A 144,179-nucleotide genomic window follows, 5' to 3' on the forward strand; every position below is an offset into this window, starting at 1 on the left:
ATGCAGACAATACCAATAGGGACAAGACAGGAGACGTAAATCGGGTACACAGGCAGGAAGTAGGCAACAGGAGACCGTCAGACAAAGTACAAGGAAACGCGTTGTATGCATGGGAGAACCAAAACAATACTCGGCAGGGAACAGTTCTCAGAGTGAGGTATATATAGGGAGACAGACAGGTGTGAGTAATTAGAACTCTGGTGAGGGAGACCGGTAGGTAGTCATGTGACTGGCAGGTGCATTCTGGGAATTTGAGTCCTGAGATGTAGGCGTGACAGTACCCCCCCCCGAAGACACCGGAGGAGGCCTGGAACGAGGACGACCACGACGACGACCACCCAGCGGAACAGAGTCACCAGAACTATGGACTTCTGCACGTGCGGAGGACTGAGATTGACGTGGGTCTCTGGATCGAGACCTGGGAAGGGACGGAGCGGGATTAGATACCGATCCTCTCGGGCGACCTCTGGGACGGGGAGCCGGCTTCTCAGGATGACGAGAGTGAAATGCCAACACGAGACCCGGATCATAGATGTCCTTTGCTGGTACCCATGAACGCTCCTCAGGACCGTACCCCTCCCAATCAATAAGATATTGGAGAGTTCCTCCACGTCTACGAGAATCTAATACCTCTCGCACGGCATATGTGGAAGAGTCCCCAACGTCCAATGCCGGGGGCGGAACGTCGTCAGGCTGCAACTCATTCAAAGGGCCAGAGATCACAGGCTTGAGGAGAGACACATGAAAGGAGTTAGCAATACGGTATTGTGCAGGTAATTCTAACTTGTAAGTAACCTCATTAATTTTATCAGAAATACGAAAAGGACCAATATACTTAGGAAGGAGCTTCCTGCACCTCCCCTCAAACCTGATATCCTTTGTAGCCAACCATACTCTTTCTCCAATCTGGAATAACGGGGAATTTGATCTGTTTCTATCAGCTTGTTCCTTATACCGTGAAAGGACTTCCGTGATGTGAAGATTAGTTTTCTCCCACACCTCCTCACTGCGTTTCATCCACTCGTCGACTGATGGAATTCCAGATGTAGCTGCAGTCCAGGGTGCCAACGGAGGTTGATAACCTAATATACACTGAAATGGGGTGAGACCAGTAGTCGAGTTAACCAAGGAGTTTTGGGCTATCTCTGCCCATACCAAGTACTGGGACCAGTCTTGTGGATTCTCATGACAATAAATTCGTAAAAACTTTCCCAGCTCCTGATTAACCCGTTCACACTGGCCATTACTCTGGGGATGATATCCAGAGGTGAGGCTAACATTTACCCCTAAATGTTCAAAGAAAGCTTTCCATACATGTGACGTAAACTGAGGACCTCTATCAGATAAAATGTCTTCTGGGATTCCATAATGACGGAATATATATGTATATAAAGCTTTAGCAGTATCCAGGGCCGTGGGTAATGAAGGAAATGGGATGAACTTAACTCCTCTAGAGAACCGATCAATGACTGTGAGAACTGTAGTAAATCCCTCCGACAGAGGTAGGTCAGTGACAAAATCCAGCGCCAAATGCGACCAGGGACGTTCTGGAACGGGTAGAGGCATTAATTTACCTGCCGGAAGGGTTTTAGGTGTTTTTGCCTGAGCACAAACTGAACAAGATGCTACAAATTCATGTACATCCGCTCTTACTGACCCCCACCAATAACGTGCTAGAATGAGCTGTGTAGTGCGTCTCTCTCCGGGATGACCAGATGACAGTGACGAATGGGCCCATGTAATCAGCCTATTACGGAATTCTGGCGGTACATAAGTTTTGCCTTCCGGACAAGATTCAGATACTCCTTTTGACCGATTTTCCTGTGCAATCAGTTCATCTAACTCCCATCTGATAGCTGCCACCGAAACGGAGGAAGGTAGTATAAACTTATTTGATTCTTCACCTTTCTCTTCTGATTCATTCTGATTAAAACGAGAGAGCGCATCTGCTTTAAGGTTACGATTACCTGGCTGAAACGTGATGGTAAACCGGAACCGGGAGAAAAACAGCGACCACCTAGCTTGTCGAGAGTTCATACGTTTTGCAGAACGAATATATTCCAGATTCTTGTGGTCAGTTAAGACTGTGAAAGGATGTAGGGAACCTTCTAGCCAGTGTCTCCATTCCTCTAAAGCCAACTTTACCGCTAAAAGTTCTCTATCCCCGATACCATAATTTCGTTCAGCAGGTGATAATTTATGCGAAAAAAAGGCAATGGGGTGTAACTTAGGAAGTTCCCCACTACGTTGAGATAATACCGCCCCTACACCCGTCTCTGATGCGTCTACCTCCACCACAAAGGGGAGTTCAGGGTTAGGATGTTTTAATATGGGAGCGGTAGTGAAGGCTGTCTTGAGACGTTCAAAAGCACCTTGGGCCTGAGCAGACCAACACAAACGATGAGGACTACCCTTTAGTAAAGCAGTAAGTGGGGTTGCAATAGAACTAAAGTTTCTGATAAACCGTCTGTAAAAATTCGCAAACCCTAAAAAGCGTTGAAGCTCCTTCACGTTAGTTGGGACTGGCCAGTTTACGACCGCCTCTACCTTCTGGTCGTCCATGACTATACCCGACACACTGATAACATATCCCAAGAATGAAATGGTTTGTTGATGGAATTCACATTTCTCTCCTTTGACAAAAAGGTTATTCTCCTTTAACCGCTGAAGCACTTGACTGACCTGTTTTACATGAGTTTTAACATCTGGAGAGTAAATCAGAATGTCATCAATGAATGCAATTACAAATTTTCCCAACATGTCCCTAAAAATGTCATTGATAAACTCCTGGAACACAGATGGAGCGTTTGCCAACCCATAGCTCATTACCAAATACTCATAATGTCCCTTGGTAGTACTAAAAGCAGTTTTCCACTCGTCACCCTCCTTAATTCGCACTAGATTGTATGCACTACGAAGGTCCAACTTGGAGAAGATGGTAGCACCTCTAAGTTGCTCTAATGCAACTGGAATAAGGGGTAGAGGATATACAAATTTCTTGGTGATATCGTTCAGAGCACGATAGTCTATACATGGTCTTAATCCACCGTCCTTCTTTTTGACAAAGAAGAAACCCAAAGATATAGGAGACTTTGATGGACGTATGAACCCCTGTGTTAAAGCTTCTTTGACGTACTCTTCCATGACTCTTTCTTCTTCTAAATTCAAAGGATAAATACGTGATTTAGGTAAGGTAGCACCCTCAACAAGTTCTATCGCACAGTCATATGGCCTATGCGGGGGTAGTTTAGTAGCTTTTGTTTTACTGAAAACTTCTAAATATTGGGAATAAACGGGAGGAATTTCTACTGACATGGTTGAATCTGGACTCTCCACTGAAGTGGAATGGATAGAAATGTTTTTAAGGGCTAAACAGTTTGTGTGGCATAAGGATGACCAGGATGTGATTTCGCGTTGGCTCCATGAGATAGCTGGGTTATGAATTTCTAACCACGGTAGTCCTAAGATAATCTGAAAATCCGCCTTGGGTAATACCAAGAACGAAAGCCACTCGTGATGCAAGAAACTTGTCTGGAACCAAACAGGAACTGTCTCTTGTGAGATGAAATCTCCTCCAACGGGACAGCCATCAAAAGCTCGGACTTGGATCCGTTTGCACAACTGTTTTGTCTTAATTCCCAGCCGGGTAACGAGGGATTGTTGAATGAAGTTTCCTTCAGCTCCAGAATCTATTAGCGCTGAAACGACAAAAGAAGTTCCTTGGCAGTACACTTTGACAGGTATGAGAAAGGATTTTGATATTAACCCTTTTGTGGGTACACTCACCAAATTAGCACGAAAATTCCTCTCCAGGTTTTGAGTCCGGACTCGTGGAGGTAAGCGTGTACAATCACGACGAATATGATCGGATCCTCCACAGTATAAGCATAGTCCACCGTGGAGACGACGTAGGCGTTCTTCATGAGAAAGTCGCATATTATCACATTGCATAGGATCCGAAGGAGGATTAGGACAGGGAGCTTGACCTTGTACCGGGCGAAATAGAAAACCAGGAGCGGATTGACGCTTGACAACTTCTTGTCTCTTACACGGTGGTCGAGGACGTTTTTGTAGGAGTTGGTCCAGGCGGATGGATAAAGAAATTAACTGATCTAAAGTCAATCCGTCATCTCGACAAGCCAGTTCCGTGAGTATTTCTGGATTTAGACCATTACGAAAAACATTAATGAGCGCAGGTTCATTCCAGCCACTACCAGCAGCAATAGTCCGAAACTCTAACGCATAATCGGCAGCTGTTCGGGCTCCTTGCTTAAGAGTGAGAAGGATCTCACCACAAGAACGTCCCTCATTAGCATGGTCAAACACTTCCCGGAAAGTATTGAAAAATTCGGGATACGTGTTACTGACTATACTGTTCCAAATAGCGGTGGCCCACTCAAGTGCTTTACCAGACAGACGGGAGACCAAAAAGGCGATTTTTGCCTGGTCATTACTGGGAGGAGAATTCTCAAAAAATATAGAACATTGCAATAAAAACCCGCTACATTTGGCCGGATCGCCTTCAAACATCTCCGGTTTACTGACAGGATAACGAGAGTTCAAACTGATAGACGCTACAGGAGGACTGGGATTAGGGCTAGGAGCAGGAATACGCGCTACAAGGGCGTTAACACTCTCCAACACTTGTTTCAGCTGGAGCTGTTGACTCTGTTGTTGTTGAGCGAGAGAATTAACTGATTGAGTCACGCTATCCAACATTTGCTGGTGTTGACCTAGCATCTGTCCCTGACTAGTGATAGCCGTTCTGACGGCATCTGTGTCCGCTGTCTGCATGTTGGCCGAGTATTCTGTCAGGACATAACAGAAAGCTGACAGTCGCGGAACACAGTTAACAGTCTGTTTAATGTCGTTATCCAAAAGGGTAATCACAAGGCAGGCAAAGATCAAAAACAGGAGCAAACAGTACCTCGGAGGATGGACAAAAATCGTAGTCAAAAACAGGCAGAGTTCAAAAACCAGAGAATGCAGACAATACCAATAGGGACAAGACAGGAGACGTAAATCGGGTACACAGGCAGGAAGTAGGCAACAGGAGACCGTCAGACAAAGTACAAGGAAACGCGTTGTATGCATGGGAGAACCAAAACAATACTCGGCAGGGAACAGTTCTCAGAGTGAGGTATATATAGGGAGACAGACAGGTGTGAGTAATTAGAACTCTGGTGAGGGAGACCGGTAGGTAGTCATGTGACTGGCAGGTGCATTCTGGGAATTTGAGTCCTGAGATGTAGGCGTGACAAAAATAATCACACTCCTGTGTAAGTCAGGACCTGCTCAATCAACATCGTGAGTTTGGAAGGAATCTGAGATGGTCAAAAATGTAGTCTAAAAAACACAAAGGGGTACCCCTTAGTGTTTTTTTGGGTGAAAAATGTGACCTCCTCAGATCTTCTTCAAACCCACACAGTGTGTCAGGGAGATCCCGACGAAAACAGTGGTGTGGTAATATTTGCTACACCACATCCCAAAGCTGAGATGTAGGGACATGTTGTGCTGCATAAGATGTATAACTGTAAATTTCATGATGGGATTCCTACTTCCAGTAAAGCTAGGTAAACACATGAGAAGAAGGGTGCCATCAGAAAAGCCTAGTCAGTCCATTATATCCTACATTGCATCTGTATTTTGCTTTATTGGCTGTATAACAAGCTCATAAATTTTATTTGAATATATTCAATACCAATAAACCTATTGAGAGAAAATCCCAGTTACGTTAGTCCTCATATCTCAGCTTTGGGATGAGATAGGCTGAAAATAATCACACTCCTGTGTAAGTCAGGACCTGTTCAATCAACATCGTGAGTTTGGAAGAAATCTGAGACGGTCAAAAATGTAGTCTAAAAAACCACAAACCCTTAGTGTTTTTTTGGGTGAAAAATGTGAGCTCCTCAGATCTTCTTCAAACCCACACAGTGTGTCAGGGAGGTTCCGACGAAGACAGTGGTGTGGTACTTTTTGCTCTACAACATCCCAAAGCTGAGATGTAGGGACATGTTGTGCTGCATAAGATGTATAACTGTAAATTTCATGATGGGATTCCTACTTCCAGTGAAGCTAGGTAAACACATTAGTAGAAGGGTGCCATCAGAAAAGCCTAGTCAGTCCATTATATCCTACATTGCATCTGTATTTTGCTTTATTGGCTGTATAACAAGCTCATAAATTTAATTCCAATATATTCAATACCAATAAACCTATTGAGAGAAAATCCCAGTTACGTTAGTCCTCATATCTCAGCTTTGGGATGAGATAGGCTGAAAATAATCACACTCCTGTGTAAGTCAGGACCTGCTCAATCAACATCGTGAGTTTGGAAGGAATCTGAGATGGTCAAAAATGTAGTCTAAAAAAACACAAAGGGGTACACCTTAGTGTTTTTTTGGGTGAAAAATGTGACCTCCTCAGATCTTCTTCAAACCCACACAGTGTGTCAGGGAGGTCCCGACGAAGACAGTGGTGTGGTAATTTTTGCTCTACCACATCCCAAAGCTGAGATGTAGGGACATGTTGTGCTGCATAATATGTATAACTGTAAATTTCATGATGGGATTCCTACTTCCAGTGAAGCTAGGTAAACACATGAGTAGAAGGGTGCCATCAGAAAAGCCTAGTCAGTGCATTATATCCTACATTGCATCTGTATTTTGCTTAATTGGCTGTATAACAAGCTCATAAATTTAATTCCAATATATTCAATACCAATAAACCTATTGAGAGAAAACCCCAGTTACGTTAGTCCTCATATCTCAGCTTTGGGATGAGGTAGGCTGAAAATAATCACACTCCTGTGTAAGTCAGGACCTGCTCAATCAACATCGTGAGTTTGGAAGGAATCTGAGATGGTCAAAAATGTAGTCTAAAAAAACACAAAGGGGTACTCCTTAGTGTTTTTTTGGGTGAAAAATGTGACCTCCTCAGATCTTCTTCAAACCCACACAGTGTGTCAGGGAGGTCCCGACGAAAACAGTGGTGTGGTAGTTTTTGCTCTACAACATCCCAAAACTGAGATGTATGGACATGTTTTGCTGCATAAGATGTATAACTGTAAATTTCATGATGGGATTCCTACTTCCAGTGAAGCTAGGTAAACACATTAGTAGAAGGGTGCCATCAGAAAAGCCTAGTCAGTCCATTATATCCTACATTGCATCTGTATTTTGCTTTATTGGCTGTATAACAAGCTCATAAATTTAATTCCAATATATTCAATACCAATAAACCTATTGAGAGAAAATCCCAGTTACGTTAGTCCTCATATCTCAGCTTTGGGATGAGATAGGCTGAAAATAATCACACTCCTGTGTAAGTCAGGACCTGCTCAATCAACATCGTGAGTTTGGAAGGAATCAGAGATGGTCAAAAATGTAGTCTAAAAAACACAAAGGGGTACCCCTTAGTGTTTTTTTGGGTGAAAAATGTGACCTCCTCAGATCTTCTTCAAACCCACACAGTGTGTCAGGGAGGTCCCGACGAAAACAGTGGTGTGGTAATTTTTGCTTTACAACATCCCAAAACTGAGATGTATGGACATGTTTTGCTGCATAAGATGTATAACTCTAAATTTCATGATGGGATTCCTACTTCCAGTGAAGCTAGGTAAACACATGAGTAGAAGGGTGCCATCAGAAAAGCCTAGTCAGTGCATTATATCCTACATTGCATCTGTATTTTGCTTTATTGGCTGTATAACAAGCTCATGAATTTAATTCCAATATATTCAATACCAATAAACCTATTGAGAGAAAATCCCAGTTACGTTAGTCCTCATATCTCAGCTTTGGGATGAGATAGGCTGAAAATAATCACACTCCTGTGTAAGTCAGGACCTGCTCAATCAACATCGTGAGTTTGGAAGGAATCTGAGATGGTCAAAAATGTAGTCTAAAAAAACACAAAGGGGTACCCCTTAGTGTTTTTTTGGGTGAAAAATGTGACCTCCTCAGATCTTCTTCAAACCCACACAGTGTGTCAGGGAGGTCCCGACGAAAACAGTGGTGTGGTAGTTTTTGCTCTACAACATCCCAAAACTGAGATGTATGGACATGTTTTGCTGCATAAGATGTATAACTGTAAATTTCATGATGGGATTCCTACTTCCAGTGAAGCTAGGTAAACACATTAGTAGAAGGGTGCCATCAGAAAAGCCTAGTCAGTCCATTATATCCTACATTGCATCTGTATTTTGCTTTATTGGCTGTATAACAAGCTCATAAATTTAATTCCAATATATTCAATACCAATAAACCTATTGAGAGAAAATCCCAGTTACGTTAGTCCTCATATCTCAGCTTTGGGATGAGATAGGCTGAAAATAATCACACTCCTGTGTAAGTCAGGACCTGCTCAATCAACATCGTGAGTTTGGAAGGAATCAGAGATGGTCAAAAATGTAGTCTAAAAAACACAAAGGGGTACCCCTTAGTGATTTTTTGGGTGAAAAATGTGACCTCCTCAGATCTTCTTCAAACCCACACAGTGTGTCAGGGAGGTCCCGACGAAAACAGTGGTGTGGTAATTTTTGCTCTACAACATCCCAAAACTGAGATGTATGGACATGTTTTGCTGCATAAGATGTATAACTCTAAATTTCATGATGGGATTCCTACTTCCAGTGAAGCTAGGTAAACACATGAGTAGAAGGGTGCCATCAGAAAAGCCTAGTCAGTGCATTATATCCTACATTGCATCTGTATTTTGCTTTATTGGCTGTATAACAAGCTCATAAATTTAATTCCAATATATTCAATACCAATAAACCTATTGAGAGAAAGTCCCAGTTACGTTAGTCCTCATATCTCAGCTTTGGGATGAGATAGGCTGAAAATAATCACACTCCTGTGTAAGTCAGGACCTGCTCAATCAACATCGTGAGTTTGGAAAGAATCTGAGATGGTCAAAAATGTAGTCTAAAAAAACACAAAGGGGTACCCCTTAGTGTTTTTTTGGGTAAAAAATGTGACCTCCTCAGATCTTCTTCAAACCCACACAGTGTGTCAGGGAGGTCCCGACGAAAACAGTGGTGTGGTAGTTTTTGCTCTACAACATCCCAAAACTGAGATGTATGGACATGTTTTGCTGCATAAGATGTATAACTGTAAATTTCATGATGGGATTCCTACTTCCAGTGAAGCTAGGTAAACACATTAGTAGAAGGGTGCCATCAGAAAAGCCTAGTCAGTCCATTATATCCTACATTGCATCTGTATTTTGCTTTATTGGCTGTATAACAAGCTCATAAATTTAATTCCAATATATTCAATACCAATAAACCTATTGAGAGAAAATCCCAGTTACGTTAGTCCTCATATCTCAGCTTTGGGATGAGATAGGCTGAAAATAATCACACTCCTGTGTAAGTCAGGACCTGCTCAATCAACATCGTGAGTTTGGAAGGAATCAGAGATGGTCAAAAATGTAGTCTAAAAAACACAAAGGGGTACCCCTTAGTGTTTTTTTGGGTGAAAAATGTGACCTCCTCAGATCTTCTTCAAACCCACACAGTGTGTCAGGGAGGTCCCGACGAAAACAGTGGTGTGGTAATTTTTGCTCTACAACATCCCAAAACTGAGATGTATGGACATGTTTTGCTGCATAAGATGTATAACTCTAAATTTCATGATGGGATTCCTACTTCCAGTGAAGCTAGGTAAACACATGAGTAGAAGGGTGCCATCAGAAAAGCCTAGTCAGTGCATTATATCCTACATTGCATCTGTATTTTGCTTTATTGGCTGTATAACAAGCTCATGAATTTAATTCCAATATATTCAATACCAATAAACCTATTGAGAGAAAATACCAGTTACGTTAGTCCTCATATCTCAGCTTTGGGATGAGATAGGCTGAAAATAATCACACTCCTGTGTAAGTCAGGACCTGCTCAATCAACATCGTGAGTTTGGAAGGAATCAGAGATGGTCAAAAATGTAGTCTAAAAAACACAAAGGGGTACCCCTTAGTGTTTTTTTGGGTGAAAAATGTGACCTCCTCAGATCTTCTTCAAACCCACACAGTGTGTCAGGGAGGTCCCGACGAAAACAGTGGTGTGGTAATTTTTGCTCTACAACATCCCAAAACTGAGATGTATGGACATGTTTTGCTGCATAAGATGTATAACTCTAAATTTCATGATGGGATTCCTACTTCCAGTGAAGCTAGGTAAACACATGAGAAGAAGGGTGCCATCAGAAAAGCCTAGTCAGTCCATTATATCCTACATTGCATCTGTATTTTGCTTTATTGGCTGTATAACAAGCTCATAAATTTTATTTGAATATATTCAATACCAGTAAACCTATTGAGAGAAAATCCCAGTTACGTTAGTCCTCATATCTCAGCTTTGGGATGAGATAGGCTGAAAATAATCACACTCCTGTGTAAGTCAGGACCTGTTCAATCAACATTGTGAGTTTGGAAGGAATCTGAGATGGTCAAAAATGTAGTCTAAAAAAACACAAAGGGGTACCCCTTAGTGTTTTTTTGGGTGAAAAATGTGACCTCCTCAGATCTTCTTCAAACCCACACAGTGTGTCAGGGAGGTCCCGACGAAAACAGTGGTGTGGTAGTTTTTGCTCTACAACATCCCAAAACTGAGATGTATGGACATGTTTTGCTGCATAAGATGTATAACTGTAAATTTCATGATGGGATTCCTACTTCCAGTGAAGCTAGGTAAACACATTAGTAGAAGGGTGCCATCAGAAAAGCCTAGTCAGTCCATTATATCCTACATTGCATCTGTATTTTGCTTTATTGGCTGTATAACAAGCTCATAAATTTAATTCCAATATATTCAATACCAATAAACCTATTGAGAGAAAATCCCAGTTACGTTAGTCCTCATATCTCAGCTTTGGGATGAGATAGGCTGAAAATAATCACACTCCTGTGTAAGTCAGGACCTGCTCAATCAACATCGTGAGTTTGGAAGGAATCAGAGATGGTCAAAAATGTAGTCTAAAAAACACAAAGGGGTACCCCTTAGTGTTTTTTTGGGTGAAAAATGTGACCTCCTCAGATCTTCTTCAAACCCACACAGTGTGTCAGGGAGGTCCCGACGAAAACAGTGGTGTGGTAGTTTTTGCTCTACAACATCCCAAAACTGAGATGTATGGACATGTTTTGCTGCATAAGATGTATAACTGTAAATTTCATGATGGGATTCCTACTTCCAGTGAAGCTAGGTAAACACATTAGTAGAAGGGTGCCATCAGAAAAGCCTAGTCAGTCCATTATATCCTACATTGCATCTGTATTTTGCTTTATTGGCTGTATAACAAGCTCATAAATTTAATTCCAATATATTCAATACCAATAAACCTATTGAGAGAAAATCCCAGTTACGTTAGTCCTCATATCTCAGCTTTGGGATGAGATAGGCTGAAAATAATCACACTCCTGTGTAAGTCAGGACCTGCTCAATCAACATCGTGAGTTTGGAAGGAATCAGAGATGGTCAAAAATGTAGTCTAAAAAACACAAAGGGGTACCCCTTAGTGTTTTTTTGGGTGAAAAATGTGACCTCCTCAGATCTTCTTCAAACCCACACAGTGTGTCAGGGAGGTCCCGACGAAAACAGTGGTGTGGTAATTTTTGCTCTACAACATCCCAAAACTGAGATGTATGGACATGTTTTGCTGCATAAGATGTATAACTCTAAATTTCATGATGGGATTCCTACTTCCAGTGAAGCTAGGTAAACACATGAGTAGAAGGGTGCCATCAGAAAAGCCTAGTCAGTGCATTATATCCTACATTGCATCTGTATTTTGCTTTATTGGCTGTATAACAAGCTCATGAATTTAATTCCAATATATTCAATACCAATAAACCTATTGAGAGAAAATCCCAGTTACGTTAGTCCTCATATCTCAGCTTTGGGATGAGATAGGCTGCAAATAATCACACCCCTGTGTATGTCAGGACCTGCTCAATCAACATCGTGAGTTTGGAAGGAATCTGAAATGGTCAAAACTGTAGTCTAAAAAAACACAAAGGGGTACCCCTTAGTGTTTTTTTGGGTGAAAAATGTGACCTCCTCAGATCTTCTTCAAACCCACACAGTGTGTCAGGGAGGTCCCGACGAAAACAGTGGTGTGGTAATTTTTGCTCTACAACATCCCAAAACTGAGATGTATGGACATGTTTTGCTGCATAAGATGTATAACTCAATTTCATGATGGGATTCCTACTTCCAGTGAAGCTAGGTAAACACATGAGTAGAAGGGTGCCATCAGAAAAGCCTAGTCAGTGCATTATATCCTACATTGCATCTGTATTTTGCTTTATTGGCTGTATAACAAGCTCATGAATTTAATTCCAATATATTCAATACCAATAAACCTATTGAGAGAAAATCCCAGTTACGTTAGTCCTCATATCTCAGCTTTGGGATGAGATAGGCTGAAAATAATCACACTCCTGTGTAAGTCAGGACCTGCTCAATCAACATCGTGAGTTTGGAAGGAATCTGAGATGGTCAAAAATGTAGACTAAAAAAACACAAAGGGGTACCCCTTAGTGTTTTTTTGGGTGAAAAATGTGACCTCCTCAGATCTTCTTCAAACCCACACAGTGTGTCAGGGAGGTCCCGACGAAAACAGTGGTGTGGTAATTTTTGCTCTACAACATCCCAAAACTGAGATGTATGGACAGGTTTTGCTGCATAAGATGTATAACTCTAAATTTCATGATGGGATTCCTACTTCCAGTGAAGCTAGGTAAACACATTAGTAGAAGGGTGCCATCAGAAAAGCCTAGTCAGTCCATTATATCCTACATTGCATCTTTATTTTGCTTTATTGGCTGTATAACAAGCTCATAAATTTAATTCCAATATATTCAATACCAATAAACCTATTGAGAGAAAATCCCAGTTACGTTAGTCCTCATATCTCAGCTTTGGGATGAGATAGGCTGAAAATAATCACACTCCTGTGTAAGTCAGGACCTGCTCAATCAACACCGTGAGTTTGGAAGGAATCTGAGATGGTCAAAAATGTAGTCTAAAAAAACACAAAGGGGTACCCCTTAGTGTTTTTTTGGGTGAAAAATGTGACCTCCTCAGATCTTCTTCAAACCCACACAGTGTGTCAGGGAGGTCCCGACGAAAACAGTGGTGTGGTAATTTTTGCTCTACAACATCCCAAAACTGAGATGTATGGACATGTTTTGCTGCATAAGATGTATAACTGTAAATTTCATGATGGGATTCCTACTTCCAGTGAAGCTAGGTAAACACATTAGTAGAAGGGTGCCATCAGAAAAGCCTAGTCAGTCCATTATATCCTACATTGCATCTGTATTTTGCTTTATTGGCTGTATAACAAGCTCATAAATTTAATTCCAATATATTCAATACCAATAAACCTATTGAGAGAAAATCCCAGTTACGTTAGTCCTCATATCTCAGCTTTGGGATGAGATAGGCTGAAAATAATCACACTCCTGTGTAAGTCAGGACCTGCTCAATCAACATCGTGAGTTTGGAAGGAATCTGAGATGGTCAAAAATGTAGTCTAAAAAAACACAAAGGGGTACCCCTTAGTGTTTTTTTGGGTGAAAAATGTGACCTCCTCAGATCTTCTTCAAACCCACACAGTGTGTCAGGGAGGTCCCGACGAAAACAGTGGTGTGGTAATTTTTGCTCTACAACATCCCAAAACTGAGATGTATGGACAGGTTTTGCTGCATAAGATGTATAACTCTAAATTTCATGATGGGATTCCTACTTCCAGTGAAGCTAGGTAAACACATTAGTAGAAGGGTGCCATCAGAAAAGCCTAGTCAGTCCATTATATCCTACATTGCATCTGTATTTTGCTTTATTGGCTGTATAACAAGCTCATAAATTTAATTCCAATATATTCAATACCAATAAACCTATTGAGAGAAAATCCCAGTTACGTTAGTCCTCATATCTCAGCTTTGGGATGAGATAGGCTGAAAATAATCACACTCCTGTGTAAGTCAGGACCTGCCCAATCAACATCATGAGTTTGGAAGGAATCTGAGATGGTCAAAAATGTAGTCTAAAAAAACACAAAGGGGTACCCCTTAGTGTTTTTTTGGGTGAAAAATGTGACCTCCTCAGATCTTCTTCAAACCCACACAGTGTGTCAGGGAGGTCCCGACGAAAACAGTGGTGTGGTAATTTTTGCTCTACAACATCCCAAAACTGAGATGTATGGACATGTTTTGCTGCATAAGATGTATAACTGTAAATTTCATGATGGGATTCCTACTTCCAGTGAAGCTAGGTAAACACATTAGTAGAAGGGTGCCATCAGAAAAGCCTAGTCAGTCCATTATATCCTACATTGCATCTGTATTTTGCTTTATTGGCTGTATAACAAGCTCATAAATTTAATTCCAATATATTCAATACCAATAAACCTATTGAGAGAAAATCCCAGTTACGTTAGTCCTCATATCTCAGCTTTGGGATGAGATAGGCTGAAAATAATCACACTCCTGTGTAAGTCAGGACCTGCTCAATCAACATCGTGAGTTTGGAAGGAATCTGAGATGGTCAAAAATGTAGTCTAAAAAAACACAAAGGGGTACCCCTTAGTGTTTTTTTGGGTGAAAAATGTGACCTCCTCAGATCTTCTTCAAACCCACACAGTGTGTCAGGGAGGTCCCGACGAAAACAGTGGTGTGGTAATTTTTGCTCTACAACATCCCAAAACTGAGATGTATGGACAGGTTTTGCTGCATAAGATGTATAACTCTAAATTTCATGATGGGATTCCTACTTCCAGTGAAGCTAGGTAAACACATTAGTAGAAGGGTGCCATCAGAAAAGCCTAGTCAGTCCATTATATCCTACATTGCATCTGTATTTTGCTTTATTGGCTGTATAACAAGCTCATAAATTTAATTCCAATATATTCAATACCAATAAACCTATTGAGAGAAAATCCCAGTTACGTTAGTCCTCATATCTCAGCTTTGGGATGAGATAGGCTGAAAATAATCACACTCCTGTGTAAGTCAGGACCTGCTCAATCAACACCGTGAGTTTGGAAGGAATCTGAGATGGTCAAAAATTTAGTCTAAAAAAACACAAAGGGGTAACCCTTAGTGTTTTTTTGGGTGAAAAATGTGACCTCCTCAGATCTTCTTCAAACCCACACAGTGTGTCAGGGAGGTCCCGACGAAAACAGTGGTGTGGTAATTTTTGCTCTACAACATCCCAAAACTGAGATGTATGGACATGTTTTGCTGCATAAGATGTATAACTCTAAATTTCATGATGGGATTCCTACTTCCAGTGAAGCTAGGTAAACACATTAGTAGAAGGGTGCCATCAGAAAAGCCTAGTCAGTCCATTATATCCTACATTGCATCTGTATTTTGCTTTATTGGCTGTATAACAAGCTCATAAATTTAATTTTAATATATTCAATACCAATAAACCTATTGAGAGAAAATCCCAGTTACGTTAGTCCTCATATCTCAGCTTTGGGATGAGATAGGCTGAAAATAATCACACTCCTGTGTAAGTCAGGACCTGCTCAATCAACACCGTGAGTTTGGAAGGAATCTGAGATGGTCAAAAATGTAGTCTAAAAAAACACAAAGGGGTACCCCTTAGTGTTTTTTTGGGTGAAAAATGTGACCTTCTCAGATCTTCTTCAAACCCACACAGTGTGTCAGGGAGGTCCCGACGAAGACAGTGGTGTGGTAATTCTTGCTCTACCACATCCCAAAGCTGAGATGTACGGACATGTTGTGCTGCATAAGATGTATAACTGTAAATTTCATGATGGGATTCCTACTTCCAGTGAAGCTAGTTAAACACATTAGTAGAAGGGTGCAATCAGAAAAGCCTAGTCAGTCCATTATATCCTACATTGCATCTATATTTTGCTTTATTGGCTGTATAACAAGCTCATAAATTTAATTCCAATATATTCAATACCAATAAACCTATTGAGAGAAAATCCCAGTTACGTTAGTGTTCATATCTCAGCTTTGGGATGAGATAGGCTGAAAATAATCACACTCCTGTGTAAGTCAGGACCTGCTCAATCAACATCGTGAGTTTGGAAGGAATCTGAGATGGTCAAAAATGTAGTCTAAAAAAACACAAAGGGGTACCCCTTAGTGTTTTTTTGGGTGAAAAATGTGACCTTCTCAGGTCTTCTTCAAACCCACACAGTGTGTCAGGGAGGTCCCGACGAAGACAGTGGTGTGGTAATTTTTGCTCTACCACATCCCAAAGCTGAGATGTAGGGACATGTTGTGCTGCATAATATATATAACTGTAAATTTCATGATGGGATTCCTACTTCCAGTGAAGCTAGGTAAACACATGAGTAGAAGGGTGCCATCAGAAAAGCCTAGTCAGTGCATTATATCCTACATTGCATCTGTATTTTGCTTTATTGGATGTATAACAAGCTCATAAATTTAATTCCAATATATTCAATACCAATAAACCTATTGAGACCTATTGGCTACCCCTTAGTGTTTTTTTAGACTACATTTTTGACCATCTCAGATTTCTTCCAAACTCATGATGTTGATTGAGCAGGTCCTGATTTACACAGGAGTGTGATTATTTTCAGCCTATCTCATGCCAAAGCTGAGATATGAGGACTAACGTAACTGGGATTTTCTCTCAATAGGTTTATTGGTATTGAATATATTGGAGTTAAATTTATGACATTGTTATACATCCAATAAAGCAAAATACAGATGCAATGTAGGATACAATGGACTGACTAGGCTTTTCTGATGGCACCCTTCTACTCATGTGTTTACCTAGCTTCACTGGAAGTAGGAATCCCATCATGAAATTTACAGTTATACATTTTATGCAGCACAACATGTCCCTACATCTCAGCTTTAGGATGTGGTCGAGCAAAAAGTACCACACCACTGTCTTCATCGGGACCTCCCTGACACACTGTGTGGTATTGAAGAAGATCTGAGGAGGTCACATTTTTCACCCAAAAAAACACTAAGGGGTACCCCTTTGTGTTTTTTTAGACTACATTTTTGACCGTCTCAGATTTCTTCCAAACTCATGATGTTGATTGAGCAGGTCCTGACTTACACAGGGGTGTAATTATTTTCAGCCTATCTCATCCCAAAGCTGAGATATGAGGACTAACATAACTGGGATTTTCTCTCAATAGGTTTATTGGTGTTGAATATATTGGAGTTAAATTTATGAGCTTGTTATACATCCAATAAAGCAAAATACAGATGCAATGTAGGATATAATGGACTGACTAGGCTTTTCTGATGGCACCCTTCTACTCATGTGTTTACCTAGCTTCACTGGAAGTAGGAATCCCATCATGAAATTTACAGTTATACATCTTATGCAGCACAACATGTCCGTACATCTCAGCTTTGGGATGTGGTAGAGCAAATATTGCCACACCACTCTCTTCGTCGGGACCTCCCTGACACACTGTGTGGGTTTGAAGAAGATCTGAGGAGGTCACATTTTTCACCCAAAAAAACACTAAGGGGAACCCCTTTGTGTTTTTTTAAGACTACATTTTTGACCATCTCAGATTTCTTCCAAACTCATGATGTTGATTGGGCAGGTCCTGACTTACACAGGAGTGTGATTATTTTCAGCCTATCTCATCCCAAAACTGAGATATGAGGACTAACGTAACTGGGATTTTCTCTCAATAGGTTTATTGGTATTGAATATATTGGAGTTAAATTTATGACATTGTTATACATCCAATAAAGCAAAATACAGATGCAATGTAGGATATAATGGACTGACTAGGCTTTTCTGATGGCACCCTTCTACTCATGTGTTTACCTAGCTTCACTGGAAGTAGGAATCCCGTCATTAAATTTACAGTTATACATCTTATGCAGCACAACATGTCCCTACATCTCAGCTTTGGGATGTGGTAGAGCAAATATTACCACACCACTGTCTTCGTCGGGACCTCCCTGACACACTGTGTGGGTTTGAAGAAGATCCGAGGAGGTCACATTTTTCACCCAAAAAAACACTAAGGGGAACCCCTTTGTGTTTTTTTAGACTACATTTTTGACCATCTCAGATTCCTTCCAAACTCATGATGTTGATTGGGCAGGTCCTGACTTACACAGGAGTGTGATTATTTTCAGCCTATCTCATCCCAAAACTGAGATATGAGGACTAACGTAACTGGGATTTTCTCTCAATAGGTTTATTGGTATTGAATATATTGGAGTTAAATTTATGACATTGTTATACATCCAATAAAGCAAAATACAGATGCAATGTAGGATATAATGGACTGACTAGGCTTTTCTGATGGCACCCTTCTACTCATGTGTTTACCTAGCTTCACTGGAAGTAGGAATCCCGTCATGAAATTTACAGTTATACATCTTATGCAGCACAACATGTCCCTACATCTCAGCTTTGGGATGTGGTAGAGCAAATATTACCACACCACTGTCTTCGTCGGGACCTCCCTGACACACTGTGTGGGTTTGAAGAAGATCCGAGGAGGTCACATTTTTCACCCAAAAAAACACTAAGGGGAACCCCTTTGTGTTTTTTTAGACTACATTTTTGACCATCTCAGATTCCTTCCAAACTCATGATGTTGATTGGGCAGGTCCTGACTTACACAGGAGTGTGATTATTTTCAGCCTATCTCATCCCAAAACTGAGATATGAGGACTAACGTAACTGGGATTTTCTCTCAATAGGTTTATTGGTATTGAATATATTGGAGTTAAATTTATGACATTGTTATACATCCAATAAAGCAAAATACAGATGCAATGTAGGATATAATGGACTGACTAGGCTTTTCTGATGGCACCCTTCTACTCATGTGTTTACCTAGCTTCACTGGAAGTAGGAATCCCATCATGAAATTTACAGTTATACATCTTATGCAGCACAACATGTCCGTACATCTCAGCTTTGGGATGTGGTAGAGCAAATATTACCACACCACTGTCTTCGTCGGGACCTCCCTGACACACTGTGTGGGTTTGAAGAAGATCCGAGGAGGTCACATTTTTCACCCAAAAAAACACTAAGGGGTACCCCTTTGTGTTTTTTTAGACTACATTTTTGACCATCTCAGATTCCTTCCAAACTCATGATGTTGATTGGACAGGTCCTGACTTACACAGGAGTGTGATTATTTTCAGCCTATCTCATCCCAAAACTGAGATATGAGGACTAACGTAACTGGGATTTTCTCTCAATAGGTTTATTGGTATTGAATATATTGGAGTTAAATTTATGACATTGTTATACATCCAATAAAGCAAAATACAGATGCAATGTAGGATATAATGGACTGACTAGGCTTTTCTGATGGCACCCTTCTACTCATGTGTTTACCTAGCTTCACTGGATGTAGGAATCCCATCATGAAATTTACAGTTATACATCTTATGCAGCACAATATGTCCGTACATCTCAGCTTTGGGATGTGGTAGAGCAAATATTACCACACCACTATCTTCGTCGGGACCTCCCTGACACACTGTGTGGGTTTGAAGAAGATCTGAGGAGGTCACATTTTTCACCCAAAAAAACACTAAGGGGAACCCCTTTGTGTTTTTTTAGACTACATTTTTGACCGTCTCAGATTTCTTCCAAACTCACGATGTTTATTAGGCAGGTCCTGACTTACACAAAGGTGTGATTATTTTCAGCCTATTTCATCCCAAAGCTGAGATATGAGGACAAACTTAACTGGGATTTTCTCTCAATAGGTTTATTGGTATTGAATATATTGGAGTTAAATTTATGACATTGTTATACATCCAATAAAGCAAAATACAGATGCAATGTAGGATATAATGGACTGACTAGGCTTTTCTGATGGCACCCTTCTACTCATGTGTTTACCTAGCTTCACTGGAAGTAGGAATCCCATCATGAAATTTACAGTTATACATCTTATGCAGCACAACATGTCCGTACATCTCAGCTTTGGGATGTGGTAGAGCAAATATTACCACACCACTGTCTTCGTCGGGACCTCCCAGACACACTGTGTGGGTTTGAAGAAGATCCGAGGAGGTCACATTTTTCACCCAAAAAAACACTAAGGGGTACCCCTTTGTGTTTTTTTAGACTACATTTTTGACCATCTCAGATTCCTTCCAAACTCATGATGTTGATTGGGCAGGTCCTGACTTACACAGGAGTGTGATTATTTTCAGCCTATCTCATCCCAAAACTGAGATATGAGGACTAACGTAACTGGGATTTTCTCTCAATAGGTTTATTGGTATTGAATATATTGGAGTTAAATTTATGACATTGTTATACATCCAATAAAGCAAAATACAGATGCAATGTAGGATATAATGGACTGACTAGGCTTTTCTGATGGCACCCTTCTACTCATGTGTTTACCTAGCTTCACTGGAAGTAGGAATCCCATCATGAAATTTACAGTTATACATCTTATGCAGCACAACATGTCCCTACATCTCAGCTTTGGGATGTGGTAGAGCAAATATTACCACACCACTGTCTTCGTCGGGACCTCCCTGGCACACTGTGTGGGTTTGAAGAAGATCTGAGGAGGTCACATTTTTCACCCAAAAAAACACTAAGGGGTACCCCTTTGTGTTTTTTTAGACTACATTTTTGACCATCTCAGATTCCTTCCAAACTCATGATGTTGATTGGGCAGGTCCTGACTTACACAGGAGTGTGATTATTTTCAGCCTATCTCATCCCAAATCTGAGATATGAGGACTAACGTAACTGGGATTTTCTCTCAATAGGTTTATTGGTATTGAATATATTGGAGTTAAATTTATGACATTGTTATACATCCAATAAAGCAAAATACAGATGCAATGTAGGATATAATGGACTGACTAGGCTTTTCTGATGGCACCCTTCTACTCATGTGTTTACCTAGCTTCACTGGAAGTAGGAATCCCATCATGAAATTTACAGTTATACATCTTATGCAGCACAACATGTCCCTACATCTCAGCTTTGGGATGTGGTAGAGCAAAACGTACCACACCACTGTCTTCGTCGGGACCTCCCTGACACACTGTGTGGGTTTGAAGAAGATCTGAGGAGGTCACATTTTTCACCCAAAAAAACACTAAGGGGTACCCCTTTGTGTTTTTTTAGACTACATTTTTGACCATCTCAGATTTCTTCCAAACTCATGATGTTGATTGGGCAGGTCCTGACTTACACAGGAGTGTGGTTATTTTCAGCCTATCTCATCCCAAAACTGAGATAGAAGGACTAACGTAACTGGGATTTTCTCTCAATAGGTTTTTCTGGTATTGAATATATTGGAGTTAAATTTATGACATTGTTATACATCCAATAAAGCAAAATACAGATGCAATGTAGGATATAATGGACTGACTAGGCTTTTCTGATGGCACCCTTCTACTCATGTGTTTACCTAGCTTCACTGGAAGTAGGAATCCCATCATGAAATTAACAGTTATACATCTTGTGCAGCACAATATGTCCCTACATCTCAGCTTTGGGATGTGGTAGAGCAAAAAGTACCACACCACTGTCTTCGTCGGGACCTCCCTGACACACTGTGTGGGTTTGAAGAAGATCTGAGGAGGTCACATTTTTCACCCAAAAAAACACTAAGGGGCACCCCTTTGTGTTTTTTTAGACTACATTTTTGACCGTCTCAGATTTCTTCCAAACTCATGATGTTGATTGAGCAGGTCCTGACTTACACAGGGGTGTAATTATTTTCAGCCTATCTCATTCCAAAGCTGAGATATGAGGACTAACATAACTGGGATTTTCTCTCAATAGGTTTATTGGTGTTGAATATATTGGAGTTAAATTTATGAGCTTGTTATACATCCAATAAAGCAAAATACAGATGCAATGTAGGATATAATGGACTGACTAGGCTTTTCTGATGGCACCCTTCTACTCATGTGTTTACCTAGCTTTACTGGAAGTAGGAATCCCATCATGAAATTTACAGTTATACATCTTATGCAGCTCAACATGTCCCTACATCTCAGCTTTGGGATGTGGTAGAGCAAATATTACCACACCACTGTCTTCGTCGGGACCTCCCTGGCACACTGTGTGGGTTTGAAGAAGATCTGAGGATGTCATATTTTTCACCCAAAAAAACACTAAGGGGCACCCCTTTGTGTTTTTTTAGACTACATTTTTGACCATCTCAGATTCCTTCCAAACTCATGATGTTGATTGAGCAGGTCCTGACTTACACAGGGGTGTAATTATTTTCAGCCTATCTCATCCCAAAGCTGAGATATGAGGACTAACATAACTGGGATTTTCTCTCAATAGGTTTATTGGTGTTGAATATATTGGAGTTAAATTTATGAGCTTGTTATACATCCAATAAAGCAAAATACAGATGCAATGTAGGATATAATGGACTGACTAGGCTTTTCTGATGGCACCCTTCTACTCATGTGTTTACCTAGCTTCACTGGAAGTAGGAATCACATCATGAAATTAACAGTTATACATCTTGTGCAGCACAACATGTCCCTACATCTCAGCTTTGGGATGTGGTAGAGCAAAAAGTACCACACCACTGTCTTCGTCGGGACCTCCCTGACACACTGTGTGGGTTTGAAGAAGATCTGAGGAGGTCATATTTTTCACCCAAAAAAACACTAAGGGGTACCCCTTTGTGTTTTTTTAGACTACATTTTTGACCATCTCAGATTTCTTCCAAACTCATGATGTTGATTGAGCAGGTCCTGACTTACACAGGGGTGTGATTATTTTCAGCCTATCTCATCCCAAAGCTGAGATATGAAGACTAACGTAACTGGGATTTTCTCTCAATAGGTTTATTGGTATTGAATATATTGGAGTTAAATTTATGAGCTTGTTATACATCCAATAAAGCAAAATACAGATGCAATGTAGGATATAATGGACTGACTAGGTTTTTCTGATGGTACCCTTCTACTCATGTGTTTACCTAGCTTCACTGGAAGTAGGAATCCCATCATGAAATTTACAGTTATACATCTTATGCAGCACAACATGTCCGTACATCTCAGCTTTGGGATGTGGTAGAGCAAATATTACCACACCACTGTCTTCGTCGGGACCTCCCTGGCACACTGTGTGGGTTTGAAGAAGATCTGAGGAGGTCACATTTTTCACCCAAAAAAACACTAAGGGGTACCCCTTTGTGTTTTTTTAGACTACATTTTTGACCATCTCAGATTCCTTCCAAACTCATGATGTTGATTGGGCAGGTCCTGACTTACACAGGAGTGTGATTATTTTCAGCCTATATCATCCCAAAACTGAGATATGAGGACTAACGTAACTGGGATTTTCTCTCAATAGGTTTATTGGTATTGAATATATTGGAGTTAAATTTATGAGCTTGTTATACATCCAATAAAGCAAAATACAGATGCAATGTAGGATATAATGGACTGACTAGGTTTTTCTGATGGTACCCTTCTACTCATGTGTTTACCTAGCTTCACTGGAAGTAGGAATCCCATCATGAAATTTACAGTTATACATCTTATGCAGCACAACATGTCCGTACATCTCAGCTTTGGGATGTGGTAGAGCAAATATTACCACACCACTGTCTTCGTCGGGACCTCCCTGGCACACTGTGTGGGTTTGAAGAAGATCTGAGGAGGTCACATTTTTCACCCAAAAAAACACTAAGGGGTACCCCTTTGTGTTTTTTTAGACTACATTTTTGACCATCTCAGATTCCTTCCAAACTCATGATGTTGATTGGGCAGGTCCTGACTTACACAGGAGTGTGATTATTTTCAGCCTATATCATCCCAAAACTGAGATATGAGGACTAACGTAACTGGGATTTTCTCTCAATAGGTTTATTGGTATTGAATATATTGGAGTTAAATTTATGAGCTTGTTATACATCCAATAAAGCAAAATACAGATGCAATGTAGGATATAATGGACTGACTAGGTTTTTCTGATGGCACCCTTCTACTCATGTGTTTACCTAGCTTCACTGGAAGTAGGAATCCCATCATGAAATTTACAGTTATACATCTTATGCAGCACAACATGTCCGTACATCTCAGCTTTGGGATGTGGTAGAGCAAATATTACCACACCACTGTCTTCGTCGGGACCTCCCTGACACACTGTGTGGGTTTGAAGAAGATCTGAGGAGGTCATATTTTTCACCCAAAAAAACACTAAGGGGTACCCCTTTGTGTTTTTTTAGACTACATTTTTGACCATCTCAGATTTCTTCCAAACTCATGATGTTGATTGAGCAGGTCCTGACTTACACAGGGGTGTGATTATTTTCAGCCTATCTCATCCCAAAGCTGAGATATGAAGACTAACGTAACTGGGATTTTCTCTCAATAGGTTTATTGGTATTGAATATCCATCCATCCATCCATCCTCTGTAACCGCTTATCCAATTTAGGGTCGCGGGGGGTCCAGAGCCTACCTGGAATCATCGGGCGCAAGGCGGGAATACACCCTGGAGGGGACGCCAGTCCTTCACAGGGCAACACAGACACACACACATTCACTCACACCTACGGACACTTTCGAGTCGCCAATCCACCTGCAACGTGTGTTTTTGGACTGTGGGAGGAAACCGGAGCACCCGGAGGAAACCCACGCGGACACGGGGAGAACACACCAACTCCTCACAGACAGTCACCCGGAGCGGGAATCGAACCCACAACCTCCAGGTTCCTGGAGCTGTGTGACTGCGACACTACCTGCTGCGCCACCGTGCCGCCCGGTATTGAATATATTGGAGTTAAATTTATGAGCTTGTTATACATCCAATAAAGCAAAATACAGATGCAATGTAGGATATAATGGACTGACTAGGTTTTTCTGATGGTACCCTTCTACTCATGTGTTTACCTAGCTTCACTGGAAGTAGGAATCCCATCATGAAATTTACAGTTATACATCTTATGCAGCACAACATGTCCGTACATCTCAGCTTTGGGATGTGGTAGAGCAAATATTACCACACCACTGTCTTCGTCGGGACCTCCCTGGCACACTGTGTGGGTTTGAAGAAGATCTGAGGAGGTCACATTTTTCACCCAAAAAACACTAAGGGGTACCCCTTTGTGTTTTTTTAGACTACATTTTTGACCATCTCAGATTCCTTCCAAACTCATGATGTTGATTGGGCAGGTCCTGACTTACACAGGAGTGTGATTATTTTCAGCCTATATCATCCCAAAACTGAGATATGAGGACTAACGTAACTGGGATTTTCTCTCAATAGGTTTATTGGTATTGAATATATTGGAGTTAAATTTATGAGCTTGTTATACATCCAATAAAGCAAAATACAGATGCAATGTAGGATATAATGGACTGACTAGGTTTTTCTGATGGCACCCTTCTACTCATGTGTTTACCTAGCTTCACTGGAAGTAGGAATCCCATCATGAAATTTACAGTTATACATCTTATGCAGCACAACATGTCCGTACATCTCAGCTTTGGGATGTGGTAGAGCAAATATTACCACACCACTGTCTTCGTCGGGACCTCCCTGGCACACTGTGTGGGTTTGAAGAAGATCTGAGGAGGTCACATTTTTCACCCAAAAAAACACTAAGGGGTACCCCTTTGTGTTTTTTTAGACTACATTTTTGACCGTCTCAGATTTCTTCCAAACTCATGATGTTGATTGAGCAGGTCCTGACTTACACAGGGGTGTAATTATTTTCAGCCTATCTCATCCCAAAGCTGAGATATGAGGACTAACATAACTGGGATTTTCTCTCAATAGGTTTATTGGTGTTGAATATATTGGAGTTAAATTTATGAGCTTGTTATACATCCAATAAAGCAAAATACAGATGCAATGTAGGATATAATGGACTGACTAGGTTTTTCTGATGGTACCCTTCTACTCATGTGTTTACCTAGCTTCACTGGAAGTAGGAATCCCATCATGAAATTTACAGTTATACATCTTATGCAGCACAACATGTCCGTACATCTCAGCTTTGGGATGTGGTAGAGCAAATATTACCACACCACTGTCTTCGTCGGGACCTCCCTGGCACACTGTGTGGGTTTGAAGAAGATCTGAGGAGGTCACATTTTTCACCCAAAAAAACACTAAGGGGTACCCCTTTGTGTTTTTTTAGACTACATTTTTGACCGTCTCAGATTTCTTCCAAACTCATGATGTTGATTGAGCAGGTCCTGACTTACACAGGGGTGTAATTATTTTCAGCCTATCTCATCCCAAAGCTGAGATATGAGGACTAACATAACTGGGATTTTCTCTCAATAGGTTTATTGGTGTTGAATATATTGGAGTTAAATTTATGAGCTTGTTATACATCCAATAAAGCAAAATACAGATGCAATGTAGGATATAATGGACTGACTAGGCTTTTCCGATGGCACCCTTCTACTCATGTGTTTACCTAGCTTCACTGCAAGTAGGAATCACATCATGAAATTTACAGTTATACATCTTGTGCAGCACAACATGTCCCTACATCTCAGCTTTGGGATGTGGTAGAGCAAAAAGTACCACACCACTGTCTTCGTCGGGACCTCCCTGACACACTGTGTGGGTTTGAAGAAGATCTGAGGAGGTCATATTTTTCACCCAAAAAAACACTAAGGGGTACCCCTTTGTGTTTTTTTAGACTACATTTTTGACCATCTCAGATTTCTTCCAAACTCATGATGTTGATTGAGCAGGTCCTGACTTACACAGGGGTGTGATTATTTTCAGCCTATCTCATCCCAAAGCTGAGATATGAGGACTAACATAACTGGGATTTTCTCTCAATAGGTTTATTGGTGTTGAATATATTGGAGTTAAATTTATGAGCTTGTTATACATCCAATAAAGCAAAATACAGATGCAATGTAGGATATAATGGACTGACTAGGCTTTTCCGATGGCACCCTTCTACTCATGTGTTTACCTAGCTTCACTGGAAGTAGGAATCACATCATGAAATTTACAGTTATACATCTTGTGCAGCACAACATGTCCCTACATCTCAGCTTTGGGATGTGGTAGAGCAAAAAGTACCACACCACTGTCTTCGTCGGGACCTCCCTGACACACTGTGTGGGTTTGAAGAAGATCTGAGGAGGTCATATTTTTCACCCAAAAAAACACTAAGGGGTACCCCTTTGTGTTTTTTTAGACTACATTTTTGACCATCTCAGATTTCTTCCAAACTCATGATGTTGATTGAGCAGGTCCTGACTTACACAGGGGTGTGATTATTTTCAGCCTATCTCATCCCAAAGCTGAGATATGAAGACTAACGTAACTGGGATTTTCTCTCAATAGGTTTATTGGTATTGAATATATTGGAGTTAAATTTATGAGCTTGTTATACATCCAATAAAGCAAAATACAGATGCAATGTAGGATATAATGGACTGACTAGGTTTTTCTGATGGTACCCTTCTACTCATGTGTTTACCTAGCTTCACTGGAAGTAGGAATCCCATCATGAAATTTACAGTTATACATCTTATGCAGCACAACATGTCCGTACATCTCAGCTTTGGGATGTGGTAGAGCAAATATTACCACACCACTGTCTTCGTCGGGACCTCCCTGGCACACTGTGTGGGTTTGAAGAAGATCTGAGGAGGTCACATTTTTCACCCAAAAAAACACTAAGGGGTACCCCTTTGTGTTTTTTTAGACTACATTTTTGACCGTCTCAGATTTCTTCCAAACTCATGATGTTGATTGAGCAGGTCCTGACTTACACAGGGGTGTAATTATTTTCAGCCTATCTCATCCCAAAGCTGAGATATGAGGACTAACATAACTGGGATTTTCTCTCAATAGGTTTATTGGTGTTGAATATATTGGAGTTAAATTTATGAGCTTGTTATACATCCAATAAAGCAAAATACAGATGCAATGTAGGATATAATGGACTGACTAGGCTTTTCTGATGGCACCCTTCTACTCATGTGTTTACCTAGCTTCACTGGAAGTAGGAATCCCATCATGAAATTTACAGTTATACATCTTATGCAGCACAACATGTCCGTACATCTCAGCTTTGGGATGTGGTAGAGCAAATATTACCACACCACTGTCTTCGTCGGGACCTCCCTGGCACACTGTGTGGGTTTGAAGAAGATCTGAGGATGTCACATTTTTCACCCAAAAAAACACTAAGGGGTACCCCTTTGTGTTTTTTTAGACTACATTTTTGACCATCTCAGATTTCTTCCAAACTCATGATGTTGATTGAGCAGGTCCTGACTTACACAGGGGTGTAATTATTTTCAGCCTATCTCATCCCAAAGCTGAGATATGAGGACTAACATAACTGGGATTTTCTCTCAATAGGTTTATTGGTGTTGAATATATTGGAGTTAAATTTATGAGCTTGTTATACATCCAATAAAGCAAAATACAGATGCAATGTAGGATATAATGGACTGACTAGGCTTTTCTGATGGCACCCTTCTACTCATGTGTTTACCTAGCTTCACTGGAAGTAGGAATCCCATCATGAAATTTACAGTTATACATCTTATGCAGCACAACATGTCCGTACATCTCAGCTTTGGGATGTGGTAGAGCAAATATTACCACACCACTGTCTTCGTCGGGACCTCCCTGGCACACTGTGTGGGTTTGAAGAAGATCTGAGGAGGTCACATTTTTCACCCAAAAAAACACTAAGGGGTACCCCTTTGTGTTTTTTTAGACTACATTTTTGACCATCTCAGATTCCTTCCAAACTCATGATGTTGATTGGGCAGGTCCTGACTTACACAGGAGTGTGATTATTTTCAGCCTATATCATCCCAAAACTGAGATATGAGGACTAACGTAACTGGGATTTTCTCTCAATAGGTTTATTGGTATTGAATATATTGGAGTTAAATTTATGAGCTTGTTATACATCCAATAAAGCAAAATACAGATGCAATGTAGGATATAATGGACTGACTAGGTTTTTCTGATGGCACCCTTCTACTCATGTGTTTACCTAGCTTCACTGGAAGTAGGAATCCCATCATGAAATTTACAGTTATACATCTTATGCAGCACAACATGTCCGTACATCTCAGCTTTGGGATGTGGTAGAGCAAATATTACCACACCACTGTCTTCGTCGGGACCTCCCTGGCACACTGTGTGGGTTTGAAGAAGATCTGAGGAGGTCACATTTTTCACCCAAAAAAACACTAAGGGGTACCCCTTTGTGTTTTTTTAGACTACATTTTTGACCGTCTCAGATTTCTTCCAAACTCATGATGTTGATTGAGCAGGTCCTGACTTACACAGGGGTGTAATTATTTTCAGCCTATCTCATCCCAAAGCTGAGATATGAGGACTAACATAACTGGGATTTTCTCTCAATAGGTTTATTGGTGTTGAATATATTGGAGTTAAATTTATGAGCTTGTTATACATCCAATAAAGCAAAATACAGATGCAATGTAGGATATAATGGACTGACTAGGCTTTTCCGATGGCACCCTTCTACTCATGTGTTTACCTAGCTTCACTGGAAGTAGGAATCACATCATGAAATTTACAGTTATACATCTTGTGCAGCACAACATGTCCCTACATCTCAGCTTTGGGATGTGGTAGAGCAAAAAGTACCACACCACTGTCTTCGTCGGGACCTCCCTGACACACTGTGTGGGTTTGAAGAAGATCTGAGGAGGTCATATTTTTCACCCAAAAAAACACTAAGGGGTACCCCTTTGTGTTTTTTTAGACTACATTTTTGACCATCTCAGATTTCTTCCAAACTCATGATGTTGATTGAGCAGGTCCTGACTTACACAGGGGTGTGATTATTTTCAGCCTATCTCATCCCAAAGCTGAGATATGAAGACTAACGTAACTGGGATTTTCTCTCAATAGGTTTATTGGTATTGAATATATTGGAGTTAAATTTATGAGCTTGTTATACATCCAATAAAGCAAAATACAGATGCAATGTAGGATATAATGGACTGACTAGGTTTTTCTGATGGCACCCTTCTACTCATGTGTTTACCTAGCTTCACTGGAAGTAGGAATCCCATCATGAAATTTACAGTTATACATCTTATGCAGCACAACATGTCCGTACATCTCAGCTTTGGGATGTGGTAGAGCAAATATTACCACACCACTGTCTTCGTCGGGACCTCCCTGGCACACTGTGTGGGTTTGAAGAAGATCTGAGGAGGTCACATTTTTCACCCAAAAAAACACTAAGGGGTACCCCTTTGTGTTTTTTTAGACTACATTTTTGACCGTCTCAGATTTCTTCCAAACTCATGATGTTGATTGAGCAGGTCCTGACTTACACAGGGGTGTAATTATTTTCAGCCTATCTCATCCCAAAGCTGAGATATGAGGACTAACATAACTGGGATTTTCTCTCAATAGGTTTATTGGTGTTGAATATATTGGAGTTAAATTTATGAGCTTGTTATACATCCAATAAAGCAAAATACAGATGCAATGTAGGATATAATGGACTGACTAGGCTTTTCTGATGGCACCCTTCTACTCATGTGTTTACCTAGCTTCACTGGAAGTAGGAATCCCATCATGAAATTTACAGTTATACATCTTATGCAGCACAACATGTCCGTACATCTCAGCTTTGGGATGTGGTAGAGCAAATATTACCACACCACTGTCTTCGTCGGGACCTCCCTGGCACACTGTGTGGGTTTGAAGAAGATCTGAGGATGTCACAATTTTCACCCAAAAAAACACTAAGGGGTACCCCTTTGTGTTTTTTTAGACTACATTTTTGACCATCTCAGATTTCTTCCAAACTCATGATGTTGATTGAGCAGGTCCTGACTTACACAGGGGTGTAATTATTTTCAGCCTATCTCATCCCAAAGCTGAGATATGAGGACTAACATAACTGGGATTTTCTCTCAATAGGTTTATTGGTGTTGAATATATTGGAGTTAAATTTATGAGCTTGTTATACATCCAATAAAGCAAAATACAGATGCAATGTAGGATATAATGGACTGACTAGGCTTTTCTGATGGCACCCTTCTACTCATGTGTTTACCTAGCTTCACTGGAAGTAGGAATCCCATCATGAAATTTACAGTTATACATCTTATGCAGCACAACATGTCCGTACATCTCAGCTTTGGGATGTGGTAGAGCAAATATTACCACACCACTGTCTTCGTCGGGACCTCCCTGGCACACTGTGTGGGTTTGAAGAAGATCTGAGGAGGTCACATTTTTCACCCAAAAAAACACTAAGGGGTACCCCTTTGTGTTTTTTTAGACTACATTTTTGACCATCTCAGATTCCTTCCAAACTCATGATGTTGATTGGGCAGGTCCTGACTTACACAGGAGTGTGATTATTTTCAGCCTATATCATCCCAAAACTGAGATATGAGGACTAACGTAACTGGGATTTTCTCTCAATAGGTTTATTGGTATTGAATATATTGGAGTTAAATTTATGAGCTTGTTATACATCCAATAAAGCAAAATACAGATGCAATGTAGGATATAATGGACTGACTAGGTTTTTCTGATGGCACCCTTCTACTCATGTGTTTACCTAGCTTCACTGGAAGTAGGAATCCCATCATGAAATTTACAGTTATACATCTTATGCAGCACAACATGTCCGTACATCTCAGCTTTGGGATGTGGTAGAGCAAATATTACCACACCACTGTCTTCGTCGGGACCTCCCTGGCACACTGTGTGGGTTTGAAGAAGATCTGAGGAGGTCACATTTTTCACCCAAAAAAACACTAAGGGGTACCCCTTTGTGTTTTTTTAGACTACATTTTTGACCGTCTCAGATTTCTTCCAAACTCATGATGTTGATTGAGCAGGTCCTGACTTACACAGGGGTGTAATTATTTTCAGCCTATCTCATCCCAAAGCTGAGATATGAGGACTAACATAACTGGGATTTTCTCTCAATAGGTTTATTGGTGTTGAATATATTGGAGTTAAATTTATGAGCTTGTTATACATCCAATAAAGCAAAATACAGATGCAATGTAGGATATAATGGACTGACTAGGCTTTTCCGATGGCACCCTTCTACTCATGTGTTTACCTAGCTTCACTGGAAGTAGGAATCACATCATGAAATTTACAGTTATACATCTTGTGCAGCACAACATGTCCCTACATCTCAGCTTTGGGATGTGGTAGAGCAAAAAGTACCACACCACTGTCTTCGTCGGGACCTCCCTGACACACTGTGTGGGTTTGAAGAAGATCTGAGGAGGTCATATTTTTCACCCAAAAAAACACTAAGGGGTACCCCTTTGTGTTTTTTTAGACTACATTTTTGACCATCTCAGATTTCTTCCAAACTCATGATGTTGATTGAGCAGGTCCTGACTTACACAGGGGTGTGATTATTTTCAGCCTATCTCATCCCAAAGCTGAGATATGAAGACTAACGTAACTGGGATTTTCTCTCAATAGGTTTATTGGTATTGAATATATTGGAGTTAAATTTATGAGCTTGTTATACATCCAATAAAGCAAAATACAGATGCAATGTAGGATATAATGGACTGACTAGGTTTTTCTGATGGTACCCTTCTACTCATGTGTTTACCTAGCTTCACTGGAAGTAGGAATCCCATCATGAAATTTACAGTTATACATCTTATGCAGCACAACATGTCCGTACATCTCAGCTTTGGGATGTGGTAGAGCAAATATTACCACACCACTGTCTTCGTCGGGACCTCCCTGGCACACTGTGTGGGTTTGAAGAAGATCTGAGGAGGTCACATTTTTCACCCAAAAAAACACTAAGGGGTACCCCTTTGTGTTTTTTTAGACTACATTTTTGACCGTCTCAGATTTCTTCCAAACTCATGATGTTGATTGAGCAGGTCCTGACTTACACAGGGGTGTAATTATTTTCAGCCTATCTCATCCCAAAGCTGAGATATGAGGACTAACATAACTGGGATTTTCTCTCAATAGGTTTATTGGTGTTGAATATATTGGAGTTAAATTTATGAGCTTGTTATACATCCAATAAAGCAAAATACAGATGCAATGTAGGATATAATGGACTGACTAGGCTTTTCTGATGGCACCCTTCTACTCATGTGTTTACCTAGCTTCACTGGAAGTAGGAATCCCATCATGAAATTTACAGTTATACATCTTATGCAGCACAACATGTCCGTACATCTCAGCTTTGGGATGTGGTAGAGCAAATATTACCACACCACTGTCTTCGTCGGGACCTCCCTGGCACACTGTGTGGGTTTGAAGAAGATCTGAGGATGTCACATTTTTCACCCAAAAAAACACTAAGGGGTACCCCTTTGTGTTTTTTTAGACTACATTTTTGACCATCTCAGATTTCTTCCAAACTCATGATGTTGATTGAGCAGGTCCTGACTTACACAGGGGTGTAATTATTTTCAGCCTATCTCATCCCAAAGCTGAGATATGAGGACTAACATAACTGGGATTTTCTCTCAATAGGTTTATTGGTGTTGAATATATTGGAGTTAAATTTATGAGCTTGTTATACATCCAATAAAGCAAAATACAGATGCAATGTAGGATATAATGGACTGACTAGGCTTTTCTGATGGCACCCTTCTACTCATGTGTTTACCTAGCTTCACTGGAAGTAGGAATCCCATCATGAAATTTACAGTTATACATCTTATGCAGCACAACATGTCCGTACATCTCAGCTTTGGGATGTGGTAGAGCAAATATTACCACACCACTGTCTTCGTCGGGACCTCCCTGGCACACTGTGTGGGTTTGAAGAAGATCTGAGGATGTCACATTTTTCACCCAAAAAAACACTAAGGGGTACCCCTTTGTGTTTTTTTAGACTACATTTTTGACCATCTCAGATTCCTTCCAAACTCATGATGTTGATTGAGCAGGTCCTGACTTACACAGGGGTGTAATTATTTTCAGCCTATCTCATCCCAAAGCTGAGATATGAGGACTAAAATAACTGGGATTTTCTCTCAATAGGTTTATTGCTGTTGAATATATTGGAGTTAAATTTATGAGCTTGTTATACATCCAATAAAGCAAAATACAGATGCAATGTAGGATATAATGGACTGACTAGGCTTTTCTGATGGCACCCTTCTACTCATGTGTTTACCTAGCTTCACTGGAAGTAGGAATCCCATCATGAAATTTACAGTTATACATCTTATGCAGCACAACATGTCCGTACATCTCAGCTTTGGGATGTGGTAGAGCAAATATTACCACACCACTGTCTTCGTCGGGACCTCCCTGGCACACTGTGTGGGTTTGAAGAAGATCTGAGGAGGTCACATTTTTCACCCAAAAAAACACTAAGGGGTACCCCTTTGTGTTTTTTTAGACTACATTTTTGACCATCTCAGATTTCCTCCAAACTCATGATGTTGATTGAGCAGGTCCTGACTTACACAGGGGTGTGATTATTTTCAGCCTATCTCATCCCAAAGCTGAGATATGAAGACTAACGTAACTGGGATTTTCTCTCAATAGGTTTATTGGTATTGAATATATTGGAGTTAAATTTATGAGCTTGTTATACATCCAATAAAGCAAAATACAGATGCAATGTAGGATATATTGGACTGACTAGGCTTTTCTGATGGCACCCTTCTACTCATGTGTTTACCTAGCTTCACTGGAAGTAGGAATCCCATCATGAAATTTACAGTTATACATCTTATGCAGCACAACATGTCCCTACATCTCAGCTTTGGGATGTGGTAGAGCAAAAAGTACCACACCACTGTCTTCGTCGGGACCTCCCTGACACACTGTGTGGGTTTGAAGAAGATCTGAGGATGTCACATTTTTCACCCAAAAAAACACTAAGGGGTACCCCTTTGTGTTTTTTTAGACTACATTTTTGACCATCTCAGATTCCTTCCAAACTCATGATGTTGATTGGGCAGGTCCTGACTTACACAGGAGTGTGATTATTTTCAGCCTATCTCATCCCAAAACTGAGATATGAGGACTAACGTAACTGGGATTTTCTCTCAATAGGTTTATTGGTATTGAATATATTGGAGTTAAATTTATGAGCTTGTTATACATCCAATAAAGCAAAATACAGATGCAATGTAGGATATAATGGACTGACTAGGCTTTTCTGATGGCACCCTTCTACTCATGTGTTTACCTAGCTTCACTGGAAGTAGGAATCCCATCATGAAATTTACAGTTATACATCTTATGCAGCACAACATGTCCCTACATCTCAGCTTTGGGATGTGGTAGAGCAAAAAGTACCACACCACTGTCTTCGTCGGGACCTCCCTGACACACTGTGTGGGTTTAAAGAAGGTCTGAGGAGGTCACATTTTTCACCCAAAAAAACACTAAGGGGTACCCCTTTGTGTTTTTTTAGACTACATTTTTGACCACCTCAGATTTCTTCCAAACTCATGATGTTGATTGGGCAGGTCCTGACTTACACAGGAGTGTGGTTATTTTCAGCCTATCTCATCCCAAAACTGAGATAGAAGGACTAACGTAACTGGGATTTTCTCTCAATAGGTTTATTGGCATTGAATATATTGGAGTTAAATTTATGACATTGTTATACATCCAATAAAGCAAAATACAGATGCAATGTAGGATATAATGGACTGACTAGGCTTTTCTGATGGCACCCTTCTACTCATGTGTTTACCTAGCTTCACTGGAAGTAGGAATCCCATCATGAAATTTACAGTTATACATCTTATGCAGCACAACATGTCCGTACATCTCAGCTTTGGGATGTGGTAGAGCAAATATTACCACACCACTGTCTTCGTCGGGACCTCCCTGGCACACTGTGTGGGTTTGAAGAAGATCTGAGGAGGTCACATTTTTCACCCAAAAAACACTAAGGGGTACCCCTTTGTGTTTTTTTAGACTACATTTTTGACCGTCTCAGATTTCTTCCAAACTCATGATGTTGATTGAGCAGGTCCTGACTTACACAGGGGTGTAATTATTTTCAGCCTATCTCATCCCAAAGCTGAGATATGAGGACTAACGTAACTGGGATTTTCTCTCAATAGGTTTATTGGTATTGAATATATTGGAGTTAAATTTATGAGCTTGTTATACATCCAATAAAGCAAAATACAGATGCAATGTAGGATATAATGGACTGACTAGGTTTTTCTGATGGTACCCTTCTACTCATGTGTTTACCTAGCTTCACTGGAAGTAGGAATCCCATCATGAAATTTACAGTTATACATCTTATGCAGCACAACATGTCCGTACATCTCAGCTTTGGGATGTGGTAGAGCAAATATTACCACACCACTGTCTTCGTCGGGACCTCCCTGGCACACTGTGTGGGTTTGAAGAAGATCTGAGGAGGTCACATTTTTCACCCAAAAAAACACTAAGGGTTACCCCTTTGTGTTTTTTTAGACTACATTTTTGACCGTCTCAGATTTCTTCCAAACTCATGATGTTGATTGAGCAGGTCCTGACTTACACAGGGGTGTAATTATTTTCAGCCTATCTCATCCCAAAGCTGAGATATGAGGACTAACATAACTGGGATTTTCTCTCAATAGGTTTATTGGTGTTGAATATATTGGAGTTAAATTTATGAGCTTGTTATACATCCAATAAAGCAAAATACAGATGCAATGTAGGATATAATGGACTGACTAGGCTTTTCTGATGGCACCCTTCTACTCATGTGTTTACCTAGCTTCACTGGAAGTAGGAATCCCATCATGAAATTTACAGTTATACATCTTATGCAGCACAACATGTCCGTACATCTCAGCTTTGGGATGTGGTAGAGCAAATATTACCACACCACTGTCTTCGTCGGGACCTCCCTGGCACACTGTGTGGGTTTGAAGAAGATCTGAGGAGGTCACATTTTTCACCCAAAAAAACACTAAGGGGTACCCCTTTGTGTTTTTTTAGACTACATTTTTGACCATCTCAGATTTCCTCCAAACTCATGATGTTGATTGAGCAGGTCCTGACTTACACAGGGGTGTGATTATTTTCAGCCTATCTCATCCCAAAGCTGAGATATGAAGACTAACGTAACTGGGATTTTCTCTCAATAGGTTTATTGGTATTGAATATATTGGAGTTAAATTTATGAGCTTGTTATACATCCAATAAAGCAAAATACAGATGCAATGTAGGATATATTGGACTGACTAGGCTTTTCTGATGGCACCCTTCTACTCATGTGTTTACCTAGCTTCACTGGAAGTAGGAATCCCATCATGAAATTTACAGTTATACATCTTATGCAGCACAACATGTCCCTACATCTCAGCTTTGGGATGTGGTAGAGCAAAAAGTACCACACCACTGTCTTCGTCGGGACCTCCCTGACACACTGTGTGGGTTTGAAGAAGATCTGAGGATGTCACATTTTTCACCCAAAAAAACACTAAGGGGTACCCCTTTGTGTTTTTTTAGACTACATTTTTGACCATCTCAGATTCCTTCCAAACTCATGATGTTGATTGGGCAGGTCCTGACTTACACAGGAGTGTGATTATTTTCAGCCTATCTCATCCCAAAACTGAGATATGAGGACTAACGTAACTGGGATTTTCTCTCAATAGGTTTATTGGTATTGAATATATTGGAGTTAAATTTATGAGCTTGTTATACATCCAATAAAGCAAAATACAGATGCAATGTAGGATATAATGGACTGACTAGGCTTTTCTGATGGCACCCTTCTACTCATGTGTTTACCTAGCTTCACTGGAAGTAGGAATCCCATCATGAAATTTACAGTTATACATCTTATGCAGCACAACATGTCCCTACATCTCAGCTTTGGGATGTGGTAGAGCAAAAAGTACCACACCACTGTCTTCGTCGGGACCTCCCTGACACACTGTGTGGGTTTAAAGAAGGTCTGAGGAGGTCACATTTTTCACCCAAAAAAACACTAAGGGGTACCCCTTTGTGTTTTTTTAGACTACATTTTTGACCACCTCAGATTTCTTCCAAACTCATGATGTTGATTGGGCAGGTCCTGACTTACACAGGAGTGTGGTTATTTTCAGCCTATCTCATCCCAAAACTGAGATAGAAGGACTAACGTAACTGGGATTTTCTCTCAATAGGTTTATTGGCATTGAATATATTGGAGTTAAATTTATGACATTGTTATACATCCAATAAAGCAAAATACAGATGCAATGTAGGATATAATGGACTGACTAGGCTTTTCTGATGGCACCCTTCTACTCATGTGTTTACCTAGCTTCACTGGAAGTAGGAATCCCATCATGAAATTTACAGTTATACATCTTATGCAGCACAACATGTCCGTACATCTCAGCTTTGGGATGTGGTAGAGCAAATATTACCACACCACTGTCTTCGTCGGGACCTCCCTGGCACACTGTGTGGGTTTGAAGAAGATCTGAGGAGGTCACATTTTTCACCCAAAAAACACTAAGGGGTACCCCTTTGTGTTTTTTTAGACTACATTTTTGACCGTCTCAGATTTCTTCCAAACTCATGATGTTGATTGAGCAGGTCCTGACTTACACAGGGGTGTAATTATTTTCAGCCTATCTCATCCCAAAGCTGAGATATGAGGACTAACATAACTGGGATTTTCTCTCAATAGGTTTATTGGTGTTGAATATATTGGAGTTAAATTTATGAGCTTGTTATACATCCAATAAAGCAAAATACAGATGCAATGTAGGATATAATGGACTGACTAGGCTTTTCTGATGGCACCCTTCTACTCATGTGTTTACCTAGCTTCACTGGAAGTAGGAATCCCATCATGAAATTTACAGTTATACATCTTATGCAGCACAACATGTCCGTACATCTCAGCTTTGGGATGTGGTAGAGCAAATATTACCACACCACTGTCTTCGTCGGGACCTCCCTGGCACACTGTGTGGGTTTGAAGAAGATCTGAGGAGGTCACATTTTTCACCCAAAAAAACACTAAGGGGTACCCCTTTGTGTTTTTTTAGACTACATTTTTGACCATCTCAGATTTCCTCCAAACTCATGATGTTGATTGAGCAGGTCCTGACTTACACAGGGGTGTGATTATTTTCAGCCTATCTCATCCCAAAGCTGAGATATGAAGACTAACGTAACTGGGATTTTCTCTCAATAGGTTTATTGGTATTGAATATATTGGAGTTAAATTTATGAGCTTGTTATACATCCAATAAAGCAAAATACAGATGCAATGTAGGATATATTGGACTGACTAGGCTTTTCTGATGGCACCCTTCTACTCATGTGTTTACCTAGCTTCACTGGAAGTAGGAATCCCATCATGAAATTTACAGTTATACATCTTATGCAGCACAACATGTCCCTACATCTCAGCTTTGGGATGTGGTAGAGCAAAAAGTACCACACCACTGTCTTCGTCGGGACCTCCCTGACACACTGTGTGGGTTTGAAGAAGATCTGAGGATGTCACATTTTTCACCCAAAAAAACACTAAGGGGTACCCCTTTGTGTTTTTTTAGACTACATTTTTGACCATCTCAGATTCCTTCCAAACTCATGATGTTGATTGGGCAGGTCCTGACTTACACAGGAGTGTGATTATTTTCAGCCTATCTCATCCCAAAACTGAGATATGAGGACTAACGTAACTGGGATTTTCTCTCAATAGGTTTATTGGTATTGAATATATTGGAGTTAAATTTATGAGCTTGTTATACATCCAATAAAGCAAAATACAGATGCAATGTAGGATATAATGGACTGACTAGGCTTTTCTGATGGCACCCTTCTACTCATGTGTTTACCTAGCTTCACTGGAAGTAGGAATCCCATCATGAAATTTACAGTTATACATCTTATGCAGCACAACATGTCCCTACATCTCAGCTTTGGGATGTGGTAGAGCAAAAAGTACCACACCACTGTCTTCGTCGGGACCTCCCTGACACACTGTGTGGGTTTAAAGAAGGTCTGAGGAGGTCACATTTTTCACCCAAAAAAACACTAAGGGGTACCCCTTTGTGTTTTTTTAGACTACATTTTTGACCACCTCAGATTTCTTCCAAACTCATGATGTTGATTGGGCAGGTCCTGACTTACACAGGAGTGTGGTTATTTTCAGCCTATCTCATCCCAAAACTGAGATAGAAGGACTAACGTAACTGGGATTTTCTCTCAATAGGTTTATTGGCATTGAATATATTGGAGTTAAATTTATGACATTGTTATACATCCAATAAAGCAAAATACAGATGCAATGTAGGATATAATGGACTGACTAGGCTTTTCTGATGGCACCCTTCTACTCATGTGTTTACCTAGCTTCACTGGAAGTAGGAATCCCATCATGAAATTTACAGTTATACATCTTATGCAGCACAACATGTCCGTACATCTCAGCTTTGGGATGTGGTAGAGCAAAAAGTACCACACCACTGTCTTCGTCGGGACCTCCCTGACACACTGTGTGGGTTTGAAGAAGATCTGAGGAGGTCATATTTTTCACCCAAAAAAACACTAAGGGGTACCCCTTTTTGTTTTTTTAGACTACATTTTTGACCATCTCAGATTTCTTCCAAACTCATGATGTTGATTGAGCAGGTCCTGACTTACACAGGGGTGTGATTATTTTCAGCCTATCTCATCCCAAAGCTGAGATATGAAGACTAACGTAACTGGGATTTTCTCTCAATAGGTTTATTGGTATTGAATATATTGGAGTTAAATTTATGAGCTTGTTATACATCCAATAAAGCAAAATACAGATGCAATGTAGGATATAATGGACTGACTAGGTTTTTCTGATGGTACCCTTCTACTCATGTGTTTACCTAGCTTCACTGGAAGTAGGAATCCCATCATGAAATTTACAGTTATACATCTTATGCAGCACAACATGTCCGTACATCTCAGCTTTGGGATGTGGTAGAGCAAATATTACCACACCACTGTCTTCGTCGGGACCTCCCTGGCACACTGTGTGGGTTTGAAGAAGATCTGAGGATGTCACATTTTTCACCCAAAAAAACACTAAGGGGTACCCCTTTGTGTTTTTTTAGACTACATTTTTGACCATCTCAGATTCCTTCCAAACTCATGATGTTGATTGAGCAGGTCCTGACTTACACAGGGGTGTAATTATTTTCAGCCTATCTCATCCCAAAGCTGAGATATGAGGACTAAAATAACTGGGATTTTCTCTCAATAGGTTTATTGCTGTTGAATATATTGGAGTTAAATTTATGAGCTTGTTATACATCCAATAAAGCAAAATACAGATGCAATGTAGGATATATTGGACTGACTAGGCTTTTCTGATGGCACCCTTCTACTCATGTGTTTACCTAGCTTCACTGGAATTAGGAATCCCATCATGAAATTTACAGTTATACATCTTATGCAGCACAACATGTCCCTACATCTCAGCTTTGGGATGTGGTAGAGCAAAAAGTACCACACCACTGTCTTCGTCGGGACCTCCCTGACACACTGTGTGGGTTTGAAGAAGATCTGAGGATGTCACATTTTTCACCCAAAAAAACACTAAGGGGTACCCCTTTGTGTTTTTTTAGACTACATTTTTGACCATCTCAGATTCCTTCCAAACTCATGATGTTGATTGGGCAGGTCCTGACTTACACAGGAGTGTGATTATTTTCAGCCTATCTCATCCCAAAACTGAGATATGAGGACTAACGTAACTGGGATTTTCTCTCAATAGGTTTATTGGTATTGAATATATTGGAGTTAAATTTATGAGCTTGTTATACATCCAATAAAGCAAAATACAGATGCAATGTAGGATATAATGGACTAACTAGGCTTTTCTGATGGCACCCTTCTACTCATGTGTTTACCTAGCTTCACTGGAAGTAGGAATCCCATCATGAAATTTACAGTTATACATCTTATGCAGCACAACATGTCCGTACATCTCAGCTTTGGGATGTGGTAGAGCAAATATTACCACACCACTGTCTTCGTCGGGACCTCCCTGGCACACTGTGTGGGTTTGAAGAAGATCTGAGGATGTCACATTTTTCACCCAAAAAAACACTAAGGGGTACCCCTTTGTGTTTTTTTAGACTACATTTTTGACCATCTCAGATTTCTTCCAAACTCACGATGTTGATTGAGCAGGTCCTGACTTACACAGGGGTGTAATTATTTTCAGCCTATCTCATCCCAAAGCTGAGATATGAGGACTAACATAACTGGGATTTTCTCTCAATAGGTTTATTGGTGTTGAATATATTGGAGTTAAATTTATGAGCTTGTTATACATCCAATAAAGCAAAATACAGATGCAATGTAGGATATAATGGACTGACTAGGTTTTTCTGATGGTACCCTTCTACTCATGTGTTTACCTAGCTTCACTGGAAGTAGGAATCCCATCATGAAATTTACAGTTATACATCTTATGCAGCACAACATGTCCGTACATCTCAGCTTTGGGATGTGGTAGAGCAAATATTACCACACCACTGTCTTCGTCGGGACCTCCCTGGCACACTGTGTGGGTTTGAAGAAGATCTGAGGATGTCACATTTTTCACCCAAAAAAACACTAAGGGGTACCCCTTTGTGTTTTTTTAGACTACATTTTTGACCATCTCAGATTTCTTCCAAACTCATGATGTTGATTGAGCAGGTCCTGACTTACACAGGGGTGTAATTATTTTCAGCCTATCTCATCCCAAAGCTGAGATATGAGGACTAACATAACTGGGATTTTCTCTCAATAGGTTTATTGGTGTTGAATATATTGGAGTTAAATTTATGAGCTTGTTATACATCCAATAAAGCAAAATACAGATGCAATGTAGGATATAATGGACTGACTAGGCTTTTCTGATGGCACCCTTCTACTCATGTGTTTACCTAGCTTCACTGGAAGTAGGAATCCCATCATGAAATTTACAGTTATACATCTTATGCAGCACAACATGTCCCTACATCTCAGCTTTGGGATGTGGTAGAGCAAAAAGTACCACACCACTGTCTTCGTCGGGACCTCCCTGACACACTGTGTGGGTTTAAAGAAGATCTGAGGAGGTCACATTTTTCACCCAAAAAAACACTAAGGGGTACCCCTTTGTGTTTTTTTAGACTACATTTTTGACCACCTCAGATTTCTTCCAAACTCATGATGTTGATTGGGCAGGTCCTGACTTACACAGGAGTGTGGTTATTTTCAGCCTATCTCATCCCAAAACTGAGATAGAAGGACTAACGTAACTGGGATTTTCTCTCAATAGGTTTATTGGCATTGAATATATTGGAGTTAAATTTATGACATTGTTATACATCCAATAAAGCAAAATACAGATGCAATGTAGGATATAATGGACTGACTAGGCTTTTCTGATGGCACCCTTCTACTCATGTGTTTACCTAGCTTCACTGGAAGTAGAAATCCCATCATGAAATTTACAGTTATACATCTTATGCAGCACAACATGTCCCTATATCTCAGCTTTGGGATGTGGTAGAGCAAAAAGTACCACACCACTGTCTTCGTCGGGACCTCCCTGACACACTGTGTGGGTTTGAAGAAGATCTGAGGAGGTCACATTTTTCACCCAAAAAAACACTAAGGGGTACCCCTTTGTGTTTTTTTAGACTACATTTTTGACCACCTCAGATTTCTTCCAAACTCTTGATGTTGATTGGGCAGGTCCTGACTTACACAGGAGTGTGGTTATTTTCAGCCTATCTCATCCCAAAACTGAGATAGAAGGACTAACGTAACTGGGATTTTCTCTCAATAGGTTTATTGGCATTGAATATATTGGAGTTAAATTTATGACATTGTTATACATCCAATAAAGCAAAATACAGATGCAATGTAGGATATAATGGACTGACTAGGCTTTTCTGATGGCACCCTTCTACTCATGTGTTTACCTAGCTTCACTGGAAGTAGAAATCCCATCATGAAATTTACAGTTATACATCTTATGCAGCACAACATGTCCCTATATCTCAGCTTTGGGATGTGGTAGAGCAAAAAGTACCACACCACTGTCTTCGTCGGGACCTCCCTGACACACTGTGTGGGTTTGAAGAAGATCTGAGGAGGTCACATTTTTCACCCAAAAAAACACTAAGGGGTACCCCTTTGTGTTTTTTTAGACTACATTTTTGACCACCTCAGATTTCTTCCAAACTCATGATGTTGATTGGGCAGGTCCTGACTTACACAGGAGTGTGGTTATTTTCAGCCTATCTCATCCCAAAACTGAGATAGAAGGACTAACGTAACTGGGATTTTCTCTCAATAGGTTTATTGGCATTGAATATATTGGAGTTAAATTTATGACATTGTTATACATCCAATAAAGCAAAATACAGATGCAATGTAGGATATAATGGACTGACTAGGCTTTTCTGATGGCACCCTTCTACTCATGTGTTTACCTAGCTTCACTGGAAGTAGAAATCCCATCATGAAATTTACAGTTATACATCTTATGCAGCACAATATGTCCATACATCTCAGCTTTGGGATGTGGTAGAGCAAAATTTACCACACCACTGTCTTCGTCGGGACCTCCCTGACACACTGTGTGGGTTTGAAAAAGATCTGAGGAGGTCACATTTTTCACCCAAAAAAACACTAAGGGGTACCCCTTTGTGTTTTTTTAGACTACATTTTTGACCATCTCAGATTCCTTCCAAACTCATGATGTTGATTGGGCAGGTCCTGACTTACACAGGAGTGTGATTATTTTCAGCCTATCTCATCCCAAAGCTGAGATATGAGGACTAACGTAACTGGGATTTTCTCTCAATAGGTTTATTGGTATTGAATATATTGCAGTTAAATTTATGAGCTTGTTATACATCCAATAAAGCAAAATACAGATGCAATGTAGGATATAATGGACTGACTAGGCTTTTCGGATGGCACTCTTCTACTCATGTGTTTACCTAGCTTCACTGGAAGTAGGAATCCCATCATGAAATTTACAGTTATACATCTTATGCAGCACAACATGTCCCTACATCTCAGCTTTGGGATGTGGTAGAGCAAAAAGTACCACACCACTGTCTTCGTCGGGACCTCCCTGACATACTGTGTGGGTTTGAAGAAGATCTGAGGAGGTCACATTTTTCACCCAAAAAAACACTAAGGGGTACCCCTTTGTGTTTTTTTAGACTACATTTTTGACCATCTCAGATTTCTTCCAAACTCATGATGTTGATTGAGCAGGTCCTGACTTACACAGGGGTGTGATTATTTTCAGCCTATCTCATCCCAAAGCTGAGATATGAAGACTAACGTAACTGGGATTTTCTCTCAATAGGTTTATTGGTGTTGAATATATTGGAGTTAAATTTATGAGCTTGTTATACATCCAATAAAGCAAAATACAGATGCAATGTAGGATATAATGGACTGACTAGGCTTTTCTGATGGCACCCTTCTACTCATGTGTTTACCTAGCTTCACTGGAAGTAGGAATCCCATCATGAAATTTACAGTTATACATCTTATGCAGCACAACATGTCCGTACATCTCAGCTTTGGGATGTGGTAGAGCAAATATTACCACACCACTGTCTTCGTCGGGACCTCCCTGGCACACTGTGTGGGTTTGAAGAAGATCTGAGGATGTCACATTTTTCACCCAAAAAAACACTAAGGGGTACCCCTTTGTGTTTTTTTAGACTACATTTTTGACCATCTCAGATTTCTTCCAAACTCATGATGTTGATTGAGCAGGTCCTGACTTACACAGGGGTGTAATTATTTTCAGCCTATCTCATCCCAAAGCTGAGATATGAGGACTAACATAACTGGGATTTTCTCTCAATAGGTTTATTGGTGTTGAATATATTGGAGTTAAATTTATGAGCTTGTTATACATCCAATAAAGCAAAATACAGATGCAATGTAGGATATAATGGACTGACTAGGCTTTTCTGATGGCACCCTTCTACTCATGTGTTTACCTAGCTTCACTGGAAGTAGGAATCCCATCATGAAATTTACAGTTATACATCTTATGCAGCACAACATGTCCGTACATCTCAGCTTTGGGATGTGGTAGAGCAAAATTTACCACACCACTGTCTTCGTCGGGACCTCCCTGACACACTGTGTGGGTTTGAAAAAGATCTGAGGATGTCACATTTTTCACCCAAAAAAACACTAAGGGGTACCCCTTTGTGTTTTTTAGACTACATTTTTGACCATCTCAGATTCCTTCCAAACTCATGATGTTGATTGGGCAGGTCCTGACTTACACAGGAGTGTGATTATTTTCAGCCTATCTCATCCCAAAGCTGAGATATGAGGACTAACGTAACTGGGATTTTCTCTCAATAGGTTTATTGGTATTGAATATATTGCAGTTAAATTTATGAGCTTGTTATACATCCAATAAAGCAAAATACAGATGCAATGTAGGATATAATGGACTGACTAGGTTTTTCTGATGGCACCCTTCTACTCATGTGTTTACCTAGCTTCACTGGAAGTAGGAATCCCATCATGAAATTTACAGTTATACATCTTATGCAGCACAATATGTCCATACATCTCAGCTTTGGGATGTGGTAGAGCAAAATTTACCACACCACTGTCTTCGTCGGGACCTCCCTGACACACTGTGTGGGTTTGAAGAAGATCTGAGGAGGTCACATTTTTCACCCAAAAAAACACTAAGGGGTACCCCTTTGTGTTTTTTTAGACTACATTTTTGACCATCTCAGATTTCTTCCAAACTCATGATGTTGATTGAGCAGGTCCTGACTTACACAGGGGTGTGATTATTTTCAGCCTATCTCATCCCAAAGCTGAGATATGAAGACTAACGTAACTGGGATTTTCTCTCAATAGGTTTATTGGTATTGAATATATTGGAGTTAAATTTATGAGCTTGTTATACATCCAATAAAGCAAAATACAGATGCAATGTAGGATATAATGGACTGACTAGGCTTTTTTGATGTCACCCTTCTACTCATGTGTTTACCTAGCTTCACTGGAAGTAGGAATCCCATCATGAAATTTACAGTTATACATCTTATGCAGCACAACATGTCCCTACATCTCAGCTTTGGGATGTGGTAGAGCAAAAAGTACCACACCACTGTCTTCGTCGGGACCTCCCTGACACACTGTGTGGGTTTGAAGAAGATCTGAGGATGTCACATATTTCACCCAAAAAAACACTAAGGGGTACCCCTTTGTGTTTTTTTTGGACTACATTTTTGACCATCTCAGATTTCTTCCAAACTCATGATGTTGATTGAGCAGGTCCTGACTTACACAGGGGTGTGATTATTTTCAGCCTATCTCATCCCAAAGCTGTGATATGAAGACTAACGTAACTGGGATTTTCTCTCAATAGGTTTATTGGTATTGAATATATTGGAGTTAAATTTATGAGGTTGTTATACATCCAATAAAGCAAAATACAGATGCAATGTAGGATATAATGGACTGACTAGGCTTTTCTGATGGCACCCTTCTACTCATGTGTTTACCTAGCTTCACTGGAAGTAGAAATCCCATCATGAAATTTACAGTTATACATCTTATGCAGCACAACATGTCCGTACATCTTAGCTTTGGGATGTGGTAGAGCAAAATTTACCACACCACTGTCTTCGTCGGGACCTCCCTGACACACTGTGTGGGTTTGAAGAAGATCTGAGGAGGTCACATTTTTCACCCAAAAAATCACTAAGGGGTACCTCTTTGTGTTTTTTTAGACTACATTTTTGACCATCTCAGATTTCTTCCAAACTCATGATGTTGATTGAGCAGGTCCTGACTTACACAGGGGTGTGATTATTTTCAGCCTATCTCATCCCAAAACTGAGATATGAGGACTAACGTAACTGGGATTTTCTCTCAATAGGTTTATTAGTATTGAATATATTGGAGTTAAATTTATGAGCTTGTTATACATCCAATAAAGCAAAATACAGATGCAATGTAGGATATAATGGACTGACTAGGCTTTTCTGATGGCACCCTTCTACTCATGTGTTTACCTAGCTTCACTGGAAGTAGGAATCCCATCATGAAATTTACAGTTATACATCTTATGCAGCACAACATGTCCGTACATCTCAGCTTTGGGATGTGGTAGAGCAAATATTACCACACCACTGTCTTCGTCGGGACCTCCCTGGCACACTGTGTGGGTTTGAAGAAGATCTGAGGATGTCACATTTTTCACCCAAAAAAACACTAAGGGGTACCCCTTTGTGTTTTTTTAGACTACATTTTTGACCATCTCAGATTTCTTCCAAACTCATGATGTTGATTGAGCAGGTCCTGACTTACACAGGGGTGTAATTATTTTCAGCCTATCTCATCCCAAAGCTGAGATATGAGGACTAACATAACTGGGATTTTCTCTCAATAGGTTTATTGGTGTTGAATATATTGGAGTTAAATTTATGAGCTTGTTATACATCCAATAAAGCAAAATACAGATGCAATGTAGGATATAATGGACTGACTAGGCTTTTCTGATGGCACCCTTCTACTCATGTGTTTACCTAGCTTCACTGGAAGTAGGAATCCCATCATGAAATTTACAGTTATACATCTTATGCAGCACAACATGTCCGTACATCTCAGCTTTGGGATGTGGTAGAGCAAATATTACCACACCACTGTCTTCGTCGGGACCTCCCTGGCACACTGTGTGGGTTTGAAGAAGATCTGAGGATGTCACATTTTTCACCCAAAAAAACACTAAGGGGTACCCCTTTGTGTTTTTTTAGACTACATTTTTGACCATCTCAGATTCCTTCCAAACTCATGATGTTGATTGAGCAGGTCCTGACTTACACAGGGGTGTAATTATTTTCAGCCTATCTCATCCCAAAGCTGAGATATGAGGACTAAAATAACTGGGATTTTCTCTCAATAGGTTTATTGCTGTTGAATATATTGGAGTTAAATTTATGAGCTTGTTATACATCCAATAAAGCAAAATACAGATGCAATGTAGGATATAATGGACTGACTAGGCTTTTCTGATGGCACCCTTCTACTCATGTGTTTACCTAGCTTCACTGGAAGTAGGAATCCCATCATGAAATTTACAGTTATACATCTTATGCAGCACAACATGTCCGTACATCTCAGCTTTGGGATGTGGTAGAGCAAATATTACCACACCACTGTCTTCGTCGGGACCTCCCTGGCACACTGTGTGGGTTTGAAGAAGATCTGAGGATGTCACATTTTTCACCCAAAAAAACACTAAGGGGTACCCCTTTGTGTTTTTTTAGACTACATTTTTGACCATCTCAGATTCCTTCCAAACTCATGATGTTGATTGGGCAGGTCCTGACTTACACAGGAGTGTGATTATTTTCAGCCTATCTCATCCCAAAACTGAGATATGAGGACTAACGTAACTGGAATTTTCTCTCAATAGGTTTATTGGTATTGAATATATTGGAGTTAAATTTATGAGCTTGTTATACATCCAATAAAGCAAAATACAGATGCAATGTAGGATATAATGGACTGACTAGGCTTTTCTGATGGCACCCTTCTACTCATGTGTTTACCTAGCTTCACTGGAAGTAGGAATCCCATCATGAAATTAACAGTTATACATCTTGTGCAGCACAACATGTCCCTACATCTCAGCTTTGGGATGTGGTAGAGCAAAAAGTACCACACCACTGTCTTCGTCGGGACCTCCCTGACACACTGTGTGGGTTTGAAGAAGATCTGAGGAGGTCACATTTTTCACCCAAAAAAACACTAAGGGGTACCCCTTTGTGTTTTTTTAGACTACATTTTTGACCATCTCAGATTTCTTCCAAACTCATGATGTTGATTGAGCAGGTCCTGACTTACACAGGGGTGTGATTATTTTCAGCCTATCTCATCCCAAAGCTGAGATATGAAGACTAACGTAACTGGGATTTTCTCTCAATAGGTTTATTGGTATTGAATATATTGGAGTTAAATTTATGAGCTTGTTATACATCCAATAAAGCAAAATACAGATGCAATGTAGGATATATTGGACTGACTAGGCTTTTCTGATGGCACCCTTCTACTCATGTGTTTACCTAGCTTCACTGGAAGTAGGAATCCCATCATGAAATTTACAGTTATACATCTTATGCAGCACAACATGTCCCTACATCTCAGCTTTGGGATGTGGTAGAGCAAAAAGTACCACACCACTGTCTTCGTCGGGACCTCCCTGACACACTGTGTGGGTTTAAAGAAGATCTGAGGAGGTCACATTTTTCACCCAAAAAAACACTAAGGGGTACCCCTTTGTGTTTTTTTAGACTACATTTTTGACCATCTCAGATTTCTTCCAAACTCATGATGTTGATTGGGCAGGTCCTGACTTACACAGGAGTGTGGTTATTTTCAGCCTATCTCATCCCAAAACTGAGATAGAAGGACTAACGTAACTGGGATTTTCTCTCAATAGGTTTATTGGCATTGAATATATTGGAGTTAAATTTATGACATTGTTATACATCCAATAAAGCAAAATACAGATGCAATGTAGGATATAATGGACTGACTAGGCTTTTCTGATGGCACCCTTCTACTCATGTGTTTACCTAGCTTCACTGGAAGTAGAAATCCCATCATGAAATTTACAGTTATACATCTTATGCAGCACAACATGTCCCTATATCTCAGCTTTGGGATGTGGTAGAGCAAAAAGTACCACACCACTGTCTTCGTCGGGACCTCCCTGACACACTGTGTGGGTTTGAAGAAGATCTGAGGAGGTCACATTTTTCACCCAAAAAAACACTAAGGGGTACCCCTTTGTGTTTTTTTAGACTACATTTTTGACCACCTCAGATTTCTTCCAAACTCATGATGTTGATTGGGCAGGTCCTGACTTACACAGGAGTGTGGTTATTTTCAGCCTATCTCATCCCAAAACTGAGATAGAAGGACTAACGTAACTGGGATTTTCTCTCAATAGGTTTATTGGCATTGAATATATTGGAGTTAAATTTATGAGCTTGTTATACATCCAATAAAGCAAAATACAGATGCAATGTAGGATATAATGGACTGACTAGGCTTTTCTGATGGCACCCTTCTACTCATGTGTTTACCTAGCTTCACTGGAAGTAGGAATCCCATCATGAAATTTACAGTTATACATCTTATGCAGCACAACATGTCCATACATCTCAGCTTTGGGATGTGGTAGAGCAAATATTACCACACCACTGTCTTCGTCGGGACATCCCTGGCACACTGTGTGGGTTTGAAGAAGATCTGAGGATGTCACATTTTTCACCCAAAAAAACACTAAGGGGTACCCCTTTGTGTTTTTTTAGACTACATTTTTGACCATCTCAGATTTCTTCCAAACTCATGATGTTGATTGAGCAGGTCCTGACTTACACAGGGGTGTAATTATTTTCAGCCTATCTCATCCCAAAGCTGAGATATGAGGACTAACATAACTGGGATTTTCTCTCAATAGGTTTATTGGTGTTGAATATATTGGAGTTAAATTTATGAGCTTGTTATACATCCAATAAAGCAAAATACAGATGCAATGTAGGATATAATGGACTGACTAGGCTTTTCTGATGGCACCCTTCTACTCATGTGTTTACCTAGCTTCACTGGAAGTAGGAATCCCATCATGAAATTTACAGTTATACATCTTATGCAGCACAACATGTCCGTACATCTCAGCTTTGGGATGTGGTAGAGCAAATATTACCACACCACTGTCTTCGTCGGGACCTCCCTGGCACACTGTGTGGGTTTGAAGAAGATCTGAGGAGGTCACATTTTTCACCCAAAAAAACACTAAGGGGTACCCCTTTGTGTTTTTTTAGACTACATTTTTGACCGTCTCAGATTTCTTCCAAACTCATGATGTTGATTGAGCAGGTCCTGACTTACACAGGGGTGTAATTATTTTCAGCCTATCTCATCCCAAAGCTGAGATATGAGGACTAACATAACTGGGATTTTCTCTCAATAGGTTTATTGGTGTTGAATATATTGGAGTTAAATTTATGAGCTTGTTATACATCCAATAAAGCAAAATACAGATGCAATGTAGGATATAATGGACTGACTAGGCTTTTCTGATGGCACCCTTCTACTCATGTGTTTACCTAGCTTCACTGGAAGTAGGAATCCCATCATGAAATTTACAGTTATACATCTTATGCAGCACAACATGTCCATACATCTCAGCTTTGGGATGTGGTAGAGCAAATATTACCACACCACTGTCTTCGTCGGGACCTCCCTGGCACACTGTGTGGGTTTGAAGAAGATCTGAGGATGTCACATTTTTCACCCAAAAAAACACTAAGGGGTACCCCTTTGTGTTTTTTTAGACTACATTTTTGACCATCTCAGATTTCTTCCAAACTCATGATGTTGATTGAGCAGGTCCTGACTTACACAGGGGTGTAATTATTTTCAGCCTATCTCATCCCAAAGCTGAGATATGAGGACTAACATAACTGGGATTTTCTCTCAATAGGTTTATTGGTGTTGAATATATTGGAGTTAAATTTATGAGCTTGTTATACATCCAATAAAGCAAAATACAGATGCAATGTAGGATATAATGGACTGACTAGGCTTTTCTGATGGCACCCTTCTACTCATGTGTTTACCTAGCTTCACTGGAAGTAGGAATCCCATCATGAAATTTACAGTTATACATCTTATGCAGCACAACATGTCCGTACATCTCAGCTTTGGGATGTGGTAGAGCAAATATTACCACACCACTGTCTTCGTCGGGACCTCCCTGGCACACTGTGTGGGTTTGAAGAAGATCTGAGGAGGTCACATTTTTCACCCAAAAAAACACTAAGGGGTACCCCTTTGTGTTTTTTTAGACTACATTTTTGACCGTCTCAGATTTCTTCCAAACTCATGATGTTGATTGAGCAGGTCCTGACTTACACAGGGGTGTAATTATTTTCAGCCTATCTCATCCCAAAGCTGAGATATGAGGACTAACATAACTGGGATTTTCTCTCAATAGGTTTATTTGTGTTGAATATATTGGAGTTAAATTTATGAGCTTGTTATACATCCAATAAAGCAAAATACAGATGCAATGTAGGATATAATGGACTGACTAGGCTTTTCTGATGGCACCCTTCTACTCATGTGTTTACCTAGCTTCACTGGAAGTAGGAATCCCATCATGAAATTTACAGTTATACATCTTATGCAGCACAACATGTCCCTACATCTCAGCTTTGGGATGTGGTAGAGCAAAAAGTACCACACCACTGTCTTCGTCGGGACCTCCCTGACACACTGTGTGGGTTTGAAGAAGATCTGAGGATGTCACATTTTTCACCCAAAAAAACACTAAGGGGTACCCCTTTGTGTTTTTTTAGACTACATTTTTGACCATCTCAGATTCCTTCCAAACTCATGATGTTGATTGGGCAGGTCCTGACTTACACAGGAGTGTGATTATTTTCAGCCTATCTCATCCCAAAACTGAGATATGAGGACTAACGTAACTGGGATTTTCTCTCAATAGGTTTATTGGTATTGAATATATTGGAGTTAAATTTATGAGCTTGTTATACATCCAATAAAGCAAAATACAGATGCAATGTAGGATATAATGGACTGACTAGGCTTTTCTGATGGCACCCTTCTACTCATGTGTTTACCTAGCTTCACTGGAAGTAGGAATCCCATCATGAAATTTACAGTTATACATCTTATGCAGCACAACATGTCCCTACATCTCAGCTTTGGGATGTGGTAGAGCAAAAAGTACCACACCACTGTCTTCGTCGGGACCTCCCTGACACACTGTGTGGGTTTAAAGAAGATCTGAGGAGGTCACATTTTTCACCCAAAAAAACACTAAGGGGTACCCCTTTGTGTTTTTTTAGACTACATTTTTGACCATCTCAGATTTCTTCCAAACTCATGATGTTGATTGGGCAGGTCCTGACTTACACAGGAGTGTGGTTATTTTCAGCCTATCTCATCCCAAAACTGAGATAGAAGGACTAACGTAACTGGGATTTTCTCTCAATAGGTTTATTGGCATTGAATATATTGGAGTTAAATTTATGACATTGTTATACATCCAATAAAGCAAAATACAGATGCAATGTAGGATATAATGGACTGACTAGGCTTTTCTGATGGCACCCTTCTACTCATGTGTTTACCTAGCTTCACTGGAAGTAGAAATCCCATCATGAAATTTACAGTTATACATCTTATGCAGCACAACATGTCCCTATATCTCAGCTTTGGGATGTGGTAGAGCAAAAAGTACCACACCACTGTCTTCGTCGGGACCTCCCTGACACACTGTGTGGGTTTGAAGAAGATCTGAGGAGGTCACATTTTTCACCCAAAAAAACACTAAGGGGTACCCCTTTGTGTTTTTTTAGACTACATTTTTGACCACCTCAGATTTCTTCCAAACTCATGATGTTGATTGGGCAGGTCCTGACTTACACAGGAGTGTGGTTATTTTCAGCCTATCTCATCCCAAAACTGAGATAGAAGGACTAACGTAACTGGGATTTTCTCTCAATAGGTTTATTGGCATTGAATATATTGGAGTTAAATTTATGACATTGTTATACATCCAATAAAGCAAAATACAGATGCAATGTAGGATATAATGGACTGACTAGGCTTTTCTGATGGCACCCTTCTACTCATGTGTTTACCTAGCTTCACTGGAAGTAGGAATCCCATCATGAAATTTACAGTTATACATCTTATGCAGCACAACATGTCCCTACATCTCAGCTTTGGGATGTGGTAGAGCAAAAAGTACCACACCACTGTCTTCGTCGGGACCTCCCTGACACACTGTGTGGGTTTAAAGAAGATCTGAGGAGGTCACATTTTTCACCCAAAAAAACACTAAGGGGTACCCCTTTGTGTTTTTTTAGACTACATTTTTGACCATCTCAGATTTCTTCCAAACTCATGATGTTGATTGGGCAGGTCCTGACTTACACAGGAGTGTGGTTATTTTCAGCCTATCTCATCCCAAAACTGAGATAGAAGGACTAACGTAACTGGGATTTTCTCTCAATAGGTTTATTGGCATTGAATATATTGGAGTTAAATTTATGACATTGTTATACATCCAATAAAGCAAAATACAGATGCAATGTAGGATATAATGGACTTACTAGGCTTTTCTGATGGCACCCTTCTACTCATGTGTTTACCTAGCTTCACTGGAAGTAGAAATCCCATCATGAAATTTACAGTTATACATCTTATGCAGCACAACATGTCCCTATATCTCAGCTTTGGGATGTGGTAGAGCAAAAAGTACCACACCACTGTCTTCGTCGGGACCTCCCTGACACACTGTGTGGGTTTGAAGAAGATCTGAGGAGGTCACATTTTTCACCCAAAAAAACACTAAGGGGTACCCCTTTGTGTTTTTTTAGACTACATTTTTGACCACCTCAGATTTCTTCCAAACTCATGATGTTGATTGGGCAGGTCCTGACTTACACAGGAGTGTGGTTATTTTCAGCCTATCTCATCCCAAAACTGAGATAGAAGGACTAACGTAACTGGGATTTTCTCTCAATAGGTTTATTGGCATTGAATATATTGGAGTTAAATTTATGACATTGTTATACATCCAATAAAGCAAAATACAGATGCAATGTAGGATATAATGGACTGACTAGGCTTTTCTGATGGCACCCTTCTACTCATGTGTTTACCTAGCTTCACTGGAAGTAGGAATCCCATCATGAAATTTACAGTTATACATCTTATGCAGCACAACATGTCCCTACATCTCAGCTTTGGGATGTGGTAGAGCAAAAAGTACCACACCACTGTCTTCGTCGGGACCTCCCTGACACACTGTGTGGGTTTAAAGAAGATCTGAGGAGGTCACATTTTTCACCCAAAAAAACACTGTACCCCTTTGTGTTTTTTTAGACTACATTTTTGACCATCTCAGATTTCTTCCAAACTCATGATGTTGATTGGGCAGGTCCTGACTTACACAGGAGTGTGGTTATTTTCAGCCTATCTCATCCCAAAACTGAGATAGAAGGACTAACGTAACTGGGATTTTCTCTCAATAGGTTTATTGGCATTGAATATATTGGAGTTAAATTTATGACATTGTTATACATCCAATAAAGCAAAATACAGATGCAATGTAGGATATAATGGACTGACTAGGCTTTTCTGATGGCACCCTTCTACTCATGTGTTTACCTAGCTTCACTGGAAGTAGAAATCCCATCATGAAATTTACAGTTATACATCTTATGCAGCAAAACATGTCCCTATATCTCAGCTTTGGGATGTGGTAGAGCAAAAAGTACCACACCACTGTCTTCGTCGGGACCTCCCTGACACACTGTGTGGGTTTGAAGAAGATCTGAGGAGGTCACATTTTTCACCCAAAAAAACACTAAGGGGTACCCCTTTGTGTTTTTTTAGACTACATTTTTGACCATCTCAGATTTCTTCCAAACTCATGATGTTGATTGAGCAGGTCCTGACTTACACAGGGGTGTGATTATTTTCAGCCTATCTCATCCCAAAGCTGAGATATGAAGACTAACGTAACTGGGATTTTCTCTCAATAGGTTTATTGGTGTTGAATATATTGGAGTTAAATTTATGAGCTTGTTATACATCCAATAAAGCAAAATACAGATGCAATGTAGGATATAATGGACTGACTAGGCTTTTCTGATGGCACCCTTCTACTCATGTGTTTACCTAGCTTCACTGGAAGTAGGAATCCCATCATGAAATTTACAGTTATACATCTTATGCAGCACAACATGTCCATACATCTCAGCTTTGGGATGTGGTAGAGCAAATATTACCACACCACTGTCTTCGTCGGGACCTCCCTGGCACACTGTGTGGGTTTGAAGAAGATCTGAGGATGTCACATTTTTCACCCAAAAAAACACTAAGGGGTACCCCTTTGTGTTTTTTAGACTACATTTTTGACCATCTCAGATTTCTTCCAAACTCATGATGTTGATTGAGCAGGTCCTGACTTACACAGGGGTGTAATTATTTTCAGCCTATCTCATCCCAAAGCTGAGATATGAGGACTAACATAACTGGGATTTTCTCTCAATAGGTTTATTGGTGTTGAATATATTGGAGTTAAATTTATGAGCTTGTTATACATCCAATAAAGCAAAATACAGATGCAATGTAGGATATAATGGACTGACTAGGCTTTTCTGATGGCACCCTTCTACTCATGTGTTTACCTAGCTTCACTGGAAGTAGGAATCCCATCATGAAATTTACAGTTATACATCTTATGCAGCACAACATGTCCGTACATCTCAGCTTTGGGATGTGGTAGAGCAAATATTACCACACCACTGTGTTCGTCGGGACCTCCCTGGCACACTGTGTGGGTTTGAAGAAGATCTGAGGAGGTCACATTTTTCACCCAAAAAAACACTAAGGGGTACCCCTTTGTGTTTTTTTAGACTACATTTTTGACCATCTCAGATTTCTTCCAAACTCATGATGTTGATTGAGCAGGTCCTGACTTACACAGGGGTGTAATTATTTTCAGCCTATCTCATCCCAAAGCTGAGATATGAGGACTAACATAACTGGGATTTTCTCTCAATAGGTTTATTGGTGTTGAATATATTGGAGTTAAATTTATGAGCTTGTTATACATCCAATAAAGCAAAATACAGATGCAATGTAGGATATAATGGACTGACTAGGCTTTTCCGATGGCACCCTTCTACTCATGTGTTTACCTAGCTTCACTGGAAGTAGGAATCACATCATGAAATTTACAGTTATACATCTTGTGCAGCACAACATGTCCCTACATCTCAGCTTTGGGATGTGGTAGAGCAAAAAGTACCACACCACTGTCTTCGTCGGGACCTCCCTGACACACTGTGTGGGTTTGAAGAAGATCTGAGGAGGTCATATTTTTCACCCAAAAAAACACTAAGGGGTACCCCTTTGTGTTTTTTTAGACTACATTTTTGACCATCTCAGATTTCTTCCAAACTCATGATGTTGATTGAGCAGGTCCTGACTTACACAGGGGTGTGATTATTTTCAGCCTATCTCATCCCAAAGCTGAGATATGAAGACTAACGTAACTGGGATTTTCTCTCAATAGGTTTATTGGTATTGAATATATTGGAGTTAAATTTATGAGCTTGTTATACATCCAATAAAGCAAAATACAGATGCAATGTAGGATATAATGGACTGACTAGGTTTTTCTGATGGTACCCTTCTACTCATGTGTTTACCTAGCTTCACTGGAAGTAGGAATCCCATCATGAAATTTACAGTTATACATCTTATGCAGCACAACATGTCCGTACATCTCAGCTTTGGGATGTGGTAGAGCAAATATTACCACACCACTGTCTTCGTCGGGACCTCCCTGGCACACTGTGTGGGTTTGAAGAAGATCTGAGGAGGTCACATTTTTCACCCAAAAAAACACTAAGGGGTACCCCTTTGTGTTTTTTAGACTACATTTTTGGCCATCTCAGATTCCTTCCAAACTCATGATGTTGATTGGGCAGGTCCTGACTTACACAGGAGTGTGATTATTTTCAGCCTATATCATCCCAAAACTGAGATATGAGGACTAACGTAACTGGGATTTTCTCTCAATAGGTTTATTGGTATTGAATATATTGGAGTTAAATTTATGAGCTTGTTATACATCCAATAAAGCAAAATACAGATGCAATGTAGGATATAATGGACTGACTAGGTTTTTCTGATGGCACCCTTCTACTCATGTGTTTACCTAGCTTCACTGGAAGTAGGAATCCCATCATGAAATTTACAGTTATACATCTTATGCAGCACAACATGTCCGTACATCTCAGCTTTGGGATGTGGTAGAGCAAATATTACCACACCACTGTCTTTGTCAGGACCTCTCTGACACACGGTGTGGGTTTGAAGAAGATCTGAGGAGGTCACATATTTCACCCAAAAAAACACTAAGGGGTACCCCTTTGTGTTTTTTTAGACTCAATTTTTGACCGTCTCAGATTTCTTCCAAACTCACAGTGTTGATTAGGCAGGTCCTGACTTACACAAAGGTGTGATTATTTTCAGCCTATCTCATACCAAAGCTGAGATATGAGGACAAACTTAACTGGGAATTTCTCTCAATAGGTTTATTGGTGTTGAATATATTGGAATTAAATTTATGAGCTTTTTATACGTCCAATAAAGCAAAATACACATGCAATGTAGGATATATTGGACTGACTAGGCTTTTCTGATCGCACCCACCTACTCTTGTGTTTACCTAGCTTCACTGGAAGTAGGAATCCCATCATGAAATTTACAGTTATACATTTTATGCAGCAAAACATGTCCCTATATCTCAGCTTTGGGATGTGGTAGGGCAAAATTTACCACACCACTGTCTTCGTCAGGACCTCTCTGACACACGGTGTGGGTTTGAAGAAGAGCTGAGGAGGTCACATATTTCACCCAAAAAACACACTTACCCCTTTGTGTTTTTTAGACTCAATTTTTGACCATCTCAGATTTCTTCCAAACTCACGGTGTTGATTAGGCAGGTCCTGACTTACACAAAGGTGTGATCATTTTCAGCCTATTTCATCCCAAAGCTGAGATATGAGGACAAACTTAACTGGGAATTTCTCTCAATAGGTTTATTGGTGTTGAATATATTGGAATTAAATTTATGAGCTTTTTATATGTCCAATAAAGCAAAATACAGATGCAATGTAGGATATATTGGACTGACTAGGCTTTTCTGATCGCACCCTTCTACTCATGTGTTTACCTAGCTTCACTGGAAGTAGGAATCCCATCATGAAATTTACAGTTATACATTTTATGCAGCACAACATGTCCCTATATCTCAGCTTTGGGATGTGATAGGGCAACAATTACCACACCACTGTCTTTGTCAGGACCTCTCTGACACACGGTGTGGGTTTGAAGAAGATCTGAGGAGGTCACATATTTCACCCAAAAAAACACTAAGGGGTACCCCTTTGTGTTTTTTTAGACTCAATTTTTGACCGTCTCAGATTTCCTCCAAACTCACGATGTTGATTAGGCAGGTCCTGACTTACACAAAGGTGTGATTATGTTCAGCCTCTCTCATCCCAAAGCTGAAATATGAGGACACACTTAACTGGGATTTTCTCTAAATAGGTTTATTGGTGTTGAATATATTGGAATTAAATTTATGAGCTTTTTATACGTCCAATAAAGCAAAATACAGATGCAATGTAGGATATATTGGACTGACTAGGCTTTTCTGATCGCACCCTTCTACTCATGTGTTTACCTAGCTTCACTGGAAGTAGGAATCCCATCATGAAATTTACAGTTATACATTTTATGCAGCACAACATGTCCCTATATCTCAGCTTTGGGATGTGATAGGGCAACAATTACCACACCACTGTCTTTGTCAGGACCTCTCTGACACACGGTGTGGGTTTGAAGAAGATCTGAGGAGGTCACATATTTCACCCAAAAAAACACTAAGGGGCACCCCTTTGTGTTTTTTTAGACTCAATTTTTGACCGTCTCAGATTTCCTCCAAACTCACGATGTTGATTAGGCAGGTCCTGACTTACACAAAGGTGTGATTATGTTCAGCCTAGCTCATCCCAAAGCTGAAATATGAGGACACACTTAACTGGGATTTTCTCTAAATAGGTTTATTGGTGTTGAATATATTGGAATTAAATTTATGAGCTTTTTATACATCCAATAAAGCAAAATACAGATGCAATGTAGGATATATTGGACTGACTAGGCTTTTCTGATTGCACCCTTCTACTCTTGTGTTTACCTAGCTTCACTGGAAGTAGGAATCCCATCATGAAATTTACAGTTATACATTTTATGCAGCAAAACATGTCCATTTATCTCAGCTTTGGGATGTGGTAGGGCAAAAATTACCACACCACTGTCTTCGTCAGGACCTCTCTGACACACGGTGTGCGTTTGAAGAAGAGCTGAGGAGGTCACATATTTCACCCAAAAAAACACTAAGGGGTACCCCTTTGTGTTTTTTAGACTCAATTTTTGACCGTCTCAGATTTCTTCCAAACTCACGGTGTTGATTAGGCAGGTCCTGACTTACACAAAGGTGTGATTATTTTCAGCCTATCTCATACCAAAGCTGAGATATGAGGACAAACTTAACTGGGAATTTATCTCAATAGGTTTATTGGTGTTGAATATATTGGAATTAAATTTATGAGCTTTTTATACGTCCAATAAAGCAAAATACACATGCAATGTAGGATATATTGGACTGACTAGGCTTTTCTGATCGCACCCACCTACTCTTGTGTTTACCTAGCTTCACTGGAAGTAGGAATCCCATCATGAAATTTACAGTTATACATTTTATGCAGCAAAACATGTCCCTATATCTCAGCTTTGGGATGTGGTAGGGCAAAATTTACCACACCACTGTCTTTGTCAGGACCTCTCTGACACACGGTGTGGGTTTGAAGAAGAGCTGAGGAGGTCACATATTTCACCCAAAAAACACACTTACCCCTTTGTGTTTTTTAGACTCAATTTTTGACCATCTCAGATTTCTTCCAAACTCACGGTGTTGATTAGGCAGGTCCTGACTTACACAAAGGTGTGATCATTTTCAGCCTATTTCATCCCAAAGCTGAGATATGAGGACAAACTTAACTGGGAATTTCTCTCAATAGGTTTATTGGTATTGAATATATTGGAATTAAATTTATGAGCTTTTTATACGTCCAATAAAGCAAAATACAGATGCAATGTAGGATATATTGGACTGACTAGGCTTTTCTGATCGCACCCTTCTACTCATGCGTTTACCTAGCTTCACTGGAAGTAGGAATCCCATCATGAAATTTACAGTTATACATTTTATGCAGCACAACATGTCCCTATATCTTAGCTTTGGGATGTGGTAGGGCAACAATTACCACACCACTGTCTTTGTCAGGACCTCTCTGACACACGGTGTGGGTTTGAAGAAGATCTGAGGAGGTCACATATTTCACCCAAAAAAACACTAAGGGGTACCCCTTTGTGTTTTTTTAGACTCAATTTTTGACCGTCTCAGATTTCTTCCAAACTCACAGTGTTGATTAGGCAGGTCCTGACTTACACAAAGGTGTGATTATTTTCAGCCTATCTCATCCCAAAGCTGAGATATGAGGACAAACTTAACTGGGATTTTCTCTCAATAGGTCTATTGGTGTTGAATATATTGGAATTAAATTTATGAGCTTTTTATATGTCCAATAAAGCAAAATACAGATGCAATGTAGGATATATTGGACTGACTAGGCTTTTCTGATCGCACCCTTCTACTCATGTGTTTACCTAGCTTCACTAGAAGTAGGAATCCCATCATGAAATTTACAGTTATACATTTTATGCAGCACAACATGTCCCTATATCTCAGCTTTGGTATGTGATAGGGCAACAATTACCACACCACTGTCTTTGTCAGGACCTCTCTGACACACGGTGTGGGTTTGAAGAAGATCTGAGGAGGTCACATATTTCACCCAAAAAAACACTAAGGGGTACCCCTTTGTGTTTTTTTAGACTCAATTTTTGACCGTCTCAGATTTCTTCCAAACTCACGGTGTTGATTAGGCAGGTCCTGACTTACACAAAGGTGTGATTATTTTCAGCCTATCTCATCCCAAAGCTGAGATATGAGGACAAACTTAACTGGGAATTCCTCTCAATAGGTTTATTGGTGTTGAATATATTGGAATTAAATTTATGAGCTTTTTATACGTCCAATAAAGCAAAATACAGATGCAATGTAGGATATATTGGACTGACTAGGCTTTTCTGATCGCACCCTTCTACTCATGTGTTTACCTAGCTTCACTGGAAGTAGGAATCCCATCATGAAATTTACAGTTATACATTTTATGCAGCACAACATGTCCCTATATCTTAGCTTTGGGATGTGGTAGGGCAACAATTACCACACCACTGTCTTTGTCAGGACCTCTCTGACACACGGTGTGGGTTTGAAGAAGATCTGAGGAGGTCACATATTTCACCCAAAAAAACACTAAGGGGTACCCCTTTGTGTTTTTTTAGACTCAATTTTTGACCGTCTCAGATTTCTTCCAAACTCACAGTGTTGATTAGGCAGGTCCTGACTTACACAAAGGTGTGATTATTTTCAGCCTATCTCATCCCAAAGCTGAGATATGAAGACAAACTTAACTGGGATTTTCTCTCAATAGGTCTATTGGTGTTGAATATATTGGAATTAAATTTATGAGCTTTTTATACGTCCAATAAAGCAAAATACACATGCAATGTAGGATATATTGGACTGACTAGGCTTTTCTGATCGCACCCACCTACTCTTGTGTTTACCTAGCTTCACTGGAAGTAGGAATCCCATCATGAAATTTACAGTTATACATTTTATGCAGCAAAACATGTCCCTATATCTCAGCTTTGGGATGTGGTAGGGCAAAATTTACCACACCACTGTCTTCGTCAGGACCTCTCTGACACACGGTGTGGGTTTGAAGAAGAGCTGAGGAGGTCACAAATTTCACCCAAAAAAACACTAAGGGGTACCCCTTTGTGTTTTTTAGACTCAATTTTTGACCGTCTCAGATTTCTTCCAAACTCACGGTGTTGATTAGGCAGGTCCTGACTTACACAAAGGTGTGATTATTTTCAGCCTATCTCATCCCAAAGCTGAGATATGAGGACAAACTTAACTGGGATTTCTCTCAATAGGTCTATTGGTGTTGAATATATTGGAATTAAATTTATGAGCTTTTTATATGTCCAATAAAGCAAAATACAGATGCCATGTAGGATATATTGGACTGACTAGGCTTTTCTGATCGCACCCTTCTACTCATGTGTTTACCTAGCTTCACTGGAAGTAGGAATCCCATCATGAAATTTACAGTTATACATTTTATGCAGCACAACATGTCCCTATATCTCAGCTTTGGGATGTGATAGGGCAACAATTACCACACCACTGTCTTTGTCAGGACCTCTCTGACACACGGTGTAGGTTTGAAGAAGATCTGAGGAGGTCACATATTTCACCCAAAAAAACACTAAGGGGTACCCCTTTGTGTTTTTTTAGACTCAATTTTTGACCGTCTCAGATTTCTTCCAAACTCACAGTGTTGATTAGGCAGGTCCTGACTTACACAAAGGTGTGATTATTTTCAGCCTATCTCATCCCAAAGCTGAGATATGAGGACAAACTTAACTGGGATTTCTCTCAATAGGTCTATTGGTGTTGAATATATTGGAATTAAATTTATGAGCTTTTTATATGTCCAATAAAGCAAAATACAGATGCCATGTAGGATATATTGGACTGACTAGGCTTTTCTGATCGCACCCTTCTACTCATGTGTTTACCTAGCTTCACTGGAAGTAGGAATCCCATCATGAAATTTACAGTTATACATTTTATGCAGCACAACATGTCCCTATATCTCAGCTTTGGGATGTGATAGGGCAACAATTACCACACCACTGTCTTTGTCAGGACCTCTCTGACACACGGTGTAGGTTTGAAGAAGATCTGAGGAGGTCACATATTTCACCCAAAAAAACACTAAGGGGTACCCCTTTGTGTTTTTTTAGACTCAATTTTTGACCGTCTCAGATTTCTTCCAAACTCACGGTGTTGATTAGGCAGGTCCTGACTTACACAAAGGTGTGATTATTTTCAGCCTATCTCATCCCAAAGCTGAGATATGAGGACAAACTTAACTGGGAATTCCTCTCAATAGGTTTATTGGTGTTGAATATATTGGAATTAAATTTATGAGCTTTTTATACGTCCAATAAAGCAAAATACAGATGCAATGTAGGATATATTGGACTGACTAGGCTTTTCTGATCGCACCCTTCTACTCATGTGTTTACCTAGCTTCACTGGAAGTAGGAATCCCATCATGAAATTTACAGTTATACATTTTATGCAGCACAACATGTCCCTATATCTTAGCTTTGGGATGTGGTAGGGCAACAATTACCACACCACTGTCTTTGTCAGGACCTCTCTGACACACGGTGTGGGTTTGAAGAAGATCTGAGGAGGTCACATATTTCACCCAAAAAAACACTAAGGGGTACCTTTTTTAGACTCAATTTTTGACTGTCTCAGATTTCCTCCAAACTCACGATGTTGATTAGGCAGGTCCTGACTTACACAAAGGTGTGATTATTTTCAGCCTATCTCATCCCAAAGCTGAGATATGAGGACAAACTTAACTGGGATTTTCTCTCAATAGGTTTATTGGTGTTGAATATATTGGAATTAAATTTATGAGCTTTTTATACGTCCAATAAAGCAAAATACAGATGCAATGTAGGATATATTGGACTGACTAGGCTTTTCTGATCGCACCCTTCTACTCATGTGTTTACCTAGCTTCACTGGAAGTAGGAATCCCATCATGAAATTTACAGTTATACATTTTATGCAGCACAACATGTCCCTATATCTCAGCTTTGGGATGTGATAGGGCAACAATTACCACACCACTGTCTTTGTCAGGACCTCTCTGACACACGGTGTAGGTTTGAAGAAGATCTGAGGAGGTCACATATTTCACCCAAAAAAACACTAAGGGGTACCCCTTTGTGTTTTTTTAGACTCAATTTTTGACCGTCTCAGATTTCTTCCAAACTCACGGTGTTGATTAGGCAGGTCCTGACTTACACAAAGGTGTGATTATTTTCAGCCTATCTCATCCCAAAGCTGAGATATGAGGACAAACTTAACTGGGAATTCCTCTCAATAGGTTTATTGGTGTTGAATATATTGGAATTAAATTTATGAGCTTTTTATACGTCCAATAAAGCAAAATACAGATGCAATGTAGGATATATTGGACTGACTAGGCTTTTCTGATCGCACCCCTCTACTCATGTGTTTACCTAGCTTCACTGGAAGTAGGAATCCCATCATGAAATTTACAGTTATACATTTTATGCAGCACAACATGTCCCTATATCTTAGCTTTGGGATGTGGTAGGGCAACAATTACCACACCACTGTCTTTGTCAGGACCTCTCTGACACACGGTGTGGGTTTGAAGAAGATCTGAGGAGGTCACATATTTCACCCAAAAAAACACTAAGGAGTACCCCTTTGTGTTTTTTAGACTCAATTTTTGACCGTCTCAGATTTCTTCCAAACTCATGGTGTTGATTAGGCAGGTCCTGACTTACACAAAGGTGTGATTATTTTCAGCCTATCTCATCCCAAAGCTGAGATATGAGGACAAACTTAACTGGGAATTTCTCTCAATAGGTTTATTGGTATTGAATATATTGGAATTAAATTTATGAGCTTTTTATACGTCCAATAAAGCAAAATACACATGCAATGTAGGATATATTGGACTGACTAGGCTTTTCTGATCGCACCCACCTACTCTTGTGTTTACCTAGCTTCACTGGAAGTAGGAATCCCATCATGAAATTTACAGTTATACATTTTATGCAGCAAAACATGTCCCTATATCTCAGCTTTGGGATGTGGTAGGGCAAAATTTACCACACCACTGTCTTCGTCAGGACCTCTCTGACACACGGTGTGGGTTTGAAGAAGAGCTGAGGAGGTCACATATTTCACCCAAAAAACACACTTACCCCTTTGTGTTTTTTAGACTCAATTTTTGACCATCTCAGATTTCTTCCAAACTCACGGTGTTGATTAGGCAGGTCCTGACTTACACAAAGGTGTGATCATTTTCAGCCTATTTCATCCCAAAGCTGAGATATGAGGACAAACTTAACTGGGAATTTCTCTCAATAGGTTTATTGGTGTTGAATATATTGGAATTAAATTTATGAGCTTTTTATATGTCCAATAAAGCAAAATACAGATGCAATGTAGGATATATTGGACTGACTAGGCTTTTCTGATCGCACCCTTCTACTCATGTGTTTACCTAGCTTCACTAGAAGTGGGAATCCCATCATGAAATTTACAGTTATACATTTTATGCAGCACAACATGTCCCTATATCTCAGCTTTGGGATGTGATAGGGCAACAATTACCACACCACTGTCTTTGTCAGGACCTCTCTGACACACGGTGTGGGTTTGAAGAAGATCTGAGGAGGTCACATATTTCACCCAAAAAAACACTAAGGGGTACCCCTTTGTGTTTTTTTAGACTCAATTTTTGACCGTCTCAGATTTCTTCCAAACTCACGGTGTTGATTAGGCAGGTCCTGACTTACACAAAGGTGTGATTATTTTCAGCCTATCTCATCCCAAAGCTGAGATATGAGGACAAACTTAACTGGGAATTCCTCTCAATAGGTTTATTGGTGTTGAATATATTGGAATTAAATTTATGAGCTTTTTATACGTCCAATAAAGCAAAATACAGATGCAATGTAGGATATATTGGACTGACTAGGCTTTTCTGATCGCACCCTTCTACTCATGTGTTTACCTAGCTTCACTGGAAGTAGGAATCCCATCATGAACTTTACAGTTATACATTTTATGCAGCACAACATGTCCCTATATCTTAGCTTTGGGATGTGGTAGGGCAACAATTACCACACCACTGTCTTTGTCAGGACCTCTCTGACACACGGTGTGGGTTTGAAGAAGATCTGAGGAGGTCACATATTTCACCCAAAAAAACACTAAGGGGTACCTTTTTTAGACTCAATTTTTGACCGTCTCAGATTTCCTCCAAACTCACGATGTTGATTAGGCAGGTCCTGACTTACACAAAGGTGTGATTATTTTCAGCCTATCTCATCCCAAAGCTGAGATATGAGGACAAACTTAACTGGGATTTTCTCTCAATAGGTTTATTGGTGTTGAATATATTGGAATTAAATTTATGAGCTTTTTATACGTCCAATAAAGCAAAATACAGATGCAATGTAGGATATATTGGACTGACTAGGCTTTTCTGATCGCACCCTTCTACTCATGTGTTTACCTAGCTTCACTGGAAGTAGGAATCCCATCATGAAATTTACAGTTATACATTTTATGCAGCACAACATGTCCCTATATCTCAGCTTTGGGATGTGATAGGGCAACAATTACCACACCACTGTCTTTGTCAGGAACTCTCTGACACACGGTGTGGGTTTGAAGAAGATCTGAGGAGGTCACATATTTCACCCAAAAAAACACTAAGGAGTACCCCTTTGTGTTTTTTAGACTCAATTTTTGACCGTCTCAGATTTCTTCCAAACTCATGGTGTTGATTAGGCAGGTCCTGACTTACACAAAGGTGTGATTATTTTCAGCCTATCTCATCCCAAAGCTGAGATATGAGGACAAACTTAACTGGGAATTTCTCTCAATAGGTTTATTGGTATTGAATATATTGGAATTAAATTTATGAGCTTTTTATACGTCCAATAAAGCAAAATACCGATGCAATGTAGGATATATTGGACTGACTAGGCTTTTCTGATCGCACCCTTCTACTCATGTGTTTACCTAGCTTCACTGGAAGTAGGAATCCCATCATGAAATTTACAGTTATACATTTTATGCAGCACAACATGTCCCTATATCTTAGCTTTGGGATGTGGTAGGGCAACAATTACCACACCACTGTCTTTGTCAGGACCTCTCTGACACACGGTGTGGGTTTGAAGAAGATCTGAGGAGGTCACATATTTCACCCAAAAAAACACTAAGGGGTACCCCTTTGTGTTTTTTTAGACTCAATTTTTGACCGTCTCAGATTTCTTCCAAACTCACAGTGTTGATTAGGCAGGTCCTGACTTACACAAAGGTGTGATTATTTTCAGCCTATCTCATCCCAAAGCTGAGATATGAAGACAAACTTAACTGGGATTTTCTTTCAATAGGTCTATTGGTGTTGAATATATTGGAATTAAATTTATGAGCTTTTTATATGTCCGATAAAGCAAAATACAGATGCCATGTAGGATATATTGGACTGACTAGGCTTTTCTGATCGCACCCTTCTACTCATGTGTTTACCTAGCTTCACTGGAAGTAGGAATCCCATCATGAAATTTACAGTTATACATTTTATGCAGCACAACATGTCCCTATATCTTAGCTTTGGGATGTGGTAGGGCAACAATTACCACACCACTGTCTTTGTCAGGACCTCTCTGACACACGGTGTGGGTTTGAAGAAGAGCTGAGGAGGTCACATATTTCACCCAAAAAACACACTTACCCCTTTGTGTTTTTTAGACTCAATTTTTGACCGTCTCAGATTTCTTCCAAACTCACGGTGTTGATTAGGCAGGTCCTGACTTACACAAAGGTGTGATTATTTTCAGCCTATCTCATCCCAAAGCTGAGATATGAGGACAAACTTAACTGGGATTTTCTCTCAATAGGTTTATTGGTGTTGAATATATTGGAATTAAATTTATGAGCTTTTTATACGTCCAATAAAGCAAAATACAGATGCAATGTAGGATATATTGGACTGACTAGGCTTTTCTGATCGCACCCTTCTACTCATGTGTTTACCTAGCTTCACTGGAAGTAGGAATCCCATCATGAAATTTACAGTTATACATTTTATGCAGCACAACATGTCCCTATATCTCAGCTTTGGGATGTGATAGGGCAACAATTACCACACCACTGTCTTTGTCAGGAACTCTCTGACACACGGTGTGGGTTTGAAGAAGATCTGAGGAGGTCACATATTTCACCCAAAAAAACACTAAGGAGTACCCCTTTGTGTTTTTTAGACTCAATTTTTGACCGTCTCAGATTTCTTCCAAACTCATGGTGTTGATTAGGCAGGTCCTGACTTACACAAAGGTGTGATTATTTTCAGCCTATCTCATCCCAAAGCTGAGATATGAGGACAAACTTAACTGGGAATTTCTCTCAATAGGTTTATTGGTATTGAATATATTGGAATTAAATTTATGAGCTTTTTATACGTCCAATAAAGCAAAATACCGATGCAATGTAGGATATATTGGACTGACTAGGCTTTTCTGATCGCACCCTTCTACTCATGTGTTTACCTAGCTTCACTGGAAGTAGGAATCCCATCATGAAATTTACAGTTATACATTTTATGCAGCACAACATGTCCCTATATCTTAGCTTTGGGATGTGGTAGGGCAACAATTACCACACCACTGTCTTTGTCAGGACCTCTCTGACACACGGTGTGGGTTTGAAGAAGATCTGAGGAGGTCACATATTTCACCCAAAAAAACACTAAGGGGTACCCCTTTGTGTTTTTTTAGACTCAATTTTTGACCGTCTCAGATTTCTTCCAAACTCACAGTGTTGATTAGGCAGGTCCTGACTTACACAAAGGTGTGATTATTTTCAGCCTATCTCATCCCAAAGCTGAGATATGAAGACAAACTTAACTGGGATTTTCTCTCAATAGGTCTATTGGTGTTGAATATATTGGAATTAAATTTATGAGCTTTTTATACGTCCAATAAAGCAAAATACACATGCAATGTAGGATATATTGGACTGACTAGGCTTTTCTGATCGCACCCACCTACTCTTGTGTTTACCTAGCTTCACTGGAAGTAGGAATCCCATCATGAAATTTACAGTTATACATTTTATGCAGCAAAACATGTCCCTATATCTCAGCTTTGGGATGTGGTAGGGCAAAATTTACCACACCACTGTCTTCGTCAGGACCTCTCTGACACACGGTGTGGGTTTGAAGAAGAGCTGAGGAGGTCACATATTTCACCCAAAAAACACACTTACCCCTTTGTGTTTTTTAGACTCAATTTTTGACCATCTCAGATTTCTTCCAAACTCACGGTGTTGATTAGGCAGGTCCTGACTTACACAAAGGTGTGATCATTTTCAGCCTATTTCATCCCAAAGCTGAGATATGAGGACAAACTTAACTGGGAATTTCTCTCAATAGGTTTATTGGTGTTGAATATATTGGAATTAAATTTATGAGCTTTTTATATGTCCAATAAAGCAAAATACAGATGCAATGTAGGATATATTGGACTGACTAGGCTTTTCTGATCGCACCCTTCTACTCATGTGTTTACCTAGCTTCACTGGAAGTAGGAATCCCATCATGAAATTTACAGTTATACATTTTATGCAGCACAACATGTCCCTATATCTCAGCTTTGGGATGTGATAGGGCAACAATTACCACACCACTGTCTTTGTCAGGAACTCTCTGACACACGGTGTGGGTTTGAAGAAGATCTGAGGAGGTCACATATTTCACCCAAAAAAACACTAAGGAGTACCCCTTTGTGTTTTTTAGACTCAATTTTTGACCGTCTCAGATTTCTTCCAAACTCATGGTGTTGATTAGGCAGGTCCTGACTTACACAAAGGTGTGATTATTTTCAGCCTATCTCATCCCAAAGCTGAGATATGAGGACAAACTTAACTGGGAATTTCTCTCAATAGGTTTATTGGTATTGAATATATTGGAATTAAATTTATGAGCTTTTTATACGTCCAATAAAGCAAAATACCGATGCAATGTAGGATATATTGGACTGACTAGGCTTTTCTGATCGCACCCTTCTACTCATGTGTTTACCTAGCTTCACTGGAAGTAGGAATCCCATCATGAAATTTACAGTTATACATTTTATGCAGCACAACATGTCCCTATATCTTAGCTTTGGGATGTGGTAGGGCAACAATTACCACACCACTGTCTTTGTCAGGACCTCTCTGACACACGGTGTGGGTTTGAAGAAGATCTGAGGAGGTCACATATTTCACCCAAAAAAACACTAAGGGGTACCCCTTTGTGTTTTTTTAGACTCAATTTTTGACCGTCTCAGATTTCTTCCAAACTCACAGTGTTGATTAGGCAGGTCCTGACTTACACAAAGGTGTGATTATTTTCAGCCTATCTCATCCCAAAGCTGAGATATGAAGACAAACTTAACTGGGATTTTCTCTCAATAGGTCTATTGGTGTTGAATATATTGGAATTAAATTTATGAGCTTTTTATACGTCCAATAAAGCAAAATACACATGCAATGTAGGATATATTGGACTGACTAGGCTTTTCTGATCGCACCCACCTACTCTTGTGTTTACCTAGCTTCACTGGAAGTAGGAATCCCATCATGAAATTTACAGTTATACATTTTATGCAGCAAAACATGTCCCTATATCTCAGCTTTGGGATGTGGTAGGGCAAAATTTACTACACCACTGTCTTCGTCAGGACCTCTCTGACACACGGTGTGGGTTTGAAGAAGAGCTGAGGAGGTCACATATTTCACCCAAAAAACACACTTACCCCTTTGTGTTTTTTAGACTCAATTTTTGACCATCTCAGATTTCTTCCAAACTCACGGTGTTGATTAGGCAGGTCCTGACTTACACAAAGGTGTGATCATTTTCAGCCTATTTCATCCCAAAGCTGAGATATGAGGACAAACTTAACTGGGAATTTCTCTCAATAGGTTTATTGGTGTTGAATATATTGGAATTAAATTTATGAGCTTTTTATATGTCCAATAAAGCAAAATACAGATGCAATGTAGGATATATTGGACTGACTAGGCTTTTCTGATCGCACCCTTCTACTCATGTGTTTACCTAGCTTCACTAGAAGTGGGAATCCCATCATGAAATTTACAGTTATACATTTTATGCAGCACAACATGTCCCTATATCTCAGCTTTGGGATGTGATAGGGCAACAATTACCACACCACTGTCTTTGTCAGGACCTCTCTGACACACGGTGTGGGTTTGAAGAAGATCTGAGGAGGTCACATATTTCACCCAAAAAAACACTAAGGAGTACCCCTTTGTGTTTTTTAGACTCAATTTTTGACCGTCTCAGATTTCTTCCAAACTCATGGTGTTGATTAGGCAGGTCCTGACTTACACAAAGGTGTGATTATTTTCAGCCTATCTCATCCCAAAGCTGAGATATGAGGACAAACTTAACTGGGAATTTCTCTCAATAGGTTTATTGGTATTGAATATATTGGAATTAAATTTATGAGCTTTTTATACGTCCAATAAAGCAAAATACCGATGCAATGTAGGATATATTGGACTGACTAGGCTTTTCTGATCGCACCCTTCTACTCATGTGTTTACCTAGCTTCACTGGAAGTAGGAATCCCATCATGAAATTTACAGTTATACATTTTATGCAGCACAACATGTCCCTATATCTTAGCTTTGGGATGTGGTAGGGCAACAATTACCACACCACTGTCTTTGTCAGGACCTCTCTGACACACGGTGTGGGTTTGAAGAAGATCTGAGGAGGTCACATATTTCACCCAAAAAAACACTAAGGGGTACCCCTTTGTGTTTTTTTAGACTCAATTTTTGACCGTCTCAGATTTCTTCCAAACTCACAGTGTTGATTAGGCAGGTCCTGACTTACACAAAGGTGTGATTATTTTCAGCCTATCTCATCCCAAAGCTGAGATATGAAGACAAACTTAACTGGGATTTTCTCTCAATAGGTCTATTGGTGTTGAATATATTGGAATTAAATTTATGAGCTTTTTATACGTCCAATAAAGCAAAATACACATGCAATGTAGGATATATTGGACTGACTAGGCTTTTCTGATCGCACCCACCTACTCTTGTGTTTACCTAGCTTCACTGGAAGTAGGAATCCCATCATGAAATTTACAGTTATACATTTTATGCAGCAAAACATGTCCCTATATCTCAGCTTTGGGATGTGGTAGGGCAAAATTTACTACACCACTGTCTTCGTCAGGACCTCTCTGACACACGGTGTGGGTTTGAAGAAGAGCTGAGGAGGTCACATATTTCACCCAAAAAACACACTTACCCCTTTGTGTTTTTTAGACTCAATTTTTGACCATCTCAGATTTCTTCCAAACTCACGGTGTTGATTAGGCAGGTCCTGACTTACACAAAGGTGTGATCATTTTCAGCCTATTTCATCCCAAAGCTGAGATATGAGGACAAACTTAACTGGGAATTTCTCTCAATAGGTTTATTGGTGTTGAATATATTGGAATTAAATTTATGAGCTTTTTATATGTCCAATAAAGCAAAATACAGATGCAATGTAGGATATATTGGACTGACTAGGCTTTTCTGATCGCACCCTTCTACTCATGTGTTTACCTAGCTTCACTAGAAGTGGGAATCCCATCATGAAATTTACAGTTATACATTTTATGCAGCACAACATGTCCCTATATCTCAGCTTTGGGATGTGATAGGGCAACAATTACCACACCACTGTCTTTGTCAGGACCTCTCTGACACACGGTGTGGGTTTGAAGAAGATCTGAGGAGGTCACATATTTCACCCAAAAAAACACTAAGGGGTACCCCTTTGTGTTTTTTTAGACTCAATTTTTGACCGTCTCAGATTTCTTCCAAACTCACGGTGTTGATTAGGCAGGTCCTGACTTACACAAAGGTGTGATTATTTTCAGCCTATCTCATCCCAAAGCTGAGATATGAGGACAAACTTAACTGGGAATTCCTCTCAATAGGTTTATTGGTGTTGAATATATTGGAATTAAATTTATGAGCTTTTTATTCGTCCAATAAAGCAAAATACAGATGCAATGTAGGATATATTGGACTGACTAGGCTTTTCTGATCGCACCCTTCTACTCATGTGTTTACCTAGCTTCACTGGAAGTAGGAATCCCATCATTAAATTTACAGTTATACATTTTATGCAGCACAACATGTCCCTATATCTTAGCTTTGGGATGTGGTAGGGCAACAATTACCACACCACTGTCTTTGTCAGGACCTCTCTGACACACGGTGTGGGTTTGAAGAAGATCTGAGGAGGTCACATATTTCACCCAAAAAAACACTAAGGGGTACTTTTTTAGACTCAATTTTTGACCGTCTCAGATTTCTTCCAAACTCACAGTGTTGATTAGGCAGGTCCTGACTTACACAAAGGTGTGATTATTTTCAGCCTATCTCATCCCAAAGCTGAGATATGAGGACAAACTTAACTGGGATTTCTCTCAATAGGTCTATTGGTGTTGAATATATTGGAATTAAATTTATGAGCTTTTTATATGTCCAATAAAGCAAAATACAGATGCCATGTAGGATATATTGGACTGACTAGGCTTTTCTGATCGCACCCTTCTACTCATGTGTTTACCTAGCTTCACTGGAAGTAGGAATCCCATCATGAAATTTACAGTTATACATTTTATGCAGCACAACATGTCCCTATATCTCAGCTTTGGGATGTGATAGGGCAACAATTACCACACCACTGTCTTTGTCAGGACCTCTCTGACACACGGTGTAGGTTTGAAGAAGATCTGAGGAGGTCACATATTTCACCCAAAAAAACACTAAGGGGTACCCCTTTGTGTTTTTTTAGACTCAATTTTTGACCGTCTCAGATTTCTTCCAAACTCACGGTGTTGATTAGGCAGGTCCTGACTTACACAAAGGTGTGATTATTTTCAGCCTATCTCATCCCAAAGCTGAGATATGAGGACAAACTTAACTGGGAATTCCTCTCAATAGGTTTATTGGTGTTGAATATATTGGAATTAAATTTATGAGCTTTTTATACGTCCAATAAAGCAAAATACAGATGCAATGTAGGATATATTGGACTGACTAGGCTTTTCTGATCGCACCCTTCTACTCATGTGTTTACCTAGCTTCACTGGAAGTAGGAATCCCATCATGAAATTTACAGTTATACATTTTATGCAGCACAACATGTCCCTATATCTTAGCTTTGGGATTAGGTAGGGCAACAATTACCACACCACTGTCTTTGTCAGGACCTCTCTGACACACGGTGTGGGTTTGAAGAAGATCTGAGGAGGTCACATATTTCACCCAAAAAAACACTAAGGGGTACCTTTTTTAGACTCAATTTTTGACCGTCTCAGATTTCCTCCAAACTCACGATGTTGATTAGGCAGGTCCTGACTTACACAAAGGTGTGATTATTTTCAGCCTATCTCATTCCAAAGCTGAGATATGAGGACAAACTTAACTGGGATTTTCTCTCAATAGGTTTATTGGTGTTGAATATATTGGAATTAAATTTATGAGCTTTTTATACGTCCAATAAAGCAAAATACAGATGCAATGTAGGATATATTGGACTGACTAGGCTTTTCTGATCGCACCCTTCTACTCATGTGTTTACCTAGCTTCACTGGAAGTAGGAATCCCATCATGAAATTTACAGTTATACATTTTATGCAGCACAACATGTCCCTATATCTCAGCTTTGGGATGTGATAGGGCAACAATTACCACACCACTGTCTTTGTCAGGAACTCTCTGACACACGGTGTGGGTTTGAAGAAGATCTGAGGAGGTCACATATTTCACCCAAAAAAACACTAAGGAGTACCCCTTTGTGTTTTTTAGACTCAATTTTTGACCGTCTCAGATTTCTTCCAAACTCATGGTGTTGATTAGGCAGGTCCTGACTTACACAAAGGTGTGATTATTTTCAGCCTATCTCATCCCAAAGCTGAGATATGAGGACAAACTTAACTGGGAATTTCTCTCAATAGGTTTATTGGTATTGAATATATTGGAATTAAATTTATGAGCTTTTTATACGTCCAATAAAGCAAAATACCGATGCAATGTAGGATATATTGGACTGACTAGGCTTTTCTGATCGCACCCTTCTACTCATGTGTTTACCTAGCTTCACTGGAAGTAGGAATCCCATCATGAAATTTACAGTTATACATTTTATGCAGCACAACATGTCCCTATATCTTAGCTTTGGGATGTGGTAGGGCAACAATTACCACACCACTGTCTTTGTCAGGACCTCTCTGACACACGGTGTGGGTTTGAAGAAGATCTGAGGAGGTCACATATTTCACCCAAAAAAACACTAAGGGGTACCCCTTTGTGTTTTTTTAGACTCAATTTTTGACCGTCTCAGATTTCTTCCAAACTCACAGTGTTGATTAGGCAGGTCCTGACTTACACAAAGGTGTGATTATTTTCAGCCTATCTCATCCCAAAGCTGAGATATGAAGACAAACTTAACTGGGATTTTCTCTCAATAGGTCTATTGGTGTTGAATATATTGGAATTAAATTTATGAGCTTTTTTTATGTCCAATAAAGCAAAATACAGATGCAATGTAGGATATATTGGACTGACTAGGCTTTTCTGATCGCACCCTTCTACTCATGTGTTTACCTAGCTTCACTAGAAGTAGGAATCCCATCATGAAATTTACAGTTATACATTTTATGCAGCACAACATGTCCCTATATCTCAGCTTTGGGATGTGATAGGGCAACAATTACCACACCACTGTCTTTGTCAGGACCTCTCTGACACACGGTGTGGGTTTGAAGAAGATCTGAGGAGGTCACATATTTCACCCAAAAAAACACTAAGGGGTACCCCTTTGTGTTTTTTTAGACTCAATTTTTGACCGTCTCAGATTTCTTCCAAACTCACGGTGTTGATTAGGCAGGTCCTGACTTACACAAAGGTGTGATTATTTTCAGCCTATCTCATCCCAAAGCTGAGATATGAGGACAAACTTAACTGGGAATTCCTCTCAATAGGTTTATTGGTGTTGAATATATTGGAATTAAATTTATGAGCTTTTTATACGTCCAATAAAGCAAAATACAGATGCAATGTAGGATATATTGGACTGACTAGGCTTTTCTGATCGCACCCTTCTACTCATGTGTTTACCTAGCTTCACTGGAAGTAGGAATCCCATCATGAAATTTACAGTTATACATTTTATGCAGCACAACATGTCCCTATATCTTAGCTTTGGGATGTGGTAGGGCAACAATTACCACACCACTGTCTTTGTCAGGACCTCTCTGACACACGGTGTGGGTTTGAAGAAGATCTGAGGAGGTCACATATTTCACCCAAAAAAACACTAAGGGGTACCCCTTTGTGTTTTTTTAGACTCAATTTTTGACCGTCTCAGATTTCTTCCAAACTCACAGTGTTGATTAGGCAGGTCCTGACTTACACAAAGGTGTGATTATTTTCAGCCTATCTCATCCCAAAGCTGAGATATGAAGACAAACTTAACTGGGATTTTCTCTCAATAGGTCTATTGGTGTTGAATATATTGGAATTAAATTTATGAGCTTTTTATACGTCCAATAAAGCAAAATACACATGTAATGTAGGATATATTGGACTGACTAGGCTTTTCTGATCGCACCCACCTACTCTTGTGTTTACCTAGCTTCACTGGAAGTAGGAATCCCATCATGAAATTTACAGTTATACATTTTATGCAGCAAAACATGTCCCTATATCTCAGCTTTGGGATGTGGTAGGGCAAAATTTACCACACCACTGTCTTCGTCAGGACCTCTCTGACACACGGTGTGGGTTTGAAGAAGAGCTGAGGAGGTCACATATTTCACCCAAAAAACACACTTACCCCTTTGTGTTTTTTAGACTCAATTTTTGACCATCTCAGATTTCTTCCAAACTCACGGTGTTGATTAGGCAGGTCCTGACTTACACAAAGGTGTGATCATTTTCAGCCTATTTCATCCCAAAGCTGAGATATGAGGACAAACTTAACCGGGAATTTCTCTCAATAGGTTTATTGGTGTTGAATATATTGGAATTAAATTTATGAGCTTTTTATATGTCCAATAAAGCAAAATACAGATGCAATGTAGGATATATTGGACTGACTAGGCTTTTCTGATCGCACCCTTCTACTCATGTGTTTACCTAGCTTCACTAGAAGTGGGAATCCCATCATGAAATTTACAGTTATACATTTTATGCAGCACAACATGTCCCTATATCTCAGCTTTGGGATGTGATAGGGCAACAATTACCACACCACTGTCTTTGTCAGGACCTCTCTGACACACGGTGTGGGTTTGAAGAAGATCTGAGGAGGTCACATATTTCACCCAAAAAAACACTAAGGGGTACCCCTTTGTGTTTTTTTAGACTCAATTTTTGACCGTCTCAGATTTCTTCCAAACTCACGGTGTTGATTAGGCAGGTCCTGACTTACACAAAGGTGTGATTATTTTCAGCCTATCTCATCCCAAAGCTGAGATATGAGGACAAACTTAACTGGGAATTCCTCTCAATAGGTTTATTGGTGTTGAATATATTGGAATTAAATTTATGAGCTTTTTATACGTCCAATAAAGCAAAATACAGATGCAATGTAGGATATATTGGACTGACTAGGCTTTTCTGATCGCACCCTTCTACTCATGTGTTTACCTAGCTTCACTGGAAGTAGGAATCCCATCATGAAATTTACAGTTATACATTTTATGCAGCACAACATGTCCCTATATCTTAGCTTTGGGATGTGATAGGGCAACAATTACCACACCACTGTCTTTGTCAGGGCCTCTCTGACACACGGTGTGGGTTTGAAGAAGATCTGAGGAGGTCACATATTTCACCCAAAAAAACACTAAGGGGTACCCCTTTGTGTTTTTTTAGACTCAATTTTTGACCGTCTCAGATTTCTTCCAAACTCACAGTGTTGATTAGGCAGGTCCTGACTTACACAAAGGTGTGATTATTTTCAGCCTATTTCATCCCAAAGCTGAGATATGAAGACAAACTTAACTGGGATTTTCTCTCAATAGGTCTATTGGTGTTGAATATATTGGAATTAAATTTATGAGCTTTTTATACGTCCAATAAAGCAAAATACACATGCAATGTAGGATATATTGGACTGACTAGGCTTTTCTGATCGCACCCACCTACTCTTGTGTTTACCTAGCTTCACTGGAAGTAGGAATCCCATCATGAAATTTACAGTTATACATTTTATGCAGCAAAACATGTCCCTATATCTCAGCTTTGGGATGTGGTAGGGCAAAATTTACCACACCACTGTCTTCGTCAGGACCTCTCTGACACACGGTGTGGGTTTGAAGAAGAGCTGAGGAGGTCACATATTTCACCCAAAAAACACACTTACCCCTTTGTGTTTTTTAGACTCAATTTTTGACCATCTCAGATTTCTTCCAAACTCACGGTGTTGATTAGGCAGGTCCTGACTTACACAAAGGTGTGATCATTTTCAGCCTATTTCATCCCAAAGCTGAGATATGAGGACAAACTTAACTGGGAATTTCTCTCAATAGGTTTATTGGTGTTGAATATATTGGAATTCAATTTATGAGCTTTTTATATGTCCAATAAAGCAAAATACAGATGCAATGTAGGATATATTGGACTGACTAGGCTTTTCTGATCGCACCCTTCTACTCATGTGTTTACCTAGCTTCACTAGAAGTGGGAATCCCATCATGAAATTTACAGTTATACATTTTATGCAGCACAACATGTCCCTATATCTCAGCTTTGGGATGTGATAGGGCAACAATTACCACACCACTGTCTTTGTCAGGACCTCTCTGACACACGGTGTGGGTTTGAAGAAGATCTGAGGAGGTCACATATTTCACCCAAAAAAACACTAAGGGGTACCCCTTTGTGTTTTTTTAGACTCAATTTTTGACCGTCTCAGATTTCTTCCAAACTCACGGTGTTGATTAGGCAGGTCCTGACTTACACAAAGGTGTGATTATTTTCAGCCTATCTCATCCCAAAGCTGAGATATGAGGACAAACTTAACTGGGAATTTCTCTCAATAGGTTTATTGGTATTGAATATATTGGAATTAAATTTATGAGCTTTTTATTCGTCCAATAAAGCAAAATACAGATGCAATGTAGGATATATTGGACTGACTAGGCTTTTCTGATCGCACCCTTCTACTCATGTGTTTACCTAGCTTCACTGGAAGTAGGAAACCCATCATTAAATTTACAGTTATACATTTTATGCAGCACAACATGTCCCTATATCTTAGCTTTGGGATGTGGTAGGGCAACAATTACCACACCACTGTCTTTGTCAGGACCTCTCTGACACACGGTGTGGGTTTGAAGAAGATCTGAGGAGGTCACATATTTCACCCAAAAAAACACTAAGGGGTACCCCTTTGTGTTTTTTTAGACTCAATTTTTGACCGTCTCAGATTTCTTCCAAACTCACAGTGTTGATTAGGCAGGTCCTGACTTACACAAAGGTGTGATTATTTTCAGCCTATCTCATCCCAAAGCTGAGATATGAGGACAAACTTAACTGGGATTTCTCTCAATAGGTCTATTGGTGTTGAATATATTGGAATTAAATTTATGAGCTTTTTATATGTCCGATAAAGCAAAATACAGATGCCATGTAGGATATATTGGACTGACTAGGCTTTTCTGATCGCACCCTTCTACTCATGTGTTTACCTAGCTTCACTGGAAGTAGGAATCCCATCATGAAATTTACAGTTATACATTTTATGCAGCACAACATGTCCCTATATCTCAGCTTTGGGATGTGATAGGGCAACAATTACCACACCACTGTCTTTGTCAGGAACTCTCTGACACACGGTGTGGGTTTGAAGAAGATCTGAGGAGGTCACATATTTCACCCAAAAAAACACTAAGGAGTACCCCTTTGTGTTTTTTAGACTCAATTTTTGACCGTCTCAGATTTCTTCCAAACTCACGGTGTTGATTAGGCAGGTCCTGACTTACACAAAGGTGTGATTATTTTCAGCCTATCTCATCCCAAAGCTGAGATATGAGGACAAACTTAACTGGGAATTTCTCTCAATAGGTTTATTGGTATTGAATATATTGGAATTAAATTTATGAGCTTTTTATACGTCCAATAAAGCAAAATACCGATGCAATGTAGGATATATTGGACTGACTAGGCTTTTCTGATCGCACCCTTCTACTCATGTGTTTACCTAGCTTCACTGGAAGTAGGAATCCCATCATGAAATTTACAGTTATACATTTTATGCAGCACAACATGTCCCTATATCTTAGCTTTGGGATGTGGTAGGGCAACAATTACCACACCACTGTCTTTGTCAGGACCTCTCTGACACACGGTGTGGGTTTGAAGAAGATCTGAGGAGGTCACATATTTCACCCAAAAAAACACTAAGGGGTACCCCTTTGTGTTTTTTTAGACTCAATTTTTGACCGTCTCAGATTTCTTCCAAACTCACAGTGTTGATTAGGCAGGTCCTGACTTACACAAAGGTGTGATTATTTTCAGCCTATCTCATCCCAAAGCTGAGATATGAGGACAAACTTAACTGGGATTTTCTCTCAATAGGTTTATTGGTGTTGAATATATTGGAATTAAATTTATGAGCTTTTTATAAGTCCAATAAAGCAAAATACAGATGCAATGTAGGATATATTGGACTGACTAGGCTTTTCTGATCGCACCCTTCTACTCATGTGTTTACCTAGCTTCACTGGAAGTAGGAATCCCATCATGAAATTTACAGTTATACATTTTATGCAGCACAACATGTCCCTATATCTCAGCTTTGGGATGTGATAGGGCAACAATTACCACACCACTGTCTTTGTCAGGGCCTCTCTGACACACGGTGTGGGTTTGAAGAAGATCTGAGGAGGTCACATATTTCACCCAAAAAAACACTAAGGGGTACCCCTTTGTGTTTTTTTAGACTCAATTTTTGACCGTCTCAGATTTCCTCCAAACTCACGATGTTGATTAGGCAGGTCCTGACTTACACAAAGGTGTGATTATGTTCAGCCTATCTCATCCCAAAGCTGAAATATGAGGACACACTTAACTGGGATTTTCTCTAAATAGGTTTATTGGTGTTGAATATATTGGAATTAAATTTATGAGCTTTTTATACGTCCAATAAAGCAAAATACAGATGCAATGTAGGATATATTGGACTGACTAGGCTTTTCTGATCGCACCCTTCTACTCATGTGTTTACCTAGCTTCACTGGAAGTAGGAATCCCATCATGAAATTTACAGTTATACATTTTATGCAGCACAACATGTCCCTATATCTCAGCTTTGGGATGTGATAGGGCAACAATTACCACACCACTGTCTTTGTCAGGACCTCTCTGACACACGGTGTGGGTTTGAAGAAGATCTGAGGAGGTCACATATTTCACCCAAAAAAACACTAAGGAGTACCCCTTTGTGTTTTTTAGACTCAATTTTTGACCGTCTCAGATTTCTTCCAAACTCACGGTGTTGATTAGGCAGGTCCTGACTTACACAAAGGTGTGATTATTTTCAGCCTATCTCATCCCAAAGCTGAGATATGAGGACAAACTTAACTGGGAATTTCTCTCAATAGGTTTATTGGTATTGAATATATTGGAATTAAATTTATGAGCTTTTTATACGTCCAATAAAGCAAAATACCGATGCAATGTAGGATATATTGGACTGACTAGGCTTTTCTGATCGCACCCTTCTACTCATGTGTTTACCTAGCTTCACTGGAAGTAGGAATCCCATCATGAAATTTACAGTTATACATTTTATGCAGCACAACATGTCCCTATATCTTAGCTTTGGGATGTGGTAGGGCAACAATTACCACACCACTGTCTTTGTCAGGACCTCTCTGACACACGGTGTGGGTTTGAAGAAGATCTGAGGAGGTCACATATTTCACCCAAAAAAACACTAAGGGGTACCCCTTTGTGTTTTTTTAGACTCAATTTTTGACCGTCTCAGATTTCTTCCAAACTCACAGTGTTGATTAGGCAGGTCCTGACTTACACAAAGGTGTGATTATTTTCAGCCTATCTCATCCCAAAGCTGAGATATGAGGACAAACTTAACTGGGATTTTCTCTCAATAGGTTTATTGGTGTTGAATATATTGGAATTAAATTTATGAGCTTTTTATAAGTCCAATAAAGCAAAATACAGATGCAATGTAGGATATATTGGACTGACTAGGCTTTTCTGATCGCACCCTTCTACTCATGTGTTTACCTAGCTTCACTGGAAGTAGGAATCCCATCATGAAATTTACAGTTATACATTTTATGCAGCACAACATGTCCCTATATCTCAGCTTTGGGATGTGATAGGGCAACAATTACCACACCACTGTCTTTGTCAGGGCCTCTCTGACACACGGTGTGGGTTTGAAGAAGATCTGAGGAGGTCACATATTTCACCCAAAAAAACACTAAGGGGTACCCCTTTGTGTTTTTTTAGACTCAATTTTTGACCGTCTCAGATTTCTTCCAAACTCACGGTGTTGATTAGGCAGGTCCTGACTTACACAAAGGTGTGATTATTTTCAGCCTATCTCATCCCAAAGCTGAGATATGAGGACAAACTTAACTGGGAATTTCTCTCAATAGGTTTATTGGTATTGAATATATTGGAATTAAATTTATGAGCTTTTTATTCGTCCAATAAAGCAAAATACAGATGCAATGTAGGATATATTGGACTGACTAGGCTTTTCTGATCGCACCCTTCTACTCATGTGTTTACCTAGCTTCACTGGAAGTAGGAAACCCATCATTAAATTTACAGTTATACATTTTATGCAGCACAACATGTCCCTATATCTTAGCTTTGGGATGTGGTAGGGCAACAATTACCACACCACTGTCTTTGTCAGGACCTCTCTGACACACGGTGTGGGTTTGAAGAAGATCTGAGGAGGTCACATATTTCACCCAAAAAAACACTAAGGGGTACCCCTTTGTGTTTTTTTAGACTCAATTTTTGACCGTCTCAGATTTCTTCCAAACTCACAGTGTTGATTAGGCAGGTCCTGACTTACACAAAGGTGTGATTATTTTCAGCCTATCTCATCCCAAAGCTGAGATATGAGGACAAACTTAACTGGGATTTCTCTCAATAGGTCTATTGGTGTTGAATATATTGGAATTAAATTTATGAGCTTTTTATATGTCCGATAAAGCAAAATACAGATGCCATGTAGGATATATTGGACTGACTAGGCTTTTCTGATCGCACCCTTCTACTCATGTGTTTACCTAGCTTCACTGGAAGTAGGAATCCCATCATGAAATTTACAGTTATACATTTTATGCAGCACAACATGTCCCTATATCTCAGCTTTGGGATGTGATAGGGCAACAATTACCACACCACTGTCTTTGTCAGGAACTCTCTGACACACGGTGTGGGTTTGAAGAAGATCTGAGGAGGTCACATATTTCACCCAAAAAAACACTAAGGAGTACCCCTTTGTGTTTTTTAGACTCAATTTTTGACCGTCTCAGATTTCTTCCAAACTCACGGTGTTGATTAGGCAGGTCCTGACTTACACAAAGGTGTGATTATTTTCAGCCTATCTCATCCCAAAGCTGAGATATGAGGACAAACTTAACTGGGAATTTCTCTCAATAGGTTTATTGGTATTGAATATATTGGAATTAAATTTATGAGCTTTTTATACGTCCAATAAAGCAAAATACCGATGCAATGTAGGATATATTGGACTGACTAGGCTTTTCTGATCGCACCCTTCTACTCATGTGTTTACCTAGCTTCACTGGAAGTAGGAATCCCATCATGAAATTTACAGTTATACATTTTATGCAGCACAACATGTCCCTATATCTTAGCTTTGGGATGTGGTAGGGCAACAATTACCACACCACTGTCTTTGTCAGGACCTCTCTGACACACGGTGTGGGTTTGAAGAAGATCTGAGGAGGTCACATATTTCACCCAAAAAAACACTAAGGGGTACCCCTTTGTGTTTTTTTAGACTCAATTTTTGACCGTCTCAGATTTCTTCCAAACTCACAGTGTTGATTAGGCAGGTCCTGACTTACACAAAGGTGTGATTATTTTCAGCCTATCTCATCCCAAAGCTGAGATATGAGGACAAACTTAACTGGGATTTTCTCTCAATAGGTTTATTGGTGTTGAATATATTGGAATTAAATTTATGAGCTTTTTATAAGTCCAATAAAGCAAAATACAGATGCAATGTAGGATATATTGGACTGACTAGGCTTTTCTGATCGCACCCTTCTACTCATGTGTTTACCTAGCTTCACTGGAAGTAGGAATCCCATCATGAAATTTACAGTTATACATTTTATGCAGCACAACATGTCCCTATATCTCAGCTTTGGGATGTGATAGGGCAACAATTACCACACCACTGTCTTTGTCAGGGCCTCTCTGACACACGGTGTGGGTTTGAAGAAGATCTGAGGAGGTCACATATTTCACCCAAAAAAACACTAAGGGGTACCCCTTTGTGTTTTTTTAGACTCAATTTTTGACCGTCTCAGATTTCCTCCAAACTCACGATGTTGATTAGGCAGGTCCTGACTTACACAAAGGTGTGATTATGTTCAGCCTATCTCATCCCAAAGCTGAAATATGAGGACACACTTAACTGGGATTTTCTCTAAATAGGTTTATTGGTGTTGAATATATTGGAATTAAATTTATGAGCTTTTTATACGTCCAATAAAGCAAAATACAGATGCAATGTAGGATATATTGGACTGACTAGGCTTTTCTGATCGCACCCTTCTACTCATGTGTTTACCTAGCTTCACTGGAAGTAGGAATCCCATCATGAAATTTACAGTTATACATTTTATGCAGCACAACATGTCCCTATATCTCAGCTTTGGGATGTGATAGGGCAACAATTACCACACCACTGTCTTTGTCAGGACCTCTCTGACACACGGTGTGGGTTTGAAGAAGATCTGAGGAGGTCACATATTTCACCCAAAAAAACACTAAGGAGTACCCCTTTGTGTTTTTTAGACTCAATTTTTGACCGTCTCAGATTTCTTCCAAACTCACGGTGTTGATTAGGCAGGTCCTGACTTACACAAAGGTGTGATTATTTTCAGCCTATCTCATCCCAAAGCTGAGATATGAGGACAAACTTAACTGGGAATTTCTCTCAATAGGTTTATTGGTATTGAATATATTGGAATTAAATTTATGAGCTTTTTATACGTCCAATAAAGCAAAATACCGATGCAATGTAGGATATATTGGACTGACTAGGCTTTTCTGATCGCACCCTTCTACTCATGTGTTTACCTAGCTTCACTGGAAGTAGGAATCCCATCATGAAATTTACAGTTATACATTTTATGCAGCACAACATGTCCCTATATCTTAGCTTTGGGATGTGGTAGGGCAACAATTACCACACCACTGTCTTTGTCAGGACCTCTCTGACACACGGTGTGGGTTTGAAGAAGATCTGAGGAGGTCACATATTTCACCCAAAAAAACACTAAGGGGTACCCCTTTGTGTTTTTTTAGACTCAATTTTTGACCGTCTCAGATTTCTTCCAAACTCACAGTGTTGATTAGGCAGGTCCTGACTTACACAAAGGTGTGATTATTTTCAGCCTATCTCATCCCAAAGCTGAGATATGAGGACAAACTTAACTGGGATTTTCTCTCAATAGGTTTATTGGTGTTGAATATATTGGAATTAAATTTATGAGCTTTTTATAAGTCCAATAAAGCAAAATACAGATGCAATGTAGGATATATTGGACTGACTAGGCTTTTCTGATCGCACCCTTCTACTCATGTGTTTACCTAGCTTCACTGGAAGTAGGAATCCCATCATGAAATTTACAGTTATACATTTTATGCAGCACAACATGTCCCTATATCTCAGCTTTGGGATGTGATAGGGCAACAATTACCACACCACTGTCTTTGTCAGGGCCTCTCTGACACACGGTGTGGGTTTGAAGAAGATCTGAGGAGGTCACATATTTCACCCAAAAAAACACTAAGGGGTACCCCTTTGTGTTTTTTTAGACTCAATTTTTGACCGTCTCAGATTTCCTCCAAACTCACGATGTTGATTAGGCAGGTCCTGACTTACACAAAGGTGTGATTATGTTCAGCCTATCTCATCCCAAAGCTGAAATATGAGGACACACTTAACTGGGATTTTCTCTAAATAGGTTTATTGGTGTTGAATATATTGGAATTAAATTTATGAGCTTTTTATATGTCCAATAAAGCAAAATACAGATGCAATGTAGGATATATTGGACTGACTAGGCTTTTCTGATCGCACCCTTCTACTCATGTGTTTACCTAGCTTCACTGGAAGTAGGAATCCCATCATGAAATTTACAGTTATACATTTTATGCAGCACAACATGTCCCTATATCTCAGCTTTGGGATGTGATAGGGCAATAATTACCACACCACTGTCTTTGTCAGGACCTCTCTGACACACGGTGTGGGTTTGAAGAAGATCTGAGGAGGTCACATATTTCACCCAAAAAAACACTAAGGAGTACCCCTTTGTGTTTTTTAGACTCAATTTTTGACCGTCTCAGATTTCTTCCAAACTCACGGTGTTGATTAGGCAGGTCCTGACTTACACAAAGGTGTGATTATTTTCAGCCTATCTCATCCCAAAGCTGAGATATGAGGACAAACTTAACTGGGATTTTCTCTCAATAGGTCTATTGGTGTTGAATATATTGGAATTAAATTTATGAGCTTTTTATATGTCCAATAAAGCAAAATACAGATGCAATGTAGGATATATTGGACTGACTAGGCTTTTCTGATCGCACCCTTCTACTCATGTGTTTACCTAGCTTCACTGGAAGTAGGAATCCCATCATGAAATTTACAGTTATACATTTTATGCAGCACAACATGTCCCTATATCTCAGCTTTGGGATGTGATAGGGCAACAATTACCACACCACTGTCTTTGTCAGGACCTCTCTGACACACGGTGTGGGTTTGAAGAAGATCTGAGGAGGTCACATATTTCACCCAAAAAAACACTAAGGGGTACCCCTTTGTGTTTTTTTAGACTCAATTTTTGACCGTCTCAGATTTTTTCCAAACTCACAGTGTTGATTAGGCAGGTCCTGACTTACACAAAGGTGTGATTATTTGCAGCCTATCTCATCCCAAAGCTGAGATATGAGGACAAACTTAACTGGGATTTTCTCTCAATAGGTTTATTGGTGTTGAATATATTGGAATTAAATTTATGAGCTTTTTATACGTCCAATAAAGCAAAATACAGATGCAATGTAGGATATATTGGACTGACTAGGCTTTTCTGATCGCACCCTTCTACTCATGTGTTTACCTAGCTTCACTGGAAGTAGGAATCCCATCATGAAATTTACAGTTATACATTTTATGCAGCACAACATGTCCCTATATCTCAGCTTTGGGATGTGATAGGGCAACAATTACCACACCACTGTCTTTGTCAGGACCTCTCTGACACACGGTGTGGGTTTGAAGAAGATCTGAGGAGGTCACATATTTCACCCAAAAAAACACTAAGGGGTACCCCTTTGTGTTTTTTTAGACTCAAATTTTGACCGTCTCAGATTTCTTCCAAACTCACAGTGTTGATTAGGCAGGTCCTGACTTACACAAAGGTGTGATTATGTTCAGCCTATCTCATCCCAAAGCTGAAATATGAGGACACACTTAACTGGGATTTTCTCTCAATAGGTTTATTGGTGTTGAATATATTGGAATTAAATTTATGAGCTTTTTATACATCCAATAAAGCAAAATACAGATGCAATGTAGGATATATTGGACTGACTAGGCTTTCTGATCGCACCCTTCTACTCATGTGTTTACCTAGCTTCACTGGAAGTAGGAATCCCATCATGAAATTTACAGGTATACATTTTATGCAGCAAAACATGTCCCTATATCTCAGCTTTGGGATGTGATAGGGCAACAATTACCACACCACTGTCTTTGTCAGGACCTCTCTGACACACGGTGTGGGTTTGAAGAAGATCTGAGGAGGTCACATATTTCACCCAAAAAAACACTAAGGGGTACCCCTTTGTGTTTTTTTAGACTCAATTTTTGACCGTCTCAGATTTTTTCCAAACTCACAGTGTTGATTAGGCAGGTCCTGACTTACACAAAGGTGTGATTATTTGCAGCCTATCTCATCCCAAAGCTGAGATATGAGGACAAACTTAACTGGGATTTTCTCTCAATAGGTTTATTGGTGTTGAATATATTGGAATTAAATTTATGAGCTTTTTATACGTCCAATAAAGCAAAATACAGATGCAATGTAGGATATATTGGACTGACTAGGCTTTTCTGATCGCACCCTTCTACTCATGTGTTTACCTAGCTTCACTGGAAGTAGGAATCCCATCATGAAATTTACAGTTATACATTTTATGCAGCACAACATGTCCCTATATCTCAGCTTTGGGATGTGATAGGGCAACAATTACCACACCACTGTCTTTGTCAGGACCTCTCTGACACACGGTGTGGGTTTGAAGAAGATCTGAGGAGGTCACATATTTCACCCAAAAAAACACTAAGGGGTACCCCTTTGTGTTTTTTTAGACTCAATTTTTGACCGTCTCAGATTTCCTCCAAACTCACGATGTTGATTAGGCAGGTCCTGACTTACACAAAGGTGTGATTATGTTCAGCCTATCTCATCCCAAAGCTGAAATATGAGGACACACTTAACTGGGATTTTCTCTAAATAGGTTTATTGGTGTTGAATATATTGGAATTAAATTTATGAGCTTTTTATACATCCAATAAAGCAAAATACAGATGCAATGTAGGATATATTGGACTGACTAGGCTTTTCTGATCGCACCCTTCTACTCATGTGTTTACCTAGCTTCACTGGAAGTAGGAATCCCATCATGAAATTTACAGTTATACATTTTATGCAGCACAACATGTCCCTATATCTTAGCTTTGGGATGTGGTAGGGCAACAATTACCACACCACTGTCTTTGTCAGGACCTCTCTGACACACGGTGTGGGTTTGAAGAAGAGCTGAGGAGGTCACATATTTCACCCAAAAAAACACTAAGGGGTACCCCTTTGTGTTTTTTAGACTCAATTTTTGACCGTCTCAGATTTCCTCCAAACTCATGGTGTTGATTAGGCAGATCCTGACTTACACAAAGGTGTGATTATTTTCAGCCTATCTCATACCAAAGCTGAGATATGAGGACAAACTTAACTGGGAATTTCTCTCAATAGGTTTATTGGTGTTGAATATATTGGAATTAAATTTATGAGCTTTTTATACGTCCAATAAAGCAAAATACAGATGCAATGTAGGATATATTGGACTGACTAGGCTTTTCTGATCGCACCCACCTACTCTTGTGTTTACCTAGCTTCACTGGAAGTAGGAATCCCATCATGAAATTTACAGTTATACATTTTATGCAGCAAAACATGTCCCTATATCTCAGCTTTGGGATGTGGTAGGGCAAAATTTACCACACCACTGTCTTCGTCAGGACCTCTCTGACACACGGTGTGGGTTTGAAGAAGAGCTGAGGAGGTCACATATTTCACCCAAAAAACACACTTACCCCTTTGTGTTTTTTAGACTCAATTTTTGACCGTCTCAGATTTCTTCCAAACTCACGGTGTTGATTAGGCAGGTCCTGACTTACACAAAGGTGTGATTATTTTCAGCCTATCTCATCCCAAAGCTGAGATATGAGGACAAACTTAACTGGGAATTTCTCTCAATAGGTTTATTGGTGTTGAATATATTGGAATTAAATTTATGAGATTTGTATACGTCCAATAAAGCAAAATACAGATGCAATGTAGGATATATTGGACTGACTAGGCTTTTCTGATCGCACCCTTCTACTCATGTGTTTACCTAGCTTCACTGGAAGTAGGAATCCCATCATGAAATTTACAGTTATACATTTTATGCAGCACAACATGTCCCTATATCTTAGCTTTGGGATGTGGTAGGGCAACAATTACCACACCACTGTCTTTGTCAGGACCTCTCTGACACACGGTGTGGGTTTGAAGAAGATCTGAGGAGGTCACATATTTCACCCAAAAAAACACTAAGGGGTACCCCTTTGTGTTTTTTTAGACTCAATTTTTGACCGTCTCAGATTTCTTCCAAACTCACAGTGTTGATTAGGCAGGTCCTGACTTACACAAAGGTGTGATTATTTTCAGCCTATCTCATCCCAAAGCTGAGATATGAGGACAAACTTAACTGGGATTTTCTCTCAATAGGTCTATTGGTGTTGAATATATTGGAATTAAATTTATGAGCTTTTTATATGTCCAATAAAGCAAAATACAGATGCAATGTAGGATATATTGGACTGACTAGGCTTTTCTGATCGCACCCTTCTACTCATGTGTTTACCTAGCTTCACTAGAAGTAGGAATCCCATCATGAAATTTACAGTTATACATTTTATGCAGCACAACATGTCCCTATATCTTAGCTTTGGGATGTGGTAGGGCAACAATTACCACACCACTGTCTTTGTCAGGACCTCTCTGACACACGGTGTGGGTTTGAAGAAGATCTGAGGAGGTCACATATTTCACCCAAAAAAACACTAAGGGGTACCCCTTTGTGTTTTTTTAGACTCAATTTTTGACCGTCTCAGATTTCTTCCAAACTCACAGTGTTGATTAGGCAGGTCCTGACTTACACAAAGGTGTGATTATTTTCAGCCTATCTCATCCCAAAGCTGAGATATGAGGACAAACTTAACTGGGATTTTCTCTCAATAGGTCTATTGGTGTTGAATATATTGGAATTAAATTTATGAGCTTTTTATACGTCCAATAAAGCAAAATACAGATGCAATGTAGGATATATTGGACTGACTAGGCTTTTCTGATCGCACCCTTCTACTCATGTGTTTACCTAGCTTCACTGGAAGTAGGAATCCCATCATGAAATTTACAGTTATACATTTTATGCAGCACAACATGTCCCTATATCTTAGCTTTGGGATGTGGTAGGGCAACAATTACCACACCACTGTCTTTGTCAGGACCTCTCTGACACACGGTGTGGGTTTGAAGAAGATCTGAGGAGGTCACATATTTCACCCAAAAAAACACTAAGGGGTACCCCTTTGTGTTTTTTTAGACTCAATTTTTGACCGTCTCAGATTTCTTCCAAACTCACAGTGTTGATTAGGCAGGTCCTGACTTACACAAAGGTGTGATTATTTTCAGCCTATCTCATCCCAAAGCTGAGATATGAGGACAAACTTAACTGGGATTTTCTCTCAATAGGTCTATTGGTGTTGAATATATTGGAATTAAATTTATGAGCTTTTTATACATCCAATAAAGCAAAATACAGATGCAATGTAGGATATATTGGACTGACTAGGCTTTTCTGATCGCACCCTTCTACTCATGTGTTTACCTAGCTTCACTGGAAGTAGGAATCCCATCATGAAATTTACAGTTATACATTTTATGCAGCACAACATGTCCCTATATCTTAGCTTTGGGATGTGGTAGGGCAACAATTACCACACCACTGTCTTTGTCAGGACCTCTCTGACACACGGTGTGGGTTTGAAGAAGAGCTGAGGAGGTCACATATTTCACCCAAAAAAACACTAAGGGGTACCCCTTTGTGTTTTTTAGACTCAATTTTTGACCGTCTCAGATTTCTTCCAAACTCATGGTGTTGATTAGGCAGGTCCTGACTTACACAAAGGTGTGATTATTTTCAGCCTATCTCATACCAAAGCTGAGATATGAGGACAAACTTAACTGGGAATTTCTCTCAATAGGTTTATTGGTGTTGAATATATTGGAATTAAATTTATGAGCTTTTTATACGTCCAATAAAGCAAAATACAGATGCAATGTAGGATATATTGGACTGACTAGGCTTTTCTGATCGCACCCACCTACTCTTGTGTTTACCTAGCTTCACTGGAAGTAGGAATCCCATCATGAAATTTACAGTTATACATTTTATGCAGCAAAACATGTCCCTATATCTCAGCTTTGGGATGTGGTAGGGCAAAATTTACCACACCACTGTCTTCGTCAGGACCTCTCTGACACACGGTGTGGGTTTGAAGAAGAGCTGAGGAGGTCACATATTTAACCCAAAAAACACACTTACCCCTTTGTGTTTTTTAGACTCAATTTTTGACCGTCTCAGATTTCTTCCAAACTCACGGTGTTAATTAGGCAGGTCCTGACTTACACAAAGGTGTGATTATTTTCAGCCTATCTCATCCCAAAGCTGAGATATGAGGACAAACTTAACTGGGAATTTCTCTCAATAGGTTTATTGGTGTTGAATATATTGGAATTAAATTTATGAGATTTGTATACGTCCAATAAAGCAAAATACAGATGCAATGTAGGATATATTGGACTGACTAGGCTTTTCTGATCGCACCCTTCTACTCATGTGTTTACCTAGCTTCACTGGAAGTAGGAATCCCATCATGAAATTTACAGTTATACATTTTATGCAGCACAACATGTCCCTATATCTTAGCTTTGGGATGTGGTAGGGCAACAATTACCACACCACTGTCTTTGTCAGGACCTCTCTGACACACGGTGTGGGTTTGAAGAAGATCTGAGGAGGTCACATATTTCACCCAAAAAAACACTAAGGGGTACCCCTTTGTGTTTTTTTAGACTCAATTTTTGACCTTCTCAGATTTCTTCCAAACTCACAGTGTTGATTAGGCAGGTCCTGACTTACACAAAGGTGTGATTATTTTCAGCCTATCTCATCCCAAAGCTGAGATATGAAGACAAACTTAACTGGGATTTTCTCTCAATAGGTTTATTGGTGTTGAATATATTGGAATTAAATTTATGAGCTTTTTATACGTCCAATAAAGCAAAATACAGATGCAATGTAGGATATATTGGACTGACTAGGCTTTTCTGATCGCACCCTTCTACTCATGTGTTTACCTAGCTTCACTGGAAGTAGGAATCCCATCATGAAATTTACAGTTATACATTTTATGCAGCACAACATGTCCCTATATCTCAGCTTTGGGATGTGATAGGGCAACAATTACCACACCACTGTCTTTGTCAGGACCTCTCTGACACACGGTGTGGGTTTGAAGAAGATCTGAGGAGGTCACATATTTCACCCAAAAAAACACTAAGGGGTACCCCTTTGTGTTTTTTTAGACTCAATTTTTGACCGTCTCAGATTTTTTCCAAACTCACAGTGTTGATTAGGCAGGTCCTGACTTACACAAAGGTGTGATTATTTTCAGCCTATCTCATCCCAAAGCTGAGATATGAGGACAAACTTAACTGGGATTTTCTCTCAATAGGTCTATTGGTGTTGAATATATTGGAATTAAATTTATGAGCTTTTTATATGTCCAATAAAGCAAAATACAGATGCAATGTAGGATATATTGGACTGACTAGGCTTTTCTGATCGCACCCTTCTACTCATGTGTTTACCTAGCTTCACTGGAAGTAGGAATCCCATCATGAAATTTACAGTTATACATTTTATGCAGCACAACATGTCCCTATATCTCAGCTTTGGGATGTGATAGGGCAACAATTACCACACCACTGTCTTTGTCAGGACCTCTCTGACACACGGTGTGGGTTTGAAGAAGATCTGAGGAGGTCACATATTTCACCCAAAAAAACACTAAGGGGTACCCCTTTGTGTTTTTTTAGACTCAATTTTTGTCCGTCTCAGATTTCTTCCAAACTCACAGTGTTGATTAGGCAGGTCCTGACTTACACAAAGGTGTGATTATTTTCAGCCTATCTCATCCCAAAGCTGAGATATGAGGACAAACTTAACTGGGATTTTCTCTCAATAGGTCTATTGGTGTTGAATATATTGGAATTAAATTTATGAGCTTTTTATATGTCCAATAAAGCAAAATACAGATGCAATGTAGGATATATTGGACTGACTAGGCTTTTCTGATCGCACCCTTCTACTCATGTGTTTACCTAGCTTCACTGGAAGTAGGAATCCCATCATGAAATTTACAGTTATACATTTTATGCAGCACAACATGTCCCTATATCTCAGCTTTGGGATGTGATAGGGCAACAATTACCACACCACTGTCTTTGTCAGGACCTCTCTGACACACGGTGTGGGTTTGAAGAAGATCTGAGGAGGTCACATATTTCACCCAAAAAAACACTAAGGGGTACTCCTTTGTGTTTTTTTAGACTCAAATTTTGACCGTCTCAGATTTCTTCCAAACTCACAGTGTTGATTAGGCAGGTCCTGACTTACACAAAGGTGTGATTATGTTCAGCCTATCTCATCCCAAAGCTGAAATATGAGGACACACTTAACTGGGATTTTCTCTCAATAGGTTTATTGGTGTTGAATATATTGGAATTAAATTTATGAGCTTTTTATACATCCAATAAAGCAAAATACAGATGCAATGTAGGATATATTGGACTGACTAGGCTTTTCTGATCGCACCCACCTACTCTTGTGTTTACCTAGCTTCACTGGAAGTAGGAATCCCATCATGAAATTTACAGTTATACATTTTATGCAGCAAAACATGTCCCTATATCTCAGCTTTGGGATGTGGTAGGGCAAAATTTACCACACCACTGTCTTCGTCAGGACCCCTCTGACACACGGTGTGGGTTTGAAGAAGAGCTGAGGAGGTCACATATTTCACCCAAAAAACACACTTACCCCTTTGTGTTTTTTAGACTCAATTTTTGACCGTCTCAGATTTCTTCCAAACTCACGGTGTTGATTAGGCAGGTCCTGACTTACACAAAGGTGTGATTATTTTCAGCCTATCTCATCCCAAAGCTGAGATATGAGGACAAACTTAACTGGGAATTTCTCTCAATAGGTTTATTGGTGTTGAATATATTGGAATTAAATTTATGAGATTTGTATACGTCCAATAAAGCAAAATACAGATGCAATGTAGGATATATTGGACTGACTAGGCTTTTCTGATCGCACCCTTCTACTCATGTGTTTACCTAGCTTCACTGGAAGTAGGAATCCCATCATGAAATTTACAGTTATACATTTTATGCAGCACAACATGTCCCTATATCTTAGCTTTGGGATGTGGTAGGGCAACAATTACCACACCACTGTCTTCGTCAGGACCTCTCTGACACACGGTGTGGGTTTGAAGAAGATCTGAGGAGGTCACATATTTCACCCAAAAAAACACTAAGGGGTACCCCTTTGTGTTTTTTTAGACTCAATTTTTGACCGTCTCAGATTTCTTCCAAACTCACAGTGTTGATTAGGCAGGTCCTGACTTACACAAAGGTGTGATTATGTTCAGCCTATCTCATCCCAAAGCTGAAATATGAGAACACACTTAACTGGGATTTTCTCTAAATAGGTTTATTGGTGTTGAATATATTGGAATTAAATTTATGAGCTTTTTATACGTCCAATAAAGCAAAATACAGATGCAATGTAGGATATATTGGACTGACTAGGTTTTTCCGATCGCACCCTTCTACTCATGTGTTTACCTAGCTTCACTGGAAGTAGGAATCCCATCATGAAATTTACAGTTATACATTTTATGCAGCACAACATGTCCCTATATCTTAGCTGTGGGATGTGGTAGGGCAACAATTACCACACCACTGTCTTTGTCAGGACCTCTCTGACACACGGTGTGGGTTTGAAGAAGATCTGAGGAGGTCACATATTTCACCCAAAAAAACACTAAGGGGTACCCCTTTGTGTTTTTTTAGACTCAATTTTTGAACGTCTCAGATTTCTTCCAAACTCACAGTGTTGATTAGGCAGGTCCTGACTTACACAAAGGTGTGATTATTTTCAGCCTATCTCATCCCAAAGCTGAGATATGAGGACAAACTTAACTGGGATTTTCTCTCAATAGGTTTATTGGTGTTGAATATATTGGAATTAAATTTATGAGCTTTTTATACGTCCAATAAAGCAAAATACAGATGCAATGTAGGATATATTGGACTGACTAGGCTTTTCTGATCGCACCCTTCTACTCATGTGTTTACCTAGCTTCACTGGAAGTAGGAATCCCATCATGAAATTTACAGTTATACATTTTATGCAGCACAACATGTCCCTATATCTCAGCTTTGGGATGTGATAGGGCAACAATTACTACACCACTGTCTTTGTCAGGACCTCTCTGACACACGGTGTGGGTTTGAAGAAGAGCTGAGGAGGTCACATATTTCACCCAAAAAAACACTAAGGGGTACCCCTTTGTGTTTTTTAGACTCAATTTTTGACCGTCTCAGATTTCTTCCAAACTCATGGTGTTGATTAGGCAGGTCCTGACTTACACAAAGGTGTGATTATTTTCAGCCTATCTCATACCAAAGCTGAGATATGAGGACAAACTTAACTGGGAATTTCTCTCAATAGGTTTATTGGTGTTGAATATATTGGAATTAAATTTATGAGCTTTTTATACGTCCAATAAAGCAAAATACACATGCAATGTAGGATATATTGGACTGACTAGGCTTTTCTGATCGCACCCACCTACTCTTGTGTTTACCTAGCTTCACTGGAAGTAGGAATCCCATCATGAAATTTACAGTTATACATTTTATGCAGCAAAACATGTCCCTATATCTCAGCTTTGGGATGTGGTAGGGCAAAATTTACCACACCACTGTTTTCGTCAGGACCTCTCTGACACACGGTGTGGGTTTGAAGAAGAGCTGAGGAGGTCACATATTTCACCCAAAAACACACTTACCCCTTTGTGTTTTTTAGACTCAATTTTTGACCGTCTCAGATTTCTTCCAAACTCACGGTGTTGATTAGGCAGGTCCTGACTTACACAAAGGTGTGATTATGTTCAGCCTATCTCATCCCAAAGCTGAAATATGAGAACACACTTAACTGGGATTTTCTCTAAATAGGTTTATTGGTGTTGAATATATTGGAATTAAATTTATGAGCTTTTTATACGTCCAATAAAGCAAAATACAGATGCAATGTAGGATATATTGGACTGACTAGGTTTTTCCGATCGCACCCTTCTACTCATGTGTTTACCTAGCTTCACTGGAAGTAGGAATCCCATCATGAAATTTACAGTTATACATTTTATGCAGCACAACATGTCCCTATATCTTAGCTGTGGGATGTGGTAGGGCAACAATTACCACACCACTGTCTTTGTCAGGACCTCTCTGACACACGGTGTGGGTTTGAAGAAGATCTGAGGAGGTCACATATTTCACCCAAAAAAACACTAAGGGGTACCCCTTTGTGTTTTTTTAGACTCAATTTTTGAACGTCTCAGATTTCTTCCAAACTCACAGTGTTGATTAGGCAGGTCCTGACTTACACAAAGGTGTGATTATTTTCAGCCTATCTCATCCCAAAGCTGAGATATGAGGACAAACTTAACTGGGATTTTCTCTCAATAGGTTTATTGGTGTTGAATATATTGGAATTAAATTTATGAGCTTTTTATACGTCCAATAAAGCAAAATACAGATGCAATGTAGGATATATTGGACTGACTAGGCTTTTCTGATCGCACCCTTCTACTCATGTGTTTACCTAGCTTCACTGGAAGTAGGAATCCCATCATGAAATTTACAGTTATACATTTTATGCAGCACAACATGTCCCTATATCTCAGCTTTGGGATGTGATAGGGCAACAATTACTACACCACTGTCTTTGTCAGGACCTCTCTGACACACGGTGTGGGTTTGAAGAAGAGCTGAGGAGGTCACATATTTCACCCAAAAAAACACTAAGGGGTACCCCTTTGTGTTTTTTAGACTCAATTTTTGACCGTCTCAGATTTCTTCCAAACTCATGGTGTTGATTAGGCAGGTCCTGACTTACACAAAGGTGTGATTATTTTCAGCCTATCTCATACCAAAGCTGAGATATGAGGACAAACTTAACTGGGAATTTCTCTCAATAGGTTTATTGGTGTTGAATATATTGGAATTAAATTTATGAGCTTTTTATACGTCCAATAAAGCAAAATACACATGCAATGTAGGATATATTGGACTGACTAGGCTTTTCTGATCGCACCCACCTACTCTTGTGTTTACCTAGCTTCACTGGAAGTAGGAATCCCATCATGAAATTTACAGTTATACATTTTATGCAGCAAAACATGTCCCTATATCTCAGCTTTGGGATGTGGTAGGGCAAAATTTACCACACCACTGTTTTCGTCAGGACCTCTCTGACACACGGTGTGGGTTTGAAGAAGAGCTGAGGAGGTCACATATTTCACCCAAAAACACACTTACCCCTTTGTGTTTTTTAGACTCAATTTTTGACCGTCTCAGATTTCTTCCAAACTCACGGTGTTGATTAGGCAGGTCCTGACTTACACAAAGGTGTGATTATGTTCAGCCTATCTCATCCCAAAGCTGAAATATGAGAACACACTTAACTGGGATTTTCTCTAAATAGGTTTATTGGTGTTGAATATATTGGAATTAAATTTATGAGCTTTTTATATGTCCAATAAAGCAAAATACAGATGCAATGTAGGATATATTGGACTGACTAGGTTTTTCCGATCGCACCCTTCTACTCATGTGTTTACCTAGCTTCACTGGAAGTAGGAATCCCATCATGAAATTTACAGTTATACATTTTATGCAGCACAACATGTCCCTATATCTTAGCTGTGGGATGTGGTAGGGCAACAATTACCACACCACTGTCTTTGTCAGGACCTCTCTGACACACGGTGTGGGTTTGAAGAAGATCTGAGGAGGTCACATATTTCACCCAAAAAAACACTAAGGGGTACCCCTTTGTGTTTTTTTAGACTCAATTTTTGAACGTCTCAGATTTCTTCCAAACTCACAGTGTTGATTAGGCAGGTCCTGACTTACACAAAGGTGTGATTATTTTCAGCCTATCTCATCCCAAAGCTGAGATATGAGGACAAACTTAACTGGGATTTTCTCTCAATAGGTTTATTGGTGTTGAATATATTGGAATTAAATTTATGAGCTTTTTATACGTCCAATAAAGCAAAATACAGATGCAATGTAGGATATATTGGACTGACTAGGCTTTTCTGATCGCACCCTTCTACTCATGTGTTTACCTAGCTTCACTGGAAGTAGGAATCCCATCATGAAATTTACAGTTATACATTTTATGCAGCACAACATGTCCCTATATCTCAGCTTTGGGATGTGATAGGGCAACAATTACTACACCACTGTCTTTGTCAGGACCTCTCTGACACACGGTGTGGGTTTGAAGAAGAGCTGAGGAGGTCACATATTTCACCCAAAAAAACACTAAGGGGTACCCCTTTGTGTTTTTTAGACTCAATTTTTGACCGTCTCAGATTTCTTCCAAACTCATGGTGTTGATTAGGCAGGTCCTGACTTACACAAAGGTGTGATTATTTTCAGCCTATCTCATACCAAAGCTGAGATATGAGGACAAACTTAACTGGGAATTTCTCTCAATAGGTTTATTGGTGTTGAATATATTGGAATTAAATTTATGAGCTTTTTATACGTCCAATAAAGCAAAATACACATGCAATGTAGGATATATTGGACTGACTAGGCTTTTCTGATCGCACCCACCTACTCTTGTGTTTACCTAGCTTCACTGGAAGTAGGAATCCCATCATGAAATTTACAGTTATACATTTTATGCAGCAAAACATGTCCCTATATCTCAGCTTTGGGATGTGGTAGGGCAAAATTTACCACACCACTGTTTTCGTCAGGACCTCTCTGACACACGGTGTGGGTTTGAAGAAGAGCTGAGGAGGTCACATATTTCACCCAAAAAACACACTTACCCCTTTGTGTTTTTTAGACTCAATTTTTGACCGTCTCAGATTTCTTCCAAACTCACGGTGTTGATTAGGCAGGTCCTGACTTACACAAAGGTGTGATTATTTTCAGCCTATCTCATCCCAAAGCTGAGATATGAGGACAAACTTAACTGGGAATTTCTCTCAATAGGTTTATTGGTGTTGAATATATTGGAAATAAATTTATGAGATTTGTATACGTCCAATAAAGCAAAATACAGATGCAATGTAGGATATATTGGACTGACTAGGCTTTTCTGATCGCACCCTTCTACTCATGTGTTTACCTAGCTTCACTGGAAGTAGGAATCCCATCATGAAATTTACAGTTATACATTTTATGCAGCACAACATGTCCCTATATCTCAGCTTTGGGATGTGATAGGGCAACAATTACCACACCACTGTCTTTGTCAGGACCTCTCTGACACACGGTGTGGGTTTGAAGAAGATCTGAGGAGGTCACATATTTCACCCAAAAAAACACTAAGGGGTACCCCTTTGTGTTTTTTTAGACTAAATTTTTGACCGTCTCAGATTTCTTCCAAACTCACAGTGTTGATTAGGCAGGTCCTGACTTACACAAAGGTGTGATTATTTTCAGCCTATCTCATCCCAAAGCTGAGATATGAAGACAAACTTAACTGGGATTTTCTTTCAATAGGTCTATTGGTGTTGAATATATTGGAATTAAATTTATGAGCTTTTTATATGTCCAATAAAGCAAAATACAGATGCAATGTAGGATATATTGGACTGACTAGGCTTTCCTGATCGCACCCTTCTACTCATGTGTTTACCTAGCTTCACTGGAAGTAGGAATCCCATCATGAAATTTACAGTTATACATTTTATGCAGCACAACATGTCCCTATATCTAAGCTTTGGGATGTGGTAGGGCAACAATTACCACACCACTGTCTTTGTCAGGACCTCTCTGACACATGGTGTGGGTTTGAAGAAGATCTGAGGAGGTCACATATTTCACCCAAAAAAACACTAAGGGGTACCCCTTTGTGTTTTTTTAGACTCAATTTTTGACCGTCTCAGATTTCTTCCAAACTCACAGTGTTGATTAGGCAGGTCCTGACTTACACAAAGGTGTGATTATTTTCAGCCTATCTCATCCCAAAGCTGAGATATGAGGACAAACTTAACTGGGATTTTCTCTCAATAGGTTTATTGGTGTTGAATATATTGGAATTAAATTTATGAGCTTTTTATACGTCCAATAAAGCAAAATACAGATGCAATGTAGGATATATTGGACTGACTAGGCTTTTCTGATCGCACCCTTCTACTCATGTGTTTACCTAGCTTCACTGGAAGTAGGAATCCCATCATGAAATTTACAGTTATACATTTTATGCAGCACAACATGTCCCTATATCTTAGCTTTGGGATGTGGTAGGGCAACAATTACCACACCACTGTCTTTGTCAGGACCTCTCTGACACACGGTGTGGGTTTGAAGAAGATATGAGGAGGTCACATATTTCACCCAAAAAAACACTAAGGGGTACCCCTTTGTGTTTTTTTAGACTCAATTTTTGACCGTCTCAGATTTCTTCCAAACTCACAGTGTTGATTAGGCAGGTCCTGACTTACACAAAGGTGTGATTATTTTCAGCCTATCTCATCCCAAAGCTGAGATATGAGGACAAACTTAACTGGGATTTTCTCTCAATAGGTTTATTGGTGTTGAATATATTGGAATTAAATTTATGAGCTTTTTATACGTCCAATAAAGCAAAATACAGATGCAATGTAGGATATATTGGACTGACTAGGCTTTTCTGATCGCACCCTTCTACTCATGTGTTTACCTAGCTTCACTGGAAGTAGGAATCCCATCATGAAATTTACAGTTATACATTTTATGCAGCACAACATGTCCCTATATCTCAGCTTTGGGATGTGATAGGGCAACAATTACCACACCACTGTCTTTGTCAGGAACTCTCTGACACACGGTGTGGGTTTGAAGAAGATCTGAGGAGGTCACATATTTCACCCAAAAAAACACTAAGGGGTACCCCTTTGTGTTTTTTTAGACTCAATTTTTGACCGTCTCAGATTTCTTCCAAACTCACAGTGTTGATTAGGCAGGTCCTGACTTACACAAAGGTGTGATTATTTTCAGCCTATCTCATCCCAAAGCTGAGATATGAGGACAAACTTAACTGGGATTTTCTCTCAATAGGTCTATTGGTGTTGAATATATTGGAATTAAATTTATGAGCTTTTTATATGTCCAATAAAGCAAAATACAGATGCAATGTAGGATATATTGGACTGACTAGGCTTTTCTGATCGCACCCTTCTACTCATGTGTTTACCTAGCTTCACTAGAAGTAGGAATCCCATCATGAAATTTACAGTTATACATTTTATGCAGCACAACATGTCCCTATATCTCAGCTTTGGGATGTGATAGGGCAACAATTACCACACCACTGTCTTTGTCAGGACCTCTCTGACACACGGTGTGGGTTTGAAGAAGATCTGAGGAGGTCACATATTTCACCCAAAAAAACACTAAGGGGTACCCCTTTGTGTTTTTTTAGACTCAATTTTTGACCGTCTCAGATTTCTTCCAAACTCACGGTGTTGATTAGGCAGGTCCTGACTTACACAAAGGTGTGATTATTTTCAGCCTTTCTCATCCCAAAGCTGAGATATGAGGACAAACTTAACTGGGAATTCCTCTCAATAGGTTTATTGGTGTTGAATATATTGGAATTAAATTTATGAGCTTTTTATACGTCCAATAAAGCAAAATACAGATGCAATGTAGGATATATTGGACTGACTAGGCTTTTCTGATCGCACCCTTCTACTCATGTGTTTACCTAGCTTCACTGGAAGTAGGAATCCCATCATGAAATTTACAGTTATACATTTTATGCAGCACAACATGTCCCTATATCTTAGCTTTGGGATGTGGTAGGGCAACAATTACCACACCACTGTCTTTGTCAGGACCTCTCTGACACACGGTGTGGGTTTGAAGAAGATCTGAGGAGGTCACATATTTCACCCAAAAAAACACTAAGGGGTACCCCTTTGTGTTTTTTTAGACTCAATTTTTGACCGTCTCAGATTTCTTCCAAACTCACAGTGTTGATTAGGCAGGTCCTGACTTACACAAAGGTGTGATTATTTTCAGCCTATCTCATCCCAAAGCTGAGATATGAAGACAAACTTAACTGGGATTTTCTCTCAATAGGTCTATTGGTGTTGAATATATTGGAATTAAATTTATGAGCTTTTTATACGTCCAATAAAGCAAAATACACATGCAATGTAGGATATATTGGACTGACTAGGCTTTTCTGATCGCACCCACCTACTCTTGTGTTTACCTAGCTTCACTGGAAGTAGGAATCCCATCATGAAATTTACAGTTATACATTTTATGCAGCAAAACATGTCCCTATATCTCAGCTTTGGGATGTGGTAGGGCAAAATTTACCACACCACTGTCTTCGTCAGGACCTCTCTGACACACGGTGTGGGTTTGAAGAAGAGCTGAGGAGGTCACATATTTCACCCAAAAAACACACTTACCCCTTTGTGTTTTTTAGACTCAATTTTTGACCATCTCAGATTTCTTCCAAACTCACGGTGTTGATTAGGCAGGTCCTGACTTACACAAAGGTGTGATCATTTTCAGCCTATTTCATCCCAAAGCTGAGATATGAGGACAAACTTAACTGGGAATTTCTCTCAATAGGTTTATTGGTGTTGAATATATTGGAATTAAATTTATGAGCTTTTTATATGTCCAATAAAGCAAAATACAGATGCAATGTAGGATATATTGGACTGACTAGGCTTTTCTGATCGCACCCTTCTACTCATGTGTTTACCTAGCTTCACTAGAAGTGGGAATCCCATCATGAAATTTACAGTTATACATTTTATGCAGCACAACATGTCCCTATATCTCAGCTTTGGGATGTGATAGGGCAACAATTACCACACCACTGTCTTTGTCAGGACCTCTCTGACACACGGTGTGGGTTTGAAGAAGATCTGAGGAGGTCACATATTTCACCCAAAAAAACACTAAGGGGTACCCCTTTGTGTTTTTTTAGACTCAATTTTTGACCGTCTCAGATTTCTTCCAAACTCACGGTGTTGATTAGGCAGGTCCTGACTTACACAAAGGTGTGATTATTTTCAGCCTATCTCATCCCAAAGCTGAGATATGAGGACAAACTTAACTGGGAATTCCTCTCAATAGGTTTATTGGTGTTGAATATATTGGAATTAAATTTATGAGCTTTTTATTCGTCCAATAAAGCAAAATACAGATGCAATGTAGGATATATTGGACTGACTAGGCTTTTCTGATCGCACCCTTCTACTCATGTGTTTACCTAGCTTCACTGGAAGTAGGAATCCCATCATGAAATTTACAGTTATACATTTTATGCAGCACAACATGTCCCTATATCTTAGCTTTGGGATGTGGTAGGGCAACAATTACCACACCACTGTCTTTGTCAGGACCTCTCTGACACACGGTGTGGGTTTGAAAAAGATCTGAGGAGGTCACATATTTCACCCAAAAAAACACTAAGGGGTACCCCTTTGTGTTTTTTTAGACTCAATTTTTGACCGTCTCAGATTTCTTCCAAACTCACGGTGTTGATTAGGCAGGTCCTGACTTACACAAAGGTGTGATTATTTTCAGCCTATCTCATCCCAAAGCTGAGATATGAGGACAAACTTAACTGGGATTTTCTCTCAATAGGTCTATTGGTGTTGAATATATTGGAATTAAATTTATGAGCTTTTTATATGTCCAATAAAGCAAAATACAGATGCAATGTAGGATATATTGGACTGACTAGGCTTTTCTGATCGCACCCTTCTACTCATGTGTTTACCTAGCTTCACTAGAAGTAGGAATCCCATCATGAAATTTACAGTTATACATTTTATGCAGCACAACATGTCCCTATATCTCAGCTTTGGGATGTGATAGGGCAACAATTACCACACCACTGTCTTTGTCAGGACCTCTCTGACACACGGTGTGGGTTTGAAGAAGATCTGAGGAGGTCACATATTTCACCCAAAAAAACACTAAGGGGTACCCCTTTGTGTTTTTTTAGACTCAATTTTTGACCGTCTCAGATTTCTTCCAAACTCACGGTGTTGATTAGGCAGGTCCTGACTTACACAAAGGTGTGATTATTTTCAGCCTATCTCATCCCAAAGCTGAGATATGAGGACAAACTTAACTGGGAATTCCTCTCAATAGGTTTATTGGTGTTGAATATATTGGAATTAAATTTATGAGCTTTTTATACGTCCAATAAAGCAAAATACAGATGCAATGTAGGATATATTGGACTGACTAGGCTTTTCTGATCGCACCCTTCTACTCATGTGTTTACCTAGCTTCACTGGAAGTAGGAATCCCATCATGAAATTTACAGTTATACATTTTATGCAGCACAACATGTCCCTATATCTTAGCTTTGGGATGTGGTAGGGCAACAATTACCACACCACTGTCTTTGTCAGGACCTCTCTGACACACGGTGTGGGTTTGAAGAAGATCTGAGGAGGTCACATATTTCACCCAAAAAAACACTAAGGGGTACCCCTTTGTGTTTTTTTAGACTCAATTTTTGACCGTCTCAGATTTCTTCCAAACTCACAGTGTTGATTAGGCAGGTCCTGACTTACACAAAGGTGTGATTATTTTCAGCCTATCTCATCCCAAAGCTGAGATATGAAGACAAACTTAACTGGGATTTTCTCTCAATAGGTCTATTGGTGTTGAATATATTGGAATTAAATTTATGAGCTTTTTATACGTCCAATAAAGCAAAATACACATGCAATGTAGGATATATTGGACTGACTAGGCTTTTCTGATCGCACCCACCTACTCTTGTGTTTACCTAGCTTCACTGGAAGTAGGAATCCCATCATGAAATTTACAGTTATACATTTTATGCAGCAAAACATGTCCCTATATCTCAGCTTTGGGATGTGGTAGGGCAAAATTTACCACACCACTGTCTTCGTCAGGACCTCTCTGACACACGGTGTGGGTTTGAAGAAGAGCTGAGGAGGTCACATATTTCACCCAAAAAACACACTTACCCCTTTGTGTTTTTTAGACTCAATTTTTGACCATCTCAGATTTCTTCCAAACTCACGGTGTTGATTAGGCAGGTCCTGACTTACACAAAGGTGTGATCATTTTCAGCCTATTTCATCCCAAAGCTGAGATATGAGGACAAACTTAACTGGGAATTTCTCTCAATAGGTTTATTGGTGTTGAATATATTGGAATTAAATTTATGAGCTTTTTATATGTCCAATAAAGCAAAATACAGATGCAATGTAGGATATATTGGACTGACTAGGCTTTTCTGATCGCACCCTTCTACTCATGTGGTTACCTAGCTTCACTAGAAGTGGGAATCCCATCATGAAATTTACAGTTATACATTTTATGCAGCACAACATGTCCCTATATCTCAGCTTTGGGATGTGATAGGGCAACAATTACCACACCACTGTCTTTGTCAGGACCTCTCTGACACACGGTGTGGGTTTGAAGAAGATCTGAGGAGGTCACATATTTCACCCAAAAAAACACTAAGGGGTACCCCTTTGTGTTTTTTTAGACTCAATTTTTGACCGTCTCAGATTTCTTCCAAACTCACGGTGTTGATTAGGCAGGTCCTGACTTACACAAAGGTGTGATTATTTTCAGCCTATCTCATCCCAAAGCTGAGATATGAGGACAAACTTAACTGGGAATTCCTCTCAATAGGTTTATTGGTGTTGAATATATTGGAATTAAATTTATGAGCTTTTTATTCGTCCAATAAAGCAAAATACAGATGCAATGTAGGATATATTGGACTGACTAGGCTTTTCTGATGGCACCCTTCTACTCATGTGTTTACCTAGCTTCACTGGAAGTAGGAATCCCATCATTAAATTTACAGTTATACATTTTATGCAGCACAACATGTCCCTATATCTTAGCTTTGGGATGTGGTAGGGCAACAATTACCACACCACTGTCTTTGTCAGGACCTCTCTGACACACGGTGTGGGTTTGAAGAAGATCTAAGGAGGTCACATATTTCACCCAAAAAAACACTAAGGGGTACCCCTTTGTGTTTTTTTAGACTCAATTTTTGACCGTCTCAGATTTCTTCCAAACTCACAGTGTTGATTAGGCAGGTCCTGACTTACACAAAGGTGTGATTATTTTCAGCCTATCTCATCCCAAAGCTGAGATATGAGGACAAACTTAACTGGGATTTCTCTCAATAGGTCTATTGGTGTTGAATATATTGGAATTAAATTTATGAGCTTTTTATATGTCCAATAAAGCAAAATACAGATGCCATGTAGGATATATTGGACTGACTAGGCTTTTCTGATCGCACCCTTCTACTCATGTGTTTACCTAGCTTCACTGGAAGTAGGAATCCCATCATGAAATTTACAGTTATACATTTTATGCAACACAACATGTCCCTATATCTCAGCTTTGGGATGTGATAGGGCAACAATTACCACACCACTGTCTTTGTCAGGACCTCTCTGACACACGGTGTAGGTTTGAAGAAGATCTGAGGAGGTCACATATTTCACCCAAAAAAACACTAAGGGGTACCCCTTTGTGTTTTTTTAGACTCAATTTTTGACCGTCTCAGATTTCTTCCAAACTCACGGTGTTGATTAGGCAGGTCCTGACTTACACAAAGGTGTGATTATTTTCAGCCTATCTCATCCCAAAGCTGAGATATGAGGACAAACTTAACTGGGATTTTCTCTCAATAGGTCTATTGGTGTTGAATATATTGGAATTAAATTTATGAGCTTTTTATATGTCCAATAAAGCAAAATACAGATGCAATGTAGGATATATTGGACTGACTAGGCTTTTCTGATCGCACCCTTCTACTCATGTGTTTACCTAGCTTCACTAGAAGTAGGAATCCCATCATGAAATTTACAGTTATACATTTTATGCAGCACAACATGTCCCTATATCTCAGCTTTGGGATGTGATAGGGCAACAATTACCACACCACTGTCTTTGTCAGGACCTCTCTGACACACGGTGTGGGTTTGAAGAAGATCTGAGGAGGTCACATATTTCACCCAAAAAAACACTAAGGGGTACCCCTTTGTGTTTTTTTAGACTCAATTTTTGACCGTCTCAGATTTCTTCCAAACTCACGGTGTTGATTAGGCAGGTCCTGACTTACACAAAGGTGTGATTATTTTCAGCCTATCTCATCCCAAAGCTGAGATATGAGGACAAACTTAACTGGGAATTCCTCTCAATAGGTTTATTGGTGTTGAATATATTGGAATTAAATTTATGAGCTTTTTATACGTCCAATAAAGCAAAATACAGATGCAATGTAGGATATATTGGACTGACTAGGCTTTTCTGATCGCACCCTTCTACTCATGTGTTTACCTAGCTTCACTGGAAGTAGGAATCCCATCATGAAATTTACAGTTATACATTTTATGCAGCACAACATGTCCCTATATCTTAGCTTTGGGATGTGGTAGGGCAACAATTACCACACCACTGTCTTTGTCAGGACCTCTCTGACACACGGTGTGGGTTTGAAGAAGATCTGAGGAGGTCACATATTTCACCCAAAAAAACACTAAGGGGTACCCCTTTGTGTTTTTTTAGACTCAATTTTTGACCGTCTCAGATTTCTTCCAAACTCACAGTGTTGATTAGGCAGGTCCTGACTTACACAAAGGTGTGATTATTTTCAGCCTATCTCATCCCAAAGCTGAGATATGAAGACAAACTTAACTGGGATTTTCTCTCAATAGGTCTATTGGTGTTGAATATATTGGAATTAAATTTATGAGCTTTTTATACGTCCAATAAAGCAAAATACACATGCAATGTAGGATATATTGGACTGACTAGGCTTTTCTGATCGCACCCACCTACTCTTGTGTTTACCTAGCTTCACTGGAAGTAGGAATCCCATCATGAAATTTACAGTTATACATTTTATGCAGCAAAACATGTCCCTATATCTCAGCTTTGGGATGTGGTAGGGCAAAATTTACCACACCACTGTCTTCGTCAGGACCTCTCTGACACACGGTGTGGGTTTGAAGAAGAGCTGAGGAGGTCACATATTTCACCCAAAAAACACACTTACCCCTTTGTGTTTTTTAGACTCAATTTTTGACCATCTCAGATTTCTTCCAAACTCACGGTGTTGATTAGGCAGGTCCTGACTTACACAAAGGTGTGATCATTTTCAGCCTATTTCATCCCAAAGCTGAGATATGAGGACAAACTTAACTGGGAATTTCTCTCAATAGGTTTATTGGTGTTGAATATATTGGAATTAAATTTATGAGCTTTTTATATGTCCAATAAAGCAAAATACAGATGCAATGTAGGATATATTGGACTGACTAGGCTTTTCTGATCGCACCCTTCTACTCATGTGTTTACCTAGCTTCACTAGAAGTGGGAATCCCATCATGAAATTTACAGTTATACATTTTATGCAGCACAACATGTCCCTATATCTCAGCTTTGGGATGTGATAGGGCAACAATTACCACACCACTGTCTTTGTCAGGACCTCTCTGACACACGGTGTGGGTTTGAAGAAGATCTGAGGAGGTCACATATTTCACCCAAAAAAACACTAAGGGGTACCCCTTTGTGTTTTTTTAGACTCAATTTTTGACCGTCTCAGATTTCTTCCAAACTCACGGTGTTGATTAGGCAGGTCCTGACTTACACAAAGGTGTGATTATTTTCAGCCTATCTCATCCCAAAGCTGAGATATGAGGACAAACTTAACTGGGAATTCCTCTCAATAGGTTTATTGGTGTTGAATATATTGGAATTAAATTTATGAGCTTTTTATTCGTCCAATAAAGCAAAATACAGATGCAATGTAGGATATATTGGACTGACTAGGCTTTTCTGATCGCACCCTTCTACTCATGTGTTTACCTAGCTTCACTGGAAGTAGGAATCCCATCATTAAATTTACAGTTATACATTTTATGCAGCACAACATGTCCCTATATCTTAGCTTTGGGATGTGGTAGGGCAACAATTACCACACCACTGTCTTTGTCAGGACCTCTCTGACACACGGTGTGGGTTTGAAGAAGATCTAAGGAGGTCACATATTTCACCCAAAAAAACACTAAGGGGTACCCCTTTGTGTTTTTTTAGACTCAATTTTTGACCGTCTCAGATTTCTTCCAAACTCACAGTGTTGATTAGGCAGGTCCTGACTTACACAAAGGTGTGATTATTTTCAGCCTATCTCATCCCAAAGCTGAGATATGAGGACAAACTTAACTGGGATTTCTCTCAATAGGTCTATTGGTGTTGAATATATTGGAATTAAATTTATGAGCTTTTTATATGTCCAATAAAGCAAAATACAGATGCCATGTAGGATATATTGGACTGACTAGGCTTTTCTGATCGCACCCTTCTACTCATGTGTTTACCTAGCTTCACTGGAAGTAGGAATCCCATCATGAAATTTACAGTTATACATTTTATGCAACACAACATGTCCCTATATCTCAGCTTTGGGATGTGATAGGGCAACAATTACCACACCACTGTCTTTGTCAGGACCTCTCTGACACACGGTGTAGGTTTGAAGAAGATCTGAGGAGGTCACATATTTCACCCAAAAAAACACTAAGGGGTACCCCTTTGTGTTTTTTTAGACTCAATTTTTGACCGTCTCAGATTTCTTCCAAACTCACGGTGTTGATTAGGCAGGTCCTGACTTACACAAAGGTGTGATTATTTTCAGCCTATCTCATCCCAAAGCTGAGATATGAGGACAAACTTAACTGGGAATTCCTCTCAATAGGTTTATTGGTGTTGAATATATTGGAATTAAATTTATGAGCTTTTTATACGTCCAATAAAGCAAAATACAGATGCAATGTAGGATATATTGGACTGACTAGGCTTTTCTGATCGCACCCTTCTACTCATGTGTTTACCTAGCTTCACTGGAAGTAGGAATCCCATCATGAAATTTACAGTTATACATTTTATGCAGCACAACATGTCCCTATATCTCAGCTTTGGGATGTGATAGGGCAACAATTACCACACCACTGTCTTTGTCAGGAACTCTCTGACACACGGTGTGGGTTTGAAGAAGAGCTGAGGAGGTCACATATTTCACCCAAAAAAACACTAAGGAGTACCCCTTTGTGTTTTTTAGACTCAATTTTTGACCGTCTCAGATTTCTTCCAAACTCACGGTGTTGATTAGGCAGGTCCTGACTTACACAAAGGTGTGATTATTTTCAGCCTATCTCATCCCAAAGCTGAGATATGAGGACAAACTTAACTGGGAATTTCTCTCAATAGGTTTATTGGTATTGAATATATTGGAATTAAATTTATGAGCTTTTTATACGTCCAATAAAGCAAAATACCGATGCAATGTAGGATATATTGGACTGACTAGGCTTTTCTGATCGCACCCTTCTACTCATGTGTTTACCTAGCTTCACTGGAAGTAGGAATCCCATCATGAAATTTACATTTATACATTTTATGCAGCACAACATGTCCCTATATCTTAGCTTTGGGATGTGGTAGGGCAACAATTACCACACCACTGTCTTTGTCAGGACCTCTCTGACACACGGTGTGGGTTTGAAAAAGATCTGAGGAGGTCACATATTTCACCCAAAAAAACACTAAGGGGTACCCCTTTGTGTTTTTTTAGACTCAATTTTTGACCGTCTCAGATTTCTTCCAAACTCACAGTGTTGATTAGGCAGGTCCTGACTTACACAAAGGTGTGATTATTTTCAGCCTATCTCATCCCAAAGCTGAGATATGAGGACAAACTTAACTGGGAGTTCCTCTCAATAGGTTTATTGGTGTTGAATATATTGGAATTAAATTTATGAGCTTTTTATTCGTCCAATAAAGCAAAATACAGATGCAATGTAGGATATATTGGACTGACTAGGCTTTTCTGATCGCACCCTTCTACTCATGTGTTTACCTAGCTTCACTGGAAGTAGGAATCCCATCATTAAATTTACAGTTATACATTTTATGCAGCACAACATGTCCCTATATCTTAGCTTTGGGATGTGGTAGGGCAACAATTACCACACCACTGTCTTTGTCAGGACCTCTCTGACACACGGTGTGGGTTTGAAGAAGATCTAAGGAGGTCACATATTTCACCCAAAAAAACACTAAGGGGTACCCCTTTGTGTTTTTTTAGACTCAATTTTTGACCGTCTCAGATTTCTTCCAAACTCACAGTGTTGATTAGGCAGGTCCTGACTTACACAAAGGTGTGATTATTTTCAGCCTATCTCATCCCAAAGCTGAGATATGAGGACAAACTTAACTGGGATTTCTCTCAATAGGTCTATTGGTGTTGAATATATTGGAATTAAATTTATGAGCTTTTTATATGTCCAATAAAGCAAAATACAGATGCCATGTAGGATATATTGGACTGACTAGGCTTTTCTGATCGCACCCTTCTACTCATGTGTTTACCTAGCTTCACTGGAAGTAGGAATCCCATCATGAAATTTACAGTTATACATTTTATGCAACACAACATGTCCCTATATCTCAGCTTTGGGATGTGATAGGGCAACAATTACCACACCACTGTCTTTGTCAGGACCTCTCTGACACACGGTGTAGGTTTGAAGAAGATCTGAGGAGGTCACATATTTCACCCAAAAAAACACTAAGGGGTACCCCTTTGTGTTTTTTTAGACTCAATTTTTGACCGTCTCAGATTTCTTCCAAACTCACGGTGTTGATTAGGCAGGTCCTGACTTACACAAAGGTGTGATTATTTTCAGCCTATCTCATCCCAAAGCTGAGATATGAGGACAAACTTAACTGGGAATTCCTCTCAATAGGTTTATTGGTGTTGAATATATTGGAATTAAATTTATGAGCTTTTTATACGTCCAATAAAGCAAAATACAGATGCAATGTAGGATATATTGGACTGACTAGGCTTTTCTGATCGCACCCTTCTACTCATGTGTTTACCTAGCTTCACTGGAAGTAGGAATCCCATCATGAAATTTACAGTTATACATTTTATGCAGCACAACATGTCCCTATATCTCAGCTTTGGGATGTGATAGGGCAACAATTACCACACCACTGTCTTTGTCAGGAACTCTCTGACACACGGTGTGGGTTTGAAGAAGAGCTGAGGAGGTCACATATTTCACCCAAAAAAACACTAAGGAGTACCCCTTTGTGTTTTTTACACTCAATTTTTGACCGTCTCAGATTTCTTCCAAACTCACGGTGTTGATTAGGCAGGTCCTGACTTACACAAAGGTGTGATTATTTTCAGCCTATCTCATCCCAAAGCTGAGATATGAGGACAAACTTAACTGGGAATTTCTCTCAATAGGTTTATTGGTATTGAATATATTGGAATTAAATTTATGAGCTTTTTATACGTCCAATAAAGCAAAATACCGATGCAATGTAGGATATATTGGACTGACTAGGCTTTTCTGATCGCACCCTTCTACTCATGTGTTTACCTAGCTTCACTGGAAGTAGGAATCCCATCATGAAATTTACATTTATACATTTTATGCAGCACAACATGTCCCTATATCTTAGCTTTGGGATGTGGTAGGGCAACAATTACCACACCACTGTCTTTGTCAGGACCTCTCTGACACACGGTGTGGGTTTGAAAAAGATCTGAGGAGGTCACATATTTCACCCAAAAAAACACTAAGGGGTACCCCTTTGTGTTTTTTTAGACTCAATTTTTGACCGTCTCAGATTTCTTCCAAACTCACAGTGTTGATTAGGCAGGTCCTGACTTACACAAAGGTGTGATTATTTTCAGCCTATCTCATCCCAAAGCTGAGATATGAGGACAAACTTAACTGGGATTTTCTCTCAATAGGTTTATTGGTGTTGAATATATTGGAATTAAATTTATGAGCTTTTTATAAGTCCAATAAAGCAAAATACAGATGCAATGTAGGATATATTGGACTGACTAGGCTTTTCTGATCGCACCCTTCTACTCATGTGTTTACCTAGCTTCACTGGAAGTAGGAATCCCATCATGAAATTTACAGTTATACATTTTATGCAGCACAACATGTCCCTATATCTCAGCTTTGGGATGTGATAGGGCAACAATTACCACACCACTGTCTTTGTCAGGGCCTCTCTGACACACGGTGTGGGTTTGAAGAAGATCTGAGGAGGTCACATATTTCACCCAAAAAAACACTAAGGGGTACCCCTTTGTGTTTTTTTAGACTCAATTTTTGACCGTCTCAGATTTCCTCCAAACTCACGATGTTGATTAGGCAGGTCCTGACTTACACAAAGGTGTGATTATGTTCAGCCTATCTCATCCCAAAGCTGAAATATGAGGACACACTTAACTGGGATTTTCTCTAAATAGGTTTATTGGTGTTGAATATATTGGAATTAAATTTATGAGCTTTTTATACGTCCAATAAAGCAAAATACAGATGCAATGTAGGATATATTGGACTGACTAGGCTTTTCTGATCGCACCCTTCTACTCATGTGTTTACCTAGCTTCACTGGAAGTAGGAATCCCATCATGAAATTTACAGTTATACATTTTATGCAGCACAACATGTCCCTATATCTTAGCTTTGGGATGTGGTAGGGCAACAATTACCACACCACTGTCTTTGTCAGGACCTCTCTGACACACGGTGTGGGTTTGAAGAAGAGCTGAGGAGGTCACATATTTCACCCAAAAAAACACTAAGGGGTACCCCTTTGTGTTTTTTAGACTCAATTTTTGACCGTCTCAGATTTCTTCCAAACTCATGGTGTTGATTAGGCAGGTCCTGACTTACACAAAGGTGTGATTATTTTCAGCCTATCTCATACCAAAGCTGAGATATGAGGACAAACTTAACTGGGAATTTCTCTCAATAGGTTTATTGGTGTTGAATATATTGGAATTAAATTTATGAGCTTTTTATACGTCCAATAAAGCAAAATACAGATGCAATGTAGGATATATTGGACTGACTAGGCTTTTCTGATCGCACCCACCCACTCTTGTGTTTACCTAGCTTCACTGGAAGTAGGAATCCCATCATGAAATTTACAGTTATACATTTTATGCAGCAAAACATGTCCCTATATCTCAGCTTTGGGATGTGGTAGGGCAAAATTTACCACACCACTGTCTTCGTCAGGACCTCTCTGACACACGGTGTGGGTTTGAAGAAGAGCTGAGGAGGTCACATATTTCACCCAAAAAACACACTTACCCCTTTGTGTTTTTTAGACTCAATTTTTGACCGTCTCAGATTTCTTCCAAACTCACGGTGTTGATTAGGCAGGTCCTGACTTACACAAAGGTGTGATTATTTTCAGCCTATCTCATCCCAAAGCTGAGATATGAGGACAAACTTAACTGGGAATTTCTCTCAATAGGTTTATTGGTGTTGAATATATTGGAATTAAATTTATGAGATTTGTATACGTCCAATAAAGCAAAATACAGATGCAATGTAGGATATATTGGACTGACTAGGCTTTTCTGATCGCACCCTTCTACTCATGTGTTTACCTAGCTTCACTGGAAGTAGGAATCCCATCATGAAATTTACAGTTATACATTTTATGCAGCACAACATGTCCCTATATCTTAGCTTTGGGATGTGGTAGGGCAACAATTACCACACCACTGTCTTTGTCAGGACCTCTCTGACACACGGTGTGGGTTTGAAGAAGATCTGAGGAGGTCACATATTTCACCCAAAAAAACACTAAGGGGTACCCCTTTGTGTTTTTTTAGACTCAATTTTTGACCTTCTCAGATTTCTTCCAAACTCACAGTGTTGATTAGGCAGGTCCTGACTTACACAAAGGTGTGATTATTTTCAGCCTATCTCATCCCAAAGCTGAGATATGAAGACAAACTTAACTGGGATTTTCTCTCAATAGGTTTATTGGTGTTGAATATATTGGAATTAAATTTATGAGCTTTTTATACGTCCAATAAAGCAAAATACAGATGCAATGTAGGATATATTGGACTGACTAGGCTTTTCTGATCGCACCCTTCTACTCATGTGTTTACCTAGCTTCACTGGAAGTAGGAATCCCATCATGAAATTTACAGTTATACATTTTATGCAGCACAACATGTCCCTATATCTCAGCTTTGGGATGTGATAGGGCAACAATTACCACACCACTGTCTTTGTCAGGACCTCTCTGACACACGGTGTGGGTTTGAAGAAGATCTGAGGAGGTCACATATTTCACCCAAAAAAACACTAAGGGGTACCCCTTTGTGTTTTTTTAGACTCAATTTTTGACCGTCTCAGATTTCTTCCAAACTCACAGTGTTGATTAGGCAGGTCCTGACTTACACAAAGGTGTGATTATGTTCAGCCTATCTCATCCCAAAGCTGAAATATGAGGACACACTTAACTGGGATTTTCTCTCAATAGGTTTATTGGTGTTGAATATATTGGAATTAAATTTATGAGCTTTATATACATCCAATAAAGCAAAATACAGATGCAATGTAGGATATATTGGACTGACTAGGCTTTCTGATCGCACCCTTCTACTCATGTGTTTACCTAGCTTCACTGGAAGTAGGAATCCCATCATGAAATTTACAGGTATACATTTTATGCAGCAAAACATGTCCATTTATCTCAGCTTTGGGATGTGGTAGGGCAACAATTACCACACCACTGTCTTCGTCAGGACCTCTCTGACATACGGTGTGGGTTTGAAGAAGATCTGAGGAGGTCACATATTTCACCCAAAAAAACACTAAGGGGTACCCCTTTGTGTTTTTTTAGACTCAATTTTTGACCGTCTCAGATTTCTTCCAAACTCACAGTGTTGATTAGGCAGGTCCTGACTTACACAAAGGTGTGATTATTTTCAGCCTATCTCATCCCAAAGCTGAGATATGAAGACAAACTTAACTGGGATTTTTTCTCAATAGGTCTATTGGTGTTGAATATATTGGAATTAAATTTATGAGCTTTTTATACGTCCAATAAAGCAAAATACAGATGCAATGTAGGATATATTGGACTGACTAGGCTTTTCTGATCGCACCCTTCTACTCATGTGTTTACCTAGCTTCACTGGAAGTAGGAATCCCATCATGAAATTTACAGTTATACATTTTATGCAGCACAACATGTCCCTATATCTCAGCTTTGGGATGTGATAGGGCAACAATTACCACACCACTGTCTTTGTCAGGACCTCTCTGACACACGGTGTGGGTTTGAAGAAGATCTGAGGAGGTCACATATTTCACCCAAAAAAACACTAAGGGGTACCCCTTTGTGTTTTTTTAGACTCAATTTTTGACCGTCTCAGATTTCTTCCAAACTCACAGTGTTGATTAGGCAGGTCCTGACTTACACAAAGGTGTGATTATTTTCAGCCTATCTCATCCCAAAGCTGAGATATGAAGACAAACTTAACTGGGATTTTCTCTCAATAGGTCTATTGGTGTTGAATATATTGGAATTAAATTTATGAGCTTTTTATACGTCCAATAAAGCAAAATACAGATGCAATGTAGGATATATTGGACTGACTAGGCTTTTCTGATCGCACCCTTCTACTCATGTGTTTACCTAGCTTCACTGGAAGTAGGAATCCCATCATGAAATTTACAGTTATACATTTTATGCAGCACAACATGTCCCTATATCTTAGCTTTGGGATGTGGTAGGGCAACAATTACCACACCACTGTCTTTGTCAGGACCTCTCTGACACACGGTGTGGGTTTGAAGAAGAGCTGAGGAGGTCACATATTTCACCCAAAAAAACACTAAGGGGTACCCCTTTGTGTTTTTTAGACTCAATTTTTGACCGTCTCAGATTTCTTCCAAACTCATGGTGTTGAATAGGCAGGTCCTGACTTACACAAAGGTGTGATTATTTTCAGCCTATCTCATACCAAAGCTGAGATATGAGGACAAACTTAACTGGGAATTTCTCTCAATAGGTTTATTGGTGTTGAATATATTGGAATTAAATTTATGAGCTTTTTATACGTCCAATAAAGCAAAATACAGATGCAATGTAGGATATATTGGACTGACTAGGCTTTTCTGATCGCACCCACCCACTCTTGTGTTTACCTAGCTTCACTGGAAGTAGGAATCCCATCATGAAATTTACAGTTATACATTTTATGCAGCAAAACATGTCCCTATATCTCAGCTTTGGGATGTGGTAGGGCAAAATTTACCACACCACTGTCTTCGTCAGGACCTCTCTGACACACGGTGTGGGTTTGAAGAAGAGCTGAGGAGGTCACATATTTCACCCAAAAAACACACTTACCCCTTTGTGTTTTTTAGACTCAATTTTTGACCGTCTCAGATTTCTTCCAAACTCACGGTGTTGATTAGGCAGGTCCTGACTTACACAAAGGTGTGATTATTTTCAGCCTATCTCATCCCAAAGCTGAGATATGAGGACAAACTTAACTGGGAATTTCTCTCAATAGGTTTATTGGTGTTGAATATATTGGAATTAAATTTATGAGATTTGTATACGTCCAATAAAGCAAAATACAGATGCAATGTAGGATATATTGGACTGACTAGGCTTTTCTGATCGCACCCTTCTACTCATGTGTTTACCTAGCTTCACTGGAAGTAGGAATCCCATCATGAAATTTACAGTTATACATTTTATGCAGCACAACATGTCCCTATATCTTAGCTTTGGGATGTGGTAGGGCAACAATTACCACACCACTGTCTTTGTCAGGACCTCTCTGACACACGGTGTGGGTTTGAAGAAGATCTGAGGAGGTCACATATTTCACCCAAAAAAACACTAAGGGGTACCCCTTTGTGTTTTTTTAGACTCAATTTTTGACCTTCTCAGATTTCTTCCAAACTCACAGTGTTGATTAGGCAGGTCCTGACTTACACAAAGGTGTGATTATTTTCAGCCTATCTCATCCCAAAGCTGAGATATGAAGACAAAATTAACTGGGATTTTCTCTCAATAGGTTTATTGGTGTTGAATATATTGGAATTAAATTTATGAGCTTTTTATACGTCCAATAAAGCAAAATACAGATGCAATGTAGGATATATTGGACTGACTAGGCTTTTCTGATCGCACCCTTCTACTCATGTGTTTACCTAGCTTCACTGGAAGTAGGAATCCCATCATGAAATTTACAGTTATACATTTTATGCAGCACAACATGTCCCTATATCTCAGCTTTGGGATGTGATAGGGCAACAATTACCACACCACTGTCTTTGTCAGGACCTCTCTGACACACGGTGTGGGTTTGAAGAAGATCTGAGGAGGTCACATATTTCACCCAAAAAAACACTAAGGGGTACCCCTTTGTGCTTTTTTAGACTCAATTTTTGACCGTCTCAGATTTTTTCCAAACTCACAGTGTTGATTAGGCAGGTCCTGACTTACACAAAGGTGTGATTATTTTCAGCCTATCTCATCCCAAAGCTGAGATATGAGGACAAACTTAACTGGGATTTTCTCTCAATAGGTCTATTGGTGTTGAATATATTGGAATTAAATTTATGAGCTTTTTATATGTCCAATAAAGCAAAATACAGATGCAATGTAGGATATATTGGACTGACTAGGCTTTTCTGATCGCACCCTTCTACTCATGTGTTTACCTAGCTTCACTGGAAGTAGGAATCCCATCATGAAATTTACAGTTATACATTTTATGCAGCACAACATGTCCCTATATCTCAGCTTTGGGATGTGATAGGGCAACAATTACCACACCACTGTCTTTGTCAGGACCTCTCTGACACACGGTGTGGGTTTGAAGAAGATCTGAGGAGGTCACATATTTCACCCAAAAAAACACTAAGGGGTACCCCTTTGTGTTTTTTTAGACTCAATTTTTGACCGTCTCAGATTTCTTCCAAACTCACAGTGTTGATTAGGCAGGTCCTGACTTACACAAAGGTGTGATTATGTTCAGCCTATCTCATCCCAAAGCTGAAATATGAGGACACACTTAACTGGGATTTTCTCTCAATAGGTTTATTGGTGTTGAATATATTGGAATTAAATTTATGAGCTTTTTATACATCCAATAAAGCAAAATACAGATGCAATGTAGGATATATTGGACTGACTAGGCTTTCTGATCGCACCCTTCTACTCATGTGTTTACCTAGCTTCACTGGAAGTAGGAATCCCATCATGAAATTTACAGGTATACATTTTATGCAGTAAAACATGTCCATTTATCTCAGCTTTGGGATGTGGTAGGGCAACAATTACCACACCACTGTCTTCGTCAGGACCTCTCTGACATACGGTGTGGGTTTGAAGAAGATCTGAGGAGGTCACATATTTCACCCAAAAAAACACTAAGGGGTACCCCTTTGTGTTTTTTTAGACTCAATTTTTGACCGTCTCAGATTTCTTCCAAACTCACAGTGTTGATTAGGCAGGTCCTGACTTACACAACGGTGTGATTATTTTCAGCCTATCTCATCCCAAAGCTGAGATATGAAGACAAACTTAACTGGGATTTTCTCTCAATAGGTCTATTGGTGTTGAATATATTGGAATTAAATTTATGAGCTTTTTATACGTCCAATAAAGCAAAATACAGATGCAATGTAGGATATATTGGACTGACTAGGCTTTTCTGATCGCACCCTTCTACTCATGTGTTTACCTAGCTTCACTGGAAGTAGGAATCCCATCATGAAATTTACAGTTATACATTTTATGCAGCACAACATGTCCCTATATCTCAGCTTTGGGATGTGATAGGGCAACAATTACCACACCACTGTCTTTGTCAGGACCTCTCTGACACACGGTGTGGGTTTGAAGAAGATCTGAGGAGGTCACATATTTCACCCAAAAAAACACTAAGGGGTACCCCTTTGTGTTTTTTTAGACTCAATTTTTGACCGTCTCAGATTTCTTCCAAACTCACAGTGTTGATTAGGCAGGTCCTGACTTACACAAAGGTGTGATTATTTTCAGCCTATCTCATCCCAAAGCTGAGATATGAAGACAAACTTAACTGGGATTTTCTCTCAATAGGTCTATTGGTGTTGAATATATTGGAATTAAATTTATGAGCTTTTTATATGTCCAATAAAGCAAAATACAGATGCAATGTAGGATATATTGGACTGACTAGGCTTTTCTGATCGCACCCTTCTACTCATGTGTTTACCTAGCTTCACTGGAAGTAGGAATCCCATCATGAAATTTACAGTTATACATTTTATGCAGCACAACATGTCCCTATATCTCAGCTTTGGGATGTGATAGGGCAACAATTACCACACCACTGTCTTTGTCAGGACCTCTCTGACACACGGTGTGGGTTTGAAGAAGATCTGAGGAGGTCACATATTTCACCCAAAAAAACACTAAGGGGTACCCCTTTGTGTTTTTTTAGACTCAATTTTTGACCGTCTCAGATTTCCTCCAAACTCACGATGTTGATTAGGCAGGTCCTGACTTACACAAAGGTGTGATTATGTTCAGCCTATCTCATCCCAAAGCTGAAATATGAGGACACACTTAACTGGGATTTTCTCTAAATAGGTTTATTGGTGTTGAATATATTGGAATTAAATTTATGAGCTTTTTATACGTCCAATAAAGCAAAATACAGATGCAATGTAGGATATATTGGACTGACTAGGCTTTTCTGATCGCACCCTTCTACTCATGTGTTTACCTAGCTTCACTGGAAGTAGGAATTCCATCATGAAATTTACAGTTATACATTTTATGCAGCACAACATGTCCCTATATCTCAGCTTTGGGATGTGATAGGGCAACAATTACCACACCACTGTCTTTGTCAGGACCTCTCTGACACACGGTGTGGGTTTGAAGAAGATCTGAGGAGGTCACATATTTCACCCAAAAAAACACTAAGGGGTCCCCCTTTGTGTTTTTTTAGACTCAATTTTTGACCGTCTCAGATTTCCTCCAAACTCACGATGTTGATTAGGCAGGTCCTGACTTACACAAAGGTGTGATTATGTTCAGCCTATCTCATCCCAAAGCTGAAATATGAGGACACACTTAACTGGGATTTTCTCTAAATAGGTTTATTGGTGTTGAATATATTGGAATTAAATTTATGAGCTTTTTATACATCCAATAAAGCAAAATACAGATGCAATGTAGGATATATTGGACTGACTAGGCTTTTCTGATCGCACCCTTCTACTCATGTGTTTACCTAGCTTCACTGGAAGTAGGAATCCCATCATGAAATTTACAGTTATACATTTTATGCAGCACAACATGTCCCTATATCTTAGCTTTGGGATGTGGTAGGGCAACAATTACCACACCACTGTCTTTGTCAGGACCTCTCTGACACACGGTGTGGGTTTGAAGAAGAGCTGAGGAGGTCACATATTTCACCCAAAAAAACACTAAGGGGTACCCCTTTGTGTTTTTTAGACTCAATTTTTGACCGTCTCAGATTTCTTCCAAACTCATGGTGTTGATTAGGCAGGTCCTGACTTACACAAAGGTGTGATTATTTTCAGCCTATCTCATACCAAAGCTGAGATATGAGGACAAACTTAACTGGGAATTTCTCTCAATAGGTTTATTGGTGTTGATTATATTGGAATTAAATTTATGAGCTTTTTATACGTCCAATAAAGCAAAATACAGATGCAATGTAGGATATATTGGACTGACTAGGCTTTTCTGATCGCACCCACCTACTCTTGTGTTTACCTAGCTTCACTGGAAGTAGGAATCCCATCATGAAATTTACAGTTATACATTTTATGCAGCAAAACATGTCCCTATATCTCAGCTTTGGGATGTGGTAGGGCAAAATTTACCACACCACTGTCTTCGTCAGGACCTCTCTGACACACGGTGTGGGTTTGAAGAAGAGCTGAGGAGGTCACATATTTCACCCAAAAAACACACTTACCCCTTTGTGTTTTTTAGACTCAATTTTTGACCGTCTCAGATTTCTTCCAAACTCACGGTGTTGATTAGGCAGGTCCTGACTTACACAAAGGTGTGATTATTTTCAGCCTATCTCATCCCAAAGCTGAGATATGAGGACAAACTTAACTGGGAATTTCTCTCAATAGGTTTATTGGTGTTGAATATATTGGAATTAAATTTATGAGATTTGTATACGTCCAATAAAGCAAAATACAGATGCAATGTAGGATATATTGGACTGACTAGGCTTTTCTGATCGCACCCTTCTACTCATGTGTTTACCTAGCTTCACTGGAAGTAGGAATCCCATCATGAAATTTACAGTTATACATTTTATGCAGCACAACATGTCCCTATATCTTAGCTTTGGGATGTGGTAGGGCAACAATTACCACACCACTGTCTTTGTCAGGACCTCTCTGACACACGGTGTGGGTTTGAAGAAGATCTGAGGAGGTCACATATTTCACCCAAAAAAACACTAAGGGGTACCCCTTTGTGTTTTTTTAGACTCAATTTTTGACCGTCTCAGATTTCTTCCAAACTCACAGTGTTGATTAGGCAGGTCCTGACTTACACAAAGGTGTGATTATTTTCAGCCTATCTCATCCCAAAGCTGAGATATGAGGACAAACTTAACTGGGATTTTCTCTCAATAGGTCTATTGGTGTTGAATATATTGGAATTAAATTTATGAGCTTTTTATATGTCCAATAAAGCAAAATACAGATGCAATGTAGGATATATTGGACTGACTAGGCTTTTCTGATCGCACCCTTCTACTCATGTGTTTACCTAGCTTCACTAGAAGTAGGAATCCCATCATGAAATTTACAGTTATACATTTTATGCAGCACAACATGTCCCTATATCTTAGCTTTGGGATGTGGTAGGGCAACAATTACCACACCACTGTCTTTGTCAGGACCTCTCTGACACACGGTGTGGGTTTGAAGAAGATCTGAGGAGGTCACATATTTCACCCAAAAAAACACTAAGGGGTACCCCTTTGTGTTTTATTAGACTCAATTTTTGACCGTCTCAGATTTCTTCCAAACTCACGGTGTTGATTAGGCAGGTCCTGACTTACACAAAGGTGTGATTATTTTCAGCCTATCTCATCCCAAAGCTGAGATATGAGGACAAACTTAACTGGGATTTTCTCTCAATAGGTTTATTGGTGTTGAATATATTGGAATTAAATTTATGAGCTTTTTATACGTCCAATAAAGCAAAATACAGATGCAATGTAGGATATATTGGACTGACTAGGCTTTTCTGATCGCACCCTTCTACTCATGTGTTTACCTAGCTTCACTGGAAGTAGGAATCCCATCATGAAATTTACAGTTATACATTTTATGCAGCACAACATGTCCCTATATCTCAGCTTTGGGATGTGATAGGGCAACAATTACCACACCACTGTCTTTGTCAGGACCTCTCTGACACACGGTGTGGGTTTGAAGAAGATCTGAGGAGGTCACATATTTCACCCAAAAAAACACTAAGGGGTACCCCTTTGTGTTTTTTTAGACTCAATTTTTGACTGTCTCAGATTTCTTCCAAACTCACAGTGTTGATTAGGCAGGTCCTGACTTACACAAAGGTGTGATTATTTTCAGCCTATCTCATCCCAAAGCTGAGATATGAGGACAAACTTAACTGGGATTTTCTCTCAATAGGTCTATTGGTGTTGAATATATTGGAATTAAATTTATGAGCTTTTTATATGTCCAATAAAGCAAAATACAGATGCAATGTAGGATATATTGGACTGACTAGGCTTTTCTGATCGCACCCTTCTACTCATGTGTTTACCTAGCTTCACTGGAAGTAGGAATCCCATCATGAAATTTACAGTTATACATTTTATGCAGCACAACATGTCCCTATATCTCAGCTTTGGGATGTGATAGGGCAACAATTACCACACCACTGTCTTTGTCAGGACCTCTCTGACACACGGTGTGGGTTTGAAGAAGATCTGAGGAGGTCACATATTTCACCCAAAAAAACACTAAGGGGTACCCCTTTGTGTTTTTTTAGACTCAATTTTTGACTGTCTCAGATTTCTTCCAAACTCACAGTGTTGATTAGGCAGGTCCTGACTTACACAAAGGTGTGATTATTTTCAGCCTATCTCATCCCAAAGCTGAGATATGAGGACAAACTTAACTGGGATTTTCTCTCAATAGGTCTATTGGTGTTGAATATATTGGAATTAAATTTATGAGCTTTTTATATGTCCAATAAAGCAAAATACAGATGCAATGTAGGATATATTGGACTGACTAGGCTTTTCTGATCGCACCCTTCTACTCATGTGTTTACCTAGCTTCACTGGAAGTAGGAATCCCATCATGAAATTTACAGTTATACATTTTATGCAGCACAACATGTCCCTATATCTCAGCTTTGGGATGTGATAGGGCAACAATTACCACACCACTGTCTTTGTCAGGACCTCTCTGACACACGGTGTGGGTTTGAAGAAGATCTGAGGAGGTCACATATTTCACCCAAAAAAACACTAAGGGGTACCCCTTTGTGTTTTTTTAGACTCAATTTTTGACCGTCTCAGATTTCTTCCAAACTCACAGTGTTGATTAGGCAGGTCCTGACTTACACAAAGGTGTGATTATGTTCAGCCTATCTCATCCCAAAGCTGAAATATGAGGACACACTTAACTGGGATTTTCTCTCAATAGGTTTATTGGTGTTGAATATATTGGAATTAAATTTATGAGCTTTTTATATGTCCAATAAAGCAAAATACAGATGCAATGTAGGATATATTGGACTGACTAGGCTTTTCTGATCGCACCCTTCTACTCATGTGTTTACCTAGCTTCACTGGAAGTAGGAATCCCATCATGAAATTTACAGTTATACATTTTATGCAGCACAACATGTCCCTATATCTCAGCTTTGGGATGTGATAGGGCAACAATTACCACACCACTGTCTTTGTCAGGACCTCTCTGACACACGGTGTGGGTTTGAAGAAGATCTGAGGAGGTCACATATTTCACCCAAAAAAACACTAAGGGGTACCCCTTTGTGTATTTTTAGACTAAATTTTTGACCGTCTTAGATTTCTTCCAAACTCACGGTGTTGATTAGGCAGGTCCTGACTTACACAAAGGTGTGATTATTTTCAGCCTATCTCATCCCAAAGCTGAGATATGAGGACAAACTTAACTGGGATTTTCTCTCAATAGGTTTATTGGTGTTGAATATATTGGAATTAAATTTATGAGCTTTTTATATGTCCAATAAAGCAAAATACAGATGCAATGTAGGATATATTGGACTGACTAGGCTTTTCTGATCGTACCCTTCTACTCATGTGTTTACCTAGCTTCACTGGAAGTAGGAATCCCATCATGAAATTTACAGTTATACATTTTATGCAGCACAACATGTCCCTATATCTCAGCTTTGGGATGTGATAGGGCAACAATTACCACACCACTGTCTTTGTCAGGACCTCTCTGACACACGGTGTGGGTTTGAAGAAGATCTGAGGAGGTCACATATTTCACCCAAAAAACACTAAGGGGTACCCCTTTGTGTTTTTTAGACTCAATTTTTGACCGTCTCAGATTTCTTCCAAACTCACGGTGTTGATTAGGCAGGTCCTGACTTACACAAAGGTGTGATTATTTTCAGCCTATCTCATACCAAAGCTGAGATATGAGGACAAACTTAACTGGGAATTTCTCTCAATAGGTTTATTGGTGTTGAATATATTGGAATTAAATTTATGAGCTTTTTATACGTCCAATAAAGCAAAATACACATGCAATGTAGGATATATTGGACTGACTAGGCTTTTCTGATCGCACCCACCTACTCTTGTGTTTACCTAGCTTCACTGGAAGTAGGAATCCCATCATGAAATTTACAGTTATACATTTTATGCAGCAAAACATGTCCCTATATCTCAGCTTTGGGATGTGGTAGGGCAAAATTTACCACACCACTGTCTTCGTCAGGACCTCTCTGACACACGGTGTGGGTTTGAAGAAGAGCTGAGGAGGTCACATATTTCACCCAAAAAACACACTTACCCCTTTGTGTTTTTTAGACTCAATTTTTGACCGTCTCAGATTTCTTCCAAACTCACGGTGTTGATTAGGCAGGTCCTGACTTACACAAAGGTGTGATTATTTTCAGCCTATCTCATCCCAAAGCTGAGATATGAGGACAAACTTAACTGGGAATTTCTCTCAATAGGTTTATTGGTGTTGAATATATTGGAATTAAATTTATGAGATTTGTATACGTCCAATAAAGCAAAATACAGATGCAATGTAGGATATATTGGACTGACTAGGCTTTTCTGATCGCACCCTTCTACTCATGTGTTTACCTAGCTTCACTGGAAGTAGGAATCCCATCATGAAATTTACAGTTATACATTTTATGCAGCACAACATGTCCCTATATCTTAGCTTTGGGATGTGGTAGGGCAACAATTACCACACCACTGTCTTTGTCAGGACCTCTCTGACACACGGTGTGGGTTTGAAGAAGATCTGAGGAGGTCACATATTTCACCCAAAAAAACACTAAGGGGTACCCCTTTGTGTTTTTTTAGACTCAATTTTTGAACGTCTCAGATTTCTTCCAAACTCACAGTGTTGATTAGGCAGGTCCTGACTTACACAAAGGTGTGATTATTTTCAGCCTATCTCATCCCAAAGCTGAGATATGAGGACAAACTTAACTGGGATTTTCTCTCAATAGGTTTATTGGTGTTGAATATATTGGAATTAAATTTATGAGCTTTTTATACATCCAATAAAGCAAAATACAGATGCAATGTAGGATATATTGGACTGACTAGGCTTTTCTGATCGCACCCTTCTACTCATGTGTTTACCTAGCTTCACTGGAAGTAGGAATCCCATCATGAAATTTACAGTTATACATTTTATGCAGCACAACATGTCCCTATATCTCAGCTTTGGGATGTGATAGGGCAACAATTACTACACCACTGTCTTTGTCAGGACCTCTCTGACACACGGTGTGGGTTTGAAGAAGAGCTGAGGAGGTCACATATTTCACCCAAAAAAACACTAAGGGGTACCCCTTTGTGTTTTTTAGACTCAATTTTTGACCGTCTCAGATTTCTTCCAAACTCATGGTGTTGATTAGGCAGGTCCTGACTTACACAAAGGTGTGATTATTTTCAGCCTATCTCATACCAAAGCTGAGATATGAGGACAAACTTAACTGGGATTTTCTCTCAATAGGTTTATTGGTGTTGAATATATTGGAATTAAATTTATGAGCTTTTTATACGTCCAATAAAGCAAAATACACATGCAATGTAGGATATATTGGACTGACTAGGCTTTTCTGATCGCACCCACCTACTCTTGTGTTTACCTAGCTTCACTGGAAGTAGGAATCCCATCATGAAATTTACAGTTATACATTTTATGCAGCAAAACATGTCCCTATATCTCAGCTTTGGGATGTGGTAGGGCAAAATTTACCACACCACTGTCTTCGTCAGGACCTCTCTGACACACGGTGTGGGTTTGAAGAAGAGCTGAGGAGGTCACATATTTCACCCAAAAAACACACTTACCCCTTTGTGTTTTTTAGACTCAATTTTTGACCGTCTCAGATTTCTTCCAAACTCACGGTGTTGATTAGGCAGGTCCTGACTTACACAAAGGTGTGATTATTTTCAGCCTATCTCATCCCAAAGCTGAGATATGAGGACAAACTTAACTGGGAATTTCTCTCAATAGGTTTATTGGTGTTGAATATATTGGAAATAAATTTATGAGATTTGTATACGTCCAATAAAGCAAAATACAGATGCAATGTAGGATATATTGGACTGACTAGGCTTTTCTGATCGCACCCTTCTACTCATGTGTTTACCTAGCTTCACTGGAAGTAGGAATCCCATCATGAAATTTACAGTTATACATTTTATGCAGCACAACATGTCCCTATATCTTAGCTTTGGGATGTGGTAGGGCAACAATTACCACACCACTGTCTTTGTCAGGACCTCTCTGACACACGGTGTGGGTTTGAAGAAGATCTGAGGAGGTCACATATTTCACCCAAAAAAACACTAAGGGGTACCCCTTTGTGTTTTTTTAGACTCAATTTTTGACCGTCTCAGATTTCTTCCAAACTCACAGTGTTGATTAGGCAGGTCCTGACTTACACAAAGGTGTGATTATTTTCAGCCTATCTCATCCCAAAGCTGAGATATGAAGACAAACTTAACTGGGATTTTCTCTCAATAGGTCTATTGGTGTTGAATATATTGGAATTAAATTTATGAGCTTTTTATATGTCCAATAAAGCAAAATACAGATGCAATGTAGGATATATTGGACTGACTAGGCTTTTCTGATCGCACCCTTCTACTCATGTGTTTACCTAGCTTCACTGGAAGTAGGAATCCCATCATGAAATTTACAGTTATACATTTTATGCAGCACAACATGTCCCTATATCTAAGCTTTGGGATGTGGTAGGGCAACAATTACCACACCACTGTCTTTGTCAGGACCTCTCTGACACATGGTGTGGGTTTGAAGAAGATCTGAGGAGGTCACATATTTCACCCAAAAAAACACTAAGGGGTACCCCTTTGTGTTTTTTTAGACTCAATTTTTGACCGTCTCAGATTTCTTCCAAACTCACAGTGTTGATTAGGCAGGTCCTGACTTACACAAAGGTGTGATTATTTTCAGCCTATCTCATCCCAAAGCTGAGATATGAGGACAAACTTAACTGGGATTTTCTCTCAATAGGTTTATTGGTGTTGAATATATTGGAATTAAATTTATGAGCTTTTTATACGTCCAATAAAGCAAAATACAGATGCAATGTAGGATATATTGGACTGACTAGGCTTTTCTGATCGCACCCTTCTACTCATGTGTTTACCTAGCTTCACTGGAAGTAGGAATCCCATCATGAAATTTACAGTTATACATTTTATGCAGCACAACATGTCCCTATATCTCAGCTTTGGGATGTGATAGGGCAACAATTACCACACCACTGTCTTTGTCAGGACCTCTCTGACACACGGTGTGGGTTTGAAGAAGATCTGAGGAGGTCACATGTTTCACCCAAAAAAACACTAAGGGGTACCCCTTTGTGTTTTTTTAGACTAAATTTTTGACCGTCTCAGATTTCCTCCAAACTCACGATGTTGATTAGGCAGGTCCTGACTTACACAAAGGTGTGATTATGTTCAGCCTATCTCATCCCAAAGCTGAAATATGAGAACACACTTAACTGGGATTTTCTCTAAATAGGTTTATTGGTGTTGAATATATTGGAATTAAATTTATGAGCTTTTTATACATCCAATAAAGCAAAATACAGATGCAATGTAGGATATATTGGACTGACTAGGCTTTTCTGATTGCACCCTTCTACTCTTGTGTTTACCCAGCTTCACTGGAAGTAGGAATCCCATCATGAAATTTACAGTTATACATTTTATGCAGCAAAACATGTCCATTTATCTCAGCTTTGGGATGTGGTAGGGCAAAAATTACCACACCACTGTCTTCGTCAGGACCTCTCTGACACACGGTGTGGGTTTGAAGAAGAGCTGAGAAGGTCACATATTTCACCCAAAAAAACACTAAGGGGTACCCCTTTGTGTTTTTTAGACTCAATTTTTGACCATCTCAGATTTCTTCCAAACTCATTGTGTTGATTAGGCAGGTCCTGACTTACACAAAGGTGTGATTATTTTCAGCCTATCTCATACCAAAGCTGAGATATGAGGACAAACTTAACTGGGAATTTCTCTCAATAGGTTTATTGGTGTTGAATATATTGGAATTAAATTTATGAGCTTTTTATACGTCCAATAAAGCAAAATACACATGCAATGTAGGATATATTGGACTGACTAGGCTTTTCTGATCGCACCCACCTACTCTTGTGTTTACCTAGCTTCACTGGAAGTAGGAATCCCATCATGAAATTTACAGTTATACATTTTATGCAGCAAAACATGTCCCTATATCTCAGCTTTGGGATGTGGTAGGGCAAAATTTACCACACCACTGTCTTCGTCAGGACCTCTCTGACACACGGTGTGGGTTTGAAGAAGAGCTGAGGAGGTCACATATTTCACCCAAAAAACACACTTACCCCTTTGTGTTTTTTAGACTCAATTTTTGACCATCTCAGATTTCTTCCAAACTCACGGTGTTGATTAGGCAGGTCCTGACTTACACAAAGGTGTGATCATTTTCAGCCTATTTCATCCCAAAGCTGAGATATGAGGACAAACTTAACTGGGAATTTCTCTCAATAGGTTTATTGGTGTTGAATATATTGGAATTAAATTTATGAGCTTTTTATACGTCCAATAAAGCAAAATACATATGCAATGTAGGATATATTGGACTGACTAGGCTTTTCTGATCGCACCCTTCTACTCATGTGTTTACCTAGCTTCACTGGAAGTAGGAATCCCATCATGAAATTTACAGTTATACATTTTATGCAGCACAACATGTCCCTATATCTCAGCTTTGGGATGTGATAGGGCAACAATTACCACACCACTGTCTTTGTCAGGACCTCTCTGACACACGGTGTGGGTTTGAAGAAGAGCTGAGGAGGTCACATATTTCACCCAAAAAAACACTAAGGGGTACCCCTTTGTGTTTTTTAGACTCAATTTTTGACCGTCTCAGATTTCTTCCAAACTCATGGTGTTGATTAGGCAGGTCCTGACTTACACAAAGGTGTGATTATTTTCAGCCTATCTCATACCAAAGCTGAGATATGAGGACAAACTTAACTGGGAATTTCTCTCAATAGGTTTATTGGTGTTGAATATATTGGAATTAAATTTATGAGCTTTTTATACGTCCAATAAAGCAAAATACACATGCAATGTAGGATATATTGGACTGACTAGGCTTTTCTGATCGCACCCACCTACTCTTGTGTTTACCTAGCTTCACTGGAAGTAGGAATCCCATCATGAAATTTACAGTTATACATTTTATGCAGCAAAACATGTCCCTATATCTCAGCTTTGGGATGTGGTAGGGCAAAATTTACCACACCACTGTCTTCGTCAGGACCTCTCTGACACACGGTGTGGGTTTGAAGAAGAGCTGAGGAGGTCACATATTTCACCCAAAAAACACACTTACCCCTTTGTGTTTTTTAGACTCAATTTTTGACCATCTCAGATTTCTTCCAAACTCACGGTGTTGATTAGGCAGGTCCTGACTTACACAAAGGTGTGATTATTTTCAGCCTATCTCATCCCAAAGCTGAGATATGAGGACAAACTTAACTGGGATTTTCTCTCAATAGGTTTATTGGTGTTGAATATATTGGAATTAAATTTATGAGCTTTTTATACGTCCAATAAAGCAAAATACAGATGCAATGTAGGATATATTGGACTGACTAGGCTTTTCTGATCGCACCCTTCTACTCATGTGTTTACCTAGCTTCACTGGAAGTAGGAATCCCATCATGAAATTTACAGTTATACATTTTATGCAGCACAACATGTCCCTATATCTCAGCTTTGGGATGTGATAGGGCAACAATTACCACACCACTGTCTTTGTCAGGACCTCTCTGACACACGGTGTGGGTTTGAAGAAGATCTGAGGAGGTCACATATTTCACCCAAAAAAACACTAAGGGGTACCCCTTTGTGTTTTTTTAGACTCAATTTTTGACCGTCTCAGATTTCTTCCAAACTCACAGTGTTGATTAGGCAGGTCCTGACTTACACAAAGGTGTGATTATTTTCAGCCTATCTCATCCCAAAGCTGAGATATGAGGACAAACTTAACTGGGATTTTCTCTCAATAGGTCTATTGGTGTTGAATATATTGGAATTAAATTTATGAGCTTTTTATATGTCCAATAAAGCAAAATACAGATGCAATGTAGGATATATTGGACTGACTAGGCTTTTCTGATCGCACCCTTCTACTCATGTGTTTACCTAGCTTCACTGGAAGTAGGAATCCCATCATGAAATTTACAGTTATACATTTTATGCAGCACAACATGTCCCTATATCTCAGCTTTGGGATGTGATAGGGCAACAATTACCACACCACTGTCTTTGTCAGGACCTCTCTGACACACGGTGTGGGTTCGAAGAAGATCTGAGGAGGTCACATATTTCACCCAAAAAAACACTAAGGGGTACCCCTTTGTGTTTTTTTAGACTCAATTTTTGACCGTCTCAGATTTCTTCCAAACTCACAGTGTTGATTAGGCAGGTCCTGACTTACACAAAGGTGTGATTATGTTCAGCCTATCTCATCCCAAAGCTGAAATATGAGGACACACTTAACTGGGATTTTCTCTCAATAGGTTTATTGGTGTTGAATATATTGGAATTAAATTTATGAGCTTTTTATACATCCAATAAAGCAAAATACAGATGCAATGTAGGATATATTGGACTGACTAGGCTTTCTGATCGCACCCTTCTACTCATGTGTTTACCTAGCTTCACTGGAAGTAGGAATCCCATCATGAAATTTACAGGTATACATTTTATGCAGCAAAACATGTCCATTTATCTCAGCTTTGGGATGTGGTAGGGCAACAATTACCACACCACTGTCTTCGTCAGGACCTCTCTGACATACGGTGTGGGTTTGAAGAAGATCTGAGGAGGTCACATATTTCACCCAAAAAAACACTAAGGGGTACCCCTTTGTGTTTTTTTAGACTCAATTTTTGACCGTCTCAGATTTCTTCCAAACTCACAGTGTTGATTAGGCAGGTCCTGACTTACACAAAGGTGTGATTATTTTCAGCCTATCTCATCCCAAAGCTGAGATATGAGGACAAACTTAACTGGGATTTTCTCTCAATAGGTTTATTGGTGTTGAATATATTGGAATTAAATTTATGAGCTTTTTATACGTCCAATAAAGCAAAATACAGATGCAATGTAGGATATATTGGACTGACTAGGCTTTTCTGATCGCACCCTTCTACTCATGTGTTTACCTAGCTTCACTGGAAGTAGGAATCCCATCATGAAATTTACAGTTATACATTTTATGCAGCACAACATGTCCCTATATCTCAGCTTTGGGATGTGATAGGGCAACAATTACCACACCACTGTCTTTGTCAGGACCTCTCTGACACACGGTGTGGGTTTGAAGAAGATCTGAGGAGGTCACATGTTTCACCCAAAAAAACACTAAGGGGTACCCCTTTGTGTTTTTTTAGACTAAATTTTTGACCGTCTCAGATTTCCTCCAAACTCACGATGTTGATTAGGCAGGTCCTGACTTACACAAAGGTGTGATTATGTTCAGCCTATCTCATCCCAAAGCTGAAATATGAGAACACACTTAACTGGGATTTTCTCTAAATAGGTTTATTGGTGTTGAATATATTGGAATTAAATTTATGAGCTTTTTATACATCCAATAAAGCAAAATACAGATGCAATGTAGGATATATTGGACTGACTAGGCTTTTCTGATTGCACCCTTCTACTCTTGTGTTTACCCAGCTTCACTGGAAGTAGGAATCCCATCATGAAATTTACAGTTATACATTTTATGCAGCAAAACATGTCCATTTATCTCAGCTTTGGGATGTGGTAGGGCAAAAATTACCACACCACTGTCTTCGTCAGGACCTCTCTGACACACGGTGTGGGTTTGAAGAAGAGCTGAGAAGGTCACATATTTCACCCAAAAAAACACTAAGGGGTACCCCTTTGTGTTTTTTAGACTCAATTTTTGACCGTCTCAGATTTCTTCCAAACTCATTGTGTTGATTAGGCAGGTCCTGACTTACACAAAGGTGTGATTATTTTCAGCCTATCTCATACCAAAGCTGAGATATGAGGACAAACTTAACTGGGAATTTCTCTCAATAGGTTTATTGGTGTTGAATATATTGGAATTAAATTTATGAGCTTTTTATACGTCCAATAAAGCAAAATACACATGCAATGTAGGATATATTGGACTGACTAGGCTTTTCTGATCGCACCCACCTACTCTTGTGTTTACCTAGCTTCACTGGAAGTAGGAATCCCATCATGAAATTTACAGTTATACATTTTATGCAGCAAAACATGTCCCTATATCTCAGCTTTGGGATGTGGTAGGGCAAAATTTACCACACCACTGTCTTCGTCAGGACCTCTCTGACACACGGTGTGGGTTTGAAGAAGAGCTGAGGAGGTCACATATTTCACCCAAAAAACACACTTACCCCTTTGTGTTTTTTAGACTAAATTTTTGACCGTCTCAGATTTCCTCCAAACTCACGATGTTGATTAGGCAGGTCCTGACTTACACAAAGGTGTGATTATGTTCAGCCTATCTCATCCCAAAGCTGAAATATGAGAACACACTTAACTGGGATTTTCTCTAAATAGGTTTATTGGTGTTGAATATATTGGAATTAAATTTATGAGCTTTTTATACATCCAATAAAGCAAAATACAGATGCAATGTGGGATATATTGGACTGACTAGGCTTTTCTGATTGCACCCTTCTACTCTTGTGTTTACCCAGCTTCACTGGAAGTAGGAATCCCATCATGAAATTTACAGTTATACATTTTATGCAGCAAAACATGTCCATTTATCTCAGCTTTGGGATGTGGTAGGGCAAAAATTACCACACCACTGTCTTCGTCAGGACCTCTCTGACACACGGTGTGGGTTTGAAGAAGAGCTGAGAAGGTCACATATTTCACCCAAAAAAACACTAAGGGGTACCCCTTTGTGTTTTTTAGACTCAATTTTTGACCGTCTCAGATTTCTTCCAAACTCATTGTGTTGATTAGGCAGGTCCTGACTTACACAAAGGTGTGATTATTTTCAGCCTATCTCATACCAAAGCTGAGATATGAGGACAAACTTAACTGGGAATTTCTCTCAATAGGTTTATTGGTGTTGAATATATTGGAATTAAATTTATGAGCTTTTTATACGTCCAATAAAGCAAAATACACATGCAATGTAGGATATATTGGACTGACTAGGCTTTTCTGATCGCACCCACCTACTCTTGTGTTTACCTAGCTTCACTGGAAGTAGGAATCCCATCATGAAATTTACAGTTATACATTTTATGCAGCAAAACATGTCCCTATATCTCAGCTTTGGGATGTGGTAGGGCAAAATTTACCACACCACTGTCTTCGTCAGGACCTCTCTGACACACGGTGTGGGTTTGAAGAAGAGCTGAGGAGGTCACATATTTCACCCAAAAAACACACTTACCCCTTTGTGTTTTTTAGACTCAATTTTTGACCATCTCAGATTTCTTCCAAACTCACGGTGTTGATTAGGCAGGTCCTGACTTACACAAAGGTGTGATCATTTTCAGCCTATTTCATCCCAAAGCTGAGATATGAGGACAAACTTAACTGGGAATTTCTCTCAATAGGTTTATTGGTGTTGAATATATTGGAATTAAATTTATGAGCTTTTTATACGTCCAATAAAGCAAAATACATATGCAATGTAGGATATATTGGACTGACTAGGCTTTTCTGATCGCACCCTTCTACTCATGTGTTTACCTAGCTTCACTGGAAGTAGGAATCCCATCATGAAATTTACAGTTATACATTTTATGCAGCACAACATGTCCCTATATCTCAGCTTTGGGATGTGATAGGACAACAATTACCACACCACTGTCTTTGTCAGGACCCCTCTGACACACGGTGTGGGTTTGAAGAAGATCTGAGGAGGTCACATATTTCACCCAAAAAACACTAAGGGGTACCCCTTTGTGTTTTTTAGACTCAATTTTTGACCGTCTCAGATTTCTTCCAAACTCACGGTGTTGATTAGGCAGGTCCTGACTTACACAAAGGTGTGATTATTTTCAGCCTATCTCATCCCAAAGCTGAGATATGAGGACAAACTTAACTGGGATTTTCTCTCAATAGGTTTATTGGTGTTGAATATATTGGAATTAAATTTATGAGCTTTTTATACGTCCAATAAAGCAAAATACAGATGCAATGTAGGATATATTGGACTGACTAGGCTTTTCTGATCGCACCCTTCTACTCATGTGTTTACCTAGCTTCACTGGAAGTAGGAATCCCATCATGAAATTTACAGTTATACATTTTATGCAGCACAACATGTCCCTATATCTCAGCTTTGGGATGTGATAGGGCAACAATTACCACACCACTGTCTTTGTCAGGACCTCTCTGACACACGGTGTGGGTTTGAAGAAGAGCTGAGGAGGTCACATATTTCACCCAAAAAAACACTAAGGGGTACCCCTTTGTGTTTTTTAGACTCAATTTTTGACCGTCTCAGATTTCTTCCAAACTCATGGTGTTGATTAGGCAGGTCCTGACTTACACAAAGGTGTGATTATTTTCAGCCTATCTCATACCAAAGCTGAGATATGAGGACAAACTTAACTGGGAATTTCTCTCAATAGGTTTATTGGTGTTGAATATATTGGAATTAAATTTATGAGCTTTTTATACGTCCAATAAAGCAAAATACACATGCAATGTAGGATATATTGGACTGACTAGGCTTTTCTGATCGCACCCACCTACTCTTGTGTTTACCTAGCTTCACTGGAAGTAGGAATCCCATCATGAAATTTACAGTTATACATTTTATGCAGCAAAACATGTCCCTATATCTCAGCTTTGGGATGTGGTAGGGCAAAATTTACCACACCACTGTCTTCGTCAGGACCTCTCTGACACACGGTGTGGGTTTGAAGAAGAGCTGAGGAGGTCACATATTTCACCCAAAAAACACACTTACCCCTTTGTGTTTTTTAGACTCAATTTTTGACCATCTCAGATTTCTTCCAAACTCACGGTGTTGATTAGGCAGGTCCTGACTTACACAAAGGTGTGATTATTTTCAGCCTATCTCATCCCAAAGCTGAGATATGAGGACAAACTTAACTGGGATTTTCTCTCAATAGGTTTATTGGTGTTGAATATATTGGAATTAAATTTATGAGCTTTTTATACGTCCAATAAAGCAAAATACAGATGCAATGTAGGATATATTGGACTGACTAGGCTTTTCTGATCGCACCCTTCTACTCATGTGTTTACCTAGCTTCACTGGAAGTAGGAATCCCATCATGAAATTTACAGTTATACATTTTATGCAGCACAACATGTCCCTATATCTCAGCTTTGGGATGTGATAGGGCAACAATTACCACACCACTGTCTTTGTCAGGACCTCTCTGACACACGGTGTGGGTTTGAAGAAGATCTGAGGAGGTCACATATTTCACCCAAAAAAACACTAAGGGGTACCCCTTTGTGTTTTTTTAGACTCAATTTTTGACCGTCTCAGATTTCTTCCAAACTCACAGTGTTGATTAGGCAGGTCCTGACTTACACAAAGGTGTGATTATTTTCAGCCTATCTCATCCCAAAGCTGAGATATGAGGACAAACTTAACTGGGATTTTCTCTCAATAGGTCTATTGGTGTTGAATATATTGGAATTAAATTTATGAGCTTTTTATATGTCCAATAAAGCAAAATACAGATGCAATGTAGGATATATTGGACTGACTAGGCTTTTCTGATCGCACCCTTCTACTCATGTGTTTACCTAGCTTCACTGGAAGTAGGAATCCCATCATGAAATTTACAGTTATACATTTTATGCAGCACAACATGTCCCTATATCTCAGCTTTGGGATGTGATAGGGCAACAATTACCACACCACTGTCTTTGTCAGGACCTCTCTGACACACGGTGTGGGTTCGAAGAAGATCTGAGGAGGTCACATATTTCACCCAAAAAAACACTAAGGGGTACCCCTTTGTGTTTTTTTAGACTCAATTTTTGACCGTCTCAGATTTCTTCCAAACTCACAGTGTTGATTAGGCAGGTCCTGACTTACACAAAGGTGTGATTATGTTCAGCCTATCTCATCCCAAAGCTGAAATATGAGGACACACTTAACTGGGATTTTCTCTCAATAGGTTTATTGGTGTTGAATATATTGGAATTAAATTTATGAGCTTTTTATACATCCAATAAAGCAAAATACAGATGCAATGTAGGATATATTGGACTGACTAGGCTTTCTGATCGCACCCTTCTACTCATGTGTTTACCTAGCTTCACTGGAAGTAGGAATCCCATCATGAAATTTACAGGTATACATTTTATGCAGCAAAACATGTCCATTTATCTCAGCTTTGGGATGTGGTAGGGCAACAATTACCACACCACTGTCTTCGTCAGGACCTCTCTGACATACGGTGTGGGTTTGAAGAAGATCTGAGGAGGTCACATATTTCACCCAAAAAAACACTAAGGGGTACCCCTTTGTGTTTTTTTAGACTCAATTTTTGACCGTCTCAGATTTCTTCCAAACTCATTGTGTTGATTAGGCAGGTCCTGACTTACACAAAGGTGTGATTATTTTCAGCCTATCTCATACCAAAGCTGAGATATGAGGACAAACTTAACTGGGAATTTCTCTCAATAGGTTTATTGGTGTTGAATATATTGGAATTAAATTTATGAGCTTTTTATACGTCCAATAAAGCAAAATACACATGCAATGTAGGATATATTGGACTGACTAGGCTTTTCTGATCGCACCCACCTACTCTTGTGTTTACCTAGCTTCACTGGAAGTAGGAATCCCATCATGAAATTTACAGTTATACATTTTATGCAGCAAAACATGTCCCTATATCTCAGCTTTGGGATGTGGTAGGGCAAAATTTACCACACCACTGTCTTCGTCAGGACCTCTCTGACACACGGTGTGGGTTTGAAGAAGAGCTGAGGAGGTCACATATTTCACCCAAAAAACACACTTACCCCTTTGTGTTTTTTAGACTAAATTTTTGACCGTCTCAGATTTCCTCCAAACTCACGATGTTGATTAGGCAGGTCCTGACTTACACAAAGGTGTGATTATGTTCAGCCTATCTCATCCCAAAGCTGAAATATGAGAACACACTTAACTGGGATTTTCTCTAAATAGGTTTATTGGTGTTGAATATATTGGAATTAAATTTATGAGCTTTTTATACATCCAATAAAGCAAAATACAGATGCAATGTGGGATATATTGGACTGACTAGGCTTTTCTGATTGCACCCTTCTACTCTTGTGTTTACCCAGCTTCACTGGAAGTAGGAATCCCATCATGAAATTTACAGTTATACATTTTATGCAGCAAAACATGTCCATTTATCTCAGCTTTGGGATGTGGTAGGGCAAAAATTACCACACCACTGTCTTCGTCAGGACCTCTCTGACACACGGTGTGGGTTTGAAGAAGAGCTGAGAAGGTCACATATTTCACCCAAAAAAACACTAAGGGGTACCCCTTTGTGTTTTTTAGACTCAATTTTTGACCGTCTCAGATTTCTTCCAAACTCATTGTGTTGATTAGGCAGGTCCTGACTTACACAAAGGTGTGATTATTTTCAGCCTATCTCATACCAAAGCTGAGATATGAGGACAAACTTAACTGGGAATTTCTCTCAATAGGTTTATTGGTGTTGAATATATTGGAATTAAATTTATGAGCTTTTTATACGTCCAATAAAGCAAAATACACATGCAATGTAGGATATATTGGACTGACTAGGCTTTTCTGATCGCACCCACCTACTCTTGTGTTTACCTAGCTTCACTGGAAGTAGGAATCCCATCATGAAATTTACAGTTATACATTTTATGCAGCAAAACATGTCCCTATATCTCAGCTTTGGGATGTGGTAGGGCAAAATTTACCACACCACTGTCTTCGTCAGGACCTCTCTGACACACGGTGTGGGTTTGAAGAAGAGCTGAGGAGGTCACATATTTCACCCAAAAAACACACTTACCCCTTTGTGTTTTTTAGACTCAATTTTTGACCATCTCAGATTTCTTCCAAACTCACGGTGTTGATTAGGCAGGTCCTGACTTACACAAAGGTGTGATCATTTTCAGCCTATTTCATCCCAAAGCTGAGATATGAGGACAAACTTAACTGGGAATTTCTCTCAATAGGTTTATTGGTGTTGAATATATTGGAATTAAATTTATGAGCTTTTTATACGTCCAATAAAGCAAAATACATATGCAATGTAGGATATATTGGACTGACTAGGCTTTTCTGATCGCACCCTTCTACTCATGTGTTTACCTAGCTTCACTGGAAGTAGGAATCCCATCATGAAATTTACAGTTATACATTTTATGCAGCACAACATGTCCCTATATCTCAGCTTTGGGATGTGATAGGACAACAATTACCACACCACTGTCTTTGTCAGGACCCCTCTGACACACGGTGTGGGTTTGAAGAAGATCTGAGGAGGTCACATATTTCACCCAAAAAACACTAAGGGGTACCCCTTTGTGTTTTTTAGACTCAATTTTTGACCGTCTCAGATTTCTTCCAAACTCACGGTGTTGATTAGGCAGGTCCTGACTTACACAAAGGTGTGATTATTTTCAGCCTATCTCATCCCAAAGCTGAGATATGAGGACAAACTTAACTGGGATTTTCTCTCAATAGGTTTATTGGTGTTGAATATATTGGAATTAAATTTATGAGCTTTTTATACGTCCAATAAAGCAAAATACAGATGCAATGTAGGATATATTGGACTGACTAGGCTTTTCTGATCGCACCCTTCTACTCATGTGTTTACCTAGCTTCACTGGAAGTAGGAATCCCATCATGAAATTTACAGTTATACATTTTATGCAGCACAACATGTCCCTATATCTCAGCTTTGGGATGTGATAGGGCAACAATTACCACACCACTGTCTTTGTCAGGACCTCTCTGACACACGGTGTGGGTTTGAAGAAGAGCTGAGGAGGTCACATATTTCACCCAAAAAAACACTAAGGGGTACCCCTTTGTGTTTTTTAGACTCAATTTTTGACCGTCTCAGATTTCTTCCAAACTCATGGTGTTGATTAGGCAGGTCCTGACTTACACAAAGGTGTGATTATTTTCAGCCTATCTCATACCAAAGCTGAGATATGAGGACAAACTTAACTGGGAATTTCTCTCAATAGGTTTATTGGTGTTGAATATATTGGAATTAAATTTATGAGCTTTTTATACGTCCAATAAAGCAAAATACACATGCAATGTAGGATATATTGGACTGACTAGGCTTTTCTGATCGCACCCACCTACTCTTGTGTTTACCTAGCTTCACTGGAAGTAGGAATCCCATCATGAAATTTACAGTTATACATTTTATGCAGCAAAACATGTCCCTATATCTCAGCTTTGGGATGTGGTAGGGCAAAATTTACCACACCACTGTCTTCGTCAGGACCTCTCTGACACACGGTGTGGGTTTGAAGAAGAGCTGAGGAGGTCACATATTTCACCCAAAAAACACACTTACCCCTTTGTGTTTTTTAGACTCAATTTTTGACCATCTCAGATTTCTTCCAAACTCACGGTGTTGATTAGGCAGGTCCTGACTTACACAAAGGTGTGATTATTTTCAGCCTATCTCATCCCAAAGCTGAGATATGAGGACAAACTTAACTGGGATTTTCTCTCAATAGGTTTATTGGTGTTGAATATATTGGAATTAAATTTATGAGCTTTTTATACGTCCAATAAAGCAAAATACAGATGCAATGTAGGATATATTGGACTGACTAGGCTTTTCTGATCGCACCCTTCTACTCATGTGTTTACCTAGCTTCACTGGAAGTAGGAATCCCATCATGAAATTTACAGTTATACATTTTATGCAGCACAACAT

This window comes from Hoplias malabaricus, chromosome Y, assembly GCF_029633855.1.
Source record: "Hoplias malabaricus isolate fHopMal1 chromosome Y, fHopMal1.hap1, whole genome shotgun sequence".
NCBI classification, from domain to species: domain Eukaryota; kingdom Metazoa; phylum Chordata; class Actinopteri; order Characiformes; family Erythrinidae; genus Hoplias; species Hoplias malabaricus.